The 139,905-nt window shown below is 41.4% G+C and overlaps 1 protein-coding gene across 1 annotated transcript; it reads left to right on the top strand.

The window, feature by feature from the left end:
* Positions 1 to 52,695: 52,695 nt before the first annotated feature.
* On the top strand, positions 52,696 to 128,251 carry LOC136857717 (uncharacterized). Its single transcript, XM_067136593.2, has 2 exons — positions 52,696 to 52,895; positions 124,197 to 128,251. The coding sequence occupies exon 2, from the start codon at positions 124,207 to 124,209 to the stop codon at positions 125,473 to 125,475; it is 1,269 nt and encodes a 422-aa protein (XP_066992694.2). The 5' UTR covers positions 52,696 to 52,895; positions 124,197 to 124,206; the 3' UTR covers positions 125,476 to 128,251.
* Positions 128,252 to 139,905: the final 11,654 nt, after the last annotated feature.

Here is a 139,905-nt window from a genome sequence, read left to right as displayed (position 1 = left end):
GCTGTCTTCCCCATTCCTCACTTGCTCTGCAGCGCTCTACTATCCGAACAGAGTTGAGCCGAGGTTAGCCGAGTCGTCTCGATACAAAACGCTGGTCCGAACCGAGACGAGTCGGGCCGATGCATGGTGCACAGAACCTCTGCGCCTCGGTTTGCACGCGTGAGATTTCGGGCGTTTGAGAGGCCCTGACGTAAATGGATGGACTTGGTTTCTAATAACGCCCAGATACCGGATAGCTGTTAGGAATAATGTGCCCCAGTGTGTCCCATGAAAACATCGGCCAAATCATCATTCCTCTTTCACCAGCCCCCCTCCGCCCGACTGTGCAATCACATGCCATAGGCTCCGATGGAAATCGGCGTACACGCGCTTGGCCGTCGATGTCATAAACCAGGAACCTGGTTTATTCGGACCAGGTGACTTTTTTCCACTCACCCACAGTCCACTGACGATGAATGCCTACCACATGCGCTGCTTACGGTGGGGTACAGACAGCACTGGTGTACGACTGGTTCATTGACCCCGCAGTCCCATGAGCACCAGTGTTCGATGAACCGTGTGCTGGGAAACCTTGACTCGGTCTTCACCGTTGTACTTGTTGGTGATTTTTCGAAATGTGGCCTCGCGACACTGTGAACAATGAGCGACAGCCTCCGGCCAGCGTTGCCAACCGTACGGTTCGAATGTCAAACCGTATTCGTTATACACGTTTCTGCGAATGTTTTTAATTTTATTATTATTATTATTATTGGAAATGTTCAGATTTTGTATGCAAAATTATTTGTTCTCCTGTTTGAACGTACCTCATTTCCTGGACATGTATGATCAACTTGAGATGTTGAACCTCATAATCCTATACCTGGTGGTGGTAATCTTAAGCGTTTTGATCTGTATATTAGGTTTTGTAACGTTTAAACATTTCGAATTATTTTTATAGCTTTTTGAGGAAAAATATTCCGTTTTGAGCTGCATGTTTTGCTATGTCGGCCTATGAAAGATCTCTGGGGACACGTATGGTGTTTGCGCGAAGAAACAAGATACAAATTCAGACACAGATCGCCCAGGAGAGGTCAGGTTTCTCTGCCGACTGGTAGAATAAACAGGAACGTCGAAATTGACATGCAGGAAGTCTAAATGGCTTTATATTAAAACTATAAATATGCAATTTATTTTGGTAGTGTTAATGTGAAAGTATATTGATATTTAGCCGGCCCCGTGGTGTAAGGGTAGAGTGCCTGCCTCTTACCCGGAGGCCCCGGATTCAATTCCCGGCCAGGTCAGGGATTTTTACCTAGACCTGAGGGCTGGTTCGAGGTCCACTCAGCCTACGTGATTACGATTGAGGAGCTATCTGACGGTGAGATGGCGGCCCCGGTCTAGAAAGCCAAGAATAACGGCCGAGAGGATTCGTCGTGCTGACCACACGACACCTCGTAATCTGCAGGCCTTCGGGCTGAGCAGTGGTCGCTTGGTAGCCCAAGGCCCTGTAGGGCTGTAGTGCGATGGGGTTTGGTTTTTTATATTGATATTTGCATACGACCAATAATAACAAAAATGGGTTAAGTATAATAGAATTGTACATTTATTTTAGATATAGGCTGAAGCATAACACAGAAATAATTTTATTTAATACATAATCAGAATAATAAATTAAAATATACTACTTTAGGTTACGTTCATGAGTCAGTGACAGTCTTAAAGGAAATCATAGAGGATACCTGTAGATTTTGCTCTGTCATTCTCCTATCACAATTAAACTGTATTTACTGATATATCTTTCAGCGTTTACAATATTGGTAGGGCCCCAAATACACACTAGAGCTGCTTGGGTAAACTGTGTATTTGAGTTTAACAGAACAGCATCTGCAGGCAGTCTAAGGGTGTACTAACTCTTCGGTTTAAGTTTCCAGAAGAATACTCAAAACGTAAATGAAGTTTATTTGAAGAAATCGTTAGTTTAGTATTTATATAGCATTTCAGTTTAAATCTAGAATGTTACCTGTAGAAAGTGATTTTACAGGTCATTAAAATGAAAACACGAAAATAGGCTTTACAAGAATTTTACGTAATATCGCTACTGCAAAAATAAAACACAACCAAAAACCCCAAAACATCCCACTACCTATTCTATATAACATCATTGGCTATGTTAGAGCATAATAATAATAATAATAATAATAATAATAATAATAATAATAATAATGGCGTGTGGCCTCCGGAGAGGCCTGGTTCGGGTCCATTGAGTTGACGCCGTATAGGCGCTCTGCGCGTGTGTGAGTATGGGGCCGTATCTACGATGAATTGTTCAACAAGCCTTTCTCGTGGGCAGTCGAAATTTCTTCTGATGACACAGAGCATAATTCTCTGCGAAACGTAAAGAATTTCACCTTATTTTCTCGACACGGCATAAGCTCAGAAAGTAGCATGTCTATAAGTACGGGCGATCGATGGCCGTTTTATTCTTTCGGGTAAACATCACACGTGGGGCCGATGACCTTCGATGTTAGGACCCTTTAAACAACAAGCATCATCCTTCCCATCATCAACATCACACGTGTTACCAGAAAACTTCGCACAACATGGAATGCCGAATGGACGTTTTGTTTCTTTCGCCCTTCAAACGTCCGACTACTCTACCAGGTACGGGCCTGCTATCTTGGCATCCGGAGGCCGACACTGTCTCACTGATCTACAGAGGAAGCCGTGAAAATTGCGTTGTTCTTCCATTCATAAGGCCCCCAAACACGATCAAACAATTTGCGCAACAAAGGGTTTGTGCAACGTCCTGTTTGCGCAAACTTTGGTACATGCAATGGTTTGTATAAACCTCAGTTCATTTTTGAAGAGGAGAGGATGTCCGACACAGAAGCTGCTTGCGCCGCGATAGTTATTGCTTGTTTAACGGAAAAGAAAACAACAAAGCGAAAAACAAAGCAGAAAATATGGACGAGGGGAGGGTTGAAGAAGATGAGTGACTTAAGTCACGACCGTTTAGTAGCAGAGCTAAAAATAAGTTCTGCAGCACACTACAAAAACTATCTTCGAATGGATATAGATACGTTTGGTGCTAGAAATGATCACACCTTTCATTGGAAAAAAAAAAGTGCAGTCACGCGAGAACCAATATCCACTTTGAGATACCCTACCTTCCTATTTGTATACACCTTACTCTTCACTTTCCACAGTTCAGGCAACTCGCGATAAATTGAGATCAACTCTGGCCAGAATTCCTTATTAACGTTTTTTGTTGACGCCATACTTAACAGGACTCAGGTAGATAGAGGAAAGCGTCTACACACGGCTATCTCTCGTGAAACACTACCATAGAAGTTCAAACCGCTTATCAAGAAGAGAGTGTTGCGTAAATTATTTCGGTCTCTCCTTATTTGTTTCAAACAGTTTTGCAACTAGTCAATCCATGCCATACACTATCAAAATGTTTGTGCAAAACCCTTTGTTGTACAAATTGCTTGATCGTGTATGGCGGCCTTTAAATATCACCCCATCACCCCCACCACAGTAGCCTATAATTAACTCCTTATATTTCAACGTAGGTGTCTTATACTTTCCCTGCAGGCTAGCAAGTGCTCGTTTTTTAAGAGCAATAATTGTTTGGATTCTAGTCTACTCATTTCCCAGCTACCAGGGGCGTAACAAATGTCATACGGGCCCGCCTGCAAAAATTAAAATTCGGGCCCCATCAAATAAAAGGTAAAACCTATGAACAAAACCAAACTCCAAGGCGGAACAGCCCCGAACCTATTAATAACTAATACAAATTCAATCACAGCAGGAAGAAGTAATGCAATATATTGCCAATTTGTATAAACAAAGGGATCATTCATTACCGTAAGATTTCAAAGAAATATATTTAATGGGTTTTTATAACTGCATCCGAGCTACAGTTGATGCCGTTCTGGTAGGAAAAACCAAATGTCATCATCGACTCATCAGTAACATCACACGGAAATTAAATTAATCTCCACCGAGCTTGATAGCTGCAGTCGCTTAAGTGCGGCCAGTATCCAGTATTCGGGAGATAGTAGGTTCGAACCCCACTGTCGGCAGCCCTGAAAATGGTTTTCCGTGGTTTACCATTTTCACACCAGGCAAATGCTGGGGCTGTACCTTAATTAAGGCCACGGCCGATTCCTTCCCACTCCTAGCCCTTCCCTATCCTATCGTCGCCATAAGACCTATCTGTGTCGGTGCGACGTAAAGCAACTAGCAAAAAAAAAAATTAATCTCCACCAAGTTCGATAGCTGCAGTCGCTTAAGTGCGGCCAGTATCCAGTATTCGGGAGATAGTAGGTTCAAACCCCGCTGTCGGCAGCCCTGAAGATGGTTTTCCGTGGTTTCCCATTTTCACACCAGGCAAATGCTGGGGCTGTACCTTAATTAAGGCCACGGCCGCTTCCTTCCAACTCCTAGCCCTTCCCTGTCCCATCGTCGCCATAAGACCTATCTGTGCCGGTGCGACGTAAAGCAATTAGCAAATTAATCTTCCCTGACAGGCTTCCAGGACGCGTGTGCGTGGCTCGATCGGACTCTGATAAGCCTTCTAAAAATAATATGAACCCTTGCTCCGCATGTGCGAATGAGTCTTGCACTCAAATGCAATTGAAGACATGGATGGAAGAAGGGCGTAACTCAAAAAACACTCTTTTGAGATAAATGAGTTTAAAGAATTACAACATCAAACACTTTTCTCAGAAATACAAAATTGTGGTATATTATACTTAACTACATTCTTGATTATTTCATAATATGTACACCAAAAATATTTATACATTTTTTTGGTTTGTTGTCAATTTTGTATTTTGGAGTTACGCCCTTATTCCATTTTCAAGAAACATTTTCATTGAAAATTAATGTTTTTTACATTGTTGGAAGCATGTAGACAAGTTTTACAGGTTAGAACATTTGACAGGGCACAACATATTATTAGGGGAGTCACTATATCGAGAATTTCCTACTCCCACAGATTCAGCTCCCCGGAAAATATTTTCAAACCATGCACGTGCACCTGCGCATAGAAAGCTTACTAAATCTTTAACAACTTTTAATTTTCTGGGTTCAATACCTACACGAGGGACTGGAAAGCTATCCAAATTATCTTACAGACCATATATCCTTCAATAACTGGAACTTGTCATGAAACGTAATATTATAATTCTGGCTTCCTGATACAGTTCCTTCAAGAGAGTGACATAATATGACATACTTTGGAATTGAAAACTGAAGTCCTTTTGTTTGTGGTGTTGCAAATGACAGTGGGCTGAGAACGGCAGATCATTCTGATAGTAAGGATTTAGTATCCGAATCATCTGAGGTTTCATTTGGTAAATATTCACTCTCATCTGCTGAAATATCAGATGTTTCTCCTCCTGACATTACTCCTGCGTCAGCTGTTTCGAGTCTGATGAGTGATGATTGCTGGCTCGCCCTAAATCAGCATTGGAGCGTATTTTAAGTCGGACATGAGTAATATTTGGAAGAACGGCGCAACTCAATATAGCACATCACACGCCATCTATTGACACTACCAATAAGCCATTTAGGTAGTATCTAGAAGAGCCTCCAAGGAACGTATATATGCAATTTACCGAATAACGCCACAACCTGACTTAAGTCCTTCTTCCATCCATGTCTTCAATTGCTATTATTTAGGAATTAATATATTGCATCAGGCGTCCACGCGATTACACGAAGCGTAATGCTAGTGTTTACTTGAAAAAAAATGAAAATACACAGCCTGTTTCCAATCATTTGACCGGGTCTAGCGGCGAGGATAGGAATTGTGCCGGCTGCCGAAGCCTGTCGCACTCCTCTGGGGCAATGATTAATGAGTGACAAATGAAATGAAATGATATTAGAGAGTCTTTCTGGAATGAAAAATGACAGGGAAAATCGGAGTACCCGGAGAAAAACCTGTCCTGCCTACGCTTTGTCCAACACAAATCTCACATGGAGAGTCCGGGATTTGAACCACGGAACCCAGCGTTGAGGGGCCGGCGCGCTGCCGCCTGAGCCACGGAGACTTAGTGTTTACTTGACACACCTATTTTATGAAGTCATAAATTAAAACCCACCAGAATTGTATATATATATATATATATATATATATATATATATATATATATATATATATATATATATTTGCAACGGGTCAGCGGGGGCCATAAAGGCCCGGACCCGCCTGCACTTCAGGCCTTGCAGGCCCTAACGTTACGTCCCTGCCAGCTACCGCTTCATTTCTATCAACTCGTGGCTAAATGGTTAGCGTGCTGGCCTTTGGTCACAGGGGTCCCGGGTTCGATTCCCGGCAGGGTCGGGAATTTTAACCATAATTGGTTAATTTCGCTGGCAACGGGGCTGGGTGTTTGTGTTGTCTTCACCATCATTTCATCCTCATCGCGATGCGCAGGTCACCTACGGGAGTCAAATCAAAAGACCTGCACCTGGCGAGCCAAACTTGTCCTCGGACACTCCCGGCACTAAAAGCCATAAGCCATTTCATTTAATTTCTATCAACTCAAATCCTTTCAGTCGATTGCTAACCAGTGTCACTATCAGTACATATTTCGAGAAGTTACAGTCGAACTAACACGAGACTAAAATTTCTACAAGTTAATCTACCAGTCAGAAGAGAGTAACGGAACTCTTAAACTGAGAGATTAGGGTCTTCCAAAGTTCAAGCACTGATAACATGAAGCTTGCATGGAAACTTCTGAAAGATTAATATCCTCATTTAGTGATGTTGGATTGTCTAGTAGATGGACTAAATCTCCTTGCCAAACATTTTTCAAGTATAGAATCATTCAACTGACTCCTGCAAGAACATTATCAATTTATTTTCTAAACAGCATGTGGCCAACCAGATTCTAAAGAAGAGACGGAAAAGAACAGGGGCGTAGCGAAGGGGAATGGAATTTTTAAAAAAGGAAATAAAAAGAAACAGACAATAAACGAATGAAAGTCGATTGAAGTCTTTTGAACATTCACAGTAGAGACATAATTTGCAAAACCAACAGAGTTCTTGAAGATATCTTCTAAGAAGCATTGAAAGTTGGATTTTAGATTGTTATCTGAACATACCATTCACCATAAAACTATTCACCTTGATCATATTGTTTTTGCTCTGTGTTTTAATGTAAGATTGTGTATTGTAGCGGTACTACAGATATTTTACGTGCATCAATGTCCTTATAGTAACACTCACACGTGCGCGCACCACACGCACAAGAACCTCCATTATCTTCTAACATCATTTTGTAACTATAACCCCTCCCCATAGATCGATCCTTGCTACACGCTATTGAAAAAGAATGTGCCTTAATCTCTTCTGTTGAAACAAAATGGCACTCCATTTGACAGTGCATAGAAAGCCTATTAAATTCTGAAAACCGTATTCAGTCTACTACTGCAGAAAGAGCGTTCCTTATCTCGCATCGAGGTTAAAGCTCCCGTACCCGGTGTGTGAAAGTGAGGTTAGACATCCAACATGGCGCGACTCGGGCGACGTCACGTAACACTCAGCAGGCTTGCCAACTTATGCATTCCTAGTGACAAGACCATTGAACTGGATTGGTTTCACCATTGGCCTGGGAGCAAGCAAAGGGGGTCTAGGTGCGTAAGCCCCCAGGTTAGAAGCCGCGGAGAGGCCCTTAGTCCTCTAGTATCCCGCGTGACACCTTCATTGGTCTGGATAGTATTTTTTAGCGAGCGGCGGTTTTCTTACTTTTACCGAACTTTGGCGGTGAAATTTGAAATTCGTGGTTCTCTTACTTTTAGCATATATGACAGCCCTGTACTTGCACACGATGCGAGCTCTGCCAGAGACATTAGGAAGCTTGTCCGGCGAATAGGAACATATCGCGTACATTGACCAGCCAACAGCAACACAGCACATGGTCGCAATCACCTGATTTACACAACCTCGGTTTTAATTCTTCTATATAAGTAAGAATACTTTTTTGGGCGGGATGGTGGCTATCTGGCAAGCATAAAGGAAGGATATCTCCTTTCTGCTACTTCAGGTATCGTTGCACATCATTTTTATCATCACTAAGTCTGCACACCGGGTACGGAAGTAGCACCGCATCGAGTTTGTCCTTCCCGTAGTGGTTATTTTGTCGACATAGCCTGATTTGAAAGATGAGGTACTTACTGTGAGCTCATTGTCGGCATTAGATGTGGAAGATATATCAGCTTTCTCACTTGGTACATTAGCACCACTATCTTGAACAACGCCAGCAGAACTACATATACCGGTACTTGTACATTTTTCTGCTTTACGGAACAAATTACGGATTATATGGGGATACTTCGAGCACTTCTAAAGGTTTTTTCTTCATTGTTGTTTGCGTATTGGTGTCCGCAGCAAACACATTTTCCAGCATTTCATTAAAATATTTCCACAAAGCATTTTCTTATTGTTTGTCATAGCTACAACAGCCTACGTTTACATTAAAATAAGCAATGATCTCGACTGGTATGCATGTTGAACTCATTCACGATGAAGAGCGCCAAAGAAACTGATATAATTCACCCGTAACCTTGCCACCCGGGGAATCACCGAAATACGCAGATACGGAATTAGCAGAGACAACTCGGGGATCCACCTCCATTATTCGACACGTGGATGAGGGTCAAGTTAATACTGAGGGCCAGAGACAGTATGTTCCAGAAATTTGTGCTCGTACAGAGTGTATATATAGACACGAAACAGAAAATCTTCTAGAAAAATATGTTGGAAAATTTTCCATTTCATTCTGAGCCACTCAGCGCAGCTGAGTCAAGATTGTTCCTATAGTGACGTATGGTCTAGAGCTCAAATGTGAGTATTTAACTAAGAGTGATCTGCAGAAGCTAGAACAAGTAAAGTCCATCTATTACAAAATAGTCAATTATGTACAGTTAGTGTAAAAAGTACTCGGACAACCGCGGCTGTCGCGAGGGGGCGCCCTAAGATGTGTGAAGGCGGGGATATAGCGGTCTAAGAATTGCATTTACTGTCCACTGATATATGCATTTATTCATACGTATAAAAAATACAAACATAGCATTAACAATGCCTGGTAAATCACAATAAGGAAAAGGTCTCTTTTTGCGGCGAAAAAAGTATTCGGAAACAATTCATTACCACGAAGAAATTCTTTGTGAGGTCAGATCTCAGTCTCCAGCTACGAATTCGTATGATACGCTTCTATATATTTTCTGTTCTCCTATATGGATGTGAAAGCTGGACTCTGAATCCAATCATAGAAAAACGTATTGATGCCTTCGAAATGTAGCTGTATCGCCGTCTCTTGCGGATATCTTGGGTAAAGGAAATCTCCAATGTCGAGGTCCCTAATCGGATGTAAAAGCAAAAAGAACTACTGCTCACCATAAAACAGAGGAAAATACAATACCTAGGACATATCATGAGAGGTGAGAGGTCTCAGTTATTAATGCTTGTTATCTAAGGAAAGATACAGGGGAAGAGATCTGTTGGGAGAAGAAGAAATTCATGGCTGAAAGACCTTCGAAGATGGCACTGCTGTACTTCAGAAGTGGCATTTAATTCTGCGCTGTCAAGATTAGAGCTAGTTACGTGGATCGCCAACCTCCGCTCGGAGACGGCGTCTTATGAAGAAGTATAACTATGATATAATGCAACGGCAGGGTCCTGATATTGTCCAAATATCACAAACTTAATACTTTGTTGCGTGGCCCTTAGCCTTTATTACAGCCTCAGGACGGTTCGGCATTGATCTGACGAGGGATTTGGTTAACGATGTTGGTATTTTATCCCATTCTTCCTGTAGTGCTGTTATGAGGCTCGTTTTACTCGAAATGTCTCTCTTTCGGATGGCTTTCTCGAGAAAACTCCAGAGGTTCTCGATGGGGTTTAAGTCTGGCGATTGAGGTGGCTTATGTAGGTAGTCGTTTGAACGAGTTATACAGCACCCACAACCGCGTGTTTAGTGCCGTATGCTTCGGATCATTGTCGTGTTGAAATACAAACTTGTCACGAACTCCTAACTGTTCTACACTAGCCATCATATTATGCTTTAAAACGTCTATGTATTTCATATGGTCTATGATGCCGTCGATGACATGAAGCTTTCCGACCCCGGAGGTGCTCATACAGCCCCACACCATTACCGAGCCTCCTCCGTGTTTCATCGTACCGGTAGCTTTTAGATTTGTTGGTTGTAGTTCCTGATTTGTCTTCCGCCATACTGTTTGGCATCCATCTGAACCAAAAATGTTACATTTACTTTCATCACTGAAAATAATCTTATCCCAGGCCTCAGGGGAATCCTTGCAATGCACCTTCGCAAACTGCAGTCGCTTCTTACTTATCCGTACCTTTCTACTGGCTCTTCTACCATGAAAGCCTTCTGCGTGACATACATTACGCACTGTACTCACGGATACATTCGCTCCTCTCTTGCGTATGTCGGCAGCTATTGTAGGGACACTGGACTTGGGGTTCTTCTTTACCTGTCGCACGATGAACCGCCTGTCCGCATCCGAGAGGGAGCGAGGGCGCCCACTTCATAGCTTGTTTTCCACCATTTTCCGGTGCCCAAAACGTTCATTGACACCATACACCACCGATTTTGGCCTTCCAGTGAGCGTTGCAATTTCTCGGAGTGTTTAACGTTGTTTGTGCAGCCGTACAATCAACTTGCGCTCTGATGCCGTTGTCTCCTGTACTTTGCGACCCATGTTGACTCACTAGCGTTCGTCCACTGACTTGTTTGTCTGATACTGTAAGTTGGGCAGATCGGTGAGATCGGTGACCACGTTATCCCACTCGTGATTTCCGCGTAAACCCCCAAATGTCCGGGTGTCCGAATACTTTTTGTTGCCGTAAAAAGAGACTTTTTCTTTCTTATTGTGATTTACCAGTCATTGTTACTGCTATTTTTGTATTTTTTGCTACGTATGAATACATACAGATGTCAGTGGACAGTAAATGCAATTCTTAAACCACCATACCCCCGTCTTCACGCATATTAGGGCGCCTCATCGCGATAGCCGCGGTTGTCCGAATACTTTTTACATTAATTTATCGAAATATTCCCTATCAATATTGGTATACGAGATGGCAAGAGAGCCCTTCTTCATAGAAGATATGAGATATTAGATTTTGCTGCCATCTACAACTCAAAGCGCATTGCTGCAGGAGCTACGGGAAAAGAATTAGATTTCTACACTACAGACGCTATGACATCCGATGACTGGAAATGCAAAAATTACGAGCGAAGACACACCGTTGCACGTATCGCAATACATGGAATACCATAGGGTATGCACAAATAAGAAATTTCACGAGCCGACGTCAGACTGTAAACATGAGTGGTGTGGGAAATCATGTGCGTGTGCAAAGAGGACTAATTCGATTAATAAACTGTGCAGTTAATAGTAGACTATTAACTACATGTTTTTCATTATAATGGCCATAGCCTACAATAAAGATTATTATTTTATTATTAATACAGAAACTAACATATCGGTTGTCGATTTGCTACGTGCTGAGAAACAAGAGGAAAGCGATGCTTAAGTTCTTGATAAGATAATTCTTCTTCTTCTTAATCTGTTTACCCTCCAGGTTTGGTTTTCCCTCTGACTCAGCGAGGGATCCCACCTCTACAGTCACAAGGTCAGTGTCCTGGAGCGTGAGACATTGGGTCGGGTATAAAACTGGGGAGGATGACCAGTACCTCGCCCAGGTGGCCTCACCTGCTATGCTAAACAGGGGCTTTGAAGGGAATGGGAAGATTGGAAGGGATAGACCAGGAAGAGGGAAGGAAGCGGCCGTGGCCTTACGTTAGGTACCATCCCGCCATTTGCTTGGAGGAGAAGTGGGAAACCACAGAAAACCACTTCCAGGATGGCTGAGGTGGGAGTCGAACCCACCTCTACTCAGTTGACCTCCCGAGGCTGAGTGGACCCCGTTCCAGCCTTCGTACCACTTTTCAAATTTCGTGGCAGAGCCGGCAATCGAACCCGGGACTCCAGGCAGCCAATCACACTAACCACTACACCACAGAGGCGGAGATAAGATAATTAACGCTGATAATTTCCGTAAAGAAGAACTATTATATTCAACATCAACCCCCCGTTGTCGGAGGTCAGCCTTACAAAGACTGCACCAGGCTTAGTAATAGCCAAACAAAAGTATTACCCACAGTCTCTCTCACCATGTTTGAGAGTCGAAGAAAGCACTCGCAAGCACGTGTATTCTGAAGTACTACCTGTTGCAAAACATTTCTCTTTCGTTAATTAGACTGTTTCGCCTGAGCAAACCGTTTTAATTTCCTTTGTGGAGAAGAATAAGCCGTTTACCCTTGCCGGGGAGAGATTTCAACCCACTCAATAATCCCTTAAGAAATCCAGTTTCAGCTTTCTAAATTTTCGTACTAGTGTGCCCTTCATTTACCCACGTTTCATCAAGAAAATAAATAGATCTATCCTCTTCACGAAATTTCTTAATCTGACGTAAATACTTTCTTTTCTGTAACTATTTCATTCTTTTCAATAAGCTCCCAATGGCGATTTTGAGACACTTAGGTGAAGTTCATAATTTTCAAAAGTCTTTGGAGAATTGCATGAAGAAATGTAGGCAATGTATCGTCACCATTAACTGAAGCTAATATGTTATTAAGAGTTTGTATTTCATTTTTTAAAAAGGAAGTGATTTTTTAGGGATAACGTTTTTCTTTAAACTGTCGTATTTTTCACTTAGCTTTGTCCCCTTACGCGCTTTCTTAGGAGAAACCAGTTTCCTGCCAACCTTAAATTATTTCCTAGCAAGATAAATGCTCGCCTTAGAAATATCTGTTACGTCGGCTACTACACGTGTTACTTCATCCAGAGTACTTCCAGGATTTTCTTCATCATGATGAAGAAAACCCTCTAGTATAGTTATTTGCAGACTGGCGCAGTCATATCCTTTGTAAACATGTTCGTGGATATATTTTATACTCTTAACACTTGCACCAATCTCAACATTAATATGATCTTGAAAGTACAATATAATAAAAGGATGAAAAGGCACTATACAACGATTGTCAACTTTCAGGTCATTATCTTGAAAGCGTTTTATTATAGTTCTGGCATTGTGCCGTCTTCAATAACGAGACAGCCGTTTATATTATCTTCTGTTTTGGCCATTAAATCCTTTGAGATTACCACAGAGGCATGTACTGTATGAAACTTCACTACATTGTATAGGGGAGTTCGAATTTTCTTTCACAGCAATAAATGGTAATGGGGCAAACCTCTCTTTTGAAATTCCACAGTATACAAAAGAGTTTGTACTTCACCAAATACTTGCTTTCGTTTGTCAAACGTAGCAATTCCTTCAGTTCTGCATGGAATACACGGACGGTAATATCGGGCCTATTGCTAGGAGATTCATATAAATTTATACTAGAAGTGATTGCAAGTAAACGTTAAGAAAATATCTGGATTTCCGAATTTTCTTAAGATTGTCATTACATCCTGTAATTTTGCATGATATTTTGAAGGGCTTCCCGTGAAAGAAGAGGGTAATTTATAACCATACGCCCGAGCCTTAAATTATCGTTTACAGCTCATGCATGCAGTGCGTCCGCTAAACTTGCGTATATGTCTACTCGCAGTCGTGTCTGTTGATTGCGGACAAATTTCAGCTTGTCGTCTTCGATGTGATAACAGTAATCAACAATCAATTGTTGAATCTCTTACCAATAATAATTGGATTAATCTCTCATGTTGGTGAATGACAACTGACTTGAAGTCTGTATGAAAAAAAATTCTCTTATAGTGATGATATGGTGGATTTTGGTTTTTTGCTCTCCTCCAGCTGGCATTTAAATATTCCATCCTGCATATCCACATGGCCAAATAAGTACGTAGGCCGTAGGATCGCAATGCATACTGTCAACATGACTGTATATTTCTAAGTCTATCCTGTTTTACATAAACGGAAATATGTTTATGAGAGGTGGAGCACCATGGGATGACTCAAAAACAGCCGGCATCTCAGAATACGTAGGATAGTTATACCTCTGGGGATCTGCCTGGCATGTGGAATCCCAGAATTCTGTCGAGTTTTGAATGCTAGGCATTGCGATGTACTTTCCCTGCAGACAATCAGTGTCTTTCTCTTATTGGTAGTGAACGTTGTAAAACATCGGAATGCGACTCCAGAACACTATAATGGCCTGCATCAACACTGCCAGAAAAGGTAAGATACAAATATTGTTTCCAGCACCGTAGTCAAAACGTACGATACTATAATTTCTGTACACCCTGAATAAGTAGTCTAGGAATAACTGACCAATACAGTGGAATTCAACATGGCCAGCATATTTATCGTCCAGAGATAACATATTTTCGTTCTCAGTTGAATTACTAACGGCCAATCAATAGGATGGTTTACCTACAACAAAATATTTATATTTCCAATGTTTTAAATGTCCGAACAACGTATAAATGTATTTATTTTACTCTTTACTACGATGCTATCCGCCTCTGTGGTGTAGTGGTTAGCGTGATTAGCTGCCACCCCCGGAGGTCCGGGTTCGATTCCCGGCTCTGCCACGAAATTTGTAAAGTGGTACGAGGGCTGGAACGGGGTCCACACAGCCTCAGGAGGTCAACTGAGTAGAGGTGGGTTCGATTCCCACCTCAGCCATCCTGGAATTGGTTTTCAGTGGTTTCCCTCTTCTCCTCCAGGCAAATGCCGGGATGGTACCTAACTTCAGGCCACGGCCGCTTCCTTCCCTCTTCCCTCTTCCTTGCCTGTCCCATCCAATCTTCCCATCCCTCCACAAGGCCCCTGTTCAGCATAGCAGGTGAGGCCACCTGGGCGAGGTACTGGTCATTCTCCCCAGTTGTATCCCAGACTCAAAGTCTGAATCTCCAGGACACTGCCCTTGAGGCGGTGGAGGTGGGATCCCTCGCTGAGTCCGAGGGAAAAACCGAGCCTGGAGGGTAAACAGATTACGAACGAACGAACTATGATGCTCCTGAGAATTGTACAAACAGCGTGATACAGACTGAGATAAACATTTTTGTCATCAGCAACTATTGGGATAATCAGGCCTTAAATGGTTATAAAATTGCCATAAACACGACGACGAAGAATTGAATATATAAATAACACGGTATCTACCTTTCTACCAACATTCAGGACAATTTAACATTGGAGAAATGACCACAACGAAGGGGAGTGAATAATTTATAATGACGACAATGTATAAATGTTGAATGCTTTTCTAAGTCATAGCTAGGGAAAGTCAGAGAGCAGCAGTGCAAATATATCTTTGCCGTCGCCTCACGATCTATACAAAAGCAACACTGAAGCAGGCCTTGATTGAAACTGCTTTGTGAAGTCCAGAGGAAGCTTCGTCAGAATAAAGAAAAACTCTTCTATAGTGATTACTATAAACGAAAAACCCATTGATGTGGAATGTAGAAATATGTATATTTAATATAAAGCAAACATTGGCCAAGTAGAAGTTGCTGATCTATAGATATAAAATTGGATGTTGGTATACATGAAGCTAATAGACTCAAAACCTACTGGACAGATTTCGCTGAAATGTTCACAGTTTGTTCTTATTACATCTGAGAGGGATTATGAAGTGGTTTGAACGAAATCTGATTGGTTGTTTGACACTAAGGGATGAAAAATAAAATAGGGGAAGATAAGCAAACCACACGACAAGTCCGGTCAGGGGGTTGCCTACCCAACAGTATGTGAAGATTTTGATGTGTTCCTTAAAACTTATTTCTGCTTTTATCCGGAAAAAATACTGTAGGGGCAAGAAACCCCTAGCACCCCTAAAGGAAGGGGATGAAACTAAAAAATCTGAAAATGACGATATTAGTGACGAATTCGTAGTCTTTGGGATAGCTGAGATGAACTGTGACACTCTGAATGCTGTTTAAGTCGAAGTTCGTTCCCAATCGGTATGGTAAACATATTATGACTTACTGTTTGGGAAAGAAAACTGTAGGGTAAGACACACATACGGGCGGGATCGTACAACTGAAGATGTTACAGACGTTAAAATTGGTATTTGGAATCTTCTTTAAAAATAAATACATTTTTTATTTTTGGAAAATCCATAAACTATATTATCGGTATTCATAAAATTATTGAAATGAACAGGAAGAACAATATGAATACGACAGGCACATCAAGATGAGTTGTCTGACCTATTTATAAGGAAGGCTGTGGAGCAGCGCACGGGTCCACTAGTTGACTAGAGATAGAAAGCATACTTGTCGTATATGAGCGATTACAATTATACACATGTGAAATTCGTAAAATACTCATCATGTTTGAAATAAAGAAAAACGCAGTGTTGGCATATATACATGTACGTGTCTTTCATCTAAATCGCATTTCTTACAAATCGTTCCAGTGGGGGCTTGTTACTGGGGGATTGCAAAAGAAAACTTCTTGCGTTTTAAATATATAAGATGATAGAAATGAGGGAACACAAAATCTGTATCACATAATGCAATAGAACAACTATTGTTGGAAACAAAGCATTCTAAGACATAAATAATGGAAGCTCAAAACAGAGAATACGCAATTTGAAATGAACTTATTAATATTATCTTTACATACATTTTGCTAAATATTGTTCAAATTGTAATTATTTTCCTACCTTCCCTTGCAATTCTGAGCTGATTCTTCACATTATTAAAGAAACGTAAATATGACAACAAACTTAATTTTTTGTCAGCAGTGTCTGTTCAATAGATAATAATTTTGAATAGTCATCAGTGCTTTCAAAATAACTCTATTGCACCAATCTATTAAGTGCTAGGGTCAATGTCAAACAAGATGTAGTAAAACCCTAATGGAAGTTTAATGTCAGCGCTATTTACCCAAGGGAGTGAGGGGAAGCTGGACTGTCTCCAGACCAACAGATAGGGAACAGTTTTTTTCTTAACCCTCTACTGCATGAATTATTTTTCGTTTTCGTTTGGTGAAGAAAATTTCAAGCTTTATGTTCAACATACGTTCAGTGTATTAGATGTACCAGCAATTCTTAACTGGGGCTAATAGCTTAACACTCATATGTTATGTGGATTGCCATAGTTGAATATATATACGATTTTTCACGATTTTACGCTAAGCTTTTAACATTCAAAGACCGAACATTACTACCTACTGGCCATGGGTACGTACTGCAAGGCGCAAGTACAGCTTGCAGAACCGTAGGTCGGTAATGTCTTTGAGGTTGAGCCAAAGGTACTCCTGAAGCCTGTGGTAAGGTGATGGGGAGGGCCCACGTAAAATAAACGGCGTTTGATCCGCGTGGATGTTGACGGGGTGGAGTACCTTTGGTTGTAGGGCTATTTTGTCTTATGTTATGTAAAAACAAAAACAAAAAAAAACAAGGCATCACTGGGATAAGTGTTTAATTGATTGTACAGTTGAAGGTGTGCCGTAAACTACCTCTGTCTACAATATTTATCCATTTATACAGGTGAAAAGTTATTTGTTGCCTAAAGGCAACAGTATGCAGTAGAGGGTTGCCACGTAAAATGCAGTCTACGTCATCTGCATTGCTTTGTCAAAGGATCATACCTCTACCACGGCTACGCGCTGACTGAAGAAAACTATCAGTTTGTACATTCTCTGACTGTAGGAGGGGAAAGTGCATGCAAATATTGTCCTATTGGCTACTCTCGTAAATACACCGTCTCCCGGAAGTATAGGATTCGTGCCACATCCGCTGTACGTGTAGCAACTAGGGTGTCGTCAAGATGGAGTGGAGAGGTTCGAGTAACTCGCATATCTGCCGAAGTTTCAGATGAATTTGTCAGACAATGACAATTATCTTGTCGGTACAGACCTTAAAAGTTCTCACTACTTAATATCTGTCCGCCTCTGTGGTGTAGTGGTTAGTGTGATTAGCTGCCACCCCCAGAGGTCCGGGTTCGATTCCCGGCTCTGCCACGAAATTTTAAAAGTGGTACGAGGGCTGATTCGGGGTCCACTCAGCCTCGGGAGGTTAACTGAGTAGAGAGGGGTTCGATTCCCTCCTCAGCCATCTTGGAAGTGGTTTGCCGTGGTTTCTCACTTCGCCTCCTGGAAAATGCCGGGATGGTACCATATCTAACTTAAGGCCACGGCCGCTTCCTTTCCTTTTCCTTGTCTATCCCTTCCAAAATTCCCATCCCCCTACAAGGCCCCTGTTCAGCATAGCAGGTGAGGCCGCCTGGGCGAGATACTAGTCATCCTCCCCAGTTGTATCCCCGACCCAGAGTCTAAAGCTCCAGGACACTGCCCTTGAAGCGGTAGAGGTGGGATCCCTCGCTGAGTCCGAGGGAAAAACCCACCCTGGAGGGTAAACAGATTACGAACGAACGAACTATAGTTGGGGACAAATCATGACGACCTCGCCTCACACCACTACTTTCCAGCGGCAGCTCGGTGTCTATTAGCGACTAATAGGATTTACTACCTCTACTGCAGCAAGAGTTGCCAAATCGGGAACTGCACTCGAGACGAAGAAAGAGTAAATACTACAGAGAGTGGGGAAGAAAGTGGTTTGGCAGCCTCTCCAAAACAAACAAGGATCACTTAGAACTCGTTAACTCAGCAGGGTGCAGGGTGCAGGGTGTGATTGACTACTGGCTTCCAGCTCGCTTCTAGGAATTGAGGCCGTCATGTTTTGTCCCCAACCATACTTCATATCGTCGCTTCATCGGTAAAAGGTTGTAATCCAGAAAGCTCTTCCTATCGATTATTCTCCTTAAGACTGGTCACGCCTCCCAGCCACATATGGTTATGCGGTCCATCAGAACAAATTTTGTTGTGTTCATTTTCCTATGCCCACGTGTAAAGGAAAATTAACCTTACTGTACTGTACTATACGAATGTATGCTTGCATTACGTATTTACGCACTCCTATTGTATAATGCATGTTAGGTTCATTTTCGGTTACTCATCCGCATAGGAAAACAAACACAACGGACATTGTTCTGATGGGCTGCATATCCATAAGTGGCTGGGAGGCGTGACCAGTCTTAAGGAGAATAATCGATAGGAAGAGCTTTGTGGATTACAACCTTTTACCGGTTAAGCGACGATATCTACAGAGTCAATACTTCTGTCCGTTTTTTCAGAGATGGACATACATTTTCAAAACAAAACTGTCAATATCAATATCTACAGTAACTGTAACGTAGGCCTATCAGTTGTAAATTCCATTGTCTTATGTCGTATGTATGTATGTATGTATGTATGTATGTATGTATGTATGTCTGTATGTATGTATGTATGTATGTATGTATGTATGTATGTATATATGTATGTATGTATGTATGTATGTATGTATGTATGTATGTATGTATGTATGTATGTATGCTTGCACAATGTTTCCACTCTTTGCTTTGAGCAACTGAAGAATAGAATGGTGCTTTCCTAAATTAACATCTGCATTATCAGCATTTTATGCATAAACATATTCTACATCAAGAAAATGAGCTATTAGGTTCTCCAGTAGTATTTCTAAACTGATAGTAGCATTTAGCAAGACATTCCAAAAAAAGTTCATATTTCTTTACTGGGGCCATGTTTCGTCATATAAACCTTCATTAGGCATCAGTAGCAAGAGTAGGATACAGAGCATTCCAAAATATTTCGAAACTCACAAACACTCTTAAGCGCTTCGCCATTCTTAACCAACATCCCTGAAACCGTTCTGCCGCAAGACAATATCGCTGTAATTTCTGAATTTATAAAACACCGATACTGTCAATTAGTTACCACAGTTGTGTGCCATAGTCCAATAGCTGTAAGCGAATCAATTCGAAAGATTTCAGAGTAACGCAGCATGAGAAACACTGCCTAGCGAATTGGCTAAGCGGTTCAGGTTGCATAACTGTGAGCTAGCATTCCGGAATTGTTGGGTTTGAATCCTACCATGAAGATGGTGTTCTGTGGTTTCCCATTTTCACATCAGGCAAATGCTGGGACTGTACCTTAAGACCACGGCCGCAAGATTCCCAGTCTTAGCCTTTCCCCATTCTGCGTCGCCGAAATCTTCTATGTGTTAGCGCGACATTAAACTACTGGCAAAAATGTATGGTTGTTGCACCTCGAAATACCGCTATGTGACAATTTTATGGAAGAAATACTGGCCCGCAGCACATGTATTCGTCGATATACTGTAGTTCAAGCAAATACTGAACCTTACCGGGCAAGCGGCCACGCGGCTATCAGCTTGCATTCGGGGGATAGTCGGTTATTATTATTATTATTATTATTATTATTATTATTATTATTATTATTATTATGATTATGTTATTTTCTTTATGTCCCACTAACTACTTTTTCAGTTTTCGGAGACGCCGAGGTGCCGGAATTTAGTCGCGCAGGAGTTCTTTTACGTGCCAGTAAATATACTGACACGAGGCTGACGTATTTGAGCACCTTCAAATACCACCGGACTGAGCCAGGATCGAACCTGCCAAGTTGGGGTCAGGAGCCCAGCGCCTCAACCGCCTGAGCCACTCAGCCCAGCTGGTTTTCCATTTGACAACAGGCAAATGTTGGGGATGTACCTTAATTAAGGCCACGGTCGCTTCCTTAAAACCTTACAAAGCTTACTGTACGCATGACTTTCCATCGGTCTTGATGCTACCTACTTGAAGGTTTCCTCCCATATCTTCTGTTACACCTTCTTTCTTGGTGGAATGCATGTACAGAACTAAAAAGAGAAAAACATTGGCGCAACAGCACCGAAGGGCTATGGCCTACGAAGCGACCCCTGCTCAGCCTGAAGGCCTGTAGATTATGAGGTGTCGTGTGGTCAGCTCGACGAATCCTCTCAGCCCTTATTCTTGGCTTCCTACGCCGGGACCGCCATCTCACCGTCAATAGCTCCTCAATTGTAATTTCGAGTACACCTCGTACCAGCCCTCAGATCCAGGTAAAAATCCCTGACCTGGCCGGGAATCTAACCCTGGCCTTCCGGGTAATAGAGAGGCATGCTACCCCTACACGGCCGGGCGAGCATGTGCCATACAAGAATAAGTAATAACTCATCTCTGTAGTCCCAAAAGTTGAAGCCGCGTAGCGCATGTTACACGAAGCATTATATCCGTAACGTGGAAGTTCGCGGGGTGAATCCACACTAACGGTACAGGCAATTTTGCTACAAACACTGTAAAGTTATATGAAGAAGTGTAATACATGCTACCCAACGCCTCGGGGTTAATATTAGACTGGACCGGGCACATGAGAGAATAATATGCTCGTCTTTCGGCAATGTGCGCTCGTGGCTTGGACATTTGGAGCGTGTGCCCTTCACACAGGAAGACGCGAGTTCGAACCGCACTCCCTCCTTTAATATTTTAGTACAGTTTTACGTAATGTGATTGCCGTATTATTCCTATCCTTATAATACCGTAGATTTAGATAAGTATTTGCGCATAACAACACGAGGACTAGCTTTATGCGTTTTATGGCCGAGGGCACTCCGGAAAGTAGTACGAAAGAACATTAATATTTAGAAGATGAATCTGTTTCCCTTCCACAACGTAAAATGAAAAAAGATAGAAAGCATAATAAACAGGCATGCGTACTTAGTACTTTGTCCACAGACCCTGGGATTCCTTAGTTTTTTGGATTATCCTCGATATGGAATTTATGGAAAAAATCCTTTTCTTTCGCGACACCTACCCAGACCCTGAGAACTTGATTCCACAGTTAATCTGCAATCCTCGGTGGTCAGCTGTATAGACGTGGAACTTCCCTCGTATTGCCTTCGCGCATACGTCGTCTATGACTTCCAAGTCCGGTGACCTCGGGAGCCAGTCTAAAATCGTGATCTTGGGCCTCGTCCGAGTGCACTCCTGAATGGCTTAGGCTTTGTGCGACGGTTGGTTATCTTACTGGAAAACGAAACCTTGGAGATGATGTCCTGGGATGAAAGGAAGCAATGTGTTCTTATAAATATCAGTATATTTGTATCATCAGTAAGGTAACACCTTCAACGCCGGAAAGTGACAAAGTTTCGTGGAGACAGTTTGAACTTAATGAAAACCACATAATTTTCAAGTTGCTGGACGATGTCGCTACTTTGGATTGAAGTGCCATCTAGGGATTCGGTATGAACTCTGCTTAGTGGAGTGTTGTAACTATTAGAGGTGGACACAAGCTACCGGATGTATTCTGGTCCTAAGTTGCTACTACTGTGATTTCAAAATTATATCAACCGAACATTGGCCAGCTCGCCCCTATAAATAGGAGCAAATTTGGATCTTATGTGTATCTTGATCAGTGCGACGAACACTAAGGTACTCCTCACAGAAGGCTACAGGTGAGCTGGGGCAACTGAATCTTACTCTATCATGTGAACTGACTTGCTGTAGCGACGGGAAGATATCAGCATTCCCCTCTAGCATGTAACGGTTAGAGTCGAGCCGCGTTTTAATTTTGTAAGATGTAGGTTTCTAGGCTTTTTTCCTAAGTGTGCAACCACCCAAGCGGGTGTCATGTAATATCTTAAGGATGCACGAGTGTGGACCCTCGGTTCTCTTGTTCATTTTGTCAGATTGTAACGAAGTTCTTCAAATGTAATTATTTACTTCTTGCTGTTGATAGTCACCACGTACTATGGCTTATCCTCTGTGTCACTGGGCCTTCTGCCCCATTAGGTTTTATTGTGAGTCATGTCAACAGATTGCTTGAGTGTGTTCAGCATCCCAGTCTATTTTTGTGTTCGGCCTTTTCTATCGAAATTGAATTATGTGATTCTTGATCGTGTAATATGAGCTTATGCTCCTGTTTTATGTGGGATCTCTCTAATCCATATGTTGTGTTGTTGCTTCCCGCTGAATTGAGGGGTGCGAGTGTCAAATACTCTAAAAGCTGATAGGCTTTTAAGTGTACTCTGAAGGTACCTTGAGGTGGATTCTAGGCCTGTTCGACCATTGAATGTTAGAGTTCTTAATATCCCTTTGGAGTATAATATTTATTATTGGGAACTCACGTTTCTTACCAAAGAGAGTAAAGGCTCGTAAGTTTTGTGAAATGGGAGCTCCTTCATATCTGTTATTTATGAAGATCTAAGGCGTATATTGTTAAAATCGTTGTTCTATTCTGTTCTAAATCTTTATTACTGTTATTGTTACTTTTGAGAAAAGAAACGAAAAGGAAAGAACACAAAATTTATTTAGGAAATACATTCAAAATTTAAAATATTTTGTGTGGTTATTCGTCCGGTTACTTAGGCCCTGCTGATTCTTCCCCTTTACTGCCTTTATGCCCGTAAAATATTTATGAGTGGTTAACCGGCCGTGGATGCGCTCCAATATGCCAGTGCAATCGTGAGGGATTCAGCCGCAGTATGACGCAGAAAAAAGCGTCCCGACCTTCGATGCCTGTTCACCTGGGTCATAACTGGTATCGTCCAGATCCATGGCTAAATGGTTAGCGTGCTGGCCTTTGGTCACAGGGGTCCCGGGTTCGATTCCCGGCAGGATCGGGAATTTTAACCATCATTAGTTAATTCCTCTGACACGGGGGCTGGGTGAATGTATTGTCTTCATCATCATTTCATCATCACGACTCGCAGGTCGCCTACGGGCGTTAAATCAAAAGACCTGCATCTGGCGAGCCGAACGTGTCCTTGGACACTTCCGGCACTAAAGCCATACGCCATTTCTTTTATAACTGGTATCGACCTTACAATGTACTTGGCCAGTTGAGGTGCATGTCTCATCAAAGAAGTAACGCTTCTGCAAGCTACATTCTCCTAACTAATGATAAGATACTTCACGCTCCTCTCTCATGATCTCCTTCCCAACGGCCCTCCTTGTCAGACTAAGAAAATTACGACTCCTCAAGCGGTTGATGCCTCTGTAGGTCATTAGTAGACTATCAGCATCCGGATCCTAAGATTGTGGGCTCAAATCCGTCGGAGGTAATTAGATTTTTGAAGAACGGAAAAATGTCAATTCGGCGCTCCTTGCAGGATGTCGCCATATAAAAGACCTCTGCTGACACATCTGGTGGTTATCCGACAAAGTTAATTAAAAATTTAGCCATAGGTCGCCCTAGAGATATCTGTTTACTGTGGCATCGGATAAAGAACAGAACGTCCAAGCGGCCAAGATGGCGTCAAATAAAACTATCTGCGCAGGGTAGCTCAGACTTCTTTTTTCTTTTTAAATGATATTTGTTCGTGGCGTCGACCTCTGCAGATCTTTAGCCACTACTTTTACAATATGAGAGGAACCTGCGTGAGAGTATATTGCGGAAGTGTAAAGTGTTGAATGTGAGGAAAGGAACGTTAAGGACGACACAAACAACCAGTCCTCAGGCCAGGGATATTAATCATTTTCAATTAAAAACCCCTGACCCGGCCGGGAATCGAACCCAGGGCCGCCGGATGACAGCCGGACGCGTTGCCCTCTACACCGCGGGGCCGGACTAACTCAGACCATACCTTTATAATATGTTTATTATCCAAATGCACGCGAAAAAAGAAACGAAAAAGTAATTTCATGCCAGTAATAGCGCAACCAAATGTCTGTGAAGCTGTACGTGTATTACCTCTGTCAATGTCAATTTAAAATTCGTTGTGACGACAGAGCTTCGTATTTTACACTCCAGTTTATGGATGTAATATTGAGATGCGCCAACAGTCGACTTACAGAGAATACAACTTCTCAATCTACACCAACGTGTAAACAGTGCTTTGCGTCCTTGCGCATGCACAGTATCTGTTGTCTGACTGTCTGCTACTTCATAAGTCCGGAGGCTGGTTAGATCCTCAAATAGCATCACCATGCGGAAACCAATAGCGGTGCAAATACGAGGCGTACTAGACAACATGAGGACTGAGGTAGTTTGCCATTGCTTTACTCTCTGTGCTATGTCTGCTGTCTGAAACTTCAAGAATTCATGCATGGCATTATTTATTTCTAGTACTGTACACACTAGATTATCCTCAAAGTAATGCCCAGTTGTACTTCGTTCGATTTCCGGCCAGGTCAGGGAATTTTACGCGGATCTGACAAGGATGGGCCCCACGTCGGATCTGAGGGATGATTCGAGGTCTACTCAGCCTACGTGATTACAATTGAGGAGCTATCTGACGATGAGATAGTGGCCCCGATGTAGAAAGCTAAGAATAACGGTCGAGAGGATTCGTCGTGCTGGCCACACCACACCTCGTAATATGCAGGCCTTCGGGATGAGCAGCGGTCGCTTGGTAGGCCAAGGCCCTTCGGGGCTGTTGCGCCATGGGGTTTGCTTTGAAACAGACACCAGGTTCACATTACAATTCATCTCCCAGAAGCTCACCTTCTGTCAGCTGGCAGTTTGTAAGATTTAAAAAAAAATCAATGCAGCCTCTTAAGAAATCAGAATTCCTTAACAAAGATGGCAACAACATTTTAGGACTGAAGACCCTATACCTGGACAGTTCTTATTTCCATATACTCCTAACTTATAGGCAACTGACGTTTGAATCGAGGGCTGATGACTCAAATTCAAAGATATCCTGAATTCTGAAAGACTTCACTGATTGTTTCAAGTTTTATTGGTTCATTACAATTCATATTTTAATAATTTGTGTGGTATTCTTTAATAGGCCTAACGTTCAATGAGTTTTGTTTATTTAAATTTGTTCAAAAAAGCATTAAAAACTCTTAATGTTAGAAATAACATTACGTATTTAAATTGTTGATTCGTAAAATGAAAACGCTGGTTCCTTGGCTTGTATGGACAAGGGATTGGCCTTCAGTTGAGGAGATCCTTCTTTCTTTCTTCCTTCTTTCCTTTCCTTCTTTCTTTCAAACTCGTACACTCTTCATTACTAAATGGTTCACTCAATGTGCCATATATATTCATCATCTCTGTGCGCTTGATAATTCTGTTTTTACTCCCGCCTCGTTGTCTTGTATTCTCTTCCGCATCATCCCCCCCCCCCCCGCCCCGTCCTCCCACACCGTAATTCTGTTTTCTTTAACTTCCTTTCCGTTTCACCTACATGTCTATTCGATTCCGGTATCTTTCTCTTTTTTCACTACTATTAAATGTTTTCATTCCTCCCCTGAAGGGCGAGGCGGGCCTCCTAGGCGGTGACCTGGAGATTTTTATCGGAGAAGATGTGTGGAGGAGGTGAGAGGTTTAGCGCCCGTCGCCTATATAGGAACTGTCCCGGTATTCGCCTTAGTGCAGGAAGCGATGGGAAACCATTCTCAGGGCAACCGACGGTGGGGGCCAACCCCTCTTCGTCTCCCGAATACAGAGGCTTAGAACACGGTAGAGCCATGTCCACTCCGTCTCTGCTCGGTTGGCCGGTCGGAGTGCAGAGCTGTCGGACCACGGACCAGCCGACCTCTTTCTTCAGCTGCAGCTGATGTCATATATTTTCCTCCAACCCCCACCCGACGTACACCGTTTGATGACCTTGTTGTCTATTCCACAACTACTGAGCAAGTGGCTGTGTGGTTTGGGTCATGTACTGTATAATTGCATTCGGGAGATAGTTGGTTCGAGTTCTACTGTTGGCAGCCCTGAAGATGGTTTTCCGTGGCTTCCTATTTTCACACCAGGAAAATGCTGGGTCTGTACCTTAATTAAGGCCACGGCCGCTTCTTTCGCAGTCCTGGTCCTTTCCAATCCCATCGTCGTCTGTGTCGGTGCGACGTAAAGACGTGCGAACACGGAACGTCTTATGATCTTACTAAGAAAAAAGGTAGCTTACATTGAGCCATTTGGTGACGAAAGAGAGTATTATGTAATTATAATACCACGGCCAACTGGATCTACGATCAATGCCACCGTACAGGAGGTGCATTGCGAGGCATCTAGCGGTCGATAAACCAACGCAAAATTACGCAATGACCCAGTCCAAACCCACCTGCCATTGTTAGAATAGTCGCAGATGGTTATGGACAGCGTTGCCAACTTAGCGGATTTTCCGCTAAATTTGGCGGAATTAGAAAACTCTCGGCGAAGAAATATGCCATTTAGCGGACAGCGGAATTCTACATTTATTATAGCGGAATTTATTGTTTTATCCATTTTACATTCTTTTTTAATTTGTACTCCAGTCTGTCTCCGAGCTATTTCGTATCAAGGTTGCCACCGGGCAAAAAATTTCCGTACTAAATTTTTCCGTGAAAAGGTACTAGATTATGGAAAAACGTACTAAATCATCCTTTTTACAATGGAGTAGGATTATTTATAATAGAAGTATAGAAAAAAGTATACTTATCAAAAATACACCTTTATTAAATGAAAAAAAACCGAGCTAGATAGCTGCAGTCGCTAAAGTGAGGCCAGTATCCAGTAATCTGGAGATAGTGGGTTCGAACCCCACTGTCGGCAGTTCTGGAAATGGTTTTCCGTGGTTTTACATTTTCACCCAGGAAAATGCTGGTGTGTACATTAATTAAGGCCATGGCCACTTCCTTCCCATTCCTATCCCATCGTCACCATAAGACCTATCTGTGTCGGTGCAACGTAAAGAAAAAAAAAGAGAGAAAATCGTAATTATCAGAAGTTATCGATTTTGATATCTATAATGGGAAGCAGCAATGTTGCAGGTTCAATACCCACCATCCTAACATTTCCAGTTCCAAGCTGACTACGTGATGAGATTCTTTTATTTACGTTTAGAATTTGAAAACTATGAATATTCTCACGCATTTCTATTCAACATTCACACCTTTTAGAACATATTAACATGCATTTCACATTGCGCTCTTCCCTTAATCCTTGGAAAATATTGCCAAAGCAATTAACTATTTTGAAATATGAAAATTTTGCGCAGACGCGTGCTTTAGAAGTAGCCCATTCACTTATGCTACAGACCAGTAGTTTGTTTCTCAATCTGGTCTTATTAACAGAAAAAGCAGGAAAAATCCTGTTCTGTTTCAGCAGGAGAATGTGGTAAACAGTCGCAAAAATTCGTCAAATTTGAAAAGTTGTAGTCGCCTACAGAATTTTTCAGTTCAATTAAAGTGTTCTAAAATTCCATAAATGCTTAGTTCTCTTTCAGCGATTCTGTGGAATTGTTTGTAAAGGAGGAAGCTGCACTTTCGAGTGTCGACTCAAATAAATGTACCTTAAAAGCCGTTCAGTCTGTCGAACACACAAGTTCAATATAAATAGGGCCTGTTGTTTAGTGTGTTTTTCTCAGGTGTGTTATAGCGTAATATTTATATTGAGCCTGTATGTTCGGCAGACTGAAAAGATTTTCAATTTCTTTGGACTTTGCTGCCCACCATTTCCTATCTAACATGACACTCTTGTTATTGCATTAGGGAAATATATAGCTAATGGGATTATACTGATGAAACTGCCACCTCTTTTGCAATTTTCTACTTCGACATGGAGAGATTTCTCAAAATAGGATCACTAAAATCTACCCTCTTAAAAACTTGTTCATAGAATTCAATATGAAAATATAGACACTTGGCTCTGAAACTTCTTATCAATTTCTTTCTTGTTCTTCTGCTGCAGTAGAAGAGCGTCTACTCTAGCTCCGTAAAAGGTACTAGATTTCCATAAAAAGAACTAACGTACTAAAAATGTCCATGAAGTACTAGATCTAGTACTAAAGTACTAACGGTGGCAACCCTGTTCCGTATATCTTGTCAGGAGCTAGCAGTCACATGAGGAAAACATGTTATTTGGATATGATGTTATGAGATCGTGGTATCATAAACATCTAAAGAGTGGGAAAGGGTACTTAACTCGCAGTTGACGAATGACGACAGATAATGAAACTGTGAGAGAGTTGCATTTAATATTTATGCTATGAAGGAATTCGCCTGTTTTGTGTAGCCCTTGAGATAGGGGATTCACCTAGTTTGCACCCGGCACTAAAACGCCTACAAGTTTTAGCTCGCCGGCTCGCAGGCAGGGTGTTAATCCCAGTGAATCGCACAGATCAGGTGAGAGCAGACATTTACTTTTATTATTATTATTGCTCATTATTTGATATCGGATTTCTTGGCGGAATTTTAGCGGATTTTTAGTAGTACTGTATTTAGCGGATCATGAAAATATAAGTTGGCAACACTGGTTATGGACCTTACTTTTATTTTTAAGACGCACAGTAGTCTTCCCGTAACTTCAAGAATTTCGGCACATTATTTATTTAACAGGACAAAACCCTAAAGGAGGGTCAGGTTTATTAATGTGGGGCGTGAAAACATAAATCTAAATATAGTCAGAGGAAAACTGGAATAATAATAATAAATATTTATTGCAGCTAATAGCCAAAAGAGAGAATGATACAGGCAAGGTAAAAACGAATATAGAATACATTATAAGTGCTAGCAGGCTGAATAGAATAACTACTAATTAGCCACAGCGGACCCCACGAGACATTATTCCCCACTGAGTGATTACCGAGTATGAATACTCAATATCTATACACAATACATAGATTGTACCTTTGTTTTCCTTGTTTTTACATATTTCTATGTTGCCAGTGGATCAGAATCCAGCAAGGGCTAGCGATAGTTTCACCCTCACCGCGCGCCATGAATCATAATAATTCATATAGCGCTTTCATCACATCCGTATGGGTAAGTTAATACCCAACTGACAACATTTTACAACGAGCAAGAGCGTAAACAAATAGTATTTCGTCTTAGTTTCATATTGGTGAGAATAACACTGTGTACATAAAGTTACAGGACCCATAATAAACAAATACTTTCTTTTACGAGAATAAATACATAAAATTATTTTTTCCGCGAAAAGAAAGTACTTTGAAGGGAGTGTCGTGGGCTTATATGAAATTTATTTTAAAAATACAATGCAACGATATGGATTCTCTATGCCACTGTACAGGAGTTGCATTGTGAGACATCTAGCGTTCATGTCTGTAATCTCTCAGGAGTAGAATAGTTCAGGTATGGCGCACACAATCTGTGGTGGCAGCACCAACACTACTACGCGAAGAGCTTGCAAGTAGTCCAATACCTATCCGCAGCAACTGCCTGCTGAGCGTCCAAACCATCCAGTACTAAAGAGGAAAGAATAAATGAGAACAAATTAATCTGACAACTGCTTTACCACTTATTATTATTATTATTATTATTATTATTATTATTATTATTATTCCTGGCCTTTTCCCCATTTTATTGGGGTCGCCACTTCATGCGTATATGGCCCAGTCACCTACTGTAGTATATAAGGGACATAATTGTATTGCTCATTTCAAGAAGGAATGCTGCCCGCCTGGTGGCCATGATCATTAAGGCGTCAAGTCTGAATGGTCGAACACCGAGGTCAGCCGGTTCGAGCCTCGTTCTTCAAAAAAATTCAGTATCAGAATGTTGGCGGCAGGGTAGGAGAGGTGGTGGTATACACTTTCTAATCACTAGATTGGGTGCCAAAAGCCTGGATTCAGTTCCAGACCTCTGCGCAGTGTTGACATGGATATGACGCTGCTGATGGTAATTCGTCCGTCGGATGGAGACGTTAAGCCTCGAGCAGACCCCTTGCTTCTATAAGACAGGAGTAGGCTATGTACCGGCACCGGCTTTCACCCCCCTCCCTTCTTGCTATCGTAAATCACGTCATTCATTTCATGCAGTAACTCTTCCCATGAGGTTGACGTCAGAAGTACAACTAGGCAACCATCCTCTATATAACATTAATCAGAAAGAAGAAATGGAAGGGATCTCACACTTCGAAAAATGAAGATATCGGCCAAGGAAAGACAAGTGCCATAAAGGGCGTAAAAATGAAAGACTCCCTGGTATTCGCAATCCTGATACCGCCGGGATAGGAAAAGAACAAGAGTTGACCAAGGGAGGTCGGATAGGATAGATGAAAGGTTGATGATGATGCTTGTTGTTTAAAGGGGTCTAACATCGAAGGTCATCGGCCCCATAGATGAAAGGAGCCTGGCACAAGTAAGTGGAAGCAATGTCAGGACTCAGCTAAAGGCCCCGTGGTCCCCAAACCACGCTCCCAAGTTGAGAGCCCCTCGGGTCCCTTTTAGTCGCCTCTTACGACAGGCAGGGAATACCGTGGGTGTTATTCTATTATAAAATAACTCAATTATTGTTACTTAACACTCAAAGTATTGACGATAAATTTAATCTTCTTCTTGGCATTTCCCTACAGTTTATTGGGAGCGGCACTACATGTGGATTTTGCCCAGTTTTATGGCCGGGTGCTCTTACTGGTGACAGCCGTATATGGAAGGATGTGTGCACTATTGTGTGTTTTTATGGTGATCGGTAGTACAGTATGGTGCGTGGAATGTAGATGAATAAACTATTAATACGAACACATACACTCAGCCCCTGAGCAAGAGGAATTTCCTGTGGGTAGGGGCTGTAGAATAACACCCAGAGTATCCCCTGCCTGTTGTAAGAGGTGACTGAAAGAGGCCCTAAGGGCTCTCAATTTTGGAGCGTGGGCTGGCGACCACGGGGTCCTTAGCTGAGTCCTGATATTGCTTCCACTTACTGTACTTCTGCCAGGCTGCTCACTTTCATCTATCCTATCCGACCTCTCTTTATCAACTCTTGTTCTCTTCCGATCCCGACGGTATTAGATTTGCGAATCCTAGGGAGTTTTTCATTTTCACGCCCTTCATGGCCCTTGTCTTTCTTTGACCGATACCTACGTTTTTCGAAGTGTCACGTCCCTTCCATTTTTTTTCTCTGTGATTAGTCTTATATAGAGGATGGTTTGCCTTGTAGTGCACTGAACAAGAGGAATTAACCACACTGATTTAAAATATCCGGTCCTTCTGGGAATCGAAGCCGAGACCCTCTGGACAGAAGGCCAGTACGGTGACCATTCAGCCTAAACGCTGCACAAAACCGTGACGATAATGACGTAAGGAATACAAATTATTTGCGGAAACAGGAATTTCACAGACTTAGCGCTATGTCTCTGAACGTACGTCCCTTACGATTGATATAATTGCTGGCCCACATCATCATCCTGGCAGCCACGGTTCTAATCCTGTCCGGTTCATTTGCGATTTTTGAAATAATCATTTGTCTGCGGTTTGGATTGCGCGTAATAATCCAAGTCCCATGGCTAGGATCACGGTATCAACAGTCACATAAAACGACAACTACCAGCGTACTTTTCTTGCCATTGCAAGATAAACATAAAAGAACTAATTCTATCAGATCAAAAGAAAATAATTAAATATCTCCCCAAATGGAGTAAGAAGATCCATTCTTACCCTTTGTTAAAATTGCGCAAGATTGCATTATTCTAATACTCCAAGGAGAATATATATTTTATTCTCGTTTCTCCAATTCTGTCGCAGCAGGAAAGTGGCAGGGACGGAGCGAGTTGGCCGTGTGATTAGGGTCGCGTAGTTGTGAGCTTGCATTCAGGAGATGGTGGGTTCTAATCCAATTATTGGCAGCCATGAAAATGGTTTTCTGTGGTTTCTCATTTTCACACCAGCTAAATGCAGGGGCTGCAACTTAATTAAGGCCACGGGCGGTACCGTCCCAGTCCTAGCCCTTTCCCATTCTTAGGTCACCGAAAACCTTCGAGTGCGACGTTAAACAACTAGCAAAAAAAATAATAATAAGAAAGGTAGCAGGTGTGCTGAATTTTTCCACGCCAACCTCCAGACAGCCTTCAACTCATTAATAGAATGGCCCGATAAGAACGCGATATGTGTAAAGAGAGCAAAAGCAGTGATTTGACATCAGGAATGGTAGACAGACAGACTGTATTGTGAGAAATAATTTCTTGTATGCGTCCCTAAATTTAAATATCTAGGGAGCGTTATCGGTATCATTGTAAGCAGGTCTTCAAAGAATACAAAAACGCTCAATTATCATTACTTAATACTTGGAAGATTTTAAACTAAAAGAGCCGATTGCAGAAACGGTGTTTATACGATGTCCATGGTTAAACAGTGCCTAAGTATGGTTGCCGCATTCAGAGACGATATTTATCACTTAGACACTGTCTAAACCCGATGTTCAACCGGCAATGTTTAAACACCACCGAGAACACTGTTTAACCTCAAATGACAGGAGTGAATCACAATCAGAAACATGTAATTTGTATTATGTTGAGACAATTCCGAAAAGAAAGGTTAGTCCGACGGCCGCTCTGTGGGTCGCCCGTTGCGAAATCGTAGCAATTCATTTGAAATATTCGGGGAGGTAGAGCTTAAAATAAGATTTCGCTTTTCAAGACACTTGTTTCTTGAGACTGACAAAGGGACAGTCCGGTGACTGCCAACTTGAATACAATTGTTGGCAACCGATATATTTTATTGTACATGGAGTAATTTCCATGGAACTATAGTTCACTTCAACTACATAACGTCAGAATTTACGACTAGATTACACTCACCGTAACAACGCTATAATCAAAGCTACACTTCCCCGTGCAGTGGCGTGTCGCTTTACTGTCGATAATATTATGAGATTTAATTTCCACCTAAAGCGTTATTCTTATCTGTGGGCAAGTCATGCTCATGCTTAGCCATATATCAGCAATGTGTATATGAAGACAAACAGCTGACTGGCGTTCGGCGTGCGCACGGACGAATTTCATTGGTTGCGACAAGCAAAGAGTTGCATGAAAGATACTTCTATGTCCATTTTCAAACCAATGAAAAATAAACACCTGCAACCAGTTTTCCAGTCATTGACCGGGTCAGGGATGGAAGGAATGAAGCAGATATAGGCTATTAGTACGATGGGATCGCCACTCCCAAAGTGATTTATTAATGACTAATAGATGCTATGAAATGAGAATGGAGAGTGTTGCTGGAATGAAAGATGACAGGGAAATCCGGAATACCCGGAGAAAAACCTGTCCCTTCTCCGCTTTGTCCACCACAAATCTCACATGGAACGGCCGGGATTTGAACCACGGTATCCACCCGTGAGAGGCCGGCGCGCTGCCGCCTGAGCCGCGGAGGCTCTTTTCAAACCAAATATTGAAACTTTAAACGATGTCTAGTTAAACACCGGCTGAACATTGTTTATGCAATGGAAGATCGTGCTCGATTTATACGTTGTTTAGGTAGACGTTGTCTAAGGCTTAAAACTAGTCATCGTTTTTGCAATCGGCCCAAACCCTCGACGATAATGACTAGACATGAGATTTGTATGCTGTATAAATCACCAATATAAGCATGCAACTATGTTGCATAAAGTGGTGAAATATTTTCATGCTATTAAGCACTTGTATGAAATGCAAACGTAACATTCCTTTACTAGACACACGCGATTCACTCACATCAGTACTGATCATGAAGAAACAACTGAATAGAAAACAAACAAATCGCACTGGTTACTGCTGCGGTCGTTCCACTTGTACAAACAATCCGTGCATAGCTCGTAAGACGTATCAATTTCTCAGTAATCACTATTAAAACAATATGCACACTTCTCCTAGGTAAGACACAGTGCGTTAATTAATACACGTGATAAATCAATTAGTAAGGTTTTTAAGTAAATTGTGTAAACAAATAAAGAAGCATAAACGTAAAGAAACACGCTTAAATACACATTCCTCTTTCATTTTACACTGCATACTCTACTTTTCCTGTCCGTAATTTACTCTGCAGTACACCACAACAGTTTTCTACAAGTTTTCTGGTTTAAATCTGTGGCGTTTGTGTGCTAAAACTAGCTTCAGTGCAGAGAATGATCTCTACATCAGGTGGATGTGATAGGACAGTATTTAAATTCGGGAGCGAGTGTAGTTGTTAAACAATCAGATAGATCCACATTATCAGTCTTCTTCTTCTCCTTCTTATTTATCTGTTTACCCTCCAGGGTCGGTTTTTCCCTCAGCGAGGGATCCCACCTCTACCTCTTCAAGGGCAGCGTCCTGGAGCTTCAGACTCTGGGTCGGGGGATACAACTGGGGAGGATGACCAGTCCCTCGCCCAGGCGGCCTCACCTGCTATGCTGAACAGAGGCTTTGCGGGGGGATGGGAAGTTTGGAAGGGATAGCCAAGGAAAAGGGAAGGAAGCGGCCGTGGTCTCAAGTTAAGTACCATCCCGGCATTTCCCTGGAGGAGAAGTGGGAAACCACGGAAAACCACTTCCAGGATGGCTGAGGTGGGAATCGAACCCACCTCTACTCAGTTGACCTCCCGAGGCTGAGTGGACCCCGTTCCAGCACTTGTACCACTTTTCAAACTTCGTGGCAGCGCTGGGAATCGAACCCGGGCCTCCGGGGATGGCAGCTAATCATACTAACCACTGCACCACAGAGGCGGCCCACATTATCAGTACCAGACAAATATTTGTTTATAGCTATCATGAAGTCGTAGCTCGTTTTTCGTTAAAGGATGAAAAAATGAAAATCTACAACCTGTTTTCCAATCATTGACCGGGTCAGGGATGTGATGAATGAAACATATATAGGCTGTTATTACAATGGGGTCGCCACTCCCAAGGTGATTTATTAATGAGTTATAAATGCTATGAAATGATAATGGAGAGTGTTGCTGGAATGAAGTATGACAGGGAAAACCGGAGTACCCGGAGAAAAACCCGTCCCGCCTCCGCTTTGTCCAGCACAAATCTCACATGGAGTGACCAGGATTTGAACCACGGTATCCAGCGGTGAGAGGCCAACGCGCTGCCGTCTGAGCCACGGAGGCTCTTCGTTTAAGAATATCACGATATATTTTTTTTGCAGACGGAGCCCGCGGTTTCCTGGGATACCTTCAAATTCACACTTCACTTTTATCATAATTTCCAGCCAATCACCAAGATGGAATCCTCGTGTTCCTAACTTCTTGATTGATTTGTGCCAGTTCCCTTTGAACCGTTTCATTGCCAAAAGAGTTCACGGCATTAATTACTTAACATTTTTTGGGGCCAATGTCCTAGATGTTAGGCCCCTTTAAACAACAAGCATCATCATCACATTTTGTTGAGAACTGCTTGCAAAATACGTTAAAATATACATAGAAAAAAGTCGAAACATGTCCAATAAATCCGAAATTTGAATCTCAAATATACCAGGTGTCTCTCGAACGCCGTACTTTCTACTTATAAATGTCCCGCATGCATAAATGATGAATGGGATGTCTACCAACTGATTTTCACAGGGGAACTACTGCCAGCGGGCAGGTTACGCCAGAATATGAAGCGATAAGAAACGGAGTATCGCTCGCAGCATGTTACTCAGCGCTACTGGTCTAATGCACCCCTTGCATTAGTAAACATAATTTTCGACCGCATAGTTCTAGGCTGGTGTGTGGTACGGCCGCACTATATTTGCTGTCTGGATATCAGCAATGGCTAATGTGTTCAGCAGCGGTGAATACACAGACATTATTTTAAGCTGGACAACCTGGTCCGAGTGCAACAGAAGCTCCAAACAGACGTACGCCTTCTACACACATATTTCGCCGAACAGTATTAGTTTTTGTTCCATACAATCAATTCTTTTATCGAGATGAATGTCTATACACGTGTATAAATTAATAAGTTATTAGATTTCATTTACTGCATCTTTGGCGTGTCTACAAACAGTAGCGGCGGTTAGGGGGTTGGGTGAGGAGGGACAGTCGCTCCCACTCCAACTTTGTAGAGTAAATATTACATTTTTATTCCACTTTAGCTAGCTAGAACTAGGAATTATTTTTAAAAAGCTATTTGTACAAGCCATGCTGTCTTATATGCTAAATCTTTCCTTTATTGTATAGCGCCACGGCAAGTAGTGGAGACTTTGCATGTGCTGTGAGGAAGGGTAGTAGGGGTACATATTTCTTTGCCGAGGTCGTGGCCACTGAGTTATAATTCACCCGCTTGCCGCGCGCGTTCGTCAGTCTGGCAGTCTCTTTATTGTTTGTTAGTTTCTTAGTTTGTATTCAATTACTAAATGATTTTAATTGCATAACCATGCCGTACATCTACGTAATTGTACCGGGAGAGCTGGCCGTGGGGTTAAGGGCGCGCCCCGTAGTATGTTTGTGAGACCTCGTGAAAATTTTATTATACAGCATTGAATCAAAAATCTTAAAAAACTATTATTACGAATAATCCACGAGGCAGATTAATTACATTTACATATAAAATAACATAATACAAACGAAATAATTAAGTCCGGTGAAAGTAAAGTTGGTATTCTCTCGCGATGAAATTACAATTACAATTAAATATACCTTTTTTTTACAATTGAGTTTACGTCGCACCGACGCAGATAGAACTTATGGGAAGGAAGCGACCGTGGCCTTAAAAAGGTACAGCCCCAGCACTTGCCTGGTGTGAAAATGGGAAACCAAGGAAAACCATCTTCAGGGCTGCTGACAGTGGGATTCGAAACTACTATCTCCCGAGTGCAAGCTCAGAGCTGCGCGCCCGTAACCCCACGGCCACCTCGCGCGGTATAAAAGTACGGCATGATTATGCAATTAAAATCATTTAGTATTTGAATACTCACTAAGAAACTAACAGACACTAAAGAGACTGCCAGACTGATGAATGCGCGCGGCAAGTGGGTGAATTATAATTCAGTGGCCACAACCTCGGCAAAATAAATAATAATAATAATAATAATAATAATAATAATAATAATAATAATTTAAAAATGTACCCCTACTACCCTCCTCACAGCACATGCAAGGTCTCCACTACTTGCCGTAGTGCTATACAAATGGGTTAGCCGCGACGAACAGCATTTTGTGCGTATTTCCGTCAATAATTATGTTAATAATTAAAGAAAATAAACGAATGAATTAGCAGATAAGATAACAAGGTTTGTACAAACAGCTTTTTAAAAAATAATTCCTAGTTCCAGCTGGCTAAAGGGGAATAAAAATGTAATGTTTGCTCCACAAAGTGGGAGGGGCGACTGTCCCTCCTCGCCCCACCCCCTAATCACCGCTACTGTTTGTAGACACGCCAAAGATGCAGAAAAGGAAATCTAATAACTTATTAATTTATAAACGTGTAGACATTCCACTCGATGGAAGAGTTGCTTGTAAGAAACAAAAACTAATACTGTTCGGTGAAGTACGTGTGTAGAAGGCATACGTCTGTTTGGAGCTTCTGTTGCATTCCGACCAGATTGTCCAAATTAAAATAATGTCTGTGTATTCGTCGCTGCTGGTCACACTAGCCATTGCTGACATGCAGACAGCAAATATAATGCGGCTGTACCATACACCAGCCTATAACTATGTGGTCGAAAACGATGTTTACTAATGCAAGGGGTGCATTAGACCAGTATGGCTGAGTAACATGCTGCGAGCCACACTCCTTTTCTTATCTCTTCATATTCTGATGTAACCTGCCTGCTCTCAGTAGTTCCCCAGTGAAAATCAGTTGGTAGACATCCCAACCACCATTTGTGCATGCGGGCCATTTATAAGTAGAAAGTACGGCGTTCGAGGGCCACCTGGTATATATACCAGGTGGTTCCCCAGCCCCTTAGAGGCAGGTAACCCAACTAACGCATATATCATAGTCATCTGAAAAGCATTAGTATCTGCTCCTTTATGGCCTTAGTACTACTATACCGTTCTTCCTCCTCCAATACTTCTTCATCTGCTCACTATGCCTCCTTTTCCTCCTCTCAGACCATTCTGAGCCTGTTTTATTTCCCTCACGACCTTCGAATCCTTCGACTTTTATCACTTTATTTCTAAAAATCCCTCTGTCATCCAATAAATATCAATCGCCTCTTCCGCATTGTATCTGTTATGTTTTCTGTGTTCCGGTATATTTCATCATTACTTCTTGATTTCCAGAGGTCTGTAGTTCTTAGCGGACCAAGTATTTTCCGTATATTTTTTTTTTTCTTTCCAGTACTTCTAATTTATTCAGCTTATAATTAAGTATTAGACATTCACTCGGGTATAGACATTCCGGTTTGACCACTGTGTTGTAGTGTTGTATTTTGAAGTTTTTAAATAAACACTTTTTGTTGTAGATAGTCCTAGTTATGCCTTATGCTCTTTCCCTCTTGTGTATCCTTTCTTCTACAGAGGAATTTTCCAAACGATTTTCTTGAATTGTTTCACCCAAATATTTGAATTTCTTTACCTTTCTTATTTGACCAATTTCTTTTACTAGAAATTCTGGAGCATTTTTTATATTTGTCATAAATTTGTTTCTTCCTACAGAAATTCTTAAACCTCTTCTGTTGGCTATTTCTTCTAAGAGATTGACTTGTATTGCTGCATTTTTCAGGTTTTCTGAAAGTATGGCATATTATTATTATTATTATTATTATTATTATTATTATTATTATTATTATTATTATTTCTTCCGAATTTGGCCAGCTGCGACCGCGTGAAACTTAATGCTTTCTGGCCAGCCTTCTTCTTTTCTCTTCCCAGAACTTCTTCATTCGTTCACTCCTTATTTTTCTCTGCTCCTCAGATATTATAAATTTGGGTCTGTTCTTCTGATGCTCTTCATAGAATTTGTGGTCATCTACTCGAGTTCTGAACGTCTTTCTGTTAAGGATCAATTCTGGTGTTATCTGAATTTCTTCAGTGTCGTTCTTACCCTCCTCCACCCATTTCGTTGTCTTCCTCAATCCAATTATATATTTAAATATTGTTTTAGTCAGGCGGTTGTCATTCATTCTGACAAGATGTCCGTAAAATTTCAGTCTTCGTTTTCGCATTGTATCCGTGATCTTTTCGGAATACTTGTAGAGATCTTCATTTCTCCTTTTCCTTCATGTCCCATCCGTCGTTTTCTGAGGTCCAAGAATTATTATTATTATTATTATTATTATTATTATTATTATTATTATTATTATTATTATTGCCAGAATTGTGAAGGACTGGTTTGAGGAACATGATTAAATTTCCTTTGAAGCCGTGGCCGCCAAATACCCCAGATATGAACCTAATTAAACATCTGTGGCTCAATTTGGAGCAGCATCTCACTTCATATCCGACCCCGTAGAGCAGGGCCTCTCAGAGTGCATGCGCCTGGTGCATGCACTGTGCACGGTGCAAAAGACGACTTCGCTTGGTTGACCAGAGTGCAGACAACCCACTCCTCGATTTGGAGCAATAGCGCTTACTATCTCTTTCCTCACGCCTATCTCGCTCGCTCCCCCTGTCTCCCTCTTTCACACTTGCTACGTAGCGCTCCAAATCCGAGCTGAGTTGCGCCGAATAGAGCCGAGTTTAGGCGAGCTTAGCCGAGTAGCCCAGAGACGAAGCGTTGGTCCGAGTAGAGCCGAGCGGGGACGATGCACAGTGCACGGAGCTCTTGCGCCTCGATTTGCACGCGTGAGATTTTGGGCGTTTGAGAGGCCCTGCCGTAGAGAAATGCGACACGGGTAGGACATACATACAGATTTTACCTTCCTCTAACCAGGCCTACTACGGTTTTCGGGAACACTCAGCTGCCGGTTTCATGCCCTGTAGAAGTTCTCTTACGTGCCTGTAAATCTATCAACACTGACCCGGTGTATTTGAGTACCTTCAAGTACTACCGACCGCACTGACTAGGGATCAAACCCTCCTCACTTGGCCTCAGAAAGCCGTCCGAACCACTCAGCCCAGTAGTTTACCACAAACATCAACAACACCCAAAACAATAAAATGTTATTGTAGTGTACAGACGTGAGTGAAGAGTAATCATATGGGGGGGAAACGTAATTTAATTCTTACTAGTGAGTTTCCTCATAATGCTCGATTTCGTTCATTCACCTTGCGTTGAACTGAGGAATGACGCAATCACTATAGGCTGAAGTCCTTGACTCACAGTATAAAGCGACAAGGCCAAGATAACATACCTAGTAGTAACGTGGAAGTGGCACACTTATCCAACTGTAGTTTTAAGGACCTTGTTGTTTATGTCCCAGTATCTGATTTGCCCATGTCGACATAACGTAGGCATCTTTTAAAAGTGCAGAACTTATACATGTACATAAAAGCATCGGTTCGTAACCTTTGAGGTTTTGTCCCATACCTTCTCTGATTAGGCCACATAGAAGTCGAAAAAAAAACAGTACGAAATAGTAATTTGCTTGATCGTTACATTACGTGAAAACGGCGGATATAATATTTCGAAATTCAGTGTTCATTTGATGTAATGAGGTATTGTAACTTAGGCTACAAACTACTGTACTTCAAAATTGCAATACTAATAAAAGGGAGCTGAAGACCTAGATGTTAGGCCCTTTTAAACAACAATCAATCAATAATAATAATAATAATAATAATAATAATAATAATAATAATAATAATAATAATAGTTGTACCGGGCGGTACACCTCCACGCCGCTAATTCAAACATTGCGCCAGTTGAAACTCCTCTACTGGAGAAAGCCTGAACTTTAACAACCACATTAATTCTAAGGTTTCTCAGAAGATGTCTTTACTGTAAATTTTGAAGTGTTCTGAACTATGTCGGTTTCGATTTGTTTTTGTTTTCTCTGTAGTAAGAAGTGTGAACATTCTCTTCTAGATGACACTACTTAAGAACTACAATTGTGCACCCTAGTGCGAAGTGAAGGAACTTTTTTTTTGGAGAAATTTGCTATTCATAAGTTTGTTTTTTGTTAAATTTCTTTCAGTCATTGTTTGGGTTGGCAGTATAACCCTTCTCTTTCCGCCAGTTTTGAATTTGACCAATGAGGAATTTCTGTAATTAATTTTCCACCAATAAGGTGTTTCCTCTTCGTCTGGTGTATTCGTTTTTGCTGTTATCCAATAAAATTTTGTGGGCGGGTTGTAATCATTCATGAAACGTCTCGAATTTTCCACGAGGGTATATAAACTGCTGATTTTCTGGTCTCCTGGCCACTTCAGTAACATCTCTCCTAGTGTGATTATGTAGCAGGGGGCGGGAAGCGCCTCTTTCTTCGGGCAGCAGTTCATCCACAAGGTAATGGCCGTTTAATAACTTTATTTCTTGCTAGCTCAGCAGTTTAACCCTCGGGGCAGGTTCGAAACTTTTCTCATGTAACCTATCCTTAAAATGTATTAGACATTTGGTAAAATTTTGGCTTTTTAACTATAAATTGGGATAGAGAGTGCCTAACCCTCTCGAGCTCCCACTCATATTGTTCTGAGGTGACTACGTTTTCATTTCCTTTTTTTTCTCTCCCTTCGTAATGTAAATAAGTTTTCTTATCTTGTCACCTCCGTAGTATGGGATTAGCCCTTGCATAAGCGGCCTAGTGCCAAATAGGTTTTAAAAATGTATTAGGAGTGCAAGTTACGCCTCCATTCAACTCAGAATTTTGGGCCATGTAATTGACCTGTTTCTTTACTGAATAGGCCTCAGTTGATTGGGTATTATTACCGCTGTTCTTGTGTGCCTGGAGGGCAGATTGAAGGTGGAGTTTGGTGTGGCCTTTGAATAGGCTTGAACTTTGAGAGCGGGTTTGCTCTTTCTTAAAAGTGGATTTTCTGTGTGTCTCGAGGAGGCTTTACTGGGTAATTGGGAGCAGGTGCTCCTTGGCAGCATTGGGGTTTTCTGCCCCTTTGTTGAAGTTTGTACATAGGTAAAGTTGGGCTTATAGCTCAGGGATTGTGAGTCTGGGGCTCGAAGCCCAAATCCAGTAACAAACTGTAATTGTACTTTCTCAATTTTTTGATCTGCTACTTGGTACCTGTTATATTCTGTTATTTATTTATCTTGAAAAGAAAATATAACCTTTGTTAAAGTTTTAAATTAACTTTAATTTCGTAAGTTGAGACCTATTCCCCCCCAGCACCTTCTTTCACCTCTGCTGTTCCACAGATACCTCGGAACAATAATAATAATAATAACTGCGTTTAGTGTGTCCCATCCTTGTCCCGTTTCTCTGCGTGGTCGGCTATGATGTCGTAGCGGGTTTTTTTATGACCGAATGTCTTTCCTTGCGTCAACCACATCAGAAGAGTTAATGAGCTGAAATGAATAACGTGATATATAATCGTAGGAAGGGAGAGGGTGAAACCCGGTGCCGACACATAGCTTATTCGTGTCGAATAGCATCAAGGGTTCTGCTCAAGACTTAACGTCCCCATCCGACGGACCAATCACCATCAATAGCGTCATATGCCCTCACTCCATATGAGCACTGTGGAGTGGTTTGGAATTTAATCCAGGATTTTGGTACGCAATTTAGTGATTAGACATTTTACATCACCACCTCCCCCACCCTGCCAGTCAACATTCTAATGGCGACTTTTTATTCGACCAACGGAACTCGAACCGGATAACCATGGTATCAGACCGTTTAGACTTCAAAGCCTTAACGATCATGGCCACCAGGCGGGCTGAAAATAATAATAATAATAATAATAATAATAATAATAATAATAATAATATTAAAATGGCGTATGGCTGGTTATGTGTCCAAGGACTTTGGTTCTCCAGGTGCAGGTCTTTTGATTTAACACCCCTAGGTGACCTGCCCGTCATGATGAGGGTGAAATGATGATGAAGACGACAAATATACCCAGCCCCCGTGCCAGCGGAATTAACCAATGATGGTTGAGATTTCCGACTCCGCTGGGAATCGAACCCGAGACTCCTGTGACCAAAGGCCAGCACAATAACCATTCAGCCATGGAGCCTAATAATAATAATAATAATAATAATAATAATAATAATAATAATAATAATAATAATAATAATAATAATAATAATAATAATATTAATAATAATAATCTATTATTTAATGTCCCTTCAATTGCTATAGCTTTTAACACAGACTGAGATGATGGATTTTTTTATCCCGCATTAGTTCTACGTATCGGCGGTAAATCTGCCGACACGAGGGTGGCGTATCTGAACACCTTTAAATGCCATCGGAGTGAATCGGGATCGAACCCAGCAATTCGGGCTCAGAAAGCCTGCTTTCTAACGTCTGAACCTATATGTGGTAGTATCGGCCAACTGTAGTTGTTCGGTTTAAGGACAGGGATAGGTGTTCTGAAGTATTCCCATATTTACCTAGCGAAAAACTGAAAAAGTAGGCTAGAAATGTGCCCAAGATAGCTAATGTTAGCTCCGAGATTCAACACTTGGGTGGCTCGACGGTGCAACTTCCCAGACTATCTGTGGAGCATACCACAATGGGTTCAAATACGAAAACAGCTTTTCTCGAAAGTACTGATGAATAACTTCACTCGTCTTCACTGATTCATCTAATGACTATTTGAAATTATATTGTTGTAGCTAGCTCCCCCTAACGGGAATTTTCGACACGCTAGACTTGCTTATAAGATAAATTACTTTACAACCTCCTAGAAGAAAGCTTGCCAAACCCTTGTTAGTCCAAAGGTGTGCTGGACTGTATACCTTCGATACGGCCGACACAAAAGCGAAGTTTGAACGTACAGTGTCCTCAATTTATGGAACCTGTAATTCTCTCTAAAGGTTGACAGCTTGTTTAAAATCTCTAATGCTCACCTGAGAAAACCCCTCATCAGTGTTCTAGAAACAGCACACGCTACGCACTCCACGCCTTCTTGGAGACAGTGAGTGAAGTCCTGAACTAACTACAGTGATCACAAAAGGAAGGGTCCGGCTTCATGGCTAAATGGTTAGCGTGCTAGCCTTTGGTCACAGGGGTCCCGGATTCGATTCCCGGCAGGGCCGGGAATTTTAACTATCATTGGTTAATTTCTCTGGCACGGGGGCTGGGTGTAGGTATTGTCTTCATCATTTCATCCTCATCATGACGCGCCTATGAGAGTCAACTCGAAAGACTTGCACCTGGCGAGCCGTATCCTCGGACACTCCCAGCACTCAAAGTCCTACGCCATTTAATTTTTACCAAAAGAAGGCATTAGCCGAGATGATCGATACCTTGTGAAGTTGTGGTACATCCAGTGTCGGATAAAACGCCGTGGAAGCCCCTAGACCAGAGAGCGAAATTTCTGGTCACCACATCGTCATCGGCGTTGAGGGCTTCGGTATAGAGGGCCCCGGGTTCGATTATCGGCCGGGTCCAGGATAATAATAATAATAATAATAATAATAATAATAATAATAATAATAATAATAATAATGTTATGAGCTTTACGTCCCACTGACTACTTTCACAGTTTTCGGAGACGCCGAGGTGCTGAAATTTAGTCCCGCAGCAGTTCTTTTACGTTGTCACTAGGCTGACGTATTTGAACACCTTCAAATACCACCGGACTGAGCCAGGATCGAACCTGTCAAGTTGGGGTCAGAAGGCCAGCGCCTCAACCGTCTGAGCCACTCAGCCCAGCAGGGGTCCAGGATTTTACTCCCGTTGATTTATTCTTCTTGCTCGGGGACTGGGTATTTGTGCCTGCCATAACACTCTGCTCTTCATATTCAGACAACACACCACACTGCCAACCACCAAAGAAGCACGCAATAGCAATTACATCTTTCCACATAGGGTTGCATCAGGAAGGGCAGGGCCGTAATTCAGGGCCAAATTCACATGTGCTACATAGTTCGAAACACGCGACCCTACACGTGTGGGATATGCAGTAGTAGGAGGAGAATAGAAAGAAAAATAAGAAGATAAAAGACTTGTTCTGCTAACCTTTAGTGGTGACATTTTCAGGATATTCTTGAAGTCTATCTTTTGCAAGACAATGGCCATAATGGCAAGCGAGTCTAGTCGTTTTTGTGTGATTGAAGATAGATGACAACCTTCCAGTAGTTCTAACTTCGAAAACATTCATTCATGAGCAACGTTCTCGATAACGATACACTTATAAATTCTAATCGCTGTCAAAACGTCTGGGAAAGTCGATTGCATCACATTGCTTTCTTTTCTTTTTTAAAAAATACAACATGACGCCTGACAAAAGATGGACATCTTAAAGACAAATTGGAATGTGAAAGTGGTCTCTATTCTTAATGCACTTTAAATTATTAATAGGTATATTTTATTAACACAATATTTTCCCTATGGTGTCTTATGTAAATATTTCGTTTGAATTGATTAATTTTTGTATCTTTCGGCAACAATTTAAGAAAGCTTGATTATAATTTTCTTTGAAGATCTGAGTCGCCTTTGGTTCTACATGGACCGTAGCACCGACTAGTCAGTGTAACAATTGTTACATGCAACTGCATGGGAATTTATACGAAATTGACAGAAAATAAAGTCAAAATAAAGTATTCCTATACACATAACATAACATAATTACATAATACGGTAGCACTGGTAAAAATGCAAAGTGGTCAATGAACTAACAAATCTCCAGAGGAGAAAGATATCCTGGAAGTTCGACTCGTTGGCTGAATGGTCAGCGTACTGGCCTTCGGTTCAGAGGGTCCCGGGTTTAATTCCCGGGCGGGTCAGGGATTTTAATCGCTTCTGATTAATTCTTCTGGCTCGGGGACTGGGTGTACCTGTCCGTCCCAACACTTTCCTCATCATATTCAGACAACATACCACACTACCAACCACCACAGAAACACGCAATAGTGATTACATCCCTCCATATAGGGTTGGCGTCAGGAAGGGCATCCAGCCGTAAAACAGGGCCAAATCCACATGTGCGTCACAGTTCGCACACGTGACCCCACAGATGTGAGGAAAAAGCGGTAGAAAAAGAAGATATCCTTGAAAATGTATTTTACTATTAACTCCTCATTAGGCTGAAAGAACCGCGTTCCAGCCAACAGTCAAGAATTAAAATCCTTGGACTGAGTGGGAAACGAACCCTGGTCTTCCAGGGAAAGGGCAAGCACTCGACCCATACACCACAGGATCTGCTATTTGCCTAATGCTCCTTCAAACCCTGCAGATCTTAAGCGAGGGATGGCGCGGAGATGAGTTCGTATTTTGTCCCTCAGGAGTTCTTGGTTTAGTGTAAGAGAAGGCCTAATGGCCTTAACTACGCTAATAAAGACATCTATCTATCTATCTATCTATCTATCTATCTATCTATCTATCTATCTATCTATCTATCTATCTATCTATCTGTTTTAACGTAGAAGAAACGAGGTGCATTAATTGTAAGTTACTGCATCTTTTCTTTTTTCCATTTTGCTTTACGTCGCACCGACAGGGATAGGTCTTATGGCGATGATGGGATAGGAAAGGCTTACGAATGGGAAGGAAGCGGCAGTGGCCTTAATTAAGGTACAGCCCCAGCATTTGCCTGGTGTGAAAATGGGAAACCACGGAAAACCATTTTCAGGGCTGCCGACAGTGGGGTTCGAACCCACTATCTCCCGATTACTGGATACTGGCCGTACTTAAGCGACTGCAGCTATCGAGCTCGGTAGTTATTGCATTTAATCACCCTCAAATACCACAGACCTCATCCAAGCTCGAACCCATTGTGTTGGGAACGGAAGGTTAAGGACGTCCTAATTACGTCACTCAGGTCGGCTGGAATGTTCTATATTGTACGGTGTAGGTTGAGTATTCAGCCCGAAGGCTGGTTTGATCCTCAACAGCTTCACCATCAGCTGTCATAGGTGGCCTAGGCGTCACTCAAGAGGCATACTAGTGAAATGAGGAGTGAGATAGTTTCCCGTTGCTTTCTTCACCGAGCCAAAAGTTGCTATTGCAGATCAGTCTAACAATCACACTGAAATATACGCACCAACCGTCCCTATGAACGCCATTCGTAATAGGGACTAGGTGCACAATGAATGGCACTACTAGCATCGATCATACCTCGGTCACTTTCATATTGGCAAAAACCATTTTTAATAGTTTTTCTTTACGTCGCACCGACACAGATAGGTCTTATGGTGACGGTGGGGAAAAAGTGGTCGTGGCCTTAATTAAGGTACAGCCCTAGCATTTGCCTGGTGTGAAATTGGGAAACCACGGAATACCATCTTCAGGCCTGCCGATAGTGGGGTTCGAACCCACTACCTCCCAGAATGAAGCTCGAAGCCGCGCGCCCCTAACCGCACGGGCAACTCGCCCAGCGGAAAAACCAAAGATGAGACCGAGACAGATCAGTGATAGTAACACATTTGTTTTGGCCCATACCAGTAGGCATAGTGCACTACAAACACTATGTCCTTCCAGCAGAAGAAGTGTTGACACTAATCCGAATGAAAAAGGAAGAGATCCGACACCTCGAAGAATGAAGGCATCGGGGAAAGGAAGGGAAGAGCCACGACGGACATGAAAATAAGACACCCCAGCCCACGCAAACCATCACCGTTGGGGTCGAAAAGAGTATGAGTTGACCAAAGGAAGATAGGTGAAAGCGGAAGCAACGCCAGCCTCAGCCAGGGAAGCCGCGGTCGCCGACCCGCGCTTCCAAGATCAAAGCTCCTGGGTACCCTTTTAGTCACCTTTCATGACAAGCCGGGGATACCGTGGGTGAATCATACCGCCCTCATCCTTAGGGGGAAATTTACTGTGCTAGTGTTGACATTTTTATTCATCATCATAGGCAATCACTCGCTGGCGAGTACAAGCATTTCTTCCACGTGCATTAAGATAATCCATTATGGGTTTCTAGATGGCGAAAGAGATCCATTCCGGAAACACAGGCTCTGCCACAACGCTGGTACATCAAAGCTACCAAAGCTGCTCGTTGTTGTAGCATTTGGCGGCCAGTTCTTCTCTGATAATCTCGTTCTTTTCTGCATTATCTGACTCGTGTCTTCATTGTTGTTGTGGGCCATATTGGGCAATACTTAGCCACATCAGCCCATTAGACGCTACATCTTCCCAGTTCGTGATCCTAATTTAATTTTAACGTAAGGTTTTTTTTGGGGGAGGGGGAGGGGGGACGTACTTGATGAAAAGCGACACACGGACAGGCGTTATCAATACAATAGCTGTATAACGCAAGCGTCTGCTCTGCTGTGGTCATAGTTACCATAGATCACAGTTAAATAATACTTCTGATGTTAAAAATAAGCCTATTTACGTAATGTTCTGTTTCCTTATTTGTTATTTGTGTTTTTTAAACACTGTTAGGGTAAATAATAATAATAATAATAATAATAATAATAATAATAATAATAATAATAATAATAATAATAATACAGTGCGTGGCAAATTGTCTCCGCAGCGAGTTGGGTACGCTAGTACACTCAGTTAACACCTAGTTCGTTGACGATGGATCCCGCTAAACGTAGCGATATATAAACATAAATTAGAATGAAGCTTCATTGAATTAAATTAAATTTAGTGAAGTCACTTTCGACGCTTTGATTTAGTGGCATTCCTTAGCACTGCACCAAAAATTTCACCCTGTTTTGCCTCTGTTAAAATTTTTCGCCTATCGCTTCTTGGAGCGACATGTAACAGATCCGGTTTCACGATATTTATAGATCTCTCACTGCATCACTATTAGGATAGGAGAAATCTGTGTAATTTGGACCTGCGTGTAATTTGTACCGATATAATTTTTGATATTTCAAATTTGATCAATCCCTGTCTGAGACGAGGTTAGCAAGACACACGAGGGTAGCTTTCCTCCTGCAAGTTGTTTGTCTAATGGTCTTAAGGTCGAATGGGGAAGAGGAAAACAACTATTAACGTAGTTACTTCAGCCAAGAGGGTGTTTAGCTTTTACAAGCATTGATGAAATATCCAGGAAATTTTAACGCAGTTTTACTCATAAATTTTAAATACTTTGCACATAATTTTGTTTTTGATTAAATCTTTGCATGTCGTTTAATTTTGTCTGCCAAAGAGTGTGTGATTTGGACCGTTGAAACAACTGAAATAATTACGTTTCTTCGTAGTCTTACTGGTGATTCTAAAAGAACTTGTTTTATAAGTTAAAGCCAGCCTCGCGGTGTATGGGCAGTATGTCTGCATTATAACTGGAGGCCACGGGTTCGATTCCCGGCCAGGTCAGGAATTTTTACCTGGATCTTAGAGCTGGTTCGAGGTCAACTCAGCGTACGTGATTACAGTTAAGGAGCTATCTGATGGCATTGTATGTGACTAGTATTATGACGACGATTGGATTCAGTGCAATAGCTGAAAAAGTTGGCTCGTGTAAATCAGGATAAATTTTATCATTGTCCTGTATACCAAAAGCAATGACCACAATTTATAGTGTCGTAATTTATTTCATAATAACTTCATTAAATAAGTTAACAGTGTTTATATTTGCCAGTTCATATTACGTGATCACTTGGTCCAAGTTACACGCTATCGGTCCAAATTACACGATAACGCATTTTGGAATAAATATTACTTTTATACAAATCCTAAATATAATATCAACATTTACTTTCACCAAATCATTTGATACATGATAATAATTATCGTGTATAAAATTTGGGAAATTTTCATTAAGGTCAATAGAGTTATGGACGTTTTAAGTTAAGCGGTCCAAATTACACGCACTTCCCCTATACCGAATTTGGAGAAGGTTCACGAAATTTGAGTTTTATAATATTTTCCAAAAACTTATCACCATCACTATAAATACTTTCATTTCAATCTTTAACATACTGACTTCAAAAGCACAACCACTAAGAGTACAATTTTCGCACTAATTCTAAACTGGAATGCTATTCAGTTTTAGTACCTGCTCGAGGTTCAAGGTCAATGCTCCGTTGCCGCGTTGTTGCGAAATTAAGCACGCCGGGTTGAGTGGCTCAGACGGTTGACGAGCTGGCCTTCTGACCCCAACATGGCAGGTTCGATCCTGGCTCAGTCCGGTGGTACTTGAAGGTGCTCAAATTTGTCAGCCTCGTGTCGGTAGATTTGCTGGCACGTAAAAGAACTCCTGCGAGACTAAATTCCGGCACCTCGGCGTCTCCGAAAACCGTTAAGTTCCACGGGAGTGTATTTACGTGCCGGTAAGTCTATCGAGACGGGGCGTGACGCATTCGAGCACTTCACCACCAACTTGAGCTCAGAAGGCCAGCGCTTCACCGCCTGAGTTATTCCGCCCGGTAATAAAACAGTAATAATTATAAGTACACTGTAAATTGCTATGCACTATCAATAAAACAATGCAGTCTTGCTGGTTGATACTTGGGATAAGTGGAAGTTCCTCTACTGTAAAAGGGGTAGTAAAATATTCTTTCTCTCTTTGTCCGTTTACACTCCAAGGTTGGTTTTAGCGAGGGATCCCACCTCTACCGCCTCAAGGGCAGTGTTCTGTAGAGTGAGACTTTGGGTCGGGGGACAAAATTGGGGAGGAGGACCAGTACCTCGCCCAGGCGGCCTCACCTGCTATGCTGAACAGCGACCTTGTGGGGAGAATGGGAAGATTGGAATTGATAGACAAGGAAGAGGGAAGGAAGCGGCCGTAGCCTTAAGCTAGGTACCATCCCGGCATTTGCCTGGAGGAGGAGTAGGAAACCACAGAAAACCACTTCGAGGATAACTGAGGTGGACATCCAACCCCTCCCCCCCCCCTCCGCCGGTCAACTCAGTTGACCTCCCAAGGCCGAGTGGACCCCGTTCCAACCATTTCCTAAAATGTATGTGGTAGAGCCGGGAATCGAATCCGTGCATCCGGGGGTGGCAGTTAAATCACACTAACCACTACATCATAGATGCACACACAATAAAATACAATAAATAAAAATGTTCATTTGCATGTTCGTGTCATTTCAATGATATAAAAAGGCGTGTTCCACACGTATTACACATCTGAGACAAAGTTATGAGGGCTTTGTCAGCGACAGTTGATTCCTGCCGTAAGTAGGTCTGTAAGTTACGATATACAACATTTAGGAGTAAATACAACAAAACAGGAGTTTTCTAGCTGAATAATGTTTCACAACGTTGGGTTCAGGTCAAGGATGCTGTTTATCTTGGAAGTCTTGGGAATTCCGTCCTCTACAAATGCTTGCTTACAATACCTACTGTAGGTGTTTGTGGAGCTAAACCTGTTCCAGTCACAAGTACTGTGGTTCATTTTGTTCTGGCACGTTACAACACTTCCTTATCCGTACAGCAAGTAGCTTCTTGTCGATGGTTCTGAAGCTTCTGCTGGGAGTTTATTTTCGAAATAGTAAGAATTGCACTTACAACTCTTCTAAGGCGAGTTCTTCTCTGAAATGCATAGTTAAGGGAAAGTGAAGTTCTCTTACTTTGTTTCGAGAACTCTGAGTTTTATCTTAAATATCTATTTAGTTTACTCTTATTTAGAAACCGTGCAAATGGCCATGTGGCTGTCAGCTTGCATTCGGGAGATATTGGGTTCTAACCCCGCTGTTGGTAGCCCTGAAGATGGTTTTCCATGCTTGATTAAGGCCACGGCCGCTTCCTTCTCACTCCCATCCCATCGACGTCATAAGACCTATCTGCGTCGATGCAACGTAAAAAAAAATCAGAGGGAAAAATATTGAGGGGATCCGGCAGTTCGAAAGGAATGTAGGTATCGGCCAGAGAAAGACAAGGGCCACGAAGGGCGTGAAACAGAAAGACTCCCTAGGCCTCGAATGCTCTAATACCGTCGGGGTCGGAAAAGAACAAGAATTGACCAAGGGAGGTCGGATAGAATTGAAGAAAGTGAGGAGCCTGGTACCAATAATTGGAAGCAATGCCATGATTCAGCTAAGGACCCCGTAGTCGCCAACCGACGCCTGGGGCCCCTTGTAGTCGCCTTTTACGACAGGCAGGCGATACCACAGATGTATTCTACCGCCCTTACCCACAGAGGGAATGTATCTAAAGAAAGACGCCTAGTAAGGATGCTGTGTTGAGCTGGCAATACTGTGACAGGAAGGAAGCCCAAGTGAGCCATTTAAACTTCCCGCTGATACAAGTAAACAATAAGTTCGACGAGGTTGGATGGCGATACAACGAAACCTCTTTTTCTTGGCAGTGCGAAACGTTCGCTCAAGGCATTACTGATCACATGACGTGTGCAGTCTCGTCAAGGTTGGCTCACCCCACTCCCGCGAGACCTGCACCAACATCAGCTGACAGTTTGCGAGAGTGACACAGTTTGGTTCTGGCCGCGGCTTGCTTTAGTCCGCTCTAGTCATGGGTGCTTCTCTCACCACATAGTCCCACCACTCAGCAACAAGTGTAAGTCAACACGTGGTTACTATTACCGGTACTTCTTTCTGTGAGTTTTCCTTTGGTGCTAGGTCAATTATTCCGAAATTAATAGTACTAAAATTAAGAAATCGAGTCACATTGTATAATACCCCATAGACATGCTGGATATGTTTTTTTTAAATGTAGGTTTTACTTCAGGTGTCTCTAAAGAAAACATGTTTAATTTAAATTAAAAATTTCAAGAAAAAAATAGTAATTGCCGAACATTAAAAATCGCGATGCATCTATATTTATATACTGTAATTATTAGCAGGAATATGCTGGTTTGATTTCCTAGGGAACATGTTAAATTTAAAACAAATACCCCAAGAATAATTTAAAATTTGCCTGACACTGAGAATCACGAGGTATCTATTATTATACAATTGTTAGTATAAATATGCTCGTTTGATCTCAGGAAACATGTTAAATTTGAAACAAATATTCCAACTGATTTAATATTATTTGCCTATCAGGGAAAATCCTGTAGCCTATATCTGGTTTTATATAATTATTAGTAGTAATGTGCTGCTTGTTTTCTACTCAACCCCTTGAGATTTACTATTGAGCGCAAAAGACGTCAGCTTACTCAACGTTTAACACGCAATATTTTCTGAAATATGTCTATGAAATAAAAAAAACAGCTAAACGTATGACCAAACTAGTTATTTTGAGCAAAATATCAGTCAATAAATAATTAAGTATTCATTTAATAGGAATGTTCAAGAAATATAGTTTAGCATTAACATCTATCGTATGCTTCACTTACGTGCGTTTCTCAGAACGTTTGAAAGTTGTACCTGTGGGTGTTCGACGAATGAAAGCGTAAAGAAATTACTGTAAATACGGAATGTTCACTCATTATTATAGTAACTTCACCGAACTTTAAATAGAAAACGGAAGTATTCTCGGAAGTGGAGTAGCTTTCAAGAGCTACCCTTGTTAGTTGGATGTTCCTCTAAATTAAGTAGAATATTGAACGACTATTTCCAATATTTTGGCATAACTGTACGTACTTTAGTTCAGTTCCAGTTGAAACTAGTAAGAACTTATTTCCACATAATTTTATTTCTAGAAATGTTTAACTAGTAAGATTGGAAAAGTGTTACAACCAAAATGCCTTGAAGATATCATGTTCACTTACCGTGTTCGTAAAGGAGAGTAAAGAATTTAACAATGTCACCATAAGACCTATCTGCGTCGGTGCGGCGTAAAGCAAATTGAAAAAAAAAATGCCTAGTGCGTGGTGCAGAGGCTTCAGGTTTAATAATAATAATATATTTATTGCAGCCAAATAGCCATACATAAAGAGAGAGAAAATAATATATTTATACACACTGTACTCGCGCGCTTGCGCCTTGGTTTGCATATTCTTTATTGTTTTTGTTCTTTTGATGCAGAGTTCTACGTGGTAACGTTCACACATGTATCCACATAGTTTGCACTTACATGTCTCTGTCGGTTCATGGTATGAGGTGTTGGTACAAATTAGATAGTGGAAACCATGTACTGCCAGTCTTGTGAACACGTGCGTCATCTCGAAGCTGGATGTTGTCCATGTCCGGTCTATCATGGCCCCAATTCCAAAGAATTCTGAAGGAATGTCTTCTCTTTTTGTTTGTTGAGTGTTGCTAGGAGATTTTCTGATGCTCTGGAGCTTCAGGTTTAATAAGAATGCATGTACCTTTCGTTGTTTTACAGAGGATTAATGTTGCCATACTGAATAGTTATTATGTAGGTACGTGAGATCTTGCAATCCGTACATACCGTAATTCACAATTGTTCAGAAAATATATTTCCCAGTGGGGGTCCTGAAAGGAAAGGGTTACTTCCGGAGCTCATCAGTCAACATCCACTTAGAAAGAAGGAGTGATATATTTAGTGACCTCACTACAGGCCTAGCTTTGAACATTTTAATACGGTACTCAGGAACATTGTTTAGAACGTCAGAATTGAGAATATCGTACTTATTTCGTCTCGACTTGTATTTTAATACAGTTGTTGCGAATGTGTTAACGTCGCACCGACTTTGATGTTTTGGGGACGATGAAATAGGAAAGGATTTTTTTTTTTTTTTTGCTAGGTGTTTTACGTCGCACCGACACAGACAGGTCTTACGGCGACGATGGGACAGAAAAGGGCTAGGAGTGGGAAGGAAGCGCCCGTAGCCTTAATTAAGGTACAGCCCCAGCATTTGCCTGGTGTGAAAATGGGAAACCACGGAAAACCATTTTCAGGGCTGCCGACAGTGGGGTTCGAACCTACTATCTCCCGAATACTGGATACTGGCCGCACTTAAGCGATTGCAGCTATCGAGCTCGGTAGGAAAGGACTTGGATTGGAAAGGAAGCACGTATAGCCTAAATTAAGGTGTGAAAATAGAAAACCACGGAAAATCATATTTATGGCTGCTAGCAGTGAGACTCGAACCCGCTTTCTCCCGATTACAGGCTCAAAGCTACGAAGCCCGCATAGCCAACTCGTTCGGTAAATAAATTTGTAGACACCAACAGTGGTGAACTGCTTAGAGGAAGTGAAAAACCATCCCGTATAGGCGTCTGTCATTATTACAGCAATACTCAGCTGTAGCAATACTGTACAATACCTCTCTATTTTGAAACTGTCGAAGAGTTTGTAATTTTAGGTGTTCTGATATACTGTATGTATTTCTTGGAGCAAAACAGATCTATTAAGCAATTTCTGATAAGACGTAAAAAAAGTAATTGTTATATTGTAAAGTATATGTAATATTTTATTAAGAACAGTACGACTGTTTTATGGCTAGTCCGCACCAAAGTCAATAAACAATGTTAATGAAAACATTTCTCAACATAGTTAATACACTTATGTTAACAAACTTCTTCAACATTAATATCCACACCAGAAAGGCTGTTTGTGAGGTTACGATGCATAGGGTCAGGAAGCAGATAACAGACGCAAAGTGTGGCAAAGCAAAATATTGGAAAGGCGTTTGGAATTAAAGAACACTAATGTTAGAACTTTTAATTCATGATGCAACAGACTGTCAAAATTTTCTTCAGAATGCCCCCACACGACATTCAGTTCTTGTTGACAGTAACTGCACCTGAAATTGCAAGAAATGATACAGATCATCGGAAAGCCGGCTCCACTAATGACAGGCTATTTTTTTATTAGTAAAAAGATTCCTAACAACTGGCGACTTGGGACATTTCACTTAGACTATATATTTGTCAAGAGTATCAAAACAAGCAGTTTGAAACTTTATACAACAATCTCAAGGAATTGGTAAAGGTACGAAATAAAGAAAATCTTCATTTAACCTATAATAATATTATTTTGATGATAAACAAGTGATTATGAATGGTTAGGTTCTTCAGCGAGGAGCGAAGTTGGAAATGAAACTGCATTAGAACACAGCTAAAAGAATATCATACAGAATTAAAAATACTGTGTGTTAGAACTTTCGCTTGCGATGTGATAGTTAATTTTTAGAAAAAAATAAGAAAGCATCGCATTCCGCGCTACGAATTTGCGTGCTCTAATTGCCTCCTTACGCATGTGCGAACCGAAATGTTAACGAAAACACGAAAAGTTTTTACCCTCCAGCGTCGGTTTTTCCCTCAGACTCAGCGAGGGATCCCACCTCTACGACCTCAAGGGCAGTGTGTTGGAGCGTGAGACTTTGGAACGGGGATACAACAGGGAAGGAGGACCAGTACCTCGCCCAGGCAGCCTCACCTGCTATGGTGAACAGAGGCCTTGTTGGAAGAAGGGTAGATTGGAAGGGATAGACAAGGGAAAGGGAAGGAAGCGGTCGTGGCCTTAAGTCAGATACCATCCCGGCACTAGCCTGGAGAAGTGGAAAACCACGATAAACCACTTCGAGGATGGCTGAAGTGGTAATCTAATCCCCTTCTACTCAATTGACCTCCCGAGGCTGAGTAGACCCTGTTACATCCCTCGTACTATTTGCCAAATGTCGTGGCAGAACCGGGAATCAAACCCGGGACTCCGGGGGTGGCAGCTAATATTACTTACCACTACACTACAGAGGCAGACTGGTATTAATTTACGTAATATTATTTCTACACCTACAGCAGGGGTTGTCGTAGTAAATTTTGGCGTAGGGAATTTTCTTTTTTTTTTTTTTTTAATGCTATCGACCGTCTGCCAACATTTACAGTCCTCAAACAGACTGAGCTCCTGGACTTCCAATCATGTTTGGCTTGGTGATGCAATTACAGTGTGAGCAGGAATATCCGACTGATCCGACTGAGAGTCTGCATCAGTAGTCTATTGTAATAATAATAATAATAATACAGTAATAATAATAATAATAATAATAATAATAATAATAATAATAATAATAATAATAATAATAATAATAATAATACGTATATACCCGTTAGTCCCGTTTCATGATACCGGATCGGAAATGAGGTGAGATGAATTTAAATGACATGCTTTACATGTTTTGAGGAGCTAATGATGAAATTAATGAAATGAACTAAATTGAGTAAGGAAGCAGAAGGAATCGGCAGTGGCCTATAAATGGGAACTGTCCCGGCATTTGCCTCGAAATGAAAAAGGGAAACCACAGAAAGCCGTTCTCAGGACAATCGACGGTAGGTTTCGAACCCACGCGTCTCCCGAATGCGAAGCTTGGCTCCATAGCCGTAGCCCGTTTTCATACGCGCGCACCGCACTCGATAAAGTATTATTATTATTATTATTATTATTATTATTATTGTCGTCATCAGCAACAAATTATTTACCACTAACTACTTCTATGGTTTTCGGAGACGCCGAGGTGTCTGAATTTTGTCTCTCAGGAGTTTTTACCTGTCGATAAAATAAATCTACCTACACGAGGCTGGCATACTTGAGCACCCTGAAATACCATCAGAATGAGCCGGGATCGAACTCTCCAATTTAGGTTGAAAAAGCCAGCGTTCGAGCCGCTCAGCCCGGCAGTCCATACCAAAAGAAGAATCTACATTTTGTTTCTGTGTTTATTTGGAGATAGCAAACACTTTTCTAGACATAAATACGTTTGAAAACAATGTTTAAAATAAAAAGCTTTCCTTTGAATTTTTAAAGTAAAGTATTTACAATGTAGCAATCTCAGTATCCAGTGTTTCTTTTTTACCTTTGGGAAAATGGAGCTTACGATAGGCTGGTAAATTTCCTAGCAGAGATGTTTCTTTCACAGAGCGTTATGTTATCTTCTCGCGCTATGAATAAATACTTCCCTGCCTCATGACGGGTTACATTCCTTATAGAAGTATGGACATTCATCTAAGGCATACCGGATTTTTTTAATTGTTTAATTTGTGTCCTTTTGTACGGCTCCTTGGTTGAAAGATCAGCATAGTGGCCTTCGGTTTAGAGGGCCACCGGTTCGATTCAAGGTCGGGTCGAGGATTTTTTTCTTTTACGATTTGCTTTATGTGGCACCTAAACAGATAGGTCTTATAGCGACGACGGGATTGGAAAGGGCTAGGAATGGGAAGGAACCGTGGCCTTAATTAAAGTACAACCTTGTGTGAATATAGGAAATCACGTAAAACCATCTTCAGGGCCGCTGACAGTGGGGTTCGAACCCACTATCTCTAGCTGCGCAGCCACTTGCTCGGTCGAGGATTTTAACTAAACCAAACCCCATGGTACTACAGCACTTGAAGAGCCTTGGCATCCCAAACAACCGCTGCTCAGCCCAAAGGCCTGCAGATTACGAGGTGTCGTGTGGTCAGCACGACGAATCCTCTCGGCCGTTATTCTTGGCTTTCTAGACCGGGGCCGCCATCTCACCGTCAGATAGCTCCTCAATTCTAATCACGTCGGCTGAGTGGACCTCGAACCAGCCCTCAGGTCCAGGTAAAAATCCCTGACCTGGCCGGGAATTGAACCTGGGGCCTCCGAGTAAGAGGCACACACGCTACCCCTACACCACGGGGAGGATTTTAACTGCGCCTTGTTAATGTGTCTATCTCGGGGGCTGAGTGTTTGTGTTTGTCTCAGCGGTTGGAGCGCTGGCCTTCTGACCCCCAACTTGGCAGGTTCGATCCTGGCTCAGTCGGGTGGTATTTGAAGATGCCCAAATACTTCAACCGTGTATCAGTAGATTTACTGGCAGGTAAAAGAACTCCTGCGGGACAAAATTCCGGCACCTCGGGTTCTCCGGAAACCGTAAAGGTAGTTAGTGGGACGTAAAGCCAATAACATTATGATTAAATATTACATCCATCCGTAATCACGAGATGACTTTGTGGAGTGGCATTTTGATCATGATATAGGTATGATTCGGGTAATGTGGAATTCCGCGTGCTTGGCTTTATACCAATAAAATGTATATCATTCAGCGAGGTGATATTGTTATTTTAGTACAAGCAGCAATATTAACATCATCTCATTCATTCATTCATTCACCAGGGTTGGCTTTTACCTCGGACTCAGCGAGGGATCCCACCTCTACCGCCTCAAGGGCAGTGTCCTGAGCTTCAGACTCTGGGTCAGGGGATAAAACTGGGGAGGATGACCGGTACCTCGCCCAGGCGGCCTCACCTGCTATGCTGAACAGGGGCCTTGCAGGGGGATCGGAAGATTGGAAGGGATAGACAAGGAAGACGGAAGGAAGCAACTGTGGCCTTAAGTTAGGTACGGTACCATCCCGGCATTTTCCTGGAGGAGAAGTGGGAAACCACGGAAAACCACTTCCAGGATGGCTGAGGTGGGAATCGAACCCACCTCTACTCAGATGACCTCCCGAGGCTGAGTGGACCCCGTTCCAGCTCTCGTACCACTTTTCAAATTTCGTGGCAGAGCCGGGAATCGAACTCGGACCTCCGGGGGTGGCAGTTAATCACACTAACCCCTACACCACAGAGGCGGACAAGTTTTACTGTATTTATAAGGTACATTAACACGTTCATTTCAAATGGTACTTTTCACAAAGTAATTTCAGCTGCTTGATATTTTATTGGATATACAATCGAAAGCAATGTGTTCGTTCACATTCAGATAGAATGCCCGTAATTGGATTGCGAGAAACTGTCATAATAAACATGTTTATTGCATAAATAATTTCCCCTTCGTTAGCGTGCTGGCCTTGGTTCACAGGGGTCACGGATTCATTTCCCGGCAGGGTCGGAAATTTTAACCATCATTGGTTAGTTTCGCTGGCATGGGGACAGGGTGTATGTGTCGTCTTCATCATAATTTCATCCTCATCACGACGCGCAGGTCGCCTACGGGGTCAAATAAAAAGACCTGCACCTGGCGAGCCGAACTTGTCCTCGGTCACTCCCCACACTAAAAGCCATACGCCATTTTATTTCATTTCCCCTTCATATTAATTACGAATAAGTATATAAAAACAGAAGCCTCCATCCCTCAGGCGGCAGCGCGTCGGTTTCTCACCGCTGGGTTCCGTGGTTCAAATCCCGGTCACTCCATGTGAGATTTATGCTGGACAAAGGTTTTTCTCCGAGTACTCCAGTTTTGCCTGACATATTTCATTCCAACAACACTCTCCACTATCATTTCATTTCATCTGCCAGTCATTAAGCATTGCCCCAGAAGAGTGCGACGGGCTTCGGCAGTCGGCACAATTCCTATCCTCGCCGCTAGATGTGGGCTTCATTCATGCCATCCTACACTGACTCTGTACGTACAGTGTGGCCAACGAGTGCTTTATTCTGATTGGCTCCGCCATGTTTTAGTCAAATGTCCCGTCAGCTGCTTTAAACGTATGTACTGCGCACCGGGTAAGATCATTCTTTATGCAATTTCACCGAAGTACGAGCTACCTGTTTTAACCTCGATACTACCGAAAATACGTATTTCTGAGGTCTGAGTTTTGAAGGAAATTACGCCATGCTATTGTGTTTATGGACGCAGAAAGAGATCTAGAAAGGATTTTAAAATCAAATTGGACAATTTCTGGTTTTCAGCTCTGAAAGAGCACGTTATAAGACGCTCCCAATAACGAGTAGAGTTGTATCATGCATCATAACATAACATAACATAACATAACATAACATAACATAACATAACATAACATAACATAACATAACATAACATAACATAACATAACATAACATAACATAACATAACATAACATAACATAACATAACATAACATAACATAACATAACATAACATAACATAACATAACATAACATAACATAACATAACATAACATAACATAACATAACATAACATAACATAACATAACATAACATAACATAACATAACATAACATAACATAACATAACATAACATAACATAACATAACATAACATAACATAACATAACATAACATAACATAACATAACATAACATAACATAACATAACATAACATAACATAACATAACATAACATAACATAACATAACATAACATAACATAACATAACATAACATAACATAACATAACATAACATAACATAACATAACATAACATAACATAACATAACATAACATAACATAACATAACATAACATAACATAACATAACATAACATAACATAACATAACATAACATAACATAACATAACATAACATAACATAACATAACATAACATAACATAACATAACATAACATAACATAACATAACATAACATAACATAACATAACATAACATAACATAACATAACATAACATAACATAACATAACATAACATAACATAACATAACATAACATAACATAACATAACATAACATAACATAACATAACATAACATAACATAACATAACATAACATAACATAACATAACATAACATAACATAACATAACATAACATGTGTTAGTAATTTTATGGGTCCGCCTCTGTGGTGTAGTGGTTAGCGTGATTAGCTGCCATACCCAGAGGCCCGGGTTCGATTCCCGGCTCTGCCATGAAATTTGAAATGTGGTACGAGGGCTGGAACGGGGTCCACTCAGCCTCGGGAGGTAACTGAGTAGAGTTCGATTTCCACCTCAACCAACCTCGAAGTGGTTTTCCGTGATTTCCCACTTCTCCTTCAGGCAAATGCCGGGATGGTACCTAACTTAAGGCCACGGCCGCTTCCTTCACTCTTCCTTGTCTATCCCTTCCAATCTCGCCTCCCTCCCACAAGGCCCATGTTCAGCAAAGGAGGTGAGGTAGCCTGATCGAGGTACTTGTCCTCCTCCCCAATTGTATCCCCCGACCCAATGTTTCGAGCTCCAGGACACTGCCCTTGAGGCGGTAGAGGTGGGATCCCTCGCTGAGTCCGAGGGAAAATTCAACCCAGGAGAGTAAACGGATTAAGAAGAAGTAATTTTATGGCCAAGGCGGTAAATGTACTCGCCAAATCGAAAACCTGTACATAACAAAAGTTACAGGAAAGGTCACTCCCAGTCATGTAGGCTATATCTCATGCATTTTCATCGTATGAGATATAATGATTGATATATTCTCGAATTCAAGCTTTTATAGCTATTCATCTATGTACCAGTAGGTCTACTAACCAAATCCGACTACAGAATTAGTCGTACATCACGGGGATCGAACCGCGAGTGGTCGGTAACCGAGTCCTGAATACAAGTACTTCGGGACTAAGATGACTGCTTCTTTTCACCGAGCATCAAGTAGTATTTTTTCAAACGATATTGTATAGCGATACCAATATGTAATTGCTCATTGCGGGGATCAAACCGTAGCCGTCAATAACAGAGTACTATACTGTACAAAATTACCCCGGAACCACGGCAGTTACTTGTTTTCACTACTAAAGATTAGCAAGTTTTTGTTATTATTTATATTAGTATCACGAGTAGAATGGTACAGTATATTATGTTAACATAAATATGGAGTTAGGTAATACAATTTTGTCTACTCATCAGTTAACTAAAAATATTCTTTTCTATCTTCTGCGTGTGTTAAAGCTATATACATACCGAAAATTCGTACATAAAAAAGAACACTTCGATGTATAGTTTGATGATACTGCGCTGTGTATAATAATATTTAAAGCATTGTAACCTCTAATATGGTAATGTTATTTTTAAAAATTTAAATGTAGGCTAACTTTACAGTCATCACATACATTATTCAAGACGATGACTATACTATTTTATGCCACATGTATTATAATATAAATGTTATTATAGACCTATAGCGCATTCCATATTAAGAAAACAGTATTGCTCATATGACAACAGGGTTGCCAAATAGAATGGCTCTGCTCAACACCATTACGGGAAAACGGCGGCACATCAATTTGTGAAATTCAGTTCAAGAGAAAAAGCGGAAGAAACTAAGCTACAAATTATTTTTATGAATTAAAGGGAACGGGGGGTTTACGTGGGCTATGTTTGGTTTATACGGAATTAGAGGTCAACTACGGCACATAAAAGAACCTCAGCAGTGGATTGTAAGGCAAATTGGGGGAGAAAATAGACTACCGGTAATAATTTTTATGGACTCGAGGGGTGAGGGATGCATTTAATTGCATTTAATAAATTTCTCCAGGCAATAAATGCTAGAAAAACCGAGGCACCAAATAAATACTGTAGATGACTCTACAAAAGATCACAGTATTAATGTTAAAGAAAGTAACCACACACGTAGGCTTATCGCATAACTCTCACTCAACGCAAGACAATTATGCACTGATTCAAAGCTTAAAAACACACACGCTACAAATAAACACTGTGGATGACTTCACTACAGAAGTGAGCGATTCACAGAGGGACTATATTACACGAGGTTTGTACCAGAGCAACACAGATGAACGAAAATAAAGGAAGGCAACGAAGCGATGGCTATTCCTCCATTGTGCTTCCTTCCTACAAATGCATTTATGAAAATGTTATATAGTTATTTTAATAACTCACGGGCAAAAATGCCTCATCCTTTTTATCTTTCATAATACATTACAAAGTACAGAATAATAGCCCTTAATCACGAGGAATCATGGGTGTCTCAGAGGGGGTGTGTTCACTCCTTGTAGGCCCATAAGAGCAGTCGGTACTGTTTCCTTAACGTGGAATGAGCTACCAACACAGAATTTCCAACCTCTTAAATAATTGTGACTTGTGTACCACGTATAAATCTACTCAGACTCTGAATATAACAAATTCTGATAGGCCTATATAGAAACAGTATAAGCAAACTAAATAACATCTTAAAACATTGAACTAGTCTATTCTTATTGAAACAATAATAATAATATCACTCTCCTTTTCTGAGTACTTGGCTAAAACATGGCGGCTAGACTGAACTTGGCCATACTGTACACGCGAGCACAGAAATGGTGTCCCGGTATAAACAAAACATCGTATACCCCCACCTCCACGCTTAACGCATTGCTGCAGGTAGACAACCCGCTACAAGACATCTGTGATTGAAAGAGGCACAGTGGTGGATGTAACTTACAGCAATACACACACTGTGCCTTCAGCACTACCCGTTCACTCTCTTCCCGACCTTTTCGCTACTGGAGTGGCCTTCGACACTACCCCTTCATTCCCTCTCCTCCTTTTCTGTACTGGAGTGGGGCAGTGTTGATTGTTTACGTCGAGACACCATTTCTGTGCTTGCATGTACAATCATATAGAGTCACAGTATTCCATCCCTGACCGGTCACTGATTGGAAAACAGATGTAGATTTTCAAGTGTATAGCCTAAAAATATTTTCTTGTGAAAAGAGAGTTGGGGAGAGAAGAGCTTGTTGTTAATATACATGTTTAATAAGTGATATATAACATGCATTCACAATGTTTCTCTTAATAAGATTTTTTTTTCTATTTGCTTTACGTCGCACCGACACAGATAGGTCTTATGGCGGCGATGGGACAGGGAAGGGCTATGAGTGGGAAGGAAGCGGCCGTGGCCTTAATTAAGGTACAGCCCCAGCATTTGCCTGGTGTGAAAATGGGAAACCACGGAAAACCATCTTCAGGGCTGCCGACAGTGGGGTTCGAACCTACTATCTCCCGAATACTAATAAGAAATGAATAATAAACAAATACCTTTCATTACTCACAAACATATAGAGTAAAAATGAATAAATAAAACAAACACGAAACTACCTTTGCCTACCGGGCTCAGTAACTCAGATGGTAGAAAGCTGGCTTTTTAACCTCTTGTTGGCTGGTTCGATCCCCGTTCAGTCCGGTGGCATTTGAAGGTGCTTAATACGTCAGTCTTGCACGTAAAATAACTCCCGAGGGACAAAATTACAGTATCTCGACGTCTCCAAAACCCGTGAAAGTAATTTGTGTGACGTAAAACCATTATTATTATTATTATTATTATTATTATTATTATTATTATTATTATTATTATCTATTCCTTTGCGCACATTGTGAATTTACTCATGTTGTTTCGATTAATTTAACTCCACAGTTGTTTGAATACAGTATTTGGTTTTATGTCGAAAGAAATACGTTTGATGTAAACGCAGCAGTGATTATGCACGATCCTTTATTATTGCCCCACCTCTCACTGCGTCGTGCGAGGCATGGGACGAATCAAGCTGGCGTCAGGTATGGCCCTTCTAGCTAGGAAAACAGAGAACATCAGTTTGCATGCCTGGTCTACAGTCTCCGGGTTTTGCTGTACATCTAGGAGAACATTTGCTTGTCATTCTGCCTATCATATAGATACCTTTTCATTTAAGCAACATCATGTGTCTTGTGAGCAAAACTGAACGTGAGTATAATTTTAAGAAGTGATAATACAGTTGAACACTGAACAGGAAAATATGTTGAGTAGGCCTATGATTCAAATATAGCCTTTAAAACCGACCTTAGTGGTGCAATAGATTAGTCGTTATCCTTCCGTACCCAATATGACGAGTTTTATCCCGTATGAGGACGGTGGGACTTAAGGGTGTTTAATGCGACAACTCTCAATCGTCTTCCAAGTCCAACCCGTTACAGAGCTCCAGATGGACAGACATCTCGACGTCTATGAAGATAGATATTGAATCAATACTAAACAAAATACTACTACTACTACTACTACTACTACTACTACTACTACTACTACTACTACTACTACTACTACTAATAATAATAATAATAATAATAATAATAATAATAATAATAATAATAATAATAATAATGCTAGGTTGAGTGGCTCAGACGGTTGCGGTACTTGCCTTCTGACCCCAACATGGCAGGTTCGATCCTCGCTCAGTTCGGTGCTATTTGAAGGTGCTCAAATACGTCAGCCTCGTAACGGTAGATTTACAGGCACATAAAAGAAATCCTGCGGGACTAAATTCCGGCACCTCGGCGTCTCCAAAAGCCCTAAAAATGTATTAGCGAGACGCAAAGCAAATAACATTATTATTTATAATAATAATAATAATAATAATAATAATAATAATAATAATAATTTCTTAATCCGTTTACCCTCCAGGGTTGGCTTTTCCCTCGGACTCAGCGAGGGATCCCGCCTCTATCGCCTCAAGGGCAGTGTCCTGGAGCATGAGACTTTGGGTTGGGGGCATATAACTGGGGAGGAAGACGAGTATCTCACCCAGGCGCCCTTACCTGCTATGCTGAACAGGGGCCTTGTGGGAGGATGGGAAGATTGGAAGGGATAGACAAGGAAGAGGGAAGGAAGCTGCTGTGGCCTTAAGTTAGGTACCATCCCGTTATTTGCCTGGAGGAGAAGTGGGAAACCAAAGAAAACTACTTCGAGGATGGTTGAGGTGGGGATCGACCCCCCCCCCCCCCCCCCCCGTTCTCACTTGACCTCCCAAGGCTGAGTGGACCCCGTTCCAGCCCTCATACCACTTTCCAAATTTCGGGGCAGAGCCGGGAATCGAACCTGGACCTCCGCGGCTGGCAGCTAATCACACTAACCACTACACCACAGGGACGGACAATAATAATAATAATAATAATAATAATAATAATAATAATAATAATAATAATAATTTTCTTTAATCTAAAAGACGAATATGGCGAATAAAGTTGAGTAAAATTTGTATGCAATTTCCAAATTCTCCTGCAAGTTCTTAAAGGAGATGTGATAGTTCTGGTGTGACTATGCTATCTATATTTTAATCTAGTTATATAACTTCTTTTATCTTTTCAAAAAACTGGAGGTTATGGCGGTCAAAACAAACGGCCCCTTTAAACAACATGTTAGGTAATATACATAACAGTAACACTTCCATTATAGAAGACATGTGTAAATCAATTAAATGAAGTATCCTTCACTACCAATAACCTCTCTGCCAACAAGCACAAGAATGCACACGATTTTCATCGAATCTGTGTCAGAGTGGGCGAGCTACTATTTTCGTAAATTCAGGTCATCAAAGCAGTCAGTGGTTAAAGACATCGCAATTTTCTCCTTTACATCAGTTGGTCGATCACAGCGTACTTCAAAGGCAAACCACTTTATCGATTCTGAGGTAAATTGGTTAGGCGTTAATAATAATAATAATAATTTTGTTTGCTAGGGGCTTTACGTCGCACCGACACAGATATGTCTTATGGCGACGATGGGATAGGAAAGGCCTAGGAGTTGGAAGGAAGCGGCCGTGGCCTTAAATAATAATAATAATAATAATAATAATAATAATAATAATAATAATAATAATAATAGTCGATTTCTATGAAAACAGGAGTAACACCAAACCAGACACAATGAAATTGATTGGCGAAATCAAAACCGATTTGAAACAGGCAGGAATTACACCAATAGATACCCATAACAGGGTAATTTTCAGATCCAAAATTCAGAAATGGCAAGTTTTTTTGCTAGTGACTTTACGTCACACCGACACAGATAGGTCTTATGGCGACGATGGGATAGGAAGGAAGCGGCCGTGGCCTTAATTAAGGCTCGAAATGGGAAACCACGGAAAACCATCTCCAGGGCTTCCGGCAGTGGGATTCGAATCCACTATCTCCCGGATGCAAGCTCACAGCCGCGCGCCTCTAACCGCACGACCAACTCGTCCGGTGAAATGGCAAGTTAACCGGGAGGAAAGACCAAAGAAGAAGACTGGAACAACCTGGTCTGAAGACAGAAAGGAAGCCTGCAGTAAAAGAATGAAAGAAATGTGGGCACAAAGGAAAGCAAATGCTCGCCTCTAAATACTTTTCGTAGTCCTAATAGGTTTATTCACATATAATAATAATAATAATAATAATAATAATAATAATAATAATAATAATAATAATAAATTATCTATGACAGCTGTTTGGGATCCAGCAGGCTCCAAACATCTCACTCCTCAACAACTAAATATTCCGCTCCTATATTTTTCGACTCAGGGCAGACGACACAAGTAGAGAATTAACGTATATATTATTTCTTTTACAGCCGCAGCCTTTCGTTAATTTACATTTAAGTAGGCCTACACTTTTTGATACACAGAGTGATTGGGTGAAAATCTCTGAATGGAAATATAAGTAGTTTATCCAAAGGTGAACTTTGGCGACCTAGTCAGTACCAATAGCTATTTGTCAGTACCCCCAGCTGGGCCAAGGTCCACCGGTCAGCATCCTGAGCCAGAGTGTATTTGCGCTGGCGTGGTAATTTCTTTTCCGCTGCTCCTATAGCCAATAACTTCTTGTCTAAGTCTTACTGAATTGTCTTAAACAAACAAACAAACAAACAAAACAAAAAAACTCTGCTTGCCACATTCCTAACTTAATTAGAACTACGAACGTTTATTGAGTACAGTGTATACTGGATAAATGTACATCAAAATATACGACAAGAAATATTTTAGATCATAACGAGTAAAGAGATGCAAAGTTTGACACTAATTCTTCCATACAAGAGTGCGCTCAGCTTTGATGTCAGAGAGAGCACATAGTCCGAGGCTTGAGATTCCTGAGCCATTTGTTTTTATATCGCACCGACACGAACAGGTCTTACTTGCGACGATGGGAAAATGAGGCTAGGACTGGGAAGGAAGCAATCGTGGCGTGTTGTGAACATTGGGAAACCACGGAAAACCATTTTCAGGACTGCTGACGGTGCGATTCGAAGCCACTATCTCACGAATGCAAGCTAACAGCTACACGTCTCGAATCGTGGAGCTAACTCGCTCGGCAAAAACTGTACCAATTATGTCTCCTAGATTATTCTCCGTTTGCGGCTTGCTCTTTGGACCTTACAAGCATGTGTCTGGTGCTGACAGCAGGGTAACAGACTACAGTAACCTTTTCCACCAGGTGCTCGGAAGTTGCAGGGCTGTGCGGTGAGCACGCGTCCACAACTGAGTCTGCCATCGGCTTTCAACTCTTCTCTTGTACCCTTCTCCAACAAACCTTTACTCCTTTCCGAATCCAACAGTGTAATATTTTCTAAGTCTCCCAAGTCTTTGCCAACGGCCGTAGCCGTGTTGAAACACCGGATCCCGTGAGATCTCCGAAGTTAAGCAACATTGGGCGTGGTCAGGAGTTGGATGGGTTGCCACGCGCTGTTGGTGAGGGGTAAGGGAATGGAGGAGCGGAAAGGAACTGGCCACCCTACCGTACGTAAACTCCGGCTCAGGAACACCTCCGCGGAGGTTCGGACCTGCCTTCGGGCAGAATAACCCTTACCTTACCCAAGTCTTTCTCTTTCACGCCTTGTATGCCATTTAATTGCTTTACTCGTCACCCTCCTTTTGCAAGGGTTTTTAATTGTTTGCAAGGGATTGAAAATCGTGTTTCTCTCCTTAAAAATCTATTTTCACCTCTAAAGAAAGTGATTAATTATGTCAAGTTGAGCATGTCGTGATAGATTTCTTTAGAGGTGCAACTTTATCGAACGTTCAATAGAATGATCAACCCGAGACATGACTTGCTGGTATATCTGTGTGGGCCTTTGGATAACGTGTGGAACCACCTCATGAACATATCATCATCATCAATCGGTTTACTCATTGCTGAGCGTCGTGACCTCATTTCTTCACTTCATTAGTAACTGCATCCTTAACGAGATTTTTCCATCCTGAGCGGTCTTCAGCTCTTCTTAAGATATTGTGAAGAGGTAGACCGGTGATCTTCTTTGCTTCGTCTAACCATCTACTTGTTGTTCTGCCTTTTGGTCTAGTGCCTTCACTTTTGCCTTGCAGAATGGTCTTTTCTAAATTGTCTCCTTCTCTCCTCATAATGTGTCCCAGGAACTGGAGGTAACTTCACTAACGCGGGAAGATAAACGTTTTGTGATGCTCAGTTCTTCTATAATTGAGGCATTTGTTCTTCTTTCTGTCCATGGTGTACGGAGCATTCTCCGCCAAAACCACATCTCAAAGGCATCTATCCGGTTCTTGTCACTAGCCTTCACAGTCCAGGTCTCACAACCGTACAGGAAAACAGAAAACACCAGTGATTGCACCAATCGGATTTTCACTGTTTTGGATAATGCCCGGTTCTGCCAGATCTTTGTAAGTTTAACCATTGCGGCACGACCTAGAACAATCCGTACCGAGCTCAATAGCTGCAGTCGCTTAAGTGCGGCCAGAATCCAGTAATCGGGAGATAGTAGGTTCGAACCCCACTGTCGGCAGCCCTGAAGATGGTTTTCCGTGGTTTCCCATTTTCACACCAGATAAATGCTGGGGCTGTACCTTAATTAAGACCTCGGCCGCTTCCTTCCCAGTCCTAGCCCTTTCCTGTCCCATCGTCGCAATAAGACATATCTGTGTCGGTGCGACGTAAAGCCAATAGCAAAAAAAAAAAAGGGACAATCCATCGTTTATTTATCATAATTTCCCTATTACTGATTATGGAGCCCAGATATACACAATCATTCAACAACTCCAAATCTTTCAGGCATCCTGTTATTTGGATTGGGATTTTGTCAGTTTTATGAACATAGCGCGGGTGAAATTTGGCTGAAAATATATGTGATTGTGGTGCCTGGACAAGTTGATTGATTTTAAGCAACTCTTTTTGGTTGTCTTCGAGTTGGATCACAACTGCTGAAATTAGGTTCCGGATTGAGCAGGCAAGGGAAGCATTCAAGAGAATAAGCAAACTTCTCTGTGACAGGGACTTTAAGATCAATCTCCGTCTCCGTTTACTTCGGTGTTATGAATTTTCTGTCCTACTTCATGGTACCGAGGCTTGGACACCACCAAAAAACTTCCATCCTTTGAGCTAACGACGCCTGCTCAGAATATCATGAGTTGACTGAATACGAAACACTGAAGTACTCCAACGTCTGAACAAAGTGCTGGAGTTCATGCACAACATCAAAAAGAAGATACTTGAGCCCTTCAGCTTATTTTACAAGGTAAAATTGAAGGAAAGAGAAGTAAGAGAAGAAGGAGAATGTCTTGGTTACGGAGTCTACAAGAATGGTATGGCCTCGGTACCCCCCCCCCCCCCACACTCTTTTTAGAGTTGCTGAGAACAAGAATCAGATCGCCCTGATGACAGTCGACATCCAATGAGAATATGGTACAAGAAGAAGACGAATTTGGATGGCCCTTTCGAGACCATTAAATCCAGATTTAAATACATGGTGATGCTGGGAATCGAAACTGGGCAAATCAGTCATATATATTGAAACCACAGCAAAGAGAGAAGTATTCTGCTGAACCTTACCGAGCTAATTTGAAGGCATGTGTGAAATTAGTTCAAGAACATTTTATGACACATTATATAAATCGTGAGATTGATAATGGGTAGGTGCCTGAAGACTGATCCCTTGTACCGGAACAGCGTTACGAAGTGCTTTATCTGAAGTGTTTTTTACCATCAAGTGCTAAGTTCATTCGCGTTAACAACTTATATAATTCCTCGGGCTATTTTTGTTCAGCAGTGGGTGTGAAAACAAAAGTGGCCCATTTCGTGGGAGCAAACTCTGTCCTGACCCACATTCTCTGCGTGCCACAAATAATATGCAAGGTCATCAGATGGTGACCCTGGGAGTAAGATTCACCGAATGGCTTTCGCACTAGGTCTTCCCAAGTCAGCAGCGATAATGTACAGTACTTCGATCTCGAATATACCAAGAATATAAATGTGATATCAAGCACATTTTCAGAAAAAAATAAAAACGATAACCTTGAAGTGGAATTGGTAGAAGACAGTAAAACTGACCTATAGAGAATGTGATTAGGAATGTTATTTGAAAATTGAAACAGGGTAAAAAGAAACCTTTCAAAATATACGAATCTTTTTGGAGAAACATGTTAAACTGTGACGCACAGTAGGGCTGAGAAACTGTACTTTTCGCGGAATATTTACCTGAAACTTGGCACTTGTACCGTAATTATTGTCAATATGTATCCTTCCCGGAATTTTCTGCATTTTGGATATAACCTCATCTGAAGCTTATACTAAGCTCATGCCTAAATACCTACACTAACATAAATATCACAATGATAACAGATTCATCACACACACAATTATGCTCACACAATGGTCAAAGACATTCCGAACTCTTAATACGAATCGACAACAATTCTCATATTAAACATAACTATTATGGAAGCACTATCTCCTATTGGTGGTGGTTGTGGGGAGGAGGCTGATTGTTGTATGTTGGATATTCAGTGTAACGTCACTGGTTGTTGGAAAAGTGTGAAGAGAGAAGGACACTCGACTAGCCTAAAAAAATCCGCAGAATGGCATCAAAACTCTTGTGCTACTTGCAAGGTCCACCGTAATGTATTCCCGAGCTCCAGCTGCGCAGGAAATGTTATTCGAATTGGAATAGCAAGCAAGTTGCTTTACGTCGCACCGACACGGATAGGTCTTATGGCGACGATGGGACAGGAAAGGGCTAGGAGTGGGAAAGAAGCATCCGTGGCCTTAATTAAGGTACAGCCCCAGCATTTGCTTGGCGTGAAAATGGGAAACCACGGAGAACCATCTTCAGGGCTGCCGACAGTGGGATTCGAATCCACTATCTCCCGAATATTGGATACTGGCCGCACTTAAGCGACTGCAGCTACCGAGCTCGGTTATTTGAATAGCAACGATGCCAGTCGCTGGACCCTTCGAATTCTTATGGAAAGGCCACGGCTACTCATAGGCAACGTTATATGGGATCTGTACGTATCGTGTTATCACTGGCGATTGATAACTTTCCAGTCTATTGATCAATATTATTTAGTTTTGCTCTTTATAGTTACTTATGTCAAATTCAGAAATCTGCACAGTTTATCTTCACGGTCACTCGATAATTTATACATTTCTGGGAATCATTTCCGCTAAAATTCTACATAATTTGTGAAGGTTCTGCTAATGTTTCAGCCACTGATATAATGACAATGTCACCGCGTCGCACCGACACAGATAGGTCTTACGGCTACGATGGGATTGGTAAGACCTAGGAATAGAAAGGAAGCGGCCGTGGCCTTAATTAAGGTACAGCCCCACCATTTGCCTGGTGCGAAAATGGGAAACCACGGAAAACCATCTTCAGGGCTGCCGACAGTGGGGCTCGAATCCACAATCTCTCGGATGGAAGCTCACAGCTGCGCGCCTCTAACCGCACGGCCAACTTGCCGGTCCGCGTATGTGTGCTGGCCTGCATAGCTTGACCAGAACAGAACTGGAACTGACAAAGCTTCCATGTCCTTTGGTGTGCGCGAACCTTCCACGTGTGACAGTGCAATGCGTAGCGTTGTGCTGATCTGCGGCACGTACAGCTGCACTAGGTCGCTGTGTCGCGCCAGTTACGACTCCGGATTAGCGCGTCCTCTCTCATTCCGCCTTTGTAAAGCAAAATTCCACTACTATTCAGTCCAGCCGGTCGCTGACACCGTCTGGAGTTACGCAATACTCTCTACTGAATTGTGACTCCAGAGGGCACCAGTACTGTGGAGATAAGGTATCCAAACGTTCGGTATAAGATCACAAGTTCAAATCCGACAGAGGACGTCGGTTTTCAGCGGAAAGTAGCTGCCTGGTGTAAAAATAGGAAACCACGGAAAACCGTCTTCAGGGCTCCCGACTGTCCGCTTCGAACCCACTATCTCCCTAATGCAAGCTCCCAGCTACATGACCCGAACTGCTCAGTGAACTCACTCTGTAATATTATTATTATTATTATTATTATTATTATTATTATTATTATTATTATTATTGGGGCGTGATTAGGTCAGTGGCTTAGCTGCTGGTTTCCGACTCGCAAGGTCGAGGTTCGAATCCCTGTCGACCATGGGTTGAAATTTTCATCTGAAAATCACGTGGTGTCAGGAAGGGCATCCGGCTTTAAACCCCCGACCAAAACCAAAATAAGCTTAGATGGCTCCAGCGACCCCAGAAATAATAATAATAATAATAATAATAATAATAATAATAATAATAATAATAATAATAATGTCCTGACAGTTACAGTGTTGAATTTAGGACTTTCCCCTGGTGGAAGAGGATTGATATTTTATCGGGTAGGAGGAGGGGCTGGAACTAATGATATAATAAACATTTCAGGTCTCCTCTAACAACGGATATAGGCTACCTATGTAAAGGAGAATACTGAAAAATGAGGTAGTTAAAAATATTCGTTTTTAACATTTTAAAATTAATTATAGGCATAGATTATAAACTATTATAATCTAATTTATATTTATAAAACATACTTAAAATGAATATGTCAAAATATATATTGTTGGACGACAAAATTTCTGCTTCGCATGGGATGATTTTAAAAATCACTTTCGATTATTTTTCATGTGTATCATCAGTTTGTTTAGACGTAACATTTTATGCTGAAACATGTAGTGGAATTTGGTACGTTTTATGGTAATGTGACTTTCATCTTTAAGCACACAGGGGTCCAGACATACTCGCGCACTGGGCGACGACAGCAGGACGGAAATGGAGCTTTAGCATATGGTTGCCGAAGAAAACACAAATACAAGAGAAGTGTGCGTATCCAATCTTAAGGTCTAGATCATCTAAAGGAATATTTGTTACGATTTTTACGAAACTCAGGAGTTAAGAGGACAAGTTTTTCATTTTTACTGGAATGTCAGTGAAATTTTTTGATGAGCTCCTGGAAATAGGAAACCGACACTCACAAAAGAATGAGTCAGTGCATCTTAGTGAAAATGAAAACCTACCACCTGTTTTCCAGTCAATGACCGGGTCAGGGATGTAATGAATGAAGCAGATATAGGCTATTAATACGATGGGGTCGCCACTCCCAAAGTGATTTATTAATACTGATAGATGCTATGAAATGAGAATGGAGAGTATTGCTGGAATGAAAGATGACAGGGAAAACCGGAGTACCCGGAGAAAAACCTGTCCCGCCTCCGCTTTGTCCAGCACAAATTTCACATGTAGTGACCGAGATTTGAACCACGGTATCCAGCGGTGAGAGGCCGACGCGCTGCCGTCTGAGCCACGGAGGCTTAGTGCATTGTAGTATAGAAGAAAAACTGTTCTTGACCTTAAGGTTAACAAAATTTAATAACTTATAGCGTTAAGAAATAGTTATTATTACTTATGATTCCTATCTAAAATGCAGCGGATCTGTTTAGTTCTCGAATAAAAATGAAGAGTGTGCGTTCTTATAAAAGTAATTCTATTTTCCCAACAACATATTTGTTAATAATAACACAGATGTTCTTTAGTTAGCTTTTATAAATCAGAGACTGCCTGGGTCTGCGTCTTTTGAAAAAATTCATGCAAACTATTCTACTATTTATACATGAGAAATTCTTAGAAAAGTAAAATTACTAGCTGAGGAGAACATCTCGCGGTCCGGTATAATTGATGCCATGTCCCAACGGCCCGGCTTGAAACACACTGCTATAGATCGTCTTCCTATTCAGCGACATATGTTTTCATACCACTTACGGTTCAATTTTCCATTGTTCTGCTGTGCACACTTTTCCCATTAGCAACTAATATTGCGTGTGCGAACTGGGCGTTGTGTGGCGGTTAATTAAACAATATTTGCGCTTCCTCGACCTCGAAGTGGGATAGGTTTCCCGTCAGTATCCCATGTTTGGTAGCCCATCCTCAGCGTTTGGCACACGGTCGAAAGGGGAGTCGATGAATAACGAACAGTATTGTTTATCCTCATCATTAATAAGACCACATCATGGTATAGGTGAAACGTGAATACTGCTACTTAGTTGAACCGAATTCGCACCTTCCCTTTTCCCTGCTACTCTGAGTTCGATTCCTGGTTCGTCGAGAAAAATCCCAGGCTGATGGCTGGAATATGGTTTACTCAGTCTCGTGAAATATTTGCACATTAGAGGAAGGTGCCAATCAAAAAGCTTGTAGATTTAAGTGACTGTTGATATCATAATCACAGCGACGGGACTTAGAGTTTTACGTGAAATTGGAACCATAGGGAGACTTCATTTCAAAAATCGAACCACAAAGATAAGCAATACGGTTGACATAACGCTGGCCACGTATCTAGAGGCTTTTTGAGTGCACAGCAGTCATCTTGGCAGGCAAAATCTCGTAATGGGCTGTATGTACCATGGGTTGATAAGCTCTGTTTTAATTTCATTTTTGCCAATTATTCGGTCTACAGCGGAAGACGTATCAAATGCTGATAATACCGACCGCGTAAGTCTACGAATGCCAAACGTAATGTAAGTGCAACTACATAAGCGTTCCGGGAGCTATGAGCTATCACATTTAAGTTATTTTAACAGGTCCTTAAACTGAATCATCGATCAAACGTTTTCAACCTATTTGTCATGATTTACACCTATCGCCTCTGGAGAAGTTGTAGTGCAAATACAGTCGAACTTCGATATCTCGAATTTCATCGGGAGCTGATTTATTTCGAGTTATCGAAATTTCGAGATATAGAGAATTCCCGCCTTTGACGATTTCACGTAATCCAATCACGTGTAACTACGGCTTGATACTGCCATAAGTGTTATTTACCAATTAAAAACAAACTCGAAATACTTTGTCATTGTAATTACAACACTTATTACAACAAGTCGTTGAAGACAGAATACATACAGTAGAGGAACATGAATGTGTTTCATTCTCAAGCTTCTTTTCTTCCACACAGTTTTCAACAACTTACTGTTATTTCTGTAAAAACATTTTCATTTTCATTCAACTGACTCTGTATGTAGGATCGAAGAATAGTCGGTACAGCTGCAACTGCCTGTGGTCAACGCACCAGGGGTGGACAGATAAGATATACTGTGGTACGTTAAGCAAGGCCGTACCGGGGGGGGGGGGGGGGGTTCAAATATCCCTCCGAAATAAAAGTGAACTTGCCAAATTTTGAACAGCATGTACGGGTTCTGAAACAATCTACAATAAATTAGAAATATTATAAAATCAAACATTTGCAAAATAAACAAGTGAATTTAACCTATAAAATCTGTGCCATTTTAAAATTTTTCTGTATGAATATAGTTAACAAATTTACTAAAAACATATATACCGGGCGAATTGGCCGTGCGGTTAGGAGCACGCAGCTGTGAGCTCGCATCCGGGAGATAGTGGGTTCCAACCCCATTGTCGGCAGCCCTGAGAATTGTTTTCCGTGGTTTTCTATTTTCATACCAGGCAAATGCTGGGGTTGTACCTTAATTAAGGCCACGGCCGCTTCCTTCCCATCCTTAGACCTTTCCTATCCCATCGTCGCCATAAGACTTATCTGTGTCGGTGCGACGTAAAGCAACTAGCAAAAAAAAAAAATACATGGAAATTTTAACTTTGGTGACATAGCCGGATTTTTTTAAATATCCTTAATATATTTTGCACCATAAAAATCTATTTCGATAAACATATAGAAATATTTTTATGTTATCGAGAGGCTAGAACATTTAAACAAATCAATCAAACCTCTAAATATTTTAAATATCTACAGTGAAATATTGTTACTCCATTTTAAAACAAAATTTGATGTCGCACCGCACGCATGCGTTAAAGCGTGTTCTGCCCACCAGGCCGCTATGAATTTACCTTTCTGTTCAACCCGTCGAGTTTTAAAAGGCACTGCTCTAAAACTAAAACTTTTCTTTCTGTAAAATCGATTTGAAAGTTAAAAATTCCTGGATACGGCCTTGACGTCAAGGAACAATAACACACAAACCTTAAATGCCGTATTGCACAGTTAATGTTGTACAAAATTCGAGTTACAGAATATGTTCAGCATCCGTGTAGGAAACGTTTCCTTTGAGACGTGGAGAAATTAATGGATGAATACACAACATAACTGAAAATAAAGGTAAAAACGAAAAATTATAGAGGAACATTTCTTCCATTCGCTTCGTCCAGCACAAATTTGGATACAATCGCCGAAAATAGAACTCCATATCCAGCAGTTTCGTAGCTTTAGCGCTGGATGGTCCGCAGGCATAACTCATGAAGTTAACTTACTTCTTCTCTTTCACTCCAATAACAGGAACTTGACTGCGCCATTGAAGCGATGCAGCGCATGTACCGATCCACAAATAAACACGTTTGAGGGTCACGGGTTTGCACTTGTCAAGGCCACCTTGGTGCACATAGCGTTGTCAGTCACACTCAGTTATTACGCAAGGCAAACATAATTACGTCATGTATTAGAGGCCTGTGGCAGGTGGCAATTGGCACCCTGCCAAATCATGTAATATAATAGCTGGAAAGAAGCAGTCATCTGTCCCAATTACTCAGCTGAAAATGATACGTTACATGCCTGGGGTCAAATTGTAATATAGCTCAAGAATCACACGTCACTTCTTGCAATATGACGTAGACTGGATTTATTTAGCAAACACTGGCGCCTTTATTTTACATAATACGTGTTCCATAACATCACAGCTGCGGTGATGCAAACGAGATTAGATATGAAGAAGAAGAGAAACCGAATCTTTTAGAAATATTTCACTTACAGCTGACAGTTGTAATAGAGCCAGTGCTCATATACAGCGCAGGACTGATCCTGAGTTATGTATGGGATTTAAATAAAATGCGTCGCAGTAGTTTCTTACGACAGACATTTGAGATCAACTTCCCACTGTGGATGTGGGCGGTATAATAACATCCACAGTATTCCCTGCCTGTCGTAAGAGGCGACTGAAAGGGTCCCCAGAGGTCTCATCTGGGGGAACGTGGGTTGGCGACCACTGGGTACCTTAGCTGAGTCCTGGCATTGCTTCCACTTACTTGTACCAGGCTCGTCACTTTCATCTATCCTATCCGACCTCACTTGATGTACTCTTGTTCTTTTCCGACCCCTACGGTTTAGAGCATTCGAGGCCTAGGAGTCTTTCATTTTCATGCCCGTCCATGCCCTTGTCTTTCGTTGGCCGATACCTTCATTTTTCGAAGTGTCCCTTCCAGTTTTTCTCTCTGAGTAGTGTTATATAGAGGACGGTTGTCTAGTTGTACTTGCTCTTAAAACAATAATCACTATCACCACCACTTTGACATCAACTCTAGTCCTATAGGTTACAGTACAGCTAGAACTTACTAAAATTTATATCTAAGTATAGTAGTTAGCGTAGAATGCTGAGCTCTCTTTCAAGATATAACTAGTCGGTACAGTATTTACTACTGCTGCTACTGCTAAATGCATTTCGTAGCGTGATGGGGTACGGCGGCCCTCCTACAGGATGACGTGTTGCGGTGATTTGAGGTGCGGAGAAGTTGAGAGGGGAGCGGCCGTGGCCTATAAAAGAAACTCTCCCAGCATTCGCCTTAGTAAATAGAATCGGAAAGTACAGAAAACCATTCTCAGGGCAGCAGACATTGGACCTGCTCACCGCCTCCCGAATGCAGAGCTGTAAAGGCACGTTAAAGACGTTGCTACTGTTAACCGAAGCTACTTTGCTCGATTAACCTATTTACTACTACTACTCCACTCAGGCCAAGGAGGTTTGAAACGGTGATGGAGAAGGTGAGCGGGTGGTGGCTGTGGCCTGTAACAGGATCTGTCTCAGCATTTGCCTCAGTGCAGGAGTATAGAAAACCATGCAAAACTATTCTCAGGACATCAAACGGTGGGGGCAGTGCCTCCGCCTTTCGAGCAAGATTAGCCAAAACTAGCCGCTGTTACGCCGAAGTTTACTCTACTCAGTAACCTATTTATGCATGGTACTTGAGAATAGGGTGTCCGGACATTTGCGGTCACTGAAATAAGCATGTGCTCACTCAGAGAAATTCCCCAGCAGATGAATGGAGAGTTGCTATAGTTGTCCCTGTGTATAAAGGAAAGGGTGATAGACATAAAGCTGAAAATTACAGGCCAGTAAGTTTGACATGCATTGTATGTAAGCCTTGGGAAGGCATTCTTTCTGATTATATTAGACATGTTTGTGAAATTAATAACTGGTTCGATAGAAGGCAGTTCGGTTTTAGGAAAGGTTATTCCACTGAAGCTCAACTTGTAGGATTCCAGCAAGATATAGCAGATATTTTGGATTCAGGAGGTCAAATGGACTGTATCGCGATTGACCTGTCTGAAGCATTTGATAGGGTGGATCATGGGAGACTACTGGCAAAAATGAGTGCAATTGGACTAGACAAAAGAGTGACTGAATGGGTTGCTATATTTCTAGAAAATAGATCTCAGAGAGTTAGAGTAGGTGAAGCTTTGTCTGACCCTGTAATAGTTGAGAGGGGAGTTCCTCAGGGCAGTGTTATCGGACCTTTATGTTTTCTTATATATATAAATGATATGAGTAAAGGAGTGGAATCGGAGGTAAGGCCTTTTGCGGATGACGTTATTCTCTATAGAGTGATAAATAAGTTACAAGATTGTGAGCAACTGCAACGTGACCTCGAAAATGTTGTGAGATGGACAGCAGGCAATGGTATGTTGATAAACGGGTTTAAAAGTCAGGTTGTGAGTTTCACAAATAGGAAAAGTCCTCTCAGTTTTAATTACTGCGTTGATGGGGTGAAAGTTCCTTTTGGGGATCATTGTAAGTATCTAGGTGTTAATATAAGGAAAGATCTTCATTGGGGTAATCACATAAATGGGATTGTAAATAAAGGGTACCGGTCTCTGCACATGGTTATGAGGGTGTTTAGGGGTTGTAGTAAGGATGTAAAGGAGAGGGCATATAAGTCTCTGGTAAGACCCCAACTAGAGTATGGTTCCACTGTATGGGACCCTCACCAGGATTACCTGATTCAAGAACTGGAAAAAATCCAAAGAAAAGCAGCTCGATTTGTTCTAGGTGATTTCCGACAAAAGAGTAGCGTTACAAAAATGTTGCAATGTTTGGGTTGGGAAGAATTGAGAGAAAGAAGAAGAGCTGCTCGACTAAGTGGTATGTTCCGAGCTGTCAGCGGAGAGATGGCGTGGAATGACATTAGTAGACGAATAAGTTTGAGTGGCGTTTATAAAAGTAGGAAAGATCACAATATGAAGATAAAGTTGGAATTCAAGAGGACAAACTGGGGCAAATATTCATTTATAGGAAGGGGAGTTAGGGATTGGAATAACTTACCAAGAGAGATGTTCAATAAATTTCCAATTTCTTTGAAATTATTTAGGAAAAGGCTAGGAAAACAACAAATAGGGAATCTGCCACCTGGGCGACTGCCCTAAATGCAGATCAGTATTGATTGACAGTCACAGGAGATTTGCGTTCAATGCATCAGGAGTGGGCATCATTAGCTTAATCTCAGGGTATCCCTACTAACCTGCCTGGGCTCCTGCTCACTCGTTCTATATCAACAGTCTTCTCTCGCGTGCATTCTGACTGATACCTTCAGTCACAAACACCATTCTATATCGAAACATGCTGGTGTAAGTATTTACTGTAATGGAGTTGACAGTTACCAATACGGCAAATCGTTGTGCACATACAATGGTTATATGTACAGAAAGTACAGGGAAAATCAATATAGAATCGTCACTTGGGTGTGTTTGAGGGAGAACAAGTCATGTTTTTGGAAGCATACAATTCTGCCATTTATAAACAAGGTATAAAACACCCCAATGTATATTGTGTTGAAAGTTGGATTAGATCAGATGAGGTTTCGAGTACCAGTCTTAAAATTGACGCATGGTTGAAATGCGTTCAAAAGAAGACACTTTTTGCTTTTCACCTGCGATAAAAATATTAAAATAATTACAGATTCAAAACCTAACTTAAAATGAAACGAGGAAAATGATGACGCCATTTGATTTTCTGTAGGCCTATTGGTTATTTAATGACAACGTCCAAACTCGAGTACATATAATAATTGGTCGAGTAGATTATATGTTTTTAAAATGCTGATTCCCATCACATTTTATCCAGAATGTAAATCTAGAACAAGTGAGCAGGAATTCGGGCAGGTTAGTAGGGATACCCTGAGATTAAGCTAATGAGCCCTGCTGTAGTGACCGCAAATCTCCTATGACTGCTGGGGAATTTCTGTGAGTGGGCACAAGTTTATCTCAGTGACGGCAAATATCCGGCAACCACGAGAACAGTATTTTTTTTTTACTATTTGATTTACGTCGCACCGACACAGATAGGTCTTACGGCGACGATGGGGTAGGAATGGGGAGGAAGCGGCCGTGACCTTAATTAAGTTACAGCCTCAGAAGAATAGTAGGCCTATGCTTGCTATCGCTGTTACATCTAAACTGATAACGGCCTGAAATGCAAAGGAAAACTGAACAAATTATCGCGTACCACTAACTACTTTTACGGTTTTCGGAGACGCCAAGGTGCCGGAATTTAGTCCCGCAGGAGTTCTTTTAAGTACCAGTAAATCTACCGTCACGAGGCTGACGTATTTGAGCATCTTCAAATACCACCTGCCAAGTTGGGATGAGAAGGCCTGCGCCTCAACCGTCTGAGCCACTCAGCCCGGCTAGGTTAGGTGTTCCTTAATTCATAATCTCTGTTACTATCTGTGTTTATGCTACTGTAAAGCGGAGTTCAACCAATCAAGGACGATCTGTAGTAAAACAGTGCGGAATTAATTACCAGGGTTAAGATTTTGATGTCATCATTTTTTTTTTTTTTTTGCAAGGGGCTTTACGTCGCACCGACACAGATAGGTCTTATGGCGACGATGGGATAGGAAAGGCCTAGGAGTTGGAAGGAAGCGGCCGTGGCCTTAATTAAGGTACAGCCCCAGCATTTGCCTGGTGTGAAAATGGGAAACCACGGAAAACCATCTTCAGGGCTGCCGATAGTGGGATTCGAACCTACTATTTCCCGGATGCAAGCTCACAGCCGCACGCCTCTACGCGCACGGCCAACTCGCCCGGTGATGCCATCTTTTAACTGGCTCACAACAGACATTGCTAACTTGTACAGAAATGCTGAATCATAGCTCCCACATCGTAGAAATGCTAATTTGTTAGGTAATTTTCTTGTCACTTCTTGCCATTTTGTATTTTTAGGTCATTTTCTAAAATTGCACGTCGTTAGGCTATTTGTTCATTTTATGAAACTTCTTCTTCTTCTTCTTCTTCTTTATCTGTTTACCCTCCAGGGTCAGTTTTTCCCTCGGACTCAGCGAGGGATCCCACCTCTACCACCTCAAGGGCAGTGTCCTGGAGCTTCAGACTCTGGGTCGGGGATACAACTGGGGAGGATGACCAGTATCTCGCCCAGGCGGTCTCACCTGTTATGCTGAAAAGAGACCTTGCGGGGATGGGAAGATTGGAAGGGATAGGCAATGAAGAGGGAAGGAAGCGGCCGTGGCCTTAAGTTAGGTACCATCCCGGCATTCGCCTGGAGGAGAAGTGGGAAAATACGGAAAATTACTTCCAGGATGGCTGATGTGGGAATCGAACCCACCTCTACTCAGTTGACCTCCCGAGGCTGAGTGGTCCCCGTTCCAGCCCTCGTACCACTTTTCAAATTTCATGGGAGAGCCGAGAATCGAACCCGGGCCTCCGGGGATGGCAGCTAATCACATATGTTTGAGGATTTTGAAGGTATTGGATATTATCGCAACTTTAAGTGAGGATGAATACGGAGACTTGAGAATCTTCACAACGTTTTGTCAACTTGGGGACTAAATAAACTTTTTTCACCAAGTACTTCATGGAAATGTCCACAATCCAGGAGACACGCCTCCAATTGGAGAAGTCCTTCTCGTGAACAGTCGAGTTTTTCTTCTGAAGACGCGGAGAAGAATTCTCTGCGAAATGTATTGAATTTCACCCTGTTTTCTTGACATGGCAATAGCCCAAGAGCTTATAATATCTATAACATAAATATAGACAATACCAACTCGATTAGGAATTCGATTCTAAAATCCCTTTTAAAATTTATGTCATTTCTTTAAAGTTTTCGGATCATTTTACTGGTTTTAATGCCGTCATTTTATAGATCATTTTTATAAACATTTTTAGGTCATCAAAATCCTGGCCCTGGTAATTACAGTACGGTAAAGTGCCATAATTCATATTCTTTTGAGTGCGGGAAGAAGGCAATTACGTCATAGTATGAAATAAAATATTGTTCAATCGTCATGGTGACGGATTAGAAGGCAGTGGTAATTGTTGTTGCCGTGATTGTTTTTATAAAGTACAGAAACGTGTAATCATCAGCCCATGTTGTTCAGGAAGGTAGTACATCGAAATAAGGAAAAAGAGACGAGAAAAGGGAGTCATGAAGAAAGATAGAAATAAAAGATTCCTTTAATCTAGGATTCCCCAAAATCGCCGATCCGGGAGAAAACTAAATGCGGTAGCCTGCAAAGTCCTAAGTCCTCAAAAATGATCAAAAATAACATTACACTGACTGTTGTTAACAGAGATATGTCGTCTCTCTTCGGCTGTCACTCATCACCACTATATGGCATTACCGCTGCAATAGTGTATACACATAAAAAAGAAAAGCAAAGTCATTTCCGTACAGGCCATGAATGCCCTGGGAGGGGTGGAAGGCAAAGGCTTCCACTATCCGTAACCTCGGCACTTGGTGGAGTAGAGTGCTTAACTCTACGCCCGGCCACATTTGCGCCCAAGAATTAACCTGGTACTCATTTTTGGTGCACGCTGAGTGAACCTCAGGACCATATGCACCTCTGGAAGTGGAAATCTCGTTTCTTAAATTTTTAGACTTCTTGACGGGGAATCGAATCCACGTCCTTCCGGGTGAACCGAGCACGCCTTTACCGTTTCGGCCAGGCAGCGCCTGTGTATGTTTGCAGGGTGGGCAAAATAAAACTAGCCCGGAAAATATTCATAAGACTGACGCAGAAGTGACCCTTGTTAATAAACAGAGAACTGCCCATCACAGGGAATGCTGGATGCCATGATTTCGATGCATCAATCGGTTGCTGTCACTTGTTTGCGCGTGCGCATCTTCTGAGTACGTCGCTGTGTTATTACGTGTGAGTGAGTGAGTGAGAGGAGCAGACGTGTTTAGTGACCAGTTGAGTGCAACACAAAATTCTGCTCACGATAAAACAGCGCTTGTTCGTTCATTGTCGAGTGTTATGCGAAGCACGATTCGTGTAAAACCTGTACAGAACTGTTTGCGCAAGAGTTTAAAACTGGAAGTATTTTGACAAACCCTCCAAGAAAGTCTGCAAAGCATAATTTAGTGACAGAATGGCGTGAAACGAATAAAAACCGTAACAAACCTAAAAGTGTTCGAACGCCAGAAGGCATTACTCGAGTGAAGGAAAGTTTGGAACGAAGTCCAACGAGGAGGAAGAAGACTGTGCAAGTGGGAATTAAGAAATCGTCATGTCGAAACATTACCAATAAGAACCTGCATCTGTATCCTTTCAAATTTATTGTCGTGCATGTATTAAAGCGTCCAGACGAACCTTCGCCGGTGGTTTCTGAGTGAAGTGGAGTCAAGGACTTTGGATCCTCAGTTTTTCATTTCTTCAGATGAGGCCATTTCCAGTATCTTCTATGATGTTCTTTAACAAGGGTCAGTCAATCCTGCGTCAGTCCTATTGTAAATATTCCTCTGACCAGTTTTATTTTCCCCACTCCGTATATACAATATATATATAAACCTAACCCGTCAGCGGCGGGTTCTACAACTAGTAAATAAATAAAAAGGACGCATTAGGCAAACACATTGAGAATGTTTACTTACTGTACATGGGTCCAGCTGACTCTCGTTTGTTTGACCTACTTGATAAGGCAATTGCGTAATGAATATCAACAAAGAGTGGATCTGAATCTGATTGGCCGAGCTCAAAATAATATGCTATCGGGAGTTCAAACATTGAAAGAAGGATGCTCGGAACTTTGTTTAGGACGAAGTTTACACCAACCTGAACTGTTCAATATTTATCTTACTTTTATATTAAAGTCTCCAATTGTACTGGTTAGGATATAGGAAACATTTATCTTTGCGGACAATGATAAACTCACTCCCCTCTCCGCTGTATAGGAATATAGGAATTTCTGGTTGTTAACACAGACTTTCCATCTCTCTTCTTCCTCCTCCTCCTCGATTTCTTCAGCGAGCGAAAGTTCGAGATGAGGAACGCACCATTACTTTGGAGTGAGGTCATACTTCTACTATTTTGTTTAAACGTTACTTTCAATAGAACTTCATATGAGCGAATAACCTTTTTGTAAGAGTATGGTTTTCTGTTTTGTTATTTGCAATACACATTTATTAATAAGAAATTAACACTCGTATCCAGGGCCCAAATAATTTTACGTGGCCCCCTTCCTTAAACTGATGATAATGATGTTTGTTGTTTAAAGGGGCCTAACATCTAGGTCATCGGCCCCTAATGGTACGAAATGTAATAACAATTTAAAAGTCCAAAATCATCCACTGGCCAGATTTCAATGCATGATGACGAAGAATGAATGGATTTAAAACAATCAGTGCGTCTGACCCGTAATGCCCCACATTCCCAGAAACTAGCGTTAAATAATAGTAGTACTGATCAAGGGACTGCTTCTAAAGCACAATACTGAATCGGTGATGTGTGTAGCCTGAAGGGGTCCAAAATCCAGGTCATCGGCCCCTCATAATGTTACTTATCGCTAATAAAGTAGAACCATTGTATTTGTTATATTGCAGCATTAATCAAAAGTAGCGTAGACTCGCGGTATTTCACATATTATGGTACTACTCGCCCACCTCTGTGTTGTAGTGGTTAGTGTGATTAGCTTCCACCCCCGAAGGCCCGGGTTCGATTCCCGGCTCTGCCACGAAATTTGAAAAGTGGCGCGAGGGCTGGAACGGGGTCCACTCAGCGTCGGGAGGTCAAATGAGTAGAGGTGGGTTCGATTCCCACCTCAGCCATCCTGGAAGTGGTTTTCCGTGGATTCCCACTTCTCTTCCAGGCAAATACCAGGATGGTACCTAACTTAAGGCCACGGCCGCTTCCTTCCCACTTCCTTGTCTATCCCTTCCAATCTTCCCATCCCCCTCCCCCAGGCCCCTGTTCAGCATAGCAGGTGAGGCCACCTAGGCGAGGTACTGGTTATTCTCCCCCGACCCAATGTCTGACGCTCCAGGGCACTGCCCTTAAGGCGGTAGAGGTGGGATCCCTCGCTGAGTCCGAGAGAAAAGCCAACCCTGGGGGGGTAAGCAGAGATGGTACTACTCACAGGTAATGTAATGCCCACATGTAACACAGACCTGTGGTGTTTCTCTAATTGCGACGCCATTTACAGGCAACGCAAACCTATGGTGTTCCTCACATAGGTATACCAATCACAGGGACTCGTAATATTCCTCACACAGTGGGTACTAATCATAGGCAAGGCAGACCCATGGTGTCGCTCACATAGTGGTACTATTCACAGGTACTGTAAAACCCACCCGAATTCACACACTTTCGCTACTAATCACAAACCTATTGTGCACCTAACATAGCGGTACTACGCACAAGTAAAAGCGACTCATGTTGTTCCTAGCGTGGTGGTACTACAGTAATTACCAGTAGTCCCATGGTTCTAATTCGATCATTCCTTGGTCGACCCTTTTAGTGGCCTCTTATGATAGACACGGGATACCGTGGGTGTATTCTTCGCCTGCGTCCCCCACCCACAGGGACGTGCGTTTGGTTCGCGAGAGCTATTTTATTTCGCTCAAGTCCGCCGGCAAGCCGGTTAAGACCCCCTATCTGCCACCTGGGACGCGCCACGTGGGAGTATCACCTCGCCCTCTGCTACGCCAGCGTAGTAGGTTCGTGGATTCCTTAAACTTGGCAGGACAAAATTGTTATTACTATTATTTTATATAATGAATAAAGTAATACGGTAAAACCTCCAAAGTAAAATATCAAACATTATACCATTAAATAATAATAATAATAATAATCATAATAATAATAATAAACTGAGAGAGCCGACGGCTGTCAAGTCTACATAATTCACTACCCCATCGTTTTAAACACGTAATCATGTTGAGAGTGGAAATTCTCATGTTCCGTCAAACGCTGATTTCCGTGCTTCCAATTGTTGAAGTCAACTGTTGCAAATTGGGATGTCCTTCCATAAAGTGTACAAGGAGCAAGGAAACATATCGTTGACTGAAGGAATAAACCAGATATTCACGTTTCATAATGTCTCGATTTAAAAGATTTCTTTCAAACAGCACTTTTGTCATAAATCGCGAATTGTCTGGATACATCCACATAGAATTACAGAAATTGTCTTGATTATGTTTCGCTCCACTTTTAGAATAATAGCCTCGAGTAACATTTTCATAAGTCAAAAATAATGGCAATCGTTTGGATTAAAAATACCTTCTCTTGGTATTATATCGTATTCACGATATTCACTTATAGTTCCAACCGCAGACCAATGGAAACGCAACTAAATGTAGGCGTACACTCATCAAAGTTTTCTGTGCTGGTACCATCATTTTTATTTTTGTCGATTGCATGAGAGGAAGTTGTTTGAGTTATAGTTTCGATCCTGTGGAAAAACAAGTCCAATTTGGTGTTTGAGAGAATAGTTAAATTTCCCGCCTCCTCTTCTTTTCTGCTAATCTGTGATAATTTACGCCAATTACCATAATCGTGTTCGACCATCCATGCTGTGTACGCAACACGAAAAACACTTAATAACCCTCCCACAAAATGAATAAAAATGGCTTTCACTTTCAAAGACTTCGCCGGAACTCTTGGCATTATGGGAAATTAGCGGCCTTCTCGATTCACTTAACACCACGCGGTTGACTAGGTGGCGTTGATTCGCTGCCCGCTTGACTAAGTTGCAGCCCGTATCTAGAACTGAGGGTGCTGTGTTTCAACATTGTGGTGGAATTTGTAATATTACAGTATTACCGATAGCTTTTACATAAAGCGGAACGAAAATTCTGTTATTCATGTCGGAAACTTTTGCTTTTGAATACTGCGAAAGTGCACGCATTCTAAAATCTCGTTTTCAAACCATCAGATCTTTTAACTTTGCCGCCCCATAAATTTGCCGCCCTGATCTCGGGTTCATAAGGCCCATGCCTAAATACGGCTCTGCTCGTATCTATTTCGTTTCGTTTCTGTGGATCAGTAGTAGAGTGTCGCCCTCCGGATCCCAAGATAGCGTGTTCAAACCCGGCAGAGGTAGTCGGATTTTTGAAATTCGGAAAAAATTTCATTCGATACTCCATGTCGTTCGAAGCATGTGAAAGAGTTCTGGTGACACATTTGGTGTTTGCCTGTCTGTCTTCATCTGTTTACCCTCCAGGGTTGGTTTTTCCCTCGGACTCAGCGAGGGATCCCACCTCTACCGCCTCAAGGGCAATGTCCTGGAACGTGAGACATTGGGTCGGAGGATACAACTGGAGAGAATGACCAGTACCTCGCCCAGGCGGCCTCACCTGCTATGCTGAACAGGGGCCTTGGTGGGGGATGGGAAGATTGGATGGGATAGGCAAGGAAGCGGCCGTGGCCTTAAGTTAGGTACCATCCCGGCATTTGCCTGGAGAAGAAGTGGGAAACCACGGAAAACCACTTACAGGATTGCTGAGGTGGGAATCGAACCCACCTCTACTCAGGACCTCCCGAGACTGAGTGAACCCCGTTCCAGCCCTCGTACCACTTTTCAAATTTCGTGGACCGAGCTGGATAGCTGCAGTCGCTTAAGTGAGGCCAGTATCCAGTAATTGGGAGATAGGGGGTTCGAACCCACTGTCGGCAGCCCTGAAGATGGTTTTCCGTGGTTTCCCATTTTCACACCAGGCAAATGCTGGGGCTGTACCTTAATTAAGGCCACGGTCGCTTCCTTCCCATTCCTAGGCCTTTCCTATCCCATCGTCGGCATAAGACGTACCTGTGTCGGAGCGACGTAAAGCATATAGCAAGCAAATTTCGTGGCAGAGCCGGGAATCGAACCCGGGGTGGCAGCTAATCACACTAACCACTACACCACAGAGGCGGACCATTTGGTGTTTACGTGACATAATTCATTAAATCTCAGCCACAGACACCCAACAGAGTTTCGGTTTGCTCAGTCTGCCATCTAGTGGGCCTAGAGTAAAACGGAACGTCGAAATTGACGAGCAGACAACCAGATGGCGTCAAATTAAAATGTCTGCATACGGTAGCTGAGGCCATACGATTATTATTATTATTATTATTATTATTATTATTATTATTATTATTATTATTATTATTTTTATTATTACAAAACAAGGAAGTGCTGTGAAGTATACACATATGGAAAATAATGAACAGTAGCTCCGCAATCCCTTTCTCCTCGTTCAATTTTTTTGTGTAGTAGGGCGAGTGAGTAATTTTCAAAAGAAGATCCCGTCTAGGCCTACCTGCAAGAATCACATTTACACGAAGTGATACATTCGAAATATCTTTTTCTCCGAGGGTACAAGGTGAGGAGGAAATGTCCCATTTAGAAATGTATTGTGGACTTAATGTAGCCTATATATTGTAAAAGGAGTTCAATTTAATTGAAATCAGCTGGATATTACTACAGTGCATTTTCTCTTAGATAGTATTCTGGTGTCCTTTCTTCAGTAGCCTGATTCTAAGGATTATTTAGATGCTTTGCTCCTCTGTCGCGTGATAGGATGATGATGCCCTCTTGCCTAGAACGAGTAGCACATAACAGACAGACAGACAGACAGACAGACAGACAGACAGACAGACAGACAGACAGACAGACAGACAGACAGACAGACAGACAGACAGACAGACAGACAGACAGACAGACAGACAGACAGACAGACATATCTGGGATGTGATTGGACGGCAACTTGTTCGTCATGGTCCTCCAGTAACTATTTATAGTGTCGATGATCTGCGGAGTCGCATACAAATTGCGTGGAGGGAACATAACGAGAACCTCTTTTATTCCATGCCACGGCATTTAGAGGCTCTGATTGCAGCACGTGGAGGTTACACGACGAACTGAATAGTGAAGCAAGTTCATGTACAGATCTGTAAACGTAATCATTTGTGTATTGTCATTTACCTAATCTGTGGTATAAAGCTCACTTTAATCACGTGTTTCCTTTCTGGCGTTACAATTTTCATAAAAGTAATGTATTTGGGGTGCAACGCAACTCAGGGTTCGATTCTCAGCCGGGCTACGGATTTTAATTTTGTATCGTTAATTCTTCTAGCTCGGAGACCTTCTCCTTCCCCTTCTTCCTCTTCTTTTTCGTCACTGTTCCCACACCCTGGTGAAGTCGTGAGTGCGAACTATGTCGTACATACGGATTTGTCCCTGTTTTATGGCAAGATGCCATTACTGACGCCAGTTCTATACAGAGGAATGTGTTAATCATTGCGTGTTTCTGTGATAGTTGGTAATGTGGTGTGTTGTGAGAGTATATGATGAGGAGTGTATCGGGACAAACACAAAAACCCGGTCCTCGAACCAGAGGAATTAATCAGATGCAGTTAGAATCCTCGACCTGGCCGAGATTTGAACCCGGACCCTCTAAATGGAAGGCCTCGACGCTGATATTCAGCCAAGAAGCCGGACATTAACTGAAATATTAGTGAATTATATAAAGAACTCGACATGAATGTTATGCTTCAGCTGCTGGCTTTCGTAATTAAGTGTAAGTGTATATAGTATTTAGCTTTTAACTCGTGTACATAGTTCACTGTTTATGGCAGTAGCTGTATTTCCATCACATTATTATGTTATTGTGTTCTGTTTATGCATTGCTTATAGGCTATTTTTCAGTTTGTGTGTTACTTTTTCATTATTTTTTCTCTTTCTTTTTTTCTACTTTACTCGTAAATTAGAAAGTCAACAGTGATTTTTTCAGGATTCTAGTACAAGTAGTTTATGAGCTATCGTAGTCTGAAAATTGTAAATACCTGCAGTTGTCTGCTCCATGTGGCTCCACTAACTAAGAACAAGTGAATAAACAAATTATTTGGATTCTGCAGAAGGGAATTGCCCTACAAAGGTTGTGTTCAAAATGACGACCACCATCTTCAATACAAGCTTCCAAACTGGGATGTGAAGAGTGATGCACACGTCAGAAATTTCAGCGCAGACAGCAGTGATACCGTGTCGTCGCAAAACTCACGAGTCTCAAAACTCACGAATTCCTGGAAGAGGATTAGAAAGAGCAAGTTTCTCTACCTGGGCCAGTCTCAAAACTCACTAGCAGGGCCAGTTATTCTTTGAATGGATAAATGTCCACTCTATTAGTGATGGGATAATCGAATACTTTTAATAATCAAATAACTTCCATCCGATTATTTAAATAATCGAATGAATAATCAAGTCAAATAATCGAATGAGTTTCAAATATTATTCAGTTATATCGCGCAGAATAATCGGATGCGTCTTGAATATTTTTCTTTTTGATTTAAATGTGTCTGGTAGATAACCGATTGAATTAAGCGAATAGATGAACGCTTACGACGAATAGAAATACGCCTTTTTCCAAATGAATCTCCAAATGTTTAAAACTAAATGAGTGAATTAACTGTCTTGATCCCCTAAATATCCTTATTCAAGTAAATGCCGCTTCTGGCCGCATTATGGAACTAAGCCCCAGTATTACCAACTGACAGTTTCTTTTAACTAGCAGCGGGTAATATACCTACTTTAATATGGTTAGCATGCTGGCCTTTGGTCCAAGGGGTCCAGGAGGACCCGGGTTCGGTTTCCGGTCGGGTGGGAGATTTTAACTTTCATTAGTTAATTCCTATGGTTCGAGGACTGGGCGTTCGTGCCGTCTTCAGCATTAGACTCCATCTTAGGTAGGGCCCCATCCTCACAGACGTGCAGGTCGCCTGTACGGCGTCAACTTTAAAGACCTGCACCAGACTTCTCCGGAGGCCACACGTTATTATTATAAATTTATGTGAAAAGGAAAAAAATGCATTGTATTAACTTTAAGACAACTGCAAAATATTTTTAAAACGATGATAATAATACACCTAGGCCTCTTTCATTCACTAACCATTATTTTTCCCCTGTGGGTTGGGGTGGCAGAATAACATTCACAGTATCCCCTGCCTGTCGTAATAAGCGACTAAAATGGGGCTCCAAGGGTTCTTAAATGATTTAAGAAAAGACTAGATAAACAAGTGATAGGCAATCTTCTGCCTGGGTGACTGTTCTATAGGCCAGTCAAAATCGACACAAAAAATCGCTAAATTCGCAAAACATGATGTATCTCTGTTTTTTTATTGTGCTGTTTGGACCCATTAGGGCTATGTATACCCAAGTTTGCAACACTCAAAAAGTTGTGGAAACATTTTTACACGCGAAAAACAGCGACATTTTTGGACTTGTTTCAGATTCTGCTCTATATCTCCTAATCCATGCAGTTTTCGTCAAAAGCTACTGTATATATTTTTAAGAGCATTAAGTTTCTGGCAAATTAAGCCTAACCGGAGCGCTGTAGGTCAATTGGTTATCGAACTAGGGCACATTGAAAATAGGCCAGTTTTCCAAAAATTGTAAACGTTAGTTTTAGACCTTCTTTGGACCGAAATTTCGTCGAAACCATTGATCCTACGAGTAAAACTTGCATGATATAATTTATAGACAATATAATTGGCTTTAAATTAAGTGCAGAGCGGGGTCTGTAAGCCTCGTAGTTCTCTCAAAATCTCAAATAAACCCATATAAGATAAAATAGCACTTTTCCAGAAATGTACATAACCACTTTTTTGTTGCATGAAGTGAGATTTGAACACGCAAAACGTGTTACGGTCATATAGGAGGTATATAAGTTGAATAATTGTACATTAAAAGAAAGGGACGCTGTCCAAAACTGTCCCGGTGCTGAGTTGGCTGGTGTGGAAGTACGATTAGGTGGCTTCCACCTATTGATGTCATATATGGGAGCAGTTGGCAATATCATGGCGGGGAGCGGCCTCAAACATCTCCTTACCACGATATATGCTAAAAACAGTGTCGAGAAAGTGATAAATGGGCACTCTGCAAGACCGGATGGACCCAACAGAATATCAATTGTTCACGAAAGGATGCTTCACCATCCGCAGATCCGATAAATTTTGGTCAGGTCTGTGGACTGGCTTGACAATTGAACAGGTATTGATGCGTTCATTGAATAGCCAAGGTGGTCTAAGCCATGACAGAGGTATCTCTACAAGTGTGCTCCCTCGTTGGACGGGCGGAGTGGTATATATGCTGAATATATGTGAAGAGGTAGAAGGGTATTGGGATATTTCCTCCACAACAAGTGAACAGCGTGTCGATATCGACCTACGCAAATTGCACAAGTTACCTCTGACGTGAAAAAACTGAAAGCCTGGTTCAATAACCGTCCACCGTTCCCATCAATAGGCAAACTCGTATTCATTAGCAGTGGCACTGTAGGTGGCCCCCACATAAATTGCCAAACTGCCCGAGAAGAAGGACTGAAAGGGGTGAACCGAATTATTGGAAAACCTTTTGGGAATGTTAGCGTCCCTAGGAAAGAAAATGTCCTCTCTTTGGCAACGCCTACAACCTTTATCAAGATCCACAAGAATAGAGTCGATGTCGAGCCACTCGCCATCTTCCAGCGCATGTGTATCATGAAACAGTCAGACCTACAGTTGAAGACCCACTTCACATACCAGCTCGCTCCATATCCAATGGCCCTATTTTTCGACGAAGGGATGCGTAAAGGCACAAAATCAGCATTTTACGCTGCCTTCTCTCAAGCCACAGAAAACGTCATTGTGCAGGCAAAAACATTTACTGTCGTCGATGGAGGATACCTTGTCCATAAAGTCGTGTGGCATCGGAATGATTCGGTATGGGCTATTACAGCAAGCTACATAAGCGACATATTAAACCACATTGGGAGAAATGTGTTTTTATTTTTCGGCGGGTATCCTCAGGATGGCGCCCAAAAGAGCACCAAATTTTCAGAGCGATCACGACGGTATTCTGCAGCATCAGCGGAAACTATGTTTGATGCATCGATCATCCTCACAGTCCCGCAAGAGAACATGCTCTCGAATGACAAAAACAAGGTTCGTCTCATTGAGCATCTCTGTTCTGCTTTTGCTCTCTAGGGAATTAGACAAAAACATCAAAAGAAGACGCAGACCGCGATACTGTCGTGACTGCTCTGCTGAAAAGTACCTCCATTGGCCACGTCATCATGTTTGGAGAGAATGTGGATTTCCTCGTGCTCCTCTGCGGTCTGGGATCCACTAAAATAAACGTATACGACTGACACCCTCAACGATGTACGCTTCTGTACTTTTGTGAAGACAGCAGCCAACGCCAAAGCGAATCTTGCCCGTTCGCCTCAACCGCAGAGGCTGCGTCGTATCACCCCTTCCGCACATACCACCAGGTGCAAAAGTGGTTGGGAGTGGAGGAAGAGGTCACCGACTGGGGTTGGGAATTGACCTCGGCTGGATTCATCCCCATCATCAGTCGGCAAGCTCCCACCCCCGCAGAGCTCCTGAAACTCCTCTCTTGCAAATGCAAGAAGCGGTGCAGAGGTGGCTGCACTTGCCTGAAAGCAGGGCTCAGATGTTCTGTGATGTGTACTACCTGCTCTGGGGAAACGTGCCATCATCATCATTGAAGAGGAAGACGATGACGATGAAGATGACGAGTCTCAAGACAACCCTGAAGACCCACAAATACTGGAGTACCTACCTATCGGGGACGAAGACCTACCTATTGAAGAGAGCAACGGAACTGACGGCCCAGGGCCATCAAAAAGAAGGCGACGAGTTTGACTATGTGTCTAATTTGATTGATTGATTGATTGATTGATTGATTGATTAAGTTACTGTACTTTTGATTACTTATGTTTATATTAAAATACATTTCACCGTTTTTAAATGATTACCTGCCTTTTTACTCTTTACCAAATCAAAAAACAAAAGATAGGAAAGGTTATGGAACATTTCTGGAAAAATGCGATTTTGACTTTTATGATTTTTTTTACATTTTGAGTGAACTAGCAGGCTTAAAGACCCCGCTCTGCGCTTAATTTAAAGCTAATTAAATTGCCTACAAATTATATTCTACACGTTCTACTCGTAGGATCAATGGTTTCGACACAATTTCGGTCCAAAGAAGGTCTAAAACTAAAATTTTTCAATTCGTGGACAAACTGGCCTATTTTCAATGTGCCGTAATTCAGTAACCAATTGACTTACAGAGCTCCGGTTGGGCTTAATTTGTCACCTTTTAATGCTCTTAAAACGTATGGAGTAGCTTTTGACTAAAATGGATCAGGAGTTATAGGGCAGAATCTGAATCAAGTCCAAAAATTTCGCGGTTTTTCGTGTGTAAACATTTTTCCACGACTTTTTGAGAGTTGCAAACTTGGGTATACATAGTCCTAATGAGTCCAAACAAAATACTAAAAATCAGAGATACATCATGTTTTGTTAATTTATTGTCGGTGGAAAAACATGGGTTGAAGGGAAGCGTGAATCACCGCGCACCTCATCCCTCCTGCAGTTATCGCAAGCACCTGCTGTCCGGATTCGTGAATTTTGAGACTCATTAGAATGTTTACTTTAGCTACCAGTTTATAGTCGTGAGTTTTTGATACTATTTGTTACTAATTATAGCCCTGAGTTTTGAGACTCGTGAGTTTTGAGACGTAACCAGTGATACCTGGTTTCATATAATCTGGTGTAGTCGTTACGCCATTGTAAACAGTGTCTGTTAGCTTTCCCCAGAGAAAACAATCTAAAGGGGTCAAATCTGTTGAACGAGCCGGTCAAGGTACAGTTCCCCTTCGTCCTGTCCAACAATTTGGAAACAATCGGTGAAGACGAGCTTGCATCCGTAAGATAGTGGGTTCGAGCCCCACTGTCGGCAGCCCTGAAGATGGTTTTCCGTGGTTTCCCCATTTTCTCATCAGGCAAATGTACCTTAATTAAGGCCATGGCCGATTCCTTCCCATTGCTAGGCCTTTCCTATCCGATCGTCGCCATAAGACCTATCTGTGTCGGTGCGACGTAAAGCAAATTGTAAAAAGACAGGTTTGGCCATTAAAAATTTTGTCGTAAAGGACCTTGAAAGATGTTTGTAATTTTTACAATTACGATTAAAGTAAGAAATAAGTAGTTTACCAATATCAAGGTAATAAGGTGATTAGGCTTATTATAGAGTTTAATTAAATGAGGGGTGGCTTCTGTAAACTGTTTTCGGTTACTAGACGTAGATAATCGAACTGTACTTCCTATAAATACCGCTGACGTCCTCCATTCTTGAACAGTCCCACCCTTGGGAGTAAAGGTTGATGCTACAAGTTTTTTTATAAACCGACCTGGGGCATTATAAGGACACTGATACAAGTGAATTATGTTGATATTCAGATTGCAGAACACTACAAAATCTTACATTAAAATACAACACAAGAACAATAAGATCAAGGTCAACAGTTTTACAGACAATGGTATGTTCAGTTTACAATCTAATAGCCAACTTAAACTTCTAAGGAAATATATTCAACAGATCTGTCATCATCATCATCATCATCTGTTTACCCTCCAGGGTCGGCTTTTCCCTCGGACACAGCGAGGGATCCCACCTCTACCGCCTCAAGGGCAGTGTCCCGGAGCTTCAGACTCTTGGTCGGGGATACAACTGGGGAGAATGACCAGTACCTCGCCCAGGCGGCCTCACCTGCTATGCTGAACAGGGGCCTTCTGGAGGGATGGGAAGATTGGAAGGGATAGGCAAGGAAGAGGGAAGGAAGCGGCTGTGTCCTTATGTTAGGTACCATCCCGGCATTCGCCTGGAGAAGTGGGAAACCACGGAAAACCACTTCCAGGATGGCTGAGGTGGGAATCGAACCCACCTCTACTCATTTGACCTCCCGAGGCTGAGTGGACCCCGTTCCAGCCCTCATACCACTTTTCAAATTTCGTGGCAGCGCCGGGAATCGAACCCGGGCCTCCGGGGGTGGCAGCTAATCACGCTAACCACTACACCACAGAGGCGGACCAACAGATCTGTACGGTCTACAATTATGTCTCTGAATGTCTATTTAGTTTATTGTTTATTGTCAGATTCTGTTTATATTATTTTTGTAAAATTTCCAGGAAGGGGGTTTCTAACGCCCAGTACCCCCCTACCCCCCGCTCTTGGTTACGCACCTGGAATCTAGTATTCATTTTATGAAGAAACGACCTATGAGCTTATTGTTCACTATTCCACACCGCACATTTAAACTCTATGGACGCTTTTACGGTCCACCTGACGAAGCCAGTGAGGATTGTTTACGGAGTGGTAGTACATGTTTCGGATGTTTACTTGGCCATGATTTGTAAATGTTGCCTCAAAATTGAATAAGATACATGATAAATCTGGTGTATCTTGTCTTAATGCCCATTGGTAAACACCAGCTTCCACCACGTCCTACTACTTGAACCATCACAAGTAACTGACAAGGAAGTCGTAGTGTAAACAGTGAAATGCAAAGGAAACAAACATAAGAACATCATAAACTCCTAACTCAGCAGTTGAATGGCGCAGACAACTGTCGGTATTCACAATTTTCCAACAACGATAGTTCGTAAAGTGCTTGTACTAGAATAATGAAAAAAAAAATCATTGACATTCTAGTTTTATTTTGGTAATGTTAAAAGGCGTGGTTCCATATGCAAAAAAGCAACTTTCTAAAACACACATTCTAAAAATGATTAAAATCTGTGTATGGGCTACAGTCCGCCTCTGTGGTGTAGTGGTTAGCGTGATTAGCTGCCACCCCCGGAGGCCCGGGTTCGATTCCCGGCTCTGCCACGAAAATTTGAAAAGTGGTACGAGGGCTGGAACAGGGTCCACTCAGCCTCGGGAGGTCACCTGAGTAGAGGTGGGTTCGATTCCCATCTCAGCCATCCTCGAAGTGGTTTTCCGTGGTTTCCCCACTTCTCCTCCAGGCGAATGCCGGGATGGTACCTAACTTAAGGCCACGGCCGCTTCCTTCCCTCTTCCTTGCCTATCCCTTCCAATCTTCCCATCTCTCCACAAGGCCCCTGTTCAGCATAGCAGGTGAGGCCGCCTGGGCGAGGTACTGGTCATACTCCCCAGTTGTATCCCCCGACCAAGGGTCTGAAGCTCTAGGACACTGCCCTTGAGGCGTCGCTAAGTCCGAGGGAAAAACCGAACCTGGAGGGTAAACAGATGATGATGATGATGATGATGATGATGTATGGGCTACAATTATGCGCCCTTGGTATTCAGGTTCACAGTATCCGCTTTGCAGATGATATTCATAGCTAATTCTTACAAGGATATGAGTAAGATGCTAAGAACATTAAACACATTTTTAGAAAAAGTTTAACTAAATGAAATGAATGGCGTATGGCTTTTAGTGCAGGGAGTGTCCGAGGACAAGTTCGGCTCGCCGGGTGCAGGTCTTTTGATTTGACTCCCGTAGGCGACCTGCGCGTCGTGATGAGGATGAAATGATGATGAAGACGACACATACACCCAGCCCCTATGCCAGCGAAATTAACCAATTAAGTTTAAAACTAAAAATAAATATAAAGAGAACAAAATTCATGATAGTAGACAAAAAGAAGCCTACAGGTAGAAACAACTTCAAATAACATCTCTGATAACAGATCCCTTGCAGAAATTAGGAGAAGGATAGTGGTAGCAAAACAAGCCCTCCGAAATAAGAAAAACTTATTGATACACAACCATCTCAGTTTGGAGACCAGAAAATCATTTCTCAACACCTTTGTTTGGAGAGTGCTACTGTGTCTGTCTGTTAGGTCATCTGCCCAGAGGCTGGTTGGATCCTCAAATAGCACCACCAAAGGCTATGCAGTTATAGGAAAACCACACAAACCAATGGTAGTACCAAAATTAGGCGTACTAGGCAAGACGAGGAGTGAGGTAGTTTGCCATTGCTTTCCTCACTGGGCTAGACAGTGCTATTGTAGCACAACTAACCCTATGAGCAATACCTTTCATTACATTCAGACGCACTGATTGTGTTTTGAATGTCATTACTCAGCACCACCCATACCCCAGCAGCTTCCATATTGTCACAGCCATGGATAAGACTGGGACTTCAGTGGAAGCTACACTTTGCTCTGGCCTGTGCCAAGAGATGGAAGCAAAAGTACTGCATCCATCAAGAACTGACAGCAGGCAGAGTGCTACTGTATGGACGCAAAACCTGGACATTAGGGAAACAGGAAGAAACAAAACTTGAGGCTGCAGAAATGTGGTGTTGGAGAAGAATTATAAAACCAAGTTGGAGAGATAAAAGAAACAAATGACCTTGTTTTAAAGAACGTAAAAGAGGATCGATGTTTATTATATACGATAAAGAAGAGGAAAACAAAGTTCCTTGGACACGTACTGAGACATGACTCTCTTCTCCGAACCATCATTGATGGTAAAGTACTGGGAAAGAGACCCTGGGGACGGCCAAGGATGTCATACGTTAGGAACTCCGTCGGTGAACTGACATGTGATTCATATAGCAACATGAAGAGGCTAGCAGAAGATCGTCAGGTGCGGCTACAGCGACAAGGCATTGCTATTGGTAGATGATGATGGTGATGATGACGATGATAGTTACACATCGTTTTTGTGAAAACAGCACATCAATAGCACCTTCCATTTCAGACGATTCATCCTATATGCATACTGTACGGATAATAATATTGTATTGTTGAAAACTTGCTGTGAGTAGTCTGGTAACCTGGTTAGATGTAAGAGAAAATCACGTGGGTTTAATCTTCCCAGCATCAATCAATCAATCAATCAATCAATCAATCAATCAATCAATCAATCAATCAATAGTGATATTCTTTCTGGCCCTTCTCCTCGTTTATTATAGTCGGCCCTTGATATGGCTTTGGCACAGTTTTATCGCCGAATGCCAACCCCATTTGGAGGGATGTATTCACTAACTTTTGCATATTTCAGTGGTGGTTAGTAGTGTGTACTTTCTAACATTCCTCCCCCTTATCGTAGAAGACAAATGGCACTGAAAAGAGAATGGCGTAAATGCCGTGAAAATTCTCTGCTGCCAATACATCAGGATTGCTCACATCAACCCCTAGGTTTAAATTGAAGGAAACCATCAAGGGTACTAGGTGAGAGACTAATCCAAAAACAATTTAACGTAAATCAAACATGGCTCAGTATGTGGTTCTCTTCAGACCCAGACAAACTACTGTCGGATTTTTTATTATGGATACTCGAGTTCAAGCGTTAATTAGAAATGAACCAATAGACCTATTTCAAAATCAGTTATACCAATATTTTCCTTGTTTAGTTCTACTTTAGAACGTGTAAGAAAAATAGTCTTTGAAGTTCATTAATTTTTTTTAATATGTGGTTGTAGTAAATCTTCGGGTTTTTGGCTTCTTCTCTAGCAATCGCTCACTTGAAAATAATTATATACATGGAAAACTACATATCCGATGGTAATGCAATTTTATATGTTATAGCCACGTGTATTCGTAGTATAATTCTCAATTCACAATTTGTTTCAACCACCCCAAAGAAAGATCTTATAATTTTTCTAAAGTAACCATTTATCAGCTCAGGTTAAACGTACAACAGGAAACTTGGATATGTTTTGAAGCACTCAGTCATGGTTATCAGCAACCACAACCACTGTAACTGTACAACTACAACCACTGCAACCGTACACTGTGATACTGAATTTATGAATATTGATGGGAAGTTGTGTGTACGCTGGACGTGCGATTAACAGTAGGTGGGGTGGTGAAACCGGGTGCAGGGTTGCCGCGTACAATCGCCCCGAGCAGGTGTGAAATGGAACGCTGGTGACCTCTATTTGTCCGCATGTTATTTTCAGTCTGCCAGTGTTTTGCATATAAGCCACACCAATTCAAGATGCTTCCGAGACCACCGTTGTCAGAGGTCGAACATGCAATGGTTTTGGGTGCTATTTGTTTCCTTCACGGTGAGGCGGAAGTGTAGGGGACACTGGTTCCCTGTGTACCAGAAATAGGCAGATTGTCTTGGATTATCGTTGTCGCCGATGAATAGAGTAGGAGCCGCTTCAAAGGAAAATTATAGAAATATATAATCCAGATCAAGAAAGAAGCAGTGTTTGAGGACGCGGCGTTCGAAAATCTAACTCAGTGATTTTACTTCGGCCACAATACCAAGAAATGTGCGCGATTTTTTACATGAATAAGGCATTCCCCACAATTAAAAGCCTTCACCTGAAACAGGTGGAATATATGGGGGATTTTACTGATATGTCATTTTTTACGCTTTTAAACTTTGGAAACAATGCAAAAACGTTAAGAAAATGGAAGACTACCACTGGGAGAAATATGGACTGTCTGAAAATGTCCCGCATTTCGAGCCAATCATAATCAAGATTAATGATTCATCGGAGCACAATGATTTTTCATACGAAGAATATTGACAGAATTAAATATTAGAAAGGTATTTAAAAATATAATATAACCCTTGTAAAAAATTGTACAGCTTCATAAATTAGGAAGCCAACCACTTGTAGATCTGCAATTGAATGCGCAAAGTCTTTATGAGAAAAGGTGCTAGGAAGTGGCATTTGTTCGAGGAGGTTGAAAGTAAACAAAAAGCTGTGTTCGTTCCGCGCTGTATTTACTACTGAACTTGGCAACGCTGTACCAGATTTCACCATCCCGCCTGCTGTTAATTGCATGGTCAACCGCGCACACAACTTCCCATTAATTAATGAACTTCAAAAATAAGTTGTTTGATACTCTCTAATGCAGAGTTAAACAAGGAAAACATTGGTATAATTCATTTTGCAATAGACCTATCGCTTCGTTATTAATTAAACCTTAAACTCGAGTGTTCATAATAAAAAATCCGATAGTAGGCTTAATCCTGGATCCAGTTAACCGTCCTCCTGGTTTCAACCTACCCAGTCAAATCTGGACGTCATGAAATCGAATAAGTACGCAACATGGCAGATGTCAATACTGGAAGCATAAGTGAAGAGCAGTCCGGCCGCGCGGTGTAGTGGGCAACGCGTCCGACTATCACCCGGTGGCCTCAGGTTCGATTCCCGGCCGGGCCAGGTGCTTTTAATTGTAAATGATTAATATCCCTGGTCTGGGGACTGGGTGTTTGTGTCGCCCTTAACGTTCCTTTCCTCACATTCAACACTTTACACTTCCGCAATATACTCTTACACACGCGGGTTCCTCTCATATGGTGAAAGTAGTGGTAAAAGATCGGCAGAGGTCGACGCCACGAACAAATAGTTTTTAAACAAGTGGAGGGTAACTGAGAACCCTTACTGTAACTGTGCAGACGTACCCCAGACTTTCCAACATATCGCTATGGATTGTCCATTCCGAAACAAATGGAGGACATCCATGAGGCCACTGATGAAGCTGTCAAATGGTTAAACATTTTGGACATTCAACATTCAACATCATGTGATCTAAGTCTCATTCTGTATGCTTTACGGCTACTCAAATATGTATATATTTGTAAATAATATTTTATCATTGTCTGTAGACATGTATTCTTATGCCATACGAAATAAATAAAAATAGTGTGGTATGTTGTATGTAAATGAAGAGAAATGTATTCAGACGAAAACAAGACCCCTATTCCCTGAGCTAGAGGAATTAAAACAGGGCGAGTTGGCCGTACGGTTATGGGCGCGTAGCTGTAAGCTTGCATCCGGGAGATAGTGGGTTCGAACCCCACTGTCGGTGGCCCTGGAAGATGGTTTTAGGGGTTTCCCATTTTCACAGCAAGCAAATGCTGGGTATGTACCTTAAGTAAGGGCACAGCCGCTTCCTTCCCACTCTAGGCCTTTCCTATCCCATCGTCGCCATAAGACCTGTCTGTGTCGGTGCACCGTAAAACAAAATTGCAACAAAGAGGAATTAAATATAGGAAATAAAATCCCCGGCCCGGCTGGAGTCGAGCTCCGGGTCCACTATACCGAAGGCTAGTGCACTGACCCTTCAGCAGAGGAACCAGACAATCAATCAATAATCATCCCCGGGTATCAAATAGTCATCTTTCACATCAGGATATGAACGTATCTCACGGTTACGCCACTGCACCGGAGCGGCAGGTTTCTTTGTAACGCTAGCCGTATTTAAACTGACTGAAGTTTTGTTATCTCCCCAAACGCCATTCATATCAAGCCTTAGCCGTAAACACGGGTAAAGTTTAAAGTGTGCCACAGTCCCTATGTCACCAGAGGATGAGTTATGAAACATTTGACCCAGTTCATGAGGTCATTGTAGTTTGAGTCTTCATGTTTTTCTTTTTCTCGTTGGTATTCATGCATTTCGTTGACAGTCGATAAGAACTTCGTTCCCACCTACCTTGCTTGTATAATTGTTCGCCTCTGCATGTCAGTATAGGTTCGGAGGCCAAGAAGTTACCCACCTAACGGTACTATGCAACTTACAACTTGTGTGTTCTGCAGCTGAGTCTGGTTTTAATTTCATTTGCTTGTGGTAAGCTCTTTCCTTACATTTTCCAGGTCTCATCTCTCTGTACGTTAAGTCGTGTTACAGCGACTTCAACATGTTTGAACTGCTAGTCTTAGAAACCCTTCGTTTCCCTTATATATTAATGTAGTATTAAGAAATACGTTGCAATTGGGAGATATCCCAGTCAGCTTGACAAGTGTTGCATGTACGTTCTGTGAAAGCATTCTTTCTGATTATATTGGAAACGTTTGTGAAATTACCAGCTTGTTTGATAGAAAACAGCTGGGATTTATTCCTGTGAGGCTCAACTTGTAGGATTAAAACAGCATATAGCAGATATTCTAGATTCAGGAGATCAAATGGACTATATTGCTATTGATTTATCAGAGACCTTTGATAGGGTAGATCATGGAAGATTAGAGCTATTGGACTAGGCAAAATAGAGATGAATGGGTGGCTAAATTACTTGAAAACAGAACTTAGAGTAGGTGAAGCATTGTCTGATCCAGTAAAGATTAAGGGGGGGGGGGTCAGTATGGCAGTATTATTAGATATCTGTGTTTTATTATGTATATACATGATATGAATGCGTTTTCTGGCGAGATGTAGTGTTTACAGTGCACTATGTCTTCTGGTATTGGCTAGAATAAATTTGTTACGTTCATTGACCTGTCTCGGTCTCATCCTTGACTTTGACAATATGAAAGTGACCGAGGTATGAGCGATGCAAGTAATGCTATTCCTTATGCAGCCAGTCCCTGTTATGAATGGTATGAAAATATCGCTCATAGGGTCGGTTGGTTCATGCATTTCAGTGGGCTTGGTAGATTGATATGTAAAAGCAACTTCTCGCTCAGTGAGGAAAGAAACGGGAAACTATCCTCACTCCTCATTTCTCTAGTATGCCTCTTCAATGACGCCTAGGCATTTTATCAGGGCTGTTTGCGGAGCTGTGAAGGATCAAACCAGCCTTCGGACTGAATACCCAAATTAGTAAAGAACTGGAATCATATCACATATAAGGTTACTTGCGGATGATGTTATATTGTATGGAGTACAGTAAAACATCGATATCTCGAATCATCACGGGAGCTAAATTTTATTTCGAGTTATCGAAATTTCGAGATATAGACAATGCCGTTTTTTAATATATGTAGCACATAATTAAATCATATGTATCTGCGGGCTTATACTGAATACATTATTTTTAACAGTACTTCAAAATGTACACAAAAAACTCTATATTACGGCATCACTTTAATTATAACACCTATATTATAGTAACTGTTTAGAAACCGAGCTTGATAGCTGCAGTCGCTTAAGTGCGGCCAGTATCCAGTAATCGGGAGATAGTGGGTTCGAACCCCACTTTCGGCATCCCTGAAGATGGTTTTCCATGGTGTCCCATTTTCACAGCAGGCAAATGCCGGGGATGTACCTTAATTAAGGCCACACCGAGCTCGATAGCTGCAGTCGCTTAAGTGCGGCCAGTATCCAGTATTCGGGAGATAGTAGGTTCGAACCCCACTGTCGGCAGCCCTGAAAATGGTTTTCCGTGGTTTCCCATTTTCACAGCAGGCAAATGCCTGGGCTGTGCCTTAATTAAGGCCACACCGAGCTCGATAGCTGCAGTCGCTTAAGTGCGGCCAGTATCCAGTATTCGGGAGATAGTAGGTTCGAACCCCACTGTCGGCAGCTCTGAAAATGGTTTTCCGTGGTTTCCCATTTTCACACCAGGCAAATGCTGGGGCTGTACCTTAATTAAGGCCACGGCCACTTCCTTCCCATTCCTAGCCCTTCCTTGTCGCATCGTCGCCACAAGACCTATCTGTGTCGGTGCGACGTAAAGCAACTAGCAAAAAAAAAAAAAAAAAAAAAAAAAATTAAGGCCACGGCCGCTTCCTTCCAATTCCTAGGCCTTTCCTATCCCATCGTCACCATAAGACATATCTGTGTCGGTGCGACGTAAACCAAATAGCAAGAAAAACAGCAAAAAAAAAAAAAAAACCAAACTGTTTAGAAGGCAGGACACAGTAGTGGAACACGAAACTGACCTCCGTTAACACCTTTGGAAAAAACCGTCAGTCTCTTCTTATTGTTACTGTTAACCTTTCCTCCCTTCACGTCGAAACTTCTCGTCAATACCACGCAGCCGATATTCGTAAATGGAAGTTGTCATCCGCGACTTCGGGGATTGCTCTCATACGTGACTGGTAATTAATTCACATCCGAGAAACAGCGAGGTTTCACCGATTTTCCGATCATTAGAAGTTTCAGTTTTTCTGTTCCCGTCATATTAGCTCCCAGCATCACTGTAACCCTTCATTTACTTGTTAACTCTTCCTCACAAACTACAAATGCCGTATTGCACAGTTAATGTTGCACAAAATTCGAGTTACAGAGTATTTTTTGCTTCAAGGGAGGGAATGTTTACTTCGAGATATCGAGAAATTCGTGTAACCGAATTTCGAGTAACAGAGAAATAAATACACGTGAAGAATAGGACAAACGACTGGGAAATTTAAGTTACTTAGAGATACTGAAAATTCGAGTGATGGAGGTTCGAGATATCGAGGTTCGACTGTACTAAGTTACAGGATTGTGATCGACTGAAAAAAATGCCTGACAAAGTTGTAAGATGGACAACAGACAATAGATCTCACTTTTAATGGCTGACAGTAATTACCTACGTGTTCAAGAAAGGTTTTCATTGGGTTATATTCAACCATGAATTGCCACACTCCACTAATTTAGTTATCTAAGGAGAAGTCACGTGGAAGCGGGGTAGGAGTTGCGAAGGGTAAGCATGGCTTCCGCGCATGCGCCTCTCTCATGTCTCAAGGTCTGACAATAAACATCTGTTCCGTCGGCGGTGACTCTTTCGAATTCAGGAGGTGTTGTGAAGTTTCAAAATGGTAGTGTAATTGTGCTTTAGTTACACAGTTACTATAATAAATGCGGCAAAATGAACAGTTAAATAAGGGACCTCGCATTGTCCGTGACGACTAAAGTTTGTAGCTAAGAGTATAGTATCTGTTATTCGTGCCGTACCTACACAAGCTGCCGCGACTTCTCGTGAGATGCAGATAGTAATTGCTGTCTATTTACAACCCTCTCACAGCAAGACTCCCAGCTGGACAGGCTTTATCTAGAACAGGCTATAATCCTCATTGACGAACTTCACCTTTCACTTTCACTTCGGTTCCTCCTAGTCACCTCAATCAACAGTTGCACGCAGACAGGTTTGAACACTGGGCTACTGGCCACCACAACACACGGTGACTGTTCATTGTTTCGACTCCAGAGAAAGTCCGCTACTCACACCGTCATCACATTCAATTCACGTAGCCACTCCACACAATGAACTACTCAACACTGACAGCTGAAAACGTCAGTCACATAACAGCAACAACACAACACGGCTAACCAGAACTACAATTTTCTTAACAACTACGGCAATTAACTCTGGTCCAACTCTACTCATAGCAACTGTTCTACACACAAATTCCAAGTCGGTCTGTAGTTCACGATAGTACATACAGTACTCAAAGACAGTACACCGCTCAATACACGACGATACTCTGACTCCGATGTGACACTGACGACAACCAACACTACTGCCATCCTGCTCCAATTGCTCACTCCACGTCGGTACACATACAATACAGTACTCCGGTCATTACTCCAAGGCAGTACACACATCACTCCGCTCAGTACACGACGATGCTCTGATACCGGTGGGACGCTGACGACAGCCAACACTACTGCTGTCCCACTCCCATTACTCAATTGCCCGTTCGCGGCTAGCCTCCTTTTTATATCCTGGTGATGGAGTACTAGAACCTTCGGGGATCGACTGAGACGGAATATTCTCGTTGCACCTTCGAGTAGGCGTACGGGAAACTTGATGAAGAGAACAGTAGAGGAGAGGCTGCAGCATGTCCTCAAATTGTCTGGGAGTCCTTCGGCCTGGTTTAGTCATCCCTTCCAGGGAACACCAAAGGGGCTACGACAGTGCTGACACGTAGTTTATGAGGGGTTGTAATACGGATGTAAGGGAGAGGGCATATAAGTCACTAGCAAGACCCCAATTAGAGCATGGTTCCAGTGTATAGGACCTACACCAGGACTGCTGGATACGAAAACTGGAAAAGATCCAAAGGAAAGCAGCACGATTTGTTCTGGTTGATTTCCGAACAAACAAACAAAAGAAAAAAAAAAGGAAAAAACACAGCAATGTTACGAAAACGTTTCACACTTTGGGCAAAAGGCATATGAAGGTGATTAAGATGTCTGAAGATAGAACATTTGACGCCTTATATTCGTACTAGCTGTATTACTCTGCGCTGCCCAGGTACTTTATTTATTGTTTACTTTTAGGTATTTTATTACCTGTTAATTAAGTGTGAAGCGGACTTTTGTAGATTTCGTTATTGTGCCGTTGACTGATACTACATCCCCTTTCCACCCCCCGCCGACAGGGGTGCACACACATAAATCCATAATCTGGGCCATTCTGGACTTTTTTTTCACCCCTTCTCACCCCCCATACCGATGGGGATTAACTTGGACTTAAACGACATGCGGAGTGTCACTGTTCACCTCAGCGACCCCGAAACCTATGGATTCGACAATATTTTCGATTATTTTTATATGCCACCCCCTCCCCACCTCAGCCCGTAGGGGTGGCTTACCTCACGGTGCTTTTTTTTTTTTCAGTCATATGTGTAGCAGAATCTCTCCTTGGTCCATTTACACACGTGCCTACTTTGAACCGCAGGCCTGTATTCTACTGTAGAATCTTTGAGCTGACGTTGCTGGTCATTTCTTCATCCGATTCCTAGAGCGGGGTAGTGTGATGGCAATATCTCCATAACGGTTGATTTTAGGCCCTTAACACAGGATTTTCGAGGCCCGCAGGGCCTTACCGAGTTGTGTTCTTCGCGTCGTGAGGCTTAAAATGAGCTTTTTCTCGTCCTTGTGCGATTAATCCGATATTTTGTCTATATTGGCCTTATAATGACTTTTATAGGCAAATTTGTTTGTCCGACTCGTTGGCTGAATGGTCAGCCTTCAGTTCAAAGGGTCTCGGGTTCGATTCCCGGCCGGGTCGGGGATTTTAACCTTAATTGGTTAATTCCAATGGCCCGGGGGCTGGGTGTTTTTGCTGTCCCCAACATCCCTGCAACTCACACACCACACATAACACTATCCTCCACCACAATAACACGCAGTTACCTACACATGGCAGATGCCGCCCACCCTCATCGGAGGGTCTGCCTTACAAGGGCTGCACTCGGCTAGAAATAGCCACACGAAATTTTTAAAAAAGGCAAATTTTTGATACCTTGGGTTACATTATTTCAATTTTCGCAAGGGATCACTAATTGTTTTGAAAATAAAATACAACCCATGTTACTTACTGGTAATGTAGCTTTCTATAGGTGAAATAATTTTTAAAATCGGTTCAGTAGTTTTTGAGTTTATCCATTACAAACAAATATACAAACCTTTTTTTCGTTATAATATTAGTACAGATAACACAACGATCCGAAATCCAATAGAATAGCTCGGCAAAGGAGGGGCACAAAGTTTCAAGTGGGAGCATTTTCAGATAAAAACGGCAGTTTGATCGTTTGAATATCAATTTCGACTCCACATGTGCGGCACCATTTGAAAGCTACCTCTTAGCATGAGGTGGTGGTATCATAATGGTTGTCTTACGACCATTAGGGACAAAGTTTTGCAGGTGTCGAAAATGTGATAATTTCGTAATTTATTTCCTATCGACTTCCTTTTGCTAGTTGCTTTACGTCGCACCGACACAGATAGGTCTTATGGCGACGATGCGACAAGGAAGGGCTAGGAATGGGAAGGAAGCGGCCGTGGCCTTAATTAAGGTACATCCCCAGCATTTGCCTGGTGTGAAAATGGGAAACCACGGAAAATCATTTTTAGGGCTGCCGATAGTGGGGTTCGAACCTACTATCTCCCGAATACTGGATACTGGCCGCACTTAAGTGATTGCAGCTATCAAGCTCGGTCTATCGACTTCTGAATGTAAATTCCGTCCCATGATGAGTGTATCATTGAATAAGCAATCTTACGATCAACATAAGGTACCATTGCCGTAGGCTTAGGACAAAGTGCTCTCTGTCAAGAAATTAGTATCGTAAGTTGTATTTATTTATTTATTTATTTATTTATTTATTTATTTATTTATTTATTTATTTATTTATTTGGGAAACCAAACGAGTGAGATGCAGAGTTACAACGTTCCACAAACTTATAAACATAAATGAAAGAACAACAAAGAAAAATCAACTAATAACAGAAGTAGTGGAAGGAAATTTAAAACTAACATGATATATTGCATTAGGCCTATGTACAATAGAGGGGCAACAATGAGAAGAGAAGAAAGGAATATGAAAGAAAGGAGCTAGGTTAAGTTAAGGAAGATTCGATGAAAAAAAAGAATGGAATGGCGTATGGCTTTTAGTGCCGAGATATCCCAGGACGGGTTCGGCTTGCCAGGTGCAGGTCTTTTGACTTGACGCCCGTAGGCGATCGAATCGAACCCGGGACCCCTATGACCAAAGCCCAGCACGCTAACTATTTAGCCCTGGAGCCGGATGAAGATTCAATTAAAGAGGCATACGAAGAAAAAACGTCCAAGTTCCTGTCAGAAGATAAAGATTAAGGAGGACTGAATGTGGATGAATACAGTTCTTTGAACCAGAAAGAGGCGGGTGGAGGAAATATGAAGGAGTGGATTTATCATGGTTTTGCGAGGTGGGACATGTAGGGAAAAGAAGGATACAGGTTCAGAAGAACAAAATAAATCGTTAACAGAGGTGTATAGAAATTTAAGGTCCGCTATATTCCTGCGAATAGATAACGGCGAAGGTTTAACTTATCCAGTATTATAATAGACGCAGTAGAGGAAGTGTGTGGTCTATGTTTATTAAGTTTCATCATTTCGTTTGTTTAAGAGACGGCCAAGACGTATAAACAGTTTTTGTTTCTTTAAAGTATTTTATTTTCTTGACGGTTAGTCAATGTTTTAAACTGTGAATACTCACGTGTTTGAGTAATTTTTACACGAAAAATAATGTGAAATCAGGAAGAGTGCTTAACCATAAAACTTTCACTGACATTGATACAGGATGGCTCCTGTGACCTCATAAGATTTTCTCCTTGTAGTAATATTAATAATATTATTATTAATAATAGTAATAATAATAATAATAATAATAATAATAATAATAATAATAATAATAATAATAATAATTCCAAAGACACGGCAACTTGTAAATGTTCAATGAACATGTATCTGATTTACATATTATATAAAACAATAAAGAGAGCCTCCGTGGCTCAGACGGCAGCGCGTTGGCCTCTCACCGCTGGATACCGTGGTTCAAATCCCGGTCACTCCATGTGAGATTTGTGCTGGACAAAGCGGAGGCGGGACAGGTTTTTCTCCGGGTACTCCGGTTTTCCCTGTCATCTTTCATTCCAGCAACACTCTCCATTCTCATTTCATAGCATCTATCAGTCATAAATAAATCACTTTGGGAGTGGCGACCCCATCGTACTAATAGCCTATATCTGCTTCATTCATTACATCCCTGACCCGCTCATTGACTGGAAAACAGGTCGTAGGTTTTCATTTCTCATAAAACAATAAACATGAAATTATTGCTTAGATTTGCCATGTATGTATGTATGTATGTTGATTTCATTGCAGTGCCGGAGGTTATTGTAACCAGCTATATTCAAGACAATAATACACTAAAATGGAATGGAGCACAACATCTTCATTGAGTGTGCAATCAACATTGTGTTGTCTTCAAACAGTAGCGCAGCCAGCATTGGCCGATGGGAGTGGGGTTATAGTTATTAAATGATGGTAGAACACAATGAAGGTGTGTGTGTGCGTGTGTGTGTGTGTGTGCGTGTGTGGTGCGCGCATGCATTACAAGGACACTGATACAAGTGAATTATGTTGATATTCAGCTTGCAGTACACTACAAAATTTTACATTAAAATACCGAACCAAAACAATACTATCAAGATCAAACGTTTTACAGCGAATGGTATGTTCAGTTTAAGGTCTTAAAAATTAACTTTCGAGGCTTCTTAGAAAATAGATTCAACAGATTTGTTGGCTTTATGCCGACCCCGCGGTATAGGGGTAGCGTGCCTGCCTCTTATCCGGATGCCCCGGGTTCGATCCCGGCCAGGTTAGGGAAATTTTACCTGCATCTGAGGGCTGGTTCGAGGTCTACTCAGCCAACGTGATTGCAATTGAGGAGCTGTCTGACGGTGAGATAGCGACCCCGGTATGAAAGCCAAGAATAACGGCCGAGAGGATCCGTCGTGCTGACCACACGACACCTCGTAATCTGTAAGCCTTCGGGCTGAGCAGCGGTTGCTTGGTAGGCCATGGTCTTTCGGGGCTGTTGTGCCGAGTGGTTTGGTTTGGTTTGTTGGTATTACTATAATGTTACTGAATGTGTATTTAGTTTACTGTATGTTTCTGTTTATTTCATTTTTGTAAAAATTCCATTGGGGGATCCTAACCCCCTTCCCACAGTAACCGCCCCCTCTCCTCTCTACGCTCCTGTCTTCAACATCCTGATCGAGTTTCATACTTTAATTAATTCAAACAATTTATTTGAAATATTTTAAGATGTAGTTGTAGTAGAATTACAATTAAAATACAGTAATCTACATTCGATTACCGAATTTTAGAGAGCTCCCACCCCTCACGCAATTCCGGGTATTTCTTTGACTGATACTTCCTCTGCATTGTGTAACAGCAGGAGATGGTGCTATAGTACTAAATTCGTTGCTTACCAGACGTCTGATAACCCGTAGCAGCAGCTGGTGACCTCGCAGACGTACCACAACAGATGACCACTCAAGGCCTCCATTATATTCGAAACTTTCATTCATAAAAGCCGAGTTTAAAAATAGCTATGGGTTATGCAACATACGCTTGTCAGTATTTACAATAGATTTCTTTCCTTCTTAGTCCGACTTAGGCAATTATAATTTCGCTTCCGCGTCGTAGTCCGGTTATTGACCTGTGTTCCCCTGCGTCAAGAAATTAATATCGTAAGTTGTATTTCATAACAGTCAGACGCAATTGGGGGAGTGGTCAGTTTGCACCAGTTGCCGATATATGCTATGTTCCCATTAAACTACAAGCCGAATTTGATGGTATAGTTGGAAAAGGAGACTTGGAAGTCTGTTTAAAAGGTTTTTGTAACGGTAATTTCTAATTTAACTTTCCTTCAATATCGAAGAAAGTGGATTATTGCTATATGTTTTTAGTAACTAATTTCTGCAACACTTTTCCTCAAACTGTATTTATTACAATCCTGAAAGGTTCACTGTTGTAGTAGATGAAGATCGCTGAATTGAATATAACATGTCTTTCACTTAATATTCATCCTAATTTGTTTTCCATTACCATTATCGTAACGTTAGTCAATTTGTATATAATTTTCATCCTTTAAGATATGTTCCTTTTTTTCTTTTACTGTATGTTTACACTTCAATCAAAAAACCCATGTGAATTGTTTAGAATTCGGACCGCTCGCGCCTAGTGATCATTCACGACACACTGACTAGCCGCAGTTAAAATCACGTAGATGATGGAACCTGTTGCACCTTGCGTAGGATGGCCTATTTGTAGCCATTTATGAACAAAATAATATGTCTAACAATACACGTATGGCCTTATGTTCCACTTCTTTCCTTGGTCTCATGTTCATCGGATCTGTCACCTATTGTTCGCTGATGATGCACGTTTGCGTAACAATATCCACCACTCAGATGACCATTGACAACACATCGAAACGCATCGAGTGCCGTACTTCATACATTTAGTAATGTCTCTCGTCTGCACTGCTTCATATAGCAGCAGTGTGTGCCATCCAACCTGGTTTAACGAACTACTGATCGTTGAACGTTCGAGCCAAGCCATAATATTGTGATCTACTGTACTGTCCTCCGGAAGATTAGCGGTGTCATCAGACCCACTCCACTTATTGGTTTTGTCTCCTTAGGAACATCATGCTATCTCACCTGCGGAGAAAAGTCGCTCTTGTCAGAGAAAATGACGAGATCATACCTAATCTGGACCTTCCTATTAACGACGACGACATCCTAGACCTTCAGAGGGGCAGGCTGAAGTCTAGATATCCACTTACTGTTTATGCTCCGGAACTGAGAACTACTTTAATCCATTCAATGAATAGAAAGGGGAGGGGATTAACAACTAACCCAGTTCCTTGTTTTTATTATCTTAAGTGCTACGTACTATGTACTTTTACTAGATTGTTACACATTCTGCTCTATTAGAGCAGGTACCTTTAATCATTGTTACTACACCTGCAATTCAAAGGCAATTTTTTTCTGTTTTCGTCTTGGTTTCACAACCATATAAATTGTTCCAGACGTAAAAGTTTAAACGACTTTCTTCAAACACCTAGATTTCAGTGAATAGTTACTGGTAGTAGGCCTATATTCCTTTCGCGATGGGTGCTTTCTTTTCGGTTGGACTTAATATATGCCAGACTTTCTGGAAAACTGTTGGAAAACAACACCAGTGGCGTATGCTAGGATCGACAAACTTTCCAATGTAGAAGGCTTGAAAAAAGTTCAAAAAGAACAACAGTCTCTGGTATCAAATTTCGGAAAATGAAAGCATAATTTTTCAAACATCAGCTGTAATCTATATAAATAAATAATATAAATAAATAATATAAATAAAATCGTAACTACCGTGTGTTTGTACATTGAATATTTTTGGCTAATATTTCGTACAGTTAACCGTTTCAGATGTAATAATGACCACTGCATTTTTTGTCTTTTTTCTCATCTATGGCGTCGTTCAGGGAGGGTAAGTCAGCTCAGTGCTTCAATTATTTTTCATTAGCTGATGAGCCTATATTCGGGAGATGCTGAATTCGAATCACACCGTCGGCAGCTCTGAAGGTGGTCTTTCGTGGTTTCTTATTGTCACACCAGACAAATTTTATCCACATAAAAATTGACCGGCAAAGAATATGTATTTTTTAACATATTCGTGAACTGTGGATAGCCGGTGGCAGAAAATCCTACCACTTGCATAATATGTTCATACTATTTCAAACAAGAGCATTTTGAAAGAAGTCATTTTCTGCGACGGACAATTGTTGTACGGTTGAGTGTAACAGTACCGTAATTAAGGCCGCGGCCAGGTACCTTGCTAATCCTTGGCCTTCCCCATCCTTGGATCGCCCAGGGGAGTAACGTTAGGGCCTGCGATGCAGGCGGGCCCGGGCCTTTTTTGGGGCCCCGCAGACTACTCGCGAAAAAATAAAAATAACATACATTTAACCTAATGTCTGCACGGAAATGGTCAGGACGATTTTGTAGAATCAGTCGAAATGCTGTAGTTTGTTCTTTTACTGTACAGTTTGTACGTAGAGGAATTGCCACTTGAGTGTAACACAGCACAGCTCTGGCAACACAGCGGCGTGCTCCTCAGAAAAGACCTGCACCAAATTATTTATGAATAATCGCAGCAGTGAAAATTGATATCAAAATATCGTATTATATTTAGAAAATTCTTGTTGTGTAGTGCACCTAAGATAGCATTTTGCAGAACATTGAACTGTTGTCACGCATGTAGGCCTATTCGAAAACTAGCTGATGTACCCGTTCTTTGCTACAGAATTCTCAGAAAGCCTGACTTTGTGGTTTTCCCAACTGAAGTCAACATAGGTCATTGCAATGACGTTAGTAGGAATGTACCGATTAAAAGCAATGTTGTTATACAAAGTACTCGATCAAATGAAAAACCACACATTTTCTCACATTTAACGAACAGTACTACGCTGCCGACCTAACAGTCCAAAAATTCCAGTGCTGGAATGACCAGGCTGCAGACAGCCGCGAACAAATCCTCTGCCATTATCCCGTTAAATGTGCACCCTGCTCATTTTAATCAGTGCCTCAGAGTAGGGATTGAATAGCTGGAATACTATGATGAACCAGTGTGTTACCTTACCAGTAGTATCAGGAAATTTATGAACCAGAGGAATGGCATGCTAAAGAAGAGAGAGATCCAACTCCCCAGCTACTTCTCGCCAATAATCAGGCGGGCTGTTATACTCGGTACGCAGCAGTAATCCCATCTATCGAAGATGAGTGGCAGCAGAAGACACAAAGCACATTACAAAAAGCAATGGTCAATATAATGTTATTTTTGATCAATTTTATGAGCTTTCTATATTGTAGGCCGTCAAATTTAGTTTTCTTCCAACTCTGTGATATTAGGGCATCTTATAAGAAAATTATAGCGTAGAGTGTAGTTTTATTCCCCGACTTTACATACCGATTTTCATTAAAATCTGTTTACACATTTTTTCATGATTCGGCGCTGATATGAACTTAGCAACAAAAATCGAAATTCATGAATATCTCTGTTTTCATAGCCGGTACGGGAAAATGTGTAAAACATAAATGATCGGAACTTTAATTCTATTTAACCTTAGTTATATAGTATTTATCGATAGGACTACTAATAACATAAATATGTGAGAATAAAATTTAAGTCCTTCCCCTAAATTACCATTTCACTCAGCGTGAATAAAATTATTTATGGCCTAGATTGTGGCGACTTATTCCCCGACTTTACGTACCGATTTTCATTAAATTCTCTTCAGCCGTTTCCTTGTGATGCGCGTACATACATACATACATACATAATACATACAGACAGACAGAAATTACGGAAAATGAAAAAGTGTATTTCCTTGTTACTGTGGACACGACCGATACAGAAATACAATTCTTTTTCAAACAGACAAAACTCTTATTTTATATATATAAAGTGTATAATGCCAATATAAGAAGTTTGTGTTGTAACAATCAGTCAACTCAGTTTCGAACAAGCTCTCTTTGCGTGAAGTTAATAGTAGGCTTATCTGTTGTAAGGTTTGATATTTTTTTGATATTTTTGATATTTAAATATTTTTTGACTTAATTTTTTTCGTATATTTTCCTGTGTTCTAATCGAATAAATTATTAACTGAGATTTCGTTATTGGTTACAGAGTATAGTTGTGTGGTTACTGAAAAATAAGAAAATAAGTAGGACCACCTAAGTGCTGCATGCAGTTTAGCAGCTTAGCCATCAAACCACGGAAACAGTCAAATATACCTATTAAACTAATAATCTTACAGTAGCGACTCGGATTCAGCAGGCGGGACAGTAGATAAAAACGTGACGGGTCGCATGATGGACTGGTTTCCGCCTCATGTGATTCGCCACGCAAATAATGGGAGGGAAGCACATTGCCAACTAGGTGTAGGTGGGGGAAGACATCTGACCCTCGGGGTGTGGCTGGCAGTGGTATCACGGGCTGGACGGGCGTTTCCTTACCAGGGCGATACCGCGACCAGCCAGTTCTTCTGTTAATTAGTTGTAGGTAGTAAAATAAATAGTTAGCATGTTAGAGTTGAGGTAGAGGGTGCCCTAACATGCGGTTAGGATATTCGCCCATGTTAGAGGCAGCTCAGTAGATTTAGTGAAGGGTGGTGCCATGCAGTGGGTCTCGGCAGCCGACATGCACATGCACTCTCCGAGCGGTGTATTCATAACCTTATGCTGACTCACTGCATAGCCACGTGGCGGTCATTTATTCGAGTTTGTGTGTCATGGAAAGCCGTAAAGCCGCGAAATGATACGTTTGCTGCAAAAGCACGTGTGGCTGAATTACAGTAGAATTAATTATATTACTACACCGTTGAACATGCCGGTATAATTCGCGCCTGAACAAAGAGTTTTTATGTATGAAACATATGTAACAACCGAGTCATAAAGAGAGGTGTGTAGGCGATTTCAGAAGAGATTTCCCGGGGTTTCAGATCCAGGTAGAGAAACAGATATCTAGTGAATAAGTTAAGAACAACGGGATCGCTTAATGCTGTAATTCCTAAACCGAAACGAAGGGTTCTATCGGAAGAAAAAAATCGACGACATTAACACATCATTCGTAGGATCTCTTACTAAATCTGTACGACGTGTTGTGCAAGAAGTCAGTATCTCAAAATCCTCAGTACATAGATCTACTAAAATATCGAGGACACCACTTTCAACACACCCTGTAAAAAAGGTTATTATTCATGATAAAGGCTATTGGGTGCGTAAATAAACAATAAATGTAATAATATCGATAATGGAATTCGCGGGAGATTATGGATATACCGCTCGGAACATTGATGTTGTCTCCTAGCCCCGCTGAGACTGAGATACACTGTAGTTGGGGATGTGTGGGATCTCTTTACGGCAGCACGGAAGAAGTATAATGAAGCAGAGATTGTTATCAGTGGGATACTGGCTGGAGGTGATAGGGATTTAAATGAGAATGGGTATGTGGGAAATTGGGAGTGAGATTTGTAGTACCCAATGGGTGGGTTGGATAGAGGGATCTATGTTCAAATGGCCTTCACTTGAGCCGCAATCGTACATATAAGTTAGGGGATTTGTTTAGAAGAGTTATACAGTGGTACATTCAGAGAAACTGTAGAAGTATTGTAAAGAACGGAATAGATGTATACTTACCAAATATTGTAATGGGAACTAAATAATGACTGAGAAGTGATATTAAGGGTGGGGAAATTTCCTCACAAACTGGCGTGTTTATCATAGAGAGTGGTTAGAAGCGATGGGAAGGGGTTATTCATGCTGGTGAAAGAAGAATGGGGGGGGGGGGGGTGAACGGACCTGGCAAGGCTGGTGCTGACGCTGATGCGGAATTATTTTATAAGATAATCAGGTATGTGGGGAATTTTACAGAGTGGAACGTTATTGTAGCGGCTGATCTGAACTTGCCAAATGTTAATTGGGAAGAGGATGCGAATGACAGAAAACATGACCAACAAATTGTGAATAAGTTATTATGGGAAGGACAGCTGAATCAGAAAGTGATGGAACCAACTAGAGGGAAAATATTTTACAAGTGGTGTTGATAAAACCAGATCAGCCTAACTGAAGTGATAGGTGGTATAAGTGATCATGAAGCTGTGTTTGTCAGTGTTAAAAATAAAAGTGTTAGGAAGGAATGTCGTAAAAGCAAGGCTATTCGGCAATACCATGTGGCTGACGAAGAGGGGAATGGGGAAACTTTTAAAAAGCAATTCTGATCAATGGAAAATGGTAAATAAAAATGTAAACAGCCTATAGGATGAGTTTAAAGCAATTTTTGAGAAGTTTAAAAACAGATAGGTACCTTTTAAAAGTGGTAAGGAATAGTAAGAACCCTTTATATTATAACAGGGTAATAAAGAGACTAAAAACAGGTGCAGATTAGAAAGAAATACAGTTAGGAATGTTTGCGGGAGTAAGGAGAGGTTGAAGAAGCTTACTAAGATATTAAATTTAGTGAAAAGTCAGCAAAGGATAACATGATGGAAAACATAATTGGCAGCCATACGAATTTTAGATACTTTAAGGCAGTAACAGACGCTAGGAAGGACATTCCAGGATCATCACTGAAAGGGGAGCATATATGAAAAGACTTACAGAAGGCAGAAATATTGAGTTGGCAGCATGTAAAGGTAGTTTGATAGAAGGATGATGCACAGATAGAGGAGGCGACTATTATTGGCGAATTACTGAAGTTTACCGATAATAATAAAGATATTTACAAAAAGATACAAAAGTTGAGAGCTAGAACATCAGCTAGGATTGATAAGATTTCTGGGGATATATTGTTGGGATATAGTGTCATATCTGAACTACTTATTTGATTACTGTTCGCATGAAGAAGAGAGACAAATGAACGGAGAGTTGCAATAGTAGCACCAGTATACAAGGGAAAGTGTGATATACATAAAGAGGATAATTACAGGCCAGTCAGATTGATTTGTGTTATTTGTAAGCCCTGGGAAAGCATTTCTTCTGATTATATTATACACGTTTGTGAAAGTATTAACTGGTTTGATAGAAGGCAGTTCAGGTTCGGGCTCATCTAGCAGGATTTTATCAAGATTTAGATTCAGGCGGTCAAATGGACTGTATTGCGGACCAAGAAAAGAAGTCTATCTACCTGCCTACAGTGCCGTATTATAAGAACAAATACGAAATGGACGACATAGAAGTGAGGGGTCTCATGATCGGTGCGAGAGGGACAGTCCCTAAGAAGACGATAGAACTGATGAAGACCTTTAACATCAGTACCAAGGAGTTCATCGACTGGGGGCTGAAAGCGCTCAGAGGGTTCTCTTTTGATGCTCAGACACCGCTTATACTCGCCAGATTGAGACATAATTAATTTTTGAATGAAATTGTTTGTGTATTCTTTGTCTTTGGCAGCCTCCAAGTGGAGGAAGATTTTGAAAAAAAAAGTATTGACCTATCCAAGGCTTTTGACAGGGTAAATCTAGAAAATAGAACTCGGAGAATTAGATCAGATGAAATATTATCTGATCCTGTAATGATGAAGAGGGGTGTCCCCCATGATTATTGGACCTTTACGTTTTCTTATCTATAAATTATATAAATAACGAACTGGAATCACAGATAAGGCTATTTGCGGATGTTGTACTGTATAGAGTTGTAAATGAGTTGCAGGATTGTGAGAGACTGCAGGGGACATAGGCAGCAGGTCACCCCAGTAAATTTGCCAATAATCTTGTGTAAGAAGTGTGCAACACGCAACATCATTACAATATTTATACGGATGGATCCCGGATTAGCAAAGAAAAGGATGGCTGGCTTGTAGGATGTGCTTTTGTAGTGCTACAGAATAACAGTGAGGTGTATGCTGAAATATTTAGACTATCTCCCTCATGTTCAGTCTTTCAAGCCGAATTGTGCGCTATACAACAGGCAGTTATGTGGATTAAAAACACAGTTGTGCTGCGCAAATATTGAGTGACTCTCAGGCAGCTTTGAGAGCAATCCAAGAAAAATATAACTTTCATCCGGTAGCTGTTAATATAAGATCACACATATTAGGCTACAGTAACCATATCTGCATGAAATGGGTCCGAGGTCATGACGGAGTAGAAGGAAATGAGAGAGCTGATGAACTTGCCAAAGCAGCTACCACTTTCTCTGACGCCTTGTTGATAAATGAAAAGTCCCCTATGTCTCATGTACAAAAGGAACTGAGGGAGTATACACAAGATATGTGGAACAACCAATGGATCACCAGCACTAATGGCCGGCTAACAAGGGAGTTGTTCTTTCCAAATATTCAAGACAGACTACAAGGTAGGTTTTTGCAACACGAACATATTATAACTCAGTTTTTGACAGGACATGGAAAGTTTGGATCATACTTCGAGAGGTTTGGAATCAGTATTCAGAAGCCCTTCAGCTGTACCTGTGAAATGCAACAAACTGTTCCTCATCTTTTATTTGAGTGTCCGATTTTTAACAGGAGTAGATATGAATTATTAATGCATTTAAACATGTGTAATATAGAATACCAAGCACCTCTCACTATGGTATTTCAGAGAAGATGCTGTTATAAAGTGTTTGTTAAATTTCTCCATCTCATTTATAAGTCATCTCTATTTTAATTCAATTGTCATGTATTAACTTAGTCTCACTATCTATAGCCCTAATATACTACTTGTAAAATAGGGTTTGTAATGGGAAATTCAATAATAATAATAATAATAATAATAATAATAATAATAATAATAATAATAATAATAATGTTATGAGATGGACAGCGGACAATGGTATGATGGTAAACGGGGTGAAAGGTCAGGTTGTAAGTTTTTTTGCTATTTGCTTTACGTCGCACTGACACAGATAGGTCTTATGGCGACGATGGGATAGGAAAGGCCTAGGAGTTGGAAGGAAGCGGCCGTGGCCTTAATTATGGTACAGCCCCGGCATTTGCCTGGTGTGAAAAGGGGAACCCACGGAAAACCATCTTCAAGGCTGCCGACAGTGGGACTCGAACCCACGATCTCCCGATTACTGGATACTGGCCGCACTTAAGCGACTGCAGCTATCGAGCTCGGTGGTTGTAAGTTTCACCAAGAGGATAAGTCCTCTCAGTTTTAATTACTGTGCTCATGGGGCTGATATTACCACATGGGCATCACTGTAAGTACCTAGGCGGGTGTTCATATAAGTAATGATCTTCATTGGGGTAATCATATTAACGTGGTTCTTAAGAATGAAATTATTTAGTGGTTGTAGTAAGGATGTAAAGGAGAGGGCGCATAAATCTCTGGTAAGAATCCAATTAGAGTGTGGTTCCAGCATATGGGACCCACACCATGACTAGTTGATATGAGACTTGGAAAAGATCCAAAGGAAAGCAACACGATTTGTTCTGGGTGATTTCTGGCAAAGAAGTAGTGTTACGAAAATGTTGCGAACATTGGTCTAGGAAGACTTGGGAGAAAGGAGACAAGATGCTCGACTAAGCTGTCACTGAAGAGATATCGTGGAATGATGTTACTAGTTTGAGCGGAGCTTTTAAAACTAGGAAAGATCATATTATGATGATAAAGTTGAATTCAAGAGGACAAGTTGGAGCAAATATTCATTTATAGGACGAGGAGTAAGGGATTGGAATAATTTATCAAAGAACATGTTCGATATATTTTCAAGTTCTTTGAAAACGTTTAAGAAATGACAGGGGTCCCGGGTTCGATTCCCGGCAGGGTCGGGAATTTTAACCATCATTGGTTAATTTCACTGGCACGGGGGCTAGGTATATGTGTCGTCTTCATCATCATTTCATCCTCATCAAGACGCACAGGTCGCCTACGGGTGTCAAATCAAAAGACCTGCACCTGGCGAGCCGAACATGTCCTCGGACACTCCCGGCACTAAAAGCCATACGCCATTCCATTTTCCGGGTTGAACCATGTTGTTGTTTTCTGTACATTACGCACAGTTTGCCGACGTTTCGAATACATTGCAATATTGTTTGTCAAGGCGACTGAAATACCCCTACTCGTTCCGAGGTAATCAGTCGCCCAGGCACCTGCAAACGTCGGCAAGCTGTATGGAATGTACAGAAAACAACAACTCGGTTCAACCCGTAAAAATAACTAAATAATTCAACACACCGTGGAAGCTTCACTCTAAGAAATGATAGGGCATTTGACAGTCCTAAATGCAGATCAATGCTTGATTGATTGATTGATTGATTGATTGATTGATTGATTGATTGATTGATTGATTGATTGATTGATTGATTGATTGATTGATTGATTGATTGATTGAGATACTTGATGTCTCTGTGGATAGGTACAAGAGTGTTGGATGATATCTTATTGTACTCCGGAACCATTGCATTTGAACGCCGCAGGTCTGGTGGAGCACTGGGTGAGGAGTGGTAGCCAGTAGCCAGCTGATATCAGTACTGTATTAAACTCTCACCTAACTGGCAAGCGAGGGTCCTAATGGGCTGTTTTGCCACTGGTATACTTGCTATCGTTTATTTGAAATGTAATTTATGGTACAATTATTGGGAATCTGCCCAGAGATGTCATGAACTTCACCTGTATTCTTATTAAGGCATTTCAGTAACTCCCCCTAAAATGTGCTCACTTATGTTATAACCTGCTGTAATTCTTTTTTCCAAGGTTCATGAATGTCTGTCCCAGTTTTAAAAGTGACAACTAATGAATATTATAACCTCTATTAACAAGGCATTTGAGTTTCCGCAACTTTAAATGTGAATACTTACATAGTAAATCTTTTGTTCGCAGAGCGTCAAGAATGGACGAAGGAATAAATTCCAGTACGCCGGCATGGCTTACGGAGGAGTTCATCGAGGCTATTCTCCGCGAAGATGAGAAGACTCAGCACCTCCAGGTGGCCAGGGCGGACGTACAACCTGCTGTTGCTAAGGGCGACAACTTTGGAGGCCTGCTACATCGTGTAACTGCGGAGATATATTATCAAAACAACGGAAACAATCAGGAAAAGTCCGAGTTACGCTGCATTATCGTGAAATCTCTGCCTTCGGACGACTGGTACCGAGAAGTCCTCGACCAAGCGGGTGTTTTCAAACGAGAAATGCGAATGTATAAAGTTATATTACCGGCTATGTATAAACTTTTAAAAGAGAAATTGCCAGGTGTTACTATCCCAGCACTAACAGCAAGGACATATACATCATCCATAACGAACGAGACGTTGGTGCTGGAGGATTTGAGGCCGTTAGGTTACAGAATGGTAGATAGGCGACAACAACTGGATCTAGAACACTGTGTTGTAGCTCTCAGAGCGCTAGCACAGTTTCATGCCCTGTCAGTAGCTCTAAATGACAGGGATCCTTCCCTGATGGATCATTTTCGAGAAGGGTTCTATACTCCTGAGAGGCGACACATTTTAAGCCCGTTCTTGCAGCCAACACTTGACACGCTTGCTTCTGCAGTGGAAAAATGGCCTGAGTACGAGAGGTTTGGTGACAAAATACGACAAATTGCTGCCACATCTGTAGACAGGATTATAGATGTTGTGAAACCAAAAAATAATTCACTATGCGTGCTGAATCATGGCGACTTTTGGATAAATAACATATTATTTCGGTACCATCCCAAAAATGGTAAAGTTCTCGGAGCCAAATTTGTTGACTTTCAAGTGTCTCGGTACTCCTCCCCAGCTCTGGATCTACAGTATTTTATCTACACCAGTGCCAAGGAGGATGTACGGGATAAATCCCTGAGACACCTGCTGCAGGAATACCATGCTTCTCTCACTCATACCTTGCAGTTGTTGGGCTGTGGAAAGTACGCGATAACGTTCGGTGAACTCGAGCAGGAGATGAAGGAGAGAGCTTTCTTCGGCCTCATTACCGCCTGCACTTACCTAGGAGCAGTCCTTGCTGATCCCAGTGAAGTGGTGGACCTCGACTCCAACTTCGGGGAGGAGAGTAGAAAGAACGGTGGTCAGAGCCCGATGGAGAAAGCTTATGCTGGTGAGAGGTTCCGAAAAATATTTAGAAAATTCCTTATACATTTTGAAAATGAGGGACTTCTTTAAAACGTATGCATTAAAAACACACATTAGGAACTCTAGTGAACTGCCAGCTACAGCAAAAGTTCTTTGTGCTGAGATGTAGTTGGAAAGAACATAAATAAATTGAAGTTCTGTGATGTATAGCTTCAAGTCCTCCGTAAGTTCCAGTTACTGAGTGATATGAACACATATACGAGCATAATTACAGTAAATTTTAACTAAAGAAGGGATTAATGCATCTTTGCTTCATATATTTTTAACAGTCACCTGATAAAATCAAAATGTTGCTTTTATCAGTAGAATAAGAAAAGGTGAAGTCAGACATTAACGCTGTCTTATCTGAAATAACCATAATATTGTCTGAGGAAAGATGCAGTTTGGAACGTTGTTAGAAAAACCAAACTATATATGATCATATAAAGTGTTTTTAATCAATTCAGTGCAGAATCAATGCAGGCATCACTTGAAGTGCTCAGTGTATTCGTCACGTGGTAAGGGACAGATAAAGTATTAAGTTGACAAAAGAACGATCGACGTGCAAGATCAGTGAATGGTTGAAAGAGTGAGAGGGAATTAGTTATGCAATTGCTCAAGGCTTCGTTGTTCCAGTGCCAATCTCCAGTTTTCATGGTTCAGTCTTCAATAACGACGAGAGGATTTTGACAACTGTGGCATTATTGGAATTGTAACGAATTACTTTACGCAGCAGAGACTGTATTTGTAAGTTATGCATGATTAGAATTAAGAGGCCTCTTTACATAGTGATGAATACATTCCAATTTTAAATTCAGCTCTAGGTTCAGGTTAGGAGAATTGTAATAACTTGAAATTTTGTACGTGAGAAAAACAAATTGTGGGATCATGTTAAGATTTTAGGACGTTCTTTGGTGAATGACGAAAAATAAATCTGAAAAGCCCGGCGGGAACTAAATTTCTCGAATGAAGGAATAATCTTATTGCATAAAAGCATGGCGTATTTTAGTAATGTTCCTTTGACCTTCGTGTCTTTCGTAGCACTTAGAAGAACAGGTTGACCGAGAAACTGAAAGGGTTATACCAGCAGCAGACAACGAATTGTGCTGAAGTACGGAGATTAAGGACAGTTCGTCATCGGATTGCAAGTCAGTGTTAGTGAATTACTTCACGTAGTAGTGCCTAGTAAAGACTATCGTCTACGGGCAGTGCTCGTCCCTTTTTGTAAAAATTGTTCCTATTTGTATACTACGAAAAATGTTTACCAAGTTGTGTTCCAATAAACTATAACGTGTGAAGATATTAAATATGTGTTCGAGTATAATACCCCCCCCCCCCATGGCACTACAACCTTGATGGGCCTTGGCTTACCAAGCGACCGCTGCTCAGCCCGAATGCTTGCAGATTACGAGGTGTCGTGTGGTCAGAACGATGAATCATTCGAGTATAATAACTATCTAGAAAATAAAGATCACAAAAAGAAGTAGAAACGGCAATAAGTGAACACGGCGATTTATTTCAGGTACAGTATGTGTTTACATTTTGCAAGGAAATCGCATGCTATTAGTGACAGTCTATTTGTTAATAAACAAAGAACTGTCACCAGGAAAATTAGAAGTGAAAATTGTGCTGGATCGGTCTGCTTTCCCCAAGCACTAGAACGTTACAAGGCTTTCAGTTGGACATTACAGTCATAGACCAAATAATATGTAGAGTACACATCTGAATCATAGTGTCAGTGAATTACTCCGTCATGTCTGACCTTATGCAATGAAAAATACTCAGTAATTTGTACTATCTAGACTAAACTCGCACGGAATGTGCAAATTGTGTTCAGAATAATGTACGTGTGTGTATGTATATACGATAAGAACTTGATAATGAAGTAACAATCCTTTAGATTTGTAGTAACGTTCTGTATGCTGTTAACTAATGACTACTCTAGGTAGGTAGTTTAATTTCAGCTGTTTCGATGAGCGTGAGATTCTTAGTGTGTGATTAATGTAAATATGCTGTACAGTAGTGAACTATGATAAGCATAGTCTACTAAAAGAACAATATTTATATGAAGGCTAGTCACTTAGTACGAAGTCGACTGTGCTAGAAACAGTAGGTTTTGTTTACTCATGAAAGTAAAAGTATGGCACACGGCAACATGATCACTGAAAAAATCATTTCTTCCCTGCCTTTCTGTACTTGCTAATAAATTTCATTGACACTAGTCTTTGGATACACGGCACATGTTTGGTTAAGAGAGTTACTTAACATTATACTTTTTACGTCCATAAACATGTGTTTCGGCTTTCTTCATTCTATAGAATAAAAGGAGAGCAGAATATGGGAAGCAGTGCATTCAGTCAAGTTCAGTTACTCTTTCTTTCCTTTTGAATGGTATAGTTCAAAATAATTACCGTATTCAAGAGGACTAAGGGATGGTTTAATTATATTTTCCTTAAAATGATTTAGTTCACGGACACAATTTAAAGAAATTAAAAATAATTAAGGCGGGTCACATTGCATGCTTCAAATAATAGTTTCAAATCTTCAATAGTGGATTATGCACTGGATGGTTCTGGGTAGAAAATTCGTAGTTTTAGACCTGCTATAATTATGTAGTATTAGAAAACGTTTTATGTAAACTGATCTATATTGATTTCTGGGCATTGAAGCCAAAATTCAACCAATTCCATTCATAGAGATGTCTGTGCGCTACTTTTCCAGTAAAGTGAACATTTTCTACTGAAACACTGTCGACTGCATAGTTTGTAAGCTGTGATTGTAATAATCTTATACGAATCGAAAATAAAGCAGCTGCGAGTGGAAATAGTTTCTCTCTTTTTTTTTTTTGACCAGATATTCACATTTGTTGTTACATCCTAGTCATTTTACTAAACATGTAATTTTGAGTTATATATTGTGTATCATGCAATTCATTTTGGAGAAACGCCAGTTTCTTGAAACATTTCCAACAAGGACTGCAGTTCTACAGATCATTTTAGGCTAAGGTTAGAAATAATGATAAAATACGCAGGTTTTTGTTACTATCCATCCATTTAAGGATAATTTATTGCAAATAAAACGGAATTTCGAAAATAATTGAGAGAGTGTAGTATTTACAGCATAGGTCGTTTTCGACCCCACCATTCAATTTGACGTTTACCGACATTAACTACCTGTTAAATACCACTTCAAAGCACTGAGATATACTTTTTTCGATGATTCGTCACTATTCAAAAAGAAGAATAAACGTGATATGTAAGAATTTTATTCTAACTGGAATTCATTTCAAAACTCTGTCTTCCAGTAACAACAAAACAGGTTTTCTATAGCACTTCTCAAAGCCTACATGCTTGAGACCACTTTTTGAAAAAAATTATAATCATTCCGGAATGTACTTTTTGTATTACTGAGTGATCATTAATGTGGAAAAATGGAATTATGCGAGAGAAATAAAATCCAAGCACTATGGGCCGTATATGACCCATTGGCCTAAAATGGGTTAAGCTTTGTGCGGCTATCCTTTCTTCAAGGAGATACAGATACAATCTTGGCTTATCTTTATCCTCTTAAAAAACTTGTTTAGAAACATTATATTTAGGCTTTCAATTGAAATAGACCCGTTTGTAGACTTGTGAGGCCTCACATGACCCCACCGCCGAAGCTGGTTTATGCGTACAGCTTCATCAATCGAGTTAATTCCGAACTTGGTCTTCATCTCCTTATTCCGAGTACCCTCCTGCCATTGTACCCGGCTGTTTGTACCGGTGATCATTCCTGCTACTTTCGTATCTGTTACTTCTGTCTTATGAATAAGGTGTCCTGAGACCCACAGCTTTCATTCCCGTCAAGCAAAGTTCGTCTGAAGACAGACCGGTGTAAATATAGTTTTGTCCGGCCGCTGACTTCCTTCTTACAGAATACTTTTGATCACAACTGCGAGCTCCCTGCATTAGCTTTGCTGTACTTTGATTTAATCTCACTCCTGGGAAAATACACATCCTAAATACATGAAATGATCTACCTGTTCCAGTTTTGTATTTCCAACCTGCACATTCAATTCTATTTGATTTCTTACGTACTGGCCTCACTCTACTCTTGGAAAGGCTAATTTTCATACTATATTCATTGCATCTACTTCCAAGATATTAGACTGCAGGCTTTCGGCACAATCTGCCATTAAGACCAAGTCGTCAGCTTAGGCCAGACTGCTTACTACATTTCCACATAGCTGAATCCCTCCCTGCCACTTCCATACATGATTCGATAATGTTGATTGGACCAAGCTATTTGAGATTCTGAAGTTGATCGGGATCACATATCGAGAATGAAGAATAATCTACAATCTGTATAAAAATCAGTATGTATGTATGTTCAGTCTTCAGCCCTAAGGCTGGTTGGATCCTCAACAGCTCTGCCATCAGCTGTCATAGATGGCCTAGGCATCACTGAAGAGGCGTACTAGGGAAGTGAGGAGTGAGGTAGTTTCCCGTTGCTTTCCTCACCGAGCCAGAAGTTGCTATTACATATCAGTCTGCCAAGCCCACTGAAATGCATGCACCAACCGACCCTATGAGCAACATTTTCACACCATTCATAGCAGGGACTGGCTGCAGAAGGAATGGCATTACTAGCATCGCTCATACCTCAGTCACTTTCATATTGTCAAAGCCAAGGATAAGACAGAGACAGATCTATGAAAGTAACAAAATTGCTCTAGCCTATACCAGAAGACATAGTGCACTGTAAACACTAGGTCCTGCCAGCAAAGGCTGTATGCAGTCGAAAGAATCGAGGTATCTGAATAAGAAGCAGCAATTCAGAAAGGAGAGAGGCAAGGTTGCAGTTTGTCTCCCTCGTCTTCAGTATTTATGTAGAACAGACGGTAAAGGAAATCGAAGAGGAATTTGAAAAGGGAATCGCAATCAAAGGAGAAGAAATCTAAACTCTGAGATTTTCCGGTGATATTGTTATTTTATCTGAGACTGCAAAAGATCTGGAGAATTTGCTGTATAGTATGGACAGTCTTGGGTGTGGAGTACAAGATGAAAATAAATAAGTCAAACACAAAAGTAATGGAGTGCAGTCGAACGAAGTCATGTGATGCAGAAAATATTAGATTAGGAAATTAAGTCTTAAAGGAAGTGGATGAATGTTTTTACTTGGACAGTAAAATAACTAACGATGGCAGAAGTAAGGAGGACATAAAATGCAGACTAGCACAGGCAGGGAAGGCCTTTCTTAAGAAAAGAAATTTGCTCACTTCAAACATTGATATAGGAATTAGAAAGATGTTTTTGAAGACTTTTTTTTGGGGCGTGGCATTGCATGAAGTGAAACATGGACGATAACTAGCTCAGAAAGAAAGAGAATGAAATGTGGTGTTACAGAAGAATGCTGAAGTTGAGATGGATAGATCGATTCACGAATGAAGAGATACTGAATCGAATTGGTGAGAGGAGATCGACTTGGCTAAATTTGACGAGAATGAGAAACAGAATGATAGGACACATCTTACGCAGATCTTGTTCAGTTGGTTTTTGAGGGAAGTGTAGCGGTAAGAACGGTAGGGGTAGACCAAAGTATGAATATGACAAGCAGATTAGAGCAGATGTAGGATGCAGCAGTTACGTACAGGTAGATATGATAAGATTAGCACAGGATAGGCTGGCGTGGAAAGCTGCATCAAATCAGTCTATGGACTGATTATTCAAACAACAACAACAACAACAGATGATCTATGTAAACTATGAACAACAAAGGTTAAATATAACAGTCTTATCTAACCCCTGTAAGTACTTTGGACCAAGAACTCGTTCTACCACAAATTCTCACCACAGCTCAATTGTCAACACAGATGCCTTCGACTGCTTTTAAATAGTCTTCCCCTAATCCCATAGTTCTCCAGTACGGAAATGTCTTTTCGCTTGGTTCTCAGTGATATGCCTTCTCTAGATGTACGAACATAACTGTCTATTTAACTCGTAGCACTTTTCAATTACTTGCCGCATACTGAAAATCTGATCTTGAAAGCCCCCTCCCCCCCTCCTTCTGTGGTCTGAAATCACACTGGTTTTATGATCCAACTTTCAATAACTCATCACATCCTCCCTTTCAAAATGTCAGTGAGCACCTTGCGTGGTATACTGATCAATGAAACAGCTCGACATTTGTTGCAACCCTTCCTGTTCCCTTGCTTACTGCTTTAATCCGATCAGAAGGTACTATATTAACATTCCATGCTAATATTATTACTCTGTAAAGCCATTTCATCCCTGCCTTCCCACTATATTTCACCATGTCTGGTCTAATTTCATCTATTCCTGCTGCTTTATAACAATGGAGTTTATTTACCATCCTTTCCACTTCCTATCCTTGAGCTCGGTTGTTCGTGACGTCAAGAGAAAGGTTTCCTTTTACGTAAAGAAAATTTTCAAATTCCTTCCACTAGTCCAGTAATTCCCTGAGTTCACCTGTTTTACCCAACCCACTATTCATTTCATTTTCCCCTCCCTTTAGTATTTTTTGACTGTTAGATAAGTGTGTGTACGTACTTTTTTGTGCATTGTACTTAAATTACAGCGGGAAGAAATTTGCTTAAGCCGTTTACATATTAATATTAAGCATTCAGGCAATGATCTGATCAATATGCTACCGGGCGAGTTGGCCGTGCGCGTTGAGGCGCGCGGCTGTGAGCTTGCATCCGGGAGATAGTAGGTTCGGCAGCCCTGAAGATGGTTTTCCGTGGTTTCCCATTTTCACACCAGGCAAATGCTGGGGCTGTACCTTAATTAAGGCCACGGCCGCTTCCTTCCAACTCCTAGGCCTTTCCTATCCCATCGTCGCCATAAGACCTATCTGTGTCGGAGCGACGTAAAGCCCCTAGCAAAAAAAAAAAAAAAAGATCAATATGCTGGTTTGCTTTCTCGGCACTAATCAGAGTATTTATTTCAAGAACTAGTTTCGGTAGTGTGGCTATGCGAGATGAATGGGGGATGTCGGGTTACGTAGACTAACATGCACGACCATGGAGAACAGGAGGAACAGAAGGAGATTTAGGAGAATATTGAACTCAGCATGAGGACTTCAAGGGAAGAAGCACAGGAACAGATGAGGTGACACAACTACCTGAGAACAGAAAATTGTGGACATTAGCACATCCACTATTCGTTGCCACATGGAGTTTGAAACCTTTGTTCATGTTATGGGATTCTGTGAAAATAATACACTCTTACTAAAATCACTTTATCACATGGCAGATTTGCCACTGTCAATGCCTTTGAAGGAGAAGGGTCATATCGTCTCATCGTTCCATCTCAAGTACTGGCAGCATGCATGCTAAATGCTCCACATGGATACGTAACTGACCCTACTATAAAATTCGAGACCTACAAAAGCCAGATTAAGAAAGTAGATGTCGCTAAGAAGTGCGTCTAAGAATACATTTTCTATTTTTTTTTCGAGGTAATGTGTGAGTGTGTAAAGATGAAGGAATGCTGGCTGTGTAAAAGAGAAAAGTAATTCAGAACATTTTTAGTGCTGGAAACGGAACTGTAGTCTGTGCGAAGCTAAAGGAAGGTTCAAACTTTTGTCCGTCGCAGGGCATGCTTCCCAGCAGGGCAGCGAAACTCGACTTTCAGTAATCGGAAAAAAACGCTCATTAGGCCCAAACCTAGAACTCAATGTGGAGTTAACTGACAGTTGTCAGCAGATGAAATTATATACTCCTTTATAAGTTGCTTTACGTCGCACAGCCACAGATAGGTCTTCTGGCGACGATGGGACAGGAAAGGGCTAGGAGTCGGAAGCAAGCGGCCGTAGCCTTAATTAAGGTACAGCCCCAGCATTTACCTGGTTTGAAAATGAGACACCACAGAAAACCATCTTCAGGGCTGCCGACAGTGGGACACTGGCCGCACTTAAGCGGCTACAGCTATCGAGCTCGGTATTTTATATTCCATTGGTTACAGAGGCTTGGAAGGTGGACCGTGGGAACACTAAGTAAAATATCCGTCACTAATTACAGATGGATTAAGCGACAATGGCAATTGGTAGGGGACTGCTTTTGTTTACAGTAAAGTGCCTGCAGTACAATTTGCCGCTCTGTTTAAGGACAGCATTGCAGCCAGCTTTCCTTAAATTGTGACGTGTATTGTGTTATGTTCAGAACTGTGTGCAAGTATTTGTTTCGCTGAATTCTACCTTCATTGTAACTCTAGAAAATAATAAAAATTTAGTTATTATTATTATTATTATTATTATTATTATTATTATTATTATTATTATTATTATTATTATTATTATTAGCGTATGGTAACGTACACGAAACAATACAAAGATTAAATATACAGCACAAAATATTATATACATAGTTACAAGATATACACATAACATTGAAAACAATCATGCAAGCAAAAGGGTTCAAAGCTCTAAGTTCTCTAGCCATTGTATGGCCTCAGAAGAAGCCACCACAAAGTCCTGGGTGGATCCTGCGAATGCCCTTTCAATGCATTCGGTAAAAATATGGTTGATAGTCTGCTTAACTGCACCACAGTCACAGGCTGGAGATGATATCATACCCCATTTAAACAACATTGATCCACATCTCCCGTGGTTAGTACGTACTCTGTTGAGGGCTACCCATGTCTTGCGGGGCAAATCAAAGCCAGCTGGAAGATTCTTATAATTGAACAGTGTCTGCCATTGAATCGGAGCTAGGCTGTTCCACTCTTGTTGCCAATCAGTTTTTGGATTGAAATCCCTCCTAACAAGTTCCTGTGCTCTTTGAATAGGAGGAGATCTTGATTTGAGGCGGCTGAATCCGACGTTAACATCTTCATGAATAGGGAGATCAGGATTGGTCAATATCTTGTTGTATTCTCTAAAAAAGTTATTCAATCTTCTAATTCTAGGAGGTTCTATGTGGCTGAGCACTGGCAACCAGAAAAGAGGAGTAGATTTTACTGTGCCACTTATGACACGCATTATTTCATTCAGGACCGTGTCCACCTTTTTAGCATGAGAGCTGTTGATCCAAACTGAAGAAGAGTACTCAGCTGTGGAAAGCACCAGCGCCGTAGCTGAAGTACGCAAAATAGATGTGGAGCCAGCAAGTTTGTGGATGATGTTGCGTGACCTTAATTTGGCTGCTAGGTTGGTTAGATGTCGAGATTCGGGTAAATACGCTGTGCAAAATTGTTTAATTCGAGTTTGTGAATAATCCGATTTTCTCCTAGACCTTTCCGGTTAGAATGGAACTAAGTGCTACTGTATAAACACACTCCCTTCTGCCTTGATACAACAAGGGAATCAACACTTGCTAATTAGTTACAAAGGAATCGTAAAACTCCGTAGGCTAATAATATAATAGTTATTCTTCCTGGTTTAACGTCGCAATCGAAGGTAAAGGACTGAAAAGGTAACGGCCGTGGCCTTAATGAAGGTAAAGTCCCAGCAGTTGCCTGGTGTAAAAATGGGAAACCAAGGCTGTTTAACTAATACGCAGTGCGTATCTATATAAAAAAATTAAAATAATTTATACAAGGGTAATTTTTCATTGGTTTAAAATGTCCCTCATCTAGATTTATTCACCACCTTTTTCGTTCAATACATCCTTTTGACGAATTCTTCCTTCTCTCCTTCATGTCCGCGTACACTCGTGTGTTGTCTCCTCATTTTCTCCGCAGATTCTGCACTTCTCTTGACCTTCATTACCCCAGTACCGCACATGAATCTGGCAATGGTGATTTGGTCTTGCTGTGTGTCCTCTTCTGCGTAGGTATTGCGGTAGGTCCGTTATCCTAATATTCTCCGTATATCATGTTTTCGGGCGCTGTTACAAGAAAAGTAACAGTGTATAGGACATTTCTGCGTTTGTGGACTGGGGTGGGTATTCTTATTAGAACGGTTGTTTGTTGTTCCGACACATTGTTGTCAATAAACAAATTATAACTAAATAATTTGCTTATAGTCAGCTTCAATACCGACCAACCATAAGAATTGTCTCTTGCAACATTGTTGTCAAACTTAATCACTCTGAAAAGAGCCTCAGATAACAACATATTGCACATGAAGCAATAATAATAATAATAATAATGGCTTTACGTCCCACTAACTACTTTTTTGGTTTTCGGAGACGCCGTAGTGCCAGAATTTAGTCCCGCAGGAGTTCTTTTACGTGCCAGTAAACCTACCGAAACGAGGCTGGCGTATTTGAGCACTTTCAAATATCACCGGACCGAGCCAGGATCGAACCTGCCAAGTTGGGGTTAAAAGACCAGCACTTCAAATGTCTGAGCTACTCATCCTGGCTGCACATGAAGCCATCCCAAATTAGTAATTAATCATATATCCAATCTTTTTGGATAGATGTTAAGGCGGATGATATTATAAGCGTTTATCTAAGAAGTTCTTGCAGCAACCTGCGCTATTTCGTACTATTGTAGTTTATTTTCTTATATTTAGTGATAACTCTTTCTTCACTCTGTTCCTACCAACTACTTGAAATATCCCTGCAGTCATTCCGAAAGTACATACCAAGTGAAAAACATTTCATTAAATAAATACATGGCAATAAAAATGGAAAATACACAATGGGCATTGATAGAGATGAAGAAAATAGCCCTCATAAGAAAGATGGAACATACGTTGACCCGATTTTATTCCATTTATTAGTAGAAAAAGTAATTTGGTTTCTACATTTGAACGCGACTGCGTTACACAATATTTACAAAAGTAAAAGAAAAATTCCTCAAACATGTTAACCAATAGTAGAGTAATTTTCAAAGAAGTCCCTACGTTTTGAGGTAAATTCACAAATCCGTCCCTACATCATGAAAAAAGGAGCCGAAAATCCTTATGCATAGGGACAAGTCAATGTAGCTAGTCAGTCACCTTTCCGGTTCTTCCAGTGATTAAAAAGGGAAACAAGAGGTACACGTTGAAATAAGTAAATATATCGCCCGATAGGATTCCACAAAAATGCACATTTCGTTCTTGCACCTTGTGTTTGCACGTAAGATATTTGTGTATAAAATTTTATTTGCTTTAATTTCTTGACTCATGGCAGTTTAAATTTTGACCAAAAGTCGACAGTAAAGGATGTCTCAGTCATAAAAAAGTCAATTTACGTTTCATTTTGATTATTATCCCGAACCCTCATTCACGCACAACACTTTGAACGGTGCGATTCGAACCAGCTATCTCCCGAAAGCAAGCCTACAGCTACGCGACTCGTATCATGTGACCAAGTAGCTCCGTAATATCACTGTAAACTTTAATGAAAATTCATACGGAAATTAAGTCTCCTATACATTTATCATTATAACAAGTTATACTAATGAAAATATTACAGACTAGCAAATGTATCCGTGCTTCGCTACGGTATTCTACATTGTATACGGATTTCTCCGTAAACCACTGTAAAGGCAGTGAGTAAGATTATATTAACTTGCATGCCTCTTATTGCTACCCTAGAAACAAACAGGGATGATGTCGTTTTCGATGTAAGGTAAGCATTGGGGAAGATTTGAAAATAATGGCAGGCCACATTTCCTACTGCCAATCACAATCGAGGTCGGGAATTTCAACTATAACAGCAGGCTCACTTGGCAACAACCATTCACAATAGAGATGGAAAATTTTCATTATAAGACAGGCCACTTTTCCTAATGCAAGTCACAATCGAGTTCAAAAGATTTGATTAAAATCGAGAAATGCAGCGCTATCTAACGTATCAACAATCGTATCAACAATAGAACGGCAATCGTGCTATCTGCTTTTTAATACGACTTACCATTTAGCCACCAATTATCCCGAAAGGAAGGTCTGCACCGTCATTAAAATGCATCCATATTTCGATATTTTCCGGGGCCAAAAGTTATACATTTGAACAATTTGGAATTTTTTCTGAAAGAGAAGATTGTCCAGGTATCGGAATTAGCACTCGCTACATGCAGAGAAATTAAGGAAGAAAGTGATACAGTTAAGAAAGTTCAAATTAATAGAAAATAGGATTATAACTGAGGACAGCCGGATAGGACAAATGTGTAAATACCAAGTGGATATATTGGAAAATCGAATGTCCCTCAATAATGTTGAAGGTATGAGGTTACAGGAATAAATAAATAAATAAATAAATAAATAAATAAATAAATAAATAAATAAATAAATAAATAAATAAATAAATAAATAAACAAATAAATAAATAAATAAATAAATAAATAAATAAATAAATAAATGTCCTGTGGCTATTTCTAGCCTGGTGAAGCGTACGATTAAAATCCCTCATCCCGGCCGGGAATTGAACGCGTGGTTCTGAGACCGAAAACTAAGACGCCGACCACTCATCCATAGAACCGGACATACCAGTCATGTTGAACTCCAGAGTAGCAGTACCAATGACTACTGTTCCATTTTAACAAATAATAGTCACACTTAGTCTTTTTAAGGAACATTTTCTACAGTATTCTTATTGCGATTCCTTTACCTCGCAGGAGGTTGTTGGCCATCGTAGAGTAACTCCTCCCCGTCTCATGACTACCGCACCTGGGATGCAACGTTCTGGGCTAGCGCTCGTGACAGCTGTTTCTAATGCAAGCAGAGCTGTCAGTCAGTTCGTGACCTTGACATGCCTGCATTACATTGTTGTTAAGACAGTTCAGTGGTCATAACATGCTATTTATCAGTTGTTATGGTAAACAAAAAAATATAGGGGGGAAAGTGTTTCACGTATTCATTCGAAATTCCAGCCTGAATATATTAGCTCAAACGTTAAACTTCTCTTTCGGCTCTTGCAATTAAAAAAAACAACGTGTTATCAATTACAACTGCAGCACTCGGTGACTTAATGGCTACACCGACTCTGGGCAGATTAAGAGGTCGGCATGAAAACTGTATACACTTTATTACAATTTGTAGAGTTTGTGATGATGGCATAATTACAAACTTCCATTGTGTGAGCGCTGAAAACAATAGTTCATGTTGTCAAGTGTACGTGTACCGGATATGGCTTGTCCCTGACCTGCTTACTGCACTGCCTTCTTTATTGCCCCTTTATAAAGCGCACGGACTTACAAGCTTACTTGCCAAGGCCGTACGGGAGTTAAGTTCTGTCAGAAATGCATTTTTCTTCAGTAAATCTTCATAAGCGTTTAATTCCTTGATTTACGAGCCATTCACTACTGTATATAGATTAAGCTACTAATTTAAATTGACTAACCAGATATTTACATTCTTCTTATTTAACAAGCAAATAACAAGCTAATGTTTAAATCAAATGTAAATATCCCATAGAGTTTATAACTGGAAGGTCTGCTCTCATTTTCGATATTGCACTTCGGTATCGAATCTAAGCACATTTTGCTGACATTAGAGACTGATTAAATGAGACAGACCTACGCCAGTTTCCAACGCTTGCCACCATGGCGTTGCGAGTCGACTGTCAGCGTTTAGCCGCAACAGAAAAGTGAGAAGTCAGGCCTATTCTAAACGAGCTGTTACAACGCCGCTATTTGGCCGCCTGCAACCGCGCCTTCGAACATAAATAATAAAGGCCCGCTCACACTTACCGGAATGGAGACGCGGAGAGAGGAACTTGCGAAAAGAATTTCTCCTGTGTGCGCTTATACCTATCAGAAGCGCGCCTCGTCATTTGGACAGCTGATCGTCACACTTGTTTTGCAGTTGTTTGTGAAGCGTTGGTCCTACCGAAGGCAACTATTAAGTCACGTGTTAGCTCTTAGCTCTCTTGGACATGAGATGGCGTATGGCTTTTAGTGCCGGGATGTGTCCGAGGACTTCGGCTCGCCAAGAGCAGGTCTTTTGATTTTGACGACCTGCGCGTCGTGATGAGGATGAAATGATGATGAAGAGGACACATACACCCAGCCCCTGTGTTAGCGAAATTAACCAATGATGGTTAAAATTCCCAACCCTGTCGGGAATCGAACCTGGGACCCTGTGACCAAAAGTCAGCACGCTAACCATTTAGCCATTGAGCCGAACACTCTCTTGGTTGAAGATGCTGAAAGGGAAGAACAAAGGACGGCATTAATTAAACTAGAAATTTAAATGGTGAATTGTCTAATTTGTTTCAACCGTTGTCACGCCCTCAAGATAATTTTTTTTTGCTAGTTGCTTTACGTCGCACCGACATAGATAGGTCTTATGGCGACAATGGGACAGGAAAGGGCTAGGAGTGGGAAGGAAGCGGCCGTGGCCTTAATTAAGGTACAGCCCCAGCATTTGCCTGGTGTGAAAATGGGTAACCACAGAAAACCATTTTCAGGGCTGCCGACAGTGGGGTTCAAACCTACTATCTCCCGAATACTGGATACTGGCCGCACTTAAGCGACTGCAGCTATCGAGCTCGGTAAAGAGAAATTCAAAGTGAACTTTCGAATGAGCATTGTGAAATTTCAACTGCTAATTCAATGGTATTGCTATATAACTTACGGCATTTATCATACAGAAAAGTCTACTTTT

Source organism: Anabrus simplex, chromosome 1, assembly GCF_040414725.1.
Source record: "Anabrus simplex isolate iqAnaSimp1 chromosome 1, ASM4041472v1, whole genome shotgun sequence".
Lineage (NCBI taxonomy): Eukaryota > Metazoa > Arthropoda > Insecta > Orthoptera > Tettigoniidae > Anabrus > Anabrus simplex.
Note: the sequence above shows the minus strand (reverse complement) of the source record. Positions and strands in the feature narration are given on the sequence as shown.

What these genes read in the sequence shown, in the direction of transcription:
- LOC136857717 (XM_067136593.2), top strand. Translation starts at nt 124,207, where the DNA reads ATGGACGAAGGAATAAATTCCAGTACGCCGGCATGGCTTACGGAGGAG.